At 40.6% G+C, this 144,179-nt stretch overlaps 3 protein-coding genes across 5 annotated transcripts; 2 read left to right on the forward strand and 1 right to left on the reverse strand.

The window, feature by feature from the left end:
* The first annotated feature begins 9,386 nt into the window (after positions 1–9,386).
* Positions 9,387–29,005, forward strand: LGI2 (leucine rich repeat LGI family member 2). The gene is made up of 8 exons (XM_036382273.2): positions 9,387–9,577; positions 9,660–9,731; positions 12,517–12,588; positions 15,777–15,848; positions 16,388–16,459; positions 17,512–17,681; positions 22,297–22,461; positions 24,988–29,005. Exons 1-8 carry the CDS (start codon positions 9,387–9,389, stop codon positions 25,803–25,805), a joined length of 1,632 nt encoding a protein of 543 aa, XP_036238166.1. The 3' UTR covers positions 25,806–29,005.
* A 26,218-nt stretch (positions 29,006–55,223) lies between these two features.
* CCDC149 (coiled-coil domain containing 149) lies at positions 55,224–106,902 on the forward strand. 3 transcript variants are annotated; one of them, XM_036382312.2, is made up of 14 exons: positions 55,224–55,380; positions 63,631–63,792; positions 64,324–64,362; positions 75,256–75,363; positions 80,907–81,023; positions 82,376–82,548; positions 84,008–84,080; positions 85,371–85,455; positions 86,543–86,687; positions 93,134–93,210; positions 94,570–94,602; positions 98,227–98,334; positions 102,798–103,382; positions 104,007–106,902. In XM_036382312.2, the coding sequence occupies exons 1-13, from the start codon at positions 55,333–55,335 to the stop codon at positions 103,379–103,381; spliced, it is 1,752 nt and encodes a 583-aa protein (XP_036238205.1). In that variant the 5' UTR covers positions 55,224–55,332; the 3' UTR covers position 103,382; positions 104,007–106,902. The 3 variants fall into 3 exon arrangements, with proteins under 3 accessions (XP_036238205.1, XP_036238207.1, XP_036238206.1); XM_036382313.2 differs by having other exon boundaries at positions 55,225–55,380; positions 102,801–103,382; XM_036382314.2 differs by lacking the exon at positions 94,570–94,602.
* Positions 106,903–107,603: 701 nt separating this feature from the next.
* Positions 107,604–109,088, reverse strand: SOD3 (superoxide dismutase 3). The gene is made up of 2 exons (XM_036383123.1): positions 108,959–109,088; positions 107,604–108,520 (listed from the first exon to the last, which is right to left on the reverse strand). The coding sequence occupies exon 2, from the start codon at positions 108,502–108,504 to the stop codon at positions 107,779–107,781; it is 726 nt and encodes a 241-aa protein (XP_036239016.1). The 5' UTR covers positions 108,505–108,520; positions 108,959–109,088; the 3' UTR covers positions 107,604–107,778.
* Between the last annotated feature and the right edge of the window lie 35,091 nt (positions 109,089–144,179).

Raw genomic sequence — 144,179 nt, forward strand, 5'->3', positions numbered from 1 at the left:
CCAGCTCTGAGGTTAGACCAGGTTTCTCAAGGCTTGATACAGTTGTTTCTTGAAACTCCTGAGACTGGAGTCTGCACAGCCTCTCAGGGCTGCTGCACCAGTGTCTGATAGATTTTCCCCACACATTCAACCTGAACCTCTCTTGTTTCATCATCTGTTGTCTCTCATTCTCCTGCCATATGTCTCTGTGTGTTAAAATGCTGGCCCTGCCTCCTTGTTGTTCTCCCCAAAGATGCTGGGTGGCTGCTGTTAGGTGCCTTTAAAGCCATCTTCTCTCCAGGCTGGACAAGTCCAGGTTGGACAAAGCCTGTCCTCAGAGGGAAGCACTCCAGTCTCCAACCAGACCATGGTCTCTTGCCAAACTCACACCAGCTCATCATCCTCTTCCTTTTATTTGAAAGGATCAAAACTGGGCACAGGACTGTTGCCTCCAGGGCACACTGCCAGATCATGCCAGCTTGTACCCACTGACATCGCCAGGTCCATCTTGGCAGAGCTGCTTCCCCATCCAGTTGGGCATCAGTGTGTCCCTGCAAGGGATTGCTCTTTCCCAAGTGCAGGATGTGGCATTCATCCATGTTGAATTTCAGGACATTCCTGCTGGCCAATTCCTTCAGTGTGTCCAGGTCCCTCTGGAGGGCAGACCTGCCATCCCATTTACTGAATGGTGCAGCCACTTGGTGTAAACTTGATGGGAGTGCACTCATGGTGTCATTGATGAGGATGTGAAGCCTGACACATGCCTGCTGCACTCCACTTGTCACTGGCCACCAGGTACAGGATGGTTCATTCACTCTTCCCTTGGAACCCAACCATCCAAGCTGCTTTTGGACACTGTGTGCCCACCTGTCCAGACTCATCTGGATGCAAGAATATTACAGGAGACAGTGTCAAAAGCCTTGCAATGTTCAGGTAAATACCATCCACTGAAAAAAAGTATTCCTGGAGAACTCAATGATTTTGTTAGTGACTAAAGTTAGGCTAACTGGCTTGTATTCCCCATGTTATGCTTTTGGTCTTTTCTGAAGACAGGTGCACAACTTGCTCTCCTCCAGATCTTTGGGACCTCTCCTTCTCCCCAGGACCTCTCAAAGGTAACAGAGAATGACCTCTATTGGCAGTAGCCATTAAAGTAAGCAGCCTTGGGTGCAGCCCACCAAGTCCATGGATGCCTATGGTCCAAGTTCTCTTGAGATTCCTGACTGAGTCCTCTGCTGGTCTCCTCCTTCCACCCTCTGTTGTCATCTTATTGCAAAAGCTTCAGACCTTCTTGGTGTTTCTCATGGGCATCTCCTCAGAGCACTGACTCTTTCTTCTTTACAAAGCAGCCAACTGATTCCAGTTCCCTTCTCAGCCAGCCACCCCACTCTTTTATAGCACTCTTCTTCTCATTGGTTACAGCTGTGGCCTGTTAAAATCAGGCCTGTTCCTAATCTTTGATAATTGGCCCAGCTGCAACTCCTTAGGGGTAAGATTACTTTCTACACTATCTTTATTTTCTTATATTCTATCCCCCTACAACCCTCTGCACTGCTGATGCATTTTGGCAGTGGGGTGAACCAAGATGACAGGTTTGCTTTGCTGGAGAGGGGACCTCCTAGTAGAACCAAGAGGAAAGATTCAAATTTTGTCAAGAACATTTTGGGTGAAAAACATGAACTCTTTTCAAAAGACTTTGGGAAACATCAGGAAGCTTTCCCCAAGTTGGGTAATCAGCTGTGGGCAGAGGAGGGATAGAAAAGCGCATTCAGAATTACACACCTGAAGTTATCATCCAGGTCAGACTGATCATTTTGTCACTCACAAGCTTGAGCAAGGACTTTATGTTGCCTTGAGAGGGGAATGGCAGTGCAAGCACTGAGGTCTTCAGCACTTCCCATGAGCATACCACATTTTTAATTGATAAAATACACATATAAATATGCCAGATCACTCTATAGGAGTGTTTGTAGTGTCTCAAAGCAATTTAAATGAGTCTTGTTGAACTGATTGACAAATGTAATACAGATGCACTTGGCAATTTTTGCTTAAACTGTAGTCAGTGACATAGTTTGCCTAGGTGGGCAATGATGTTATGGTTATTGTAAGTTAAAGGTCTGCATATCATGATTTTGCATGATCTACTTAATACCTGGGGTTTTAAACTTGCATTCTTTGCTCTGGCACATTGGCATAGGCTTTTCAGTGCACTGGATTAGGTTGCATGTTGTAGCAAAAGAGAAATTTATTTTATAAATATAAAATATTCTAAACTAACATAATTTAACATCATTAAAAACAGAACATAATTAGTGAAAATGCTACTTCTCCCCATAGCACAGAGGTTATCTGTCATTTGATGGACATTATCTTGAGGTTCATCTCAAATGTGCAGGAGCCAATATGGGGTCATTTTCAGGGAAATTGGGACTGCAGAGGGTTTGTCCTCTTCCAAAATGTAGTCACTGTCTATTCTGTAAGGGTGCTGTGCCCAGCAATCCTGGTTTGAGTGGCAAGGTTGGAAGTAGTTCAGTGCACATGAAATCAATAAGTGGAATTGGGGTGAAATGGTCAAGGAACTGCAGTTGATCAAATGGCAGTTGATAGAGTTTATTACCTAACTGTACAATTTGTCCATAAACAGATAAATACAAGGCAAAATCTAGCCTTTGTTTAATAGTCCTTTGCCATGATTCCTACAAAGCCTGCTTTCCTTCTTTCATGGCCTCCCTGTCTCTGTGGGTTATCTGAAATTATGGGGTATCTAAGGATTTATTTCCATGTGCCTATGTTTTTGAGGGGCTGCAGATTATCTGAGCTTTGTCCAAACACAGAAAAAATACAGTAATTCTGTTTCACTGAAGTCAAAGGGCATAACTTACCCAGAAGTAGACTACTTTTTCTGTGGCCAATGCCATAGTCTTTCTGTCCATAAAAAATATAAAGGATACATTTTTCTTTCATTTATAAGTGTAAATTTAAAATATATTCTTTAGTTTAAAGTGGAAAGAGAACAATTAAAAACCCCTTGCTGATTTTCTGGGGAGTTAAATGGTCAAATTTCATGTCAAATTTTATATAGCAGAACAGTGAAATGCAGCCATCCCACAAATAACAAAATCTTTTTCTCATAGAATTGTCATCCTTTCTATGGGGTTTTTCTTTTGCCTCATGTCCTAAAGAAATGAGACTTCTCTTACTGCCCCTATTTGCATTTGTGCCTGTTTGTCAGGACCCTTTGGTATCTTTGGACTCACTGAGTTTACACCAGTTTGGAGAGAAGGGTGGAGGACACAGATACGCTGAGCTCCCAGCCAGGGAGCCGGTGGGAAGAAGAGATGAGGGGCAGGCAAGGAGCATCCAGCAGCCCCCTCCTTCTGCCCAGCCTTGGCAGTTCCAGCACTTGGCAGCACCTGAGCACTGCCAGCCAGAGCTGCTGCCAATGTCTTGCCCACCTGACAGGCACAGGGATGGGGCACAGTTGGCAGGAGGACAACCCTTGTGAGAGGTCACTGAAAGTGGCATGGTGAGGAAGAGCAGGTCCTGAGTGGAGGAGGATGTAGGGAGGGAAGGTGCATGGGAATGTGGGTACACAGCCTTAGCTCACACTCCATTAATTTTGCTCTTCAAGAAACAATTTGTGACTCCATTGGTCTCTCAGGGATTCACAAGTGAAGGAAAAAGGAAGGTGTGTGGGTTGTTATGGTTATTAAGTTTTTATTCATTTTATTCCTATGGTGCTAATATATTATTAATACCTCATTCAAAATCTCTCATTACAGGGTAGGGCTGTAGGTGAGGCTATGTGTGAAAATCTCTGGGGCACCCCCACTTGTTCTGCCTGTTCCTCTTTCTACAGCAATTCCTTTCCAGATCTGGGGGTTTGGAGCCACTGTGAATCTCAGCTTAGGGACCTTTTAAAAAACATGAAAACAAGGGCAGCACATGTGAGCAAGTCTTCTTTTTCTGGTGTGATGTGAATAAACACCTTCACCATACAGGGTCTGCAGCATGCTGCTGGTGTAAGAGACTGGGGCTGGGGAGCACAGTGCCAGTGCAGAGAACATGCTAGCTCTCCAAAAGTAGAATTTGGCAACCTTTATTTTTTTTATTTCTGAGAATATTTTTAAAAATGGTTTTCATAAAAGCCTATCCTGTAGTTCTACATTTCAACAAAGTAAATTGATTCTGTGCTTCTTTAAAGGAAAACTGCAGTAACATACCAGGTGTGCAATCTGGACCAGAAATCTTCAGCAAAGGACATTTAATCCTGACCAAGCAGACTAAACATTTGGTCTGAGAGCTGGAGAAAATTCAAGGTAATAATAACGTGCTCTGCATGTTGCAGTACATCTCCTCTAGCAGTTGGAGTCCAAAAAGGTCACATCAACCATGAGTGAAGAAAGAAAGGAAAACACTCAGCAAGGTGAATATTGCTCAGAGCATTAATTTTTCCGTACCTTCTCCACAGCAGGGTCACAAGCAATTAAGGGTCCTCAGAGTGGGAACACTCCCACTGACATACTTTACTCTCATCCACAATTTTTTTTCAAATTTCTTACTTTGGAGAGGTGGTGTGTTGTGATCCAACAAAACTAATTTTTATTTTCAAACTACCCTAGAAATTAATTTTTTTCAGTCAAAATGTTGATGTGTTTTTCCCTTCCATGCTCTCATTTCCTATGGGGTGACCTGATCAGCCACCTTCTATCTATAACTGTCCACTTCTGTCAAGTTACAGAAAAGAATACAGTCAAAGCCTCTATGTTAATACTTACTCAATAAAGCTGGGGTTTATGAGAAAGGGACTGAAAAGTGAAAATGAGAACATGTGAGAAATGCCTTCCTGATCCTGAAGAAACAAAGCTGACAACTTTCACATCAAAATATTTATTTTAATATTTATGTGCTCCTAAATGCTCTTCTGATATATTTTCTCTTTGCAATTCAAGATAAATATCCAAAATTTTGGAAAAGAAAAAGAGCTGCTGAGCTAGAAGAAATGACAGTGATAATGTCATACATCAAAGTGTTGAGACATCTCAGTTATACTCATCTGGGAATCAGAGTATTTTCCACTTAGCATCCAGTTAGAAGATCCCATGCCCCATGGTACAGATCTGCCTTGGGGTACACGCTGAGTCCTGGAGCATCCCCATGTTCCCCTGCACTTTGGGTTACAGAGACTCTTTTAAAGGCATGGCACAGCCTTTGCACCTCTTCTGTCTGTTCAGTTTTTATATCATGCCTGCTGACATGCTGCCTGAGTACTCCTTTGCCCATCTGAAATACCATTTTATCTATGGGTATTGAATAGCACAATCTTTCATATGCAGTTGACTGCATTTATTTGTGGCATGACTTAAATGGATGCTCCTGCAAGTCTACATAAAAATCACCTGTGTCTGTGAGCTGGAATTTGAAGGAAAGCAATAACGTGCACATTTCAGTATTATTTCTCATTCTTTGATGTTCTACTTCAACATCAAATTCAATTTTCTATTTTCCTCTCAATGAAGAGAGAAGATTTCATTTTTATACTACTGTGTTTTTAGACTACTGCATGGATTAAATAAGCATCACTTTTTAAACCACAATTTTAAATATTCTTTTAAGGAAATTTATATGCGCTTATATATATGTATATTTGTAGTTTTAACTCCCTCAAATACCTGTTTTCTGTCATGTGAATTTTCCAAAACAATCACTCATTTTTAATTTCAGCAGGACAGGACCATCTGCTGTGTCCTGCTGGTGCTCCAGGCTCTCTCCTCAGCCTCTGATAAAGCCCACACTCTTCACAGTGGTGCCTTCCTTTGCAGCACCCTGGCCCTGCTGCACCTGCCTCTCATTCCACCTCATCCTCCTCTGACTCATGAGGAACCCCCCTGACACTTTCAAGACCACCAGCAAGGGTGGTCTGTGCCTGGCAGCCCCTCACTGAGGGCAGCAGGGATGCTGCAGATGAGGCTGCACAGAGCACCCCAGATGGGGAGAGCAGGAGAAAATCCTTCTTCCTCTTCCATGGGGAGATGGAGAGGATCACCAAATAAATTGCATTTAAATCAGTTAAATCAGAAGACACCCTCTCTGCAAAATTAATTGTGGACAGTGCTAGCAGGTAAATAGTTTTCTATTTTAAAGTGTCCTGAGATTTTTAGATGTCTGCAGGAAACAGCTTAGCATGAATGAAAGTTGAAGAACTGAGTTGTAGAATTGGGTTCCTAGCTTTGTGTCTTTTAGAAAAGGTGCTTTACATACCAATATGGCATTTGTAGACATTTAAAACCCTGTAGCAATACTGAACCCTGAAGCCATGTTTGCTGACTGAATGCCATTTGGAAAGGGTGAATGTATCAAAGGCTTCCCAAAGTGGCATCCCTGGATGGCCACAGCAGTCACACTTCATGAAGAAATGTCTTGTCTGGTTCATGGGAACATCATTACTTTGTTGCTATTTTGGGAAGTTATTGTTGCGTCTTTTTCATGGAATCATAGAATAACTCAAGTTGGAAGGAACCAATAAGGATCACCAAGACCAACTCCCTGTTTCTCATAGGATTACCTAAACCAAACCCATACAACTAAGTGGCATCCAGATCCATCTTCCCTGAGCTCTGTCAGGCTTGGAAGCATGACCACTTCCTCGGGAGAAGTGACTCACCAGCCTCTCAGTTAACACCTTTTTCTAATGACCAACCTGAACTTCCCTTGGTGCAGCTTCCTTCCATTTCCTTGTGTCCTGTCACTGATCACCAGAGAGAGTTCAGCATCTGCCCCTTTGCTGACACTTGGAGGAAGTTGTAGTTCCACTCAGGTCACCCCTCAGCCTTCTCTTCTGCAAGCCAAACAAACCCAGCAAGCACAGCCACTCCTCATTAAGCCTCAGCCTCAAGATCTTTCACCATCCTGGTTGCCCTCCTCTGGACACAGCCTCATAGCTTTACATCCTTTCTTACACTGTGGTGCCCAGAACTGCCCCCAGCACTCGAGGTGAGGCCACCCCAGCCCAGAGCAGAGCAGGACAATCCCCTCCCTTGCCCAGCTGGCCATGCTGTGCCTGATGCCCCCCAGGACAGGGCTGGCCCTCCTGGCTGCCAGGGCACTGCTGACTTATTTCCAACTTTCACTCACCTGGATCCTCAGATCTGTTCCCACAGGCTGTTCTCCAGGCTCTCATCCTCTGATTTGTATGTATTAGCAGGATGACCTGTCCCAGGTAAAGAATCTGTCACTCTGGTCAAATTTCATATTCTTGGTGAGTGCCCAGCCCTCTAGTCTTACCCACATCTCTCTGCAGGGCCTCTTTATCCTGGAGGGAGACCACAGCTCCTCCTAGTTTAGTATCATTATCCAACTTACTAAATGTAAATTAATTTCCTGTGTTCAGATAATTTATAAAAGCCTTACAGAGCTCTGGCCCTAAAATGGAGCCCTGTGACCCCCCACAGGTGACTGGCTGTCAGTCTGAGGTAACCCCATTTACTGCAACACTTCAAGCCCAACCTGTCAGTCAGCTGCTCACGCAGTCTCTCATGGACTTTTCTAGCTGCATGCAGGATATTTTATCCAGAAGGACACTATGAGAGACAGTAAAACACCTTTTGATTTCTGATAGCATTCTTATAATTTTTATTATTCTTTTTTCTGGCACTTTCAATGACATCAGGATAAAGCACCAGTGGCCCAGCTGAAAGAGAATGACAGGAAATCCAGCAGCTTTAACGATTCACAACAATTTCTGTCTGCTTGCCAATGAAATAAACATCCTTAGATTATTGTGGCTGTAGAATTAAAATGCAGATGTGGTGCATAACAGCTCCTGCAAAGAGATGCATTACACAAATCATTAAAATCACTGAAAAGATTAAACGAGGCAAAGAAAACTGGGGCTAACACTGACCTCAAACAATTTCTCTTCTTGTTTCTGCCTAATCAGATGATAAATTAATTAAATTGCTAGCTCAGGTGTTGCTCACGCTTTCTGAATTTTTGCCTGCTGCAGGGATGGTGTATGGGTGGAGATGGAGACCTGGCTCTGCTCAGCACAAAGAAGAGGAGTCTCACTGCTGAATTCGAGCACCTAACTCGAGGTGCTGCTGGCTCTGCTGGACTGTGTGGGCAATAGGGAGGAGCAGCAGGCACAAGCTGCAGCAGAGGAAATGGACACGGAGATTTTGCACCTGGCCCATGCAAACCAAGAAGGGAGGCTTGGACACAAAGGATAGTGAAGGTTACAAGAGTTACAAAAAGTAATTATTTGATGTTACAAGACAAGTAACTTGTAACATAAAGTTACAAGAGTAATTCTTTTGTTGATGTGCATGACGTTTCCCATTCAAATTAGGGCACCACAAATGTGGTTTTACGTGAGTTTTGAAACCTTTCAAGCCTTCAGATACAACGTGATTCAATTAATGCATACCTAACACACACATACTACTGGAAAGCAACTGGAATTGTGTGGTGTCATCATCCATTTGCTTCTTTCATGATCTAGACATCCCTCAAGCTGGTCTTAGAACCACAGAATCATTATGGTTTGACAAGACTTCTAAGATCATCGAGTACAATCACTGACCCAGTACTGCCAGGTGCACCACTAAGCCATGTCCTTAAGCACCACAGCTACACATTAGGCTGCCCAGAGAAGTTCTGGGTGCCCCATCCCTGGAAGTGTCTCCGGTCAGGCTGGGTAGGCCTCTGAGGAACCCAGTCTGGTGAAAGCTGTCCATGGTAGGGGGTTTGGCACTAGAAGATGTTTAAGATCTCTTCCAACCCACACCATTCCATGATTCCATGATTTCTTTAATGCATCCAGGGATGGTGATTCCACCTCTTCCCAGACAGCCTCTTACAATGCCTGAAAACCCTTCCAGTGAAGAAACTTTGCCTAATACCAATTTAAACCTCCTCTGGTGCAACTTGAGGCCGTTTCCTCCTGTCCTATCACTTATTACCTGGGGGAAGAGACTACATCCATCCCACTACAATCTCCTTTCTGTTAAATGTAAAGAGCAATAAATCCCACCCTGAGCCTCCTTTTCTCCAGACTAAATACCCCCAGCTCCCTCAGCCTCTCCTCGTAGGACTTGTGCTCCAAACCCTTCAGCAGCTTCTTTGTCCTTCTCTGGACACACTCCAGCACCTCTGATGCTACCCCAGGATATCGGGGGGAGCATCACTCTGGAGCTACCAGCGGGGGCCTCCCGCGGGCCCTTTGCCTTTATTCCTGCGGGGTGCGGAGGGCTCGGTGCCCCGGCCGCGCTCGCCTCGCCCCGCCCGCGGGTCCCCCCGTCCCTCCCTCCCTCCCTCCGCGTCCCGGCGCCGCAGCGGAGGCGGCGCCGCGCTGATGTCAGGGCGCGGCGGGAGCGGCCGGCGGGCAGCGGCGGTGCCGGCAGGGAGGGATGGCGGTGCCGCTGCGGCTCCTGCCCGCGCTCTGCGCCGCCGCCGCCGCCGCCCTGCTGGCGCTGCCGCCGCCCGCCGCCCCGCGCCGGCCGCCGCGCTGCGGGCCGCCCTGCAGCTGCTGGCGGGAGTCGGCGCTGTGCGTGGGCGCGGCGGGGGCGCCGCGCAGCCTGCCCGCCGGCCTGGGCTCCCTGTGAGTGCGGGGCCCGAACGGGCGGCACGGGCGGCCAGGGCTGCGGGGCCGTCCCGCCTGATGGGGGCATCTCTTTTTCCAGGAGCCTGGTCAACGGGACCTTCTCCGAAGTCAAGGACAGGATGTTTTCCCACCTGCCCTCCCTGCAGCTGCTGTAAGTATGGCACTGGGAAGGAGCACGGCCAAGTAGCACTTCACCCCTTCCTCCTAAATAGAGTCCCTTTAAGCATAGAGCCTCTCCGTTTCTCCTGATAGAGTTACCTCTCTCTTGTAGAAAGGGAGAAAACGGGAGAAGACAGCGTGCACAGTCCCCCAGTGTAGCTGCTGTTTCATAACATTTTGCTCAGGGATGCATTTTCTGCTCAGAAACCACTTCAGAAAATGTGTATTTAGTTACTAAAGGAGGGTAAAATGTTTTATGATGCCCTAAGTTCCTCTTTTTTTTTTTTTTTTAACTTCAGCTTTAGTAAGTTTAAGGCTGAGTTTTGTCCCCCAGAGTTATGTGGTGGTGGCTCTCACTCCTGCTCACTTTGTGCCCAGGAGTCTTGCACTGGCTTTGTGACACAGTGGGCACAAAGGGCTGAGCAGAGGCTGCCAGGACACACCTCAGAGGGAATCCTCTCTGTGTCAAGTGCTGGTGCTGTCTGCAGCACGACTCAGCGTGCCACTTGGAGGGTGGCCCCTCAGATGCCTTCTGACCCAGCGCTCCTCTGCCCAGGAGACAGTGCTCTGGCTCCCAGCACTTAGCAGCCATCCATCCTGACATCTGCTTGTCGTGCCCATGTTGCAGTTAGGCGTGTGCCTCCTGCTCCAGGAGCTTGAGCAAACTTGCTTAATTTAGCTGTCCTGGGAGGCAGCAGGGAAGATACAGAGACTGCAGTACAGCCCCCTGGGGAGCCTGGGTACTCCGTTCTCTGGCAGTCTGCAGCAAGGCTGAGCAGCAGCCTGCGTCCTGTCCAGCCCAGTGCAGCCTGTCCGGAATGCCTGACACCAGGCAGGCCCTCCACACCTCCACCCCATAAGGACTGACTGACCCCACAGGCAAAGATACACTGCAAAGAAAACTTCAGCAAAAAGATCCAAAGCCTGCCAGAAACCCAGGCTGAGTGCTCACCACATAACTAGATGTTAAAACTGGTGTTAGCAAGAGACAGTCTCTAAAGGTGTCTGGTAGCTGATGGTGAGGCTCCCCCATCTCCTTTGGCTCAAAGGCCTGTGTTCCTACTGGGAGGAGCAGCACTCCATGCAAAATGCTGGGGGGAAGTGGGCAAAGCAAGGGGTGGATGCCTTCACCTCCTTCAGTGTGAAACTGTTCCCAAAACCAAGTTTCTGTGGGAGCTGAGGGTCAGCACTGAGCCCCCAGCAGACGGCACGAGGACCTTCCCACCAATAAATGGTGGCAAACAGTGACCTGTGCCAGCTGGGAAGGAAAGGGAGAAATCCATGGGTGAGAAACTGTGGGTGGAAAATTAGAGATGGGAGGAATCTGGCTTTGTTTGGATGGTGGTACTAGGAAGAGGGAGGAAGAGCAGATGAAGATTGTCCCTTTTCCTTAGCTGCAGCAGATTTATGGAGATGTTGGGGTGTGTAGGGTGGTGGGGCAGAGGTGGGTTGTTGAGGAAGGCAGAAGTTGCTCATGTCACTTTATGTGGTAATCAGATGTAGCAGAAAGAGGTAGTAACCACCACCTTAGGCACTCAAAAATTCTGTTGTTTAGTGTAATTTGTAACATTTTCCTTAAAACATGAGAAAAAAAAACAAATAACAAAGAGCTGCTTGCATAATTGAGCACATGGGGACCTCAGGACAATGTTTTCTGCGCAGTAATCGTGGTAAAATAGTAATGCAAGGATTTATTTTTGATGGTGGTCTTCATCTTTGTCAGATTTCTTTGGGATAATTTAAGGAGCATTTGTCTAGTATTAGCATAATATCCAGGGATCACAGGGGAAGTTTGCATTTCATGTTCATTAGTCTTCTAAATTAATTTTAGTAAAATGCCTAAAACCATACAAAAGGAAGATTAATCAGTTGCTCTAATAAAGCAATTAGTGCAGACATATTCATTCATAGGGAAAACTCTGAGATTTTCCAAAAATTATTTCTTCTGAGTAGTGTTAATATTTTAGACCAAACTAGAAGTTTTACTGCTTTCTTGAAAGACAATTGCCCTCTCTGCCTTTGAACATCAACGTTTGGACTGTCCACCGTTGTGCTTTAATACAATGAGGAATGAAGTTTGCTGGCAAAGCCTCCATCACCTCCTTCTCCCTGACTCTCTTGTGCTGGCTCAGGTGACAGCCTCTCTGGTGCAGCTCTGGCATATTTGTCCCTGAAGTTCACACAGGAGTAGGGCAAGGCAGCGCCTGGAGGAGGCAGCGCTGCAGCTGGATTCTCTGACTCGATGGTTTGGACATGTCTGTGGTTCCAGCTGGCAGACTGGCTGCTGTCCTCCCAGGCTGCAGGCTGCACCCTGTCTGCAGGTCAGGCTCAGAGCATCCCCCTGGGAGCATGGAGTGAGTGAGGGCTGGCCCAGTGAGGCTGCATAAAGCTGGTGCTTGGGAGCTGAGGATGCTGCTCAGGTGGACTCTTAGAGGTTGTCAGTGGGGCTGGAGGGGTGATGAGCCACACTCAGCAGACCTGCCATCTAATGATGCCTTGTTCTGCTCAGCGGACCATTGAGTTGAGGACCAGGTTACATTTAGCCAAGGTCAATGGCACATTTTTCCTGGGGAGTAGTGGACATTAACTACCATCATGTAATGCCTTTAATTTTTTTTCAATAGACCATTCCACAGTATTTTATGTGTACTGCATTGGGGGGGTGATATGAGCTCAGGTCAGTAAGATTAGTTTGGTCATGGGCAATAAACACAACAGGCATAATCCAATGTGTCAAGTTTTAATGTGCTTTCCTAATGCCTGCTCTCCATTTTCAGCTTGCTGAACTCCAACTCCTTCACTGTTATACGAGATGATGCCTTTGCTGGTCTCTTCCATCTAGAATACCTGTAAGTTTGGTATTTTATGCCCTTTATAAATAAAGATGTTTTGATAAGTTGCCAAGACTCCTGCTGCAGAGTCTCGGTCTTTACTGTTATTCCCAAGAGCAGGGGAGCTGAAGGATTTATGTTCCACTCCTGTGCACATATTCTTTATGGTGGCTGACGATTTTTCAGATGTTACAGTGCATTTTTAAAAGATGCCTTGAATACCAGGTATCTCTGTGCAATTACAGCACACCAAAAAGGCATTGCTTAGCAAGAGCTTGCCTGGGCTTTCCAGAACAGTGCCACTCCTGTTAAGGGGATTTGAATCTCAGGCAAGAGGTGGAGCAGCCTGTTCTCACCTATGGGCAGCCTGAGCAGGAATTGCAGAATATTGGTGTACTGCCCTGAACAACCACGATTCTGCTTCTCTTCTCCCATCTTTTGTCTCCTACTTTGCCTTTTTTCTGATACCCTATTTAATGCCCATAGAATTTATCTTTATGCAATTAATTATAAATACATAAATATATAAACATACAATTCATATAATATAAATTATTGTAATTATTTATATTATTATTTTAAATTATTTAACTCTCCTTTTGCTTATATCATTCACTTAGTTGATTTTTACATTCCTTTCTTTTTCTGGTTCTTATTTTTTTTTATTTTCAGTTCACCCTTTTTTTCTTTTTAAAAAAGGTATTAGCCCTGGTACAAGGCTGTCCTCCCTTCACACTCCAAAGGACAGCATTTCTCTGTGCTACTCAATATGAGCTGGTGTGTTTGAAACTATGAGTACGACCTGAAAAAAATGCTCATTCCACCCACCTTTCCAAGCTGAAATGTAGCTGTGGAAAACATTTGTCCTTTTTACAGAAAGACCAATGCTCATAAAACTGACTCTTGTAAAATCTTGAAGGCAAATAGATATTATGATGGCGTGTATTCAGGGTTAATAGTCTGGTGCATGTGGAGTAGCCAACAATGGAATTTGCAGATAATGGTAAATGGTATATGCTAAAATCCATTATTCAGCTACATCTGGATTTTTCAGAGATAGCAAGTTATCTAGGCATTCCTTTTCTTGTCTCAGTGAAAAAATTATTTGCAGTAGTTTGTAAAAAGGAGGAAAACCATTTTCTGTTGTACCATTAGCAGCCTGCTTTCCAGTGCTGATGGGTTTGTCCCAGCAGCATAGCACTGCATAGCACACATCGTGGTGGTTGTACTGGTCACTGCAACCAGATCCCTTCTGAATGAAACACCCTGCCCTCCTCAGAGGGCCAAAGGACAAAACTCTGTCCCTGACCACCAGCTGCAAGCCAGGGAGCAGGATGAAGACTGGTAGAGCCTTAGAGTTTCAAATTCTTTTAGCAGCTGAACAAGTGGTCTCAGTTAATGGTTGTGGTTGCCTTTTCTGCCAATTCCATAGAGCTTTTCCTCTTCCCAGCAAATCACCCCTCAACCTTTTGGGAGCTGGCTGTGAGTGGCCTTTCTCTGTGATTTGTTTCTTTGGCCATGCAGCCAGTAAAACCAGTACAGCTTCCATAACTCGTGTCTCTTAGTTACCAGGGACCAGACTTTGTAGAGAAGAAGGAAACCTCACTGACAAATAGGAATGGCAAGTGTCTGTGTGTACAAAGCCAAAGTCTCTGGCCCAAGTGCAGCTGGGGAGCACCCACAGCTGGTACCTATATATAGATAATAGATTTCCAGCTGTGTCCTGCTGCTCTTGCAGCTCTCATAATGGCATTCAGTGCACCCTAAAACTGACTCTGTGTACAGTCTGGGTAAGGCAGGTCTGATAAAGATGGGAGCTTTGCTGGTGAGCAGACTGGAGTTCCCAGAGCAGCATCTCTTGGAGACCAGGCTTGGTGATTCAAGAATCTGGCAAATTCCTGACTCCCAGCTTGCAGCAGTGTAGCCTTGTTTATTTGCATCACTGGATCACTGAGCTGGTGCTGTGCAGAGGTGCCAGCTGCCAGTGAGGGTGTCAGGAGGCAGTGTGGCTCTCTGCTCTTGTGGATTGAATTTGTGGCTCCACACAGCCCTGAAGGGCTGACCTGCCTCTGACATCTCCCATGCAGACACAACACTTTCTCATCTGCACCCTTTGCCTGCAGTCAGGGTCCCAGTCACTTCATGAAGGATATTTCCTACAACTAAACTGCAGAACCAGGAGCACTTGTCATCTCCTGCATTCCCATTATCACTTTCTTGAGAAGAGACCTTGTATCATAGCATTTTCCCTCTAACTTCTCTGCAGGGCAAACAGAGCTTAGGAATAAGGGAGGCACTTTCATCTCATAAGCCTTTCATAAAGTCAGCATACAGTTCTCTTCATCCAGGTATAGCTGTACCATGCAATATCTTGATGGCCACCTGGCTGCAATCACTTTGCAGGGATCATGGTGTATTTGGGGATGTGTCCTCAAGTGCTCAGGGGTCAAGATGCTCAAATATCAGCTCTTTCTTGAAATGCTGACATGCACTCAGGAGGAGCAGGGTGCTGCTGGAATCGATATGTGCCTGGCATTATTCCCCCAGTGCACAGGGCCATGACTTGTGTGCAGCTGGCAGCCTGCAGGGGAGATGGCCCAGCTGGACAGAGCTGAACTGTGGCAGCCAGAACGGAGCCAAGGCAGTGGTCTTGCTTGTTTGTGTGGGTGTCAAAGGTGTGCAGTTCAAGCCAGGACTGTGTGGGCACGGAGGTGGCCCTGTGTGTGCATATAGAGCCATGGGAGCAGGACCCATCAGAGCAGCTCTGCAGCCTGGGCAGCCCTGGCACCTCTGTGCTGCCTGCTGCTTTGAAAATGCTGCTGATTTGGGAGAGGGGAAGGTAGGACTTCAGCTTCTAAAGTCTGCCTCAGGAGGCTCTCCTACATAGGACTCTTGCCTCACACAACACATCCTGAGAGGATTACCAAGAGAGGAATTTTTTTTTTGCCTTGTTCACTTTATTCCATTTCTGCTGGGCATTTGGGTCATGTACCATCCCTTGTGATGCCAGGTACTTGCATTGTTCCTTGCAGCCTGCCCAAGGAAAGGGGAAAAGGGAACATGAGCAGCTCCACTGAGACTTCCCACCTTTCAGTCTGAAGGAGCTGCCCAGAAATATGCTGCATCTGGCAACCATAGCTTAAAGCACAGTGATGCTAATAATAATGTTACTTAAAGTATTTTAAAATACTTTTTTTTGGGCCTAGATTTATTGAAGGAAACAAAATTGAAACCATTTCAAGAAATGCATTTCGTGGCCTTCGTGACCTGACTCATCTGTAAGTTATTAAACATTTGATAAAGTAATTTCTAATTGAACAAAACTCTCCTGGGAGACCACTGGTTTTCCTGCTACACAGAAAACTTCTCTTCCCTCTGTGTCAGCTTTCTCCTGCTGTCAAAAACATGCTTTCCATAAATTAAGAACCAGCCTTAGAGCAATTCTTGCCTGGGCAGCACTGCCACATATTGGGCTGCCTGTGAGCAGGCACAGCTGGGTCTGGGATGCCCCTGGTACCCCCAGTGCTGGGCTGGTACCACCACATTGCATTCTCATGATTAACATTCCTGCTTCCTTCCAGTGTGCTCAGTGATTGCTCTGTGGGTTACATTTGCACCTGGGAAAAAAAAAATAGCTTGAAATATTTTACTTTCATGTGAACTTCAAGCAATCACCATTCTTGAATGAGAATAATTAATGCCTGTTCCTGGTAACTTCTAACAGTGCCAGTGGCTGGACAGTACTGGATAATTAACAACCTGTAAGAATTGCAAGGTAAGAGATAGCAATGGTACAAACTCTCATTTTCTTTTCTAGTTCATTGGCAAATAACCATCTCAAAGCTTTGCCAAGGGATGTCTTCAGCGATTTAGATTCTTTAATTGAACTGTAAGTAATGAGAATCTTTCTACTGCTTCTGTCACTCTTGCTCTCAGTTTTAGGTTCTGGGTGTGTGGTGCTGTATCTGGTATCTACACAGAAAAAGAAGTGTATTTTTTTGTTCTAGCTGTTTTTCATTGTATAGTTGTTTGCTTGATAGACTCTCCTAAAGTAACTGCTATTTCTTAAATCACTGTTGCTTCTTGTGATGCTGTACATAGTTTGTGTTATTGTACTTCTTTCTGATGTCTTGTAAATTGTGTTTTAGAGACAGAGAGACAATGAATTTTAAAATGACAGTTTCTCTGAACATATTTTCCTATTATTGTTACATATTCCCTGAGATTATTTTAGTACAAGGGATTAATTAAAAACAAAAAAGCTTCTTTTCCTTGTTCTGTGCAGTTGTAGCACCTTGCTGACATTCTATCAGCATTTCCCTGTGTAACCAGGATTCCCCTATTTTTGGCCTGGCTCTTCAAACAGCAAAGTAAAATCTTAAGCCACAGAAATTGCCAAAGGATCAAAGAACAAGTACAGTGCTGAAATTGCACATACATGAGCAGGAAGAAGCTAAATTGACTCTACCTCAGCAGCGACTCAAAAAATGCAAGTCTTCCATCTGTATTTTATGTCTGCAAGGCTGCTCTGTCAACCAGCAGCACTGGACAGTTCAGTGAAGGAAGGGGAATTCTGTGTGTCAGTGGTGAATGGTGCAAAGGAGGCCTGCAGCAGACAGCCTGAACGTCAGGATGTATTACATTACAGTCCTCATCCTATGAAAGCTTACCAAAAAACTAACTTTACACATGAATCACACAGTGCTCCATTATTATGATTATAGATGACCATAAAATGCAATGGTTTTTCAAAAACCCCGGTGAAAAAGAGCTCATGATAAAGGAGTCCAGATAAAACTTAAAATTCCCTGTTTTCAGTTCAGAACAATTAGAGGATATTCAGATATTTTGAAATTCAGCATGTCAAGGTGATGACAGTTCTGTAGTACTCATATTGCTATCAACCTTTTCAAATATGTTTATTTCTGTGTGTTTTTTTAGAGATTTAAGGGGAAATAAATTTGAGTGTGACTGCAAAGCCAAGTGGTTGTTTTTGTGGTTAAAGATGACAAATTCCACTGTTTCTGATGTCCTGTGTATTGGTCCAGCAGAATATCAGGATAAGAAGTTAAATGATGTGACAAGTTTTGATTATGAATGCACCACTACAGGTATTCAGAATGTATATTTCTAAGCACACTACAAATGGTTAAATATCAGAAGTTTAGATGATACCCTTTCACTTCTATGAGCATGACCTGGGGGGAGGAAAGGGTTACATGCAAAGCACTTCCAAGTACTAGAACAAGTTACAAAATGGGAAAATTACATTTAGATGCCAAAGTACGTACTGAGTTTTTATTTGGATTAAGTGATAATGGGAGAAGAGCTCTGCCTATTCATATTCCAAAAGACTTGATTATGACTCAATTTGTGGCTTAATTTTCATCACAGAATGCTTTCTATTATCTGGAATAAAGCCATATAGTTATGGCAGATGAGCTTCCCAAAATCTCTGTATTTCACAGAAAGCAATGAAAATAAGTCAAAAAATGTGGCTATAGCTGTTATCTTTATTTGATAAATCATTATTTATTAGCATCAAAGATGGTGGCAATAGTGCCAGAAGTTCATCACAGAACTCCATTAAGTTGAAGAGAAAAATCCAATAATATTCTGACTACTGTCTTGCCTAGGATCTTGATTTTTTATTTTTTAAGGTAATGTAAAGCATGCTGAAGGGAGCAAAGAGAAATTTGCATGTGATTATGCTTATATTTTATGCCAAAACTGCTGCAGTTACCTATCTTTAAATGTAGTCACATCATATAACTGGAAATATCAGCCGCGGGTATTGTTTTTCATCTTCTTTGAATAGGATGTCAGCGCTCTGCCTTTTTTCTCAACAGTCATATCAAAGGTGTGCAAGTTCTCATCTATCATCAAGTCAGTCATTATTATTAAAAGACAAGAGAAAAGGTGATTACTAGTAATGTAAAATGAAATTTCAGGAAAAGGTATGAAAGGTGCTTTGATGGCAATATGTGAAGGAAAAGAGAATGAACTCAGAATTCAAAATTATGTCAGAAGAGCAGTAGAGGTAAAGTGCAATAACCTGCTGCATAAAAGGATGTCAAACACAGGAGAGCAATGAAGTTTAGAACAGCACCAAAGTTACATTCCTATGTCTCTGAATCACTGAGACACAACAATGCAAAGTAAAAGGAGCTTTGTTTCATTTCAGTCTGGTTTAAGCCATTGGGTAGCACTAACAGTGCACAAGAGAGAGCCTTACCCGGTCCTCAAACCTATCCTGACCTACCAGCCCTCTGTCACTTTTTTGTACCTAGACACTGCAAAGTTGCTCCAGGAAAAAAATGTTGCTCCATTGTCCCTTTTTCTGCTGTAAGTGAAATTACACCAAGCATAAATCTAACTCCACATGCTGCAGAGTTTTTGGGAACTGAAGGCATTCCATGGGGCAAGGATTGCCCAGCTGAATATTTGCTCAAATGCCCACAGCACAGCATGTAGCTGTCCCACTCTGTTCTATATGACCTTGGTGGTGTGTGATGTCAGGCCACTGCTGTTTTCTCCCTCTCTGCTATTGCCTCCCCCAGATCCAAAGGGAGTGTAAATATGCCCATATTCTTTCCTTGAGGATAGATTAGTCACAGGCTTAGAATACACACTGTAGGTGTATTCTCCTTTCCCAGTCAGTGGTGGGCAGGACTCTGCAATACTCTTTCACTCATGTTAGTCTTTAGTATAGTATTTCCCTCCTTTGCCAGCTGGGATCAGACTTTCCATCTTTTCTGGTCTCCAGTACTCTGTGTCGAGCATGGCTGGGTGCAGGATGTAGTAATAAAGCAGTTTGCTTTAGTACCATTGCAGTTTGCAATGGTAACAGGAGAGATGGAAAGAGGTGCTGCCAAAGTTAAAATAAAAGGGCAAAGAACAAAATGGTCCTGTTGCTTCTTCACAGAGAAAGTGATTGACAGTATTGGTGACCTGAATTTTAACTCTTTTTGTGATAGCATCTGTCTTTTCCATTTCTCAGTGCTTGCATCATGGAAGCAGGTTAAGCCATTTCACTTCACTTCTTGTCTTTCTTCCTCAACAGTGTATGAGGGGGCTGTCCTATGGCTGTGAGCACCACAGGGGAACATGTAGCTCACTTCCAGGAGACTGGAAAACAGGCCTTGGGCTCCCACAGCCACTGGAAACACTGGAAACTGGCCATGTGCATGCCTGGGACCTGCTTTGCCCCAACCTGCAGGCAGGGATCATCTCACTGAGCTTTGGAAGCTTGTTTCCCCCTTTCTTTACCAAGCTGGGATTGTCTTCTGGAGGTGGTCTTCTCTTTCCCTGCTGTCTGGAAGGGAAGTAGTTTGCATATTAATAGGTACTGGTCCATTCTTGCTCCTGTGCTGGAGATCTCCTGTGGTGGGAGAAGGGAAGGGATGGGTAACACTCCCTGCTGGCACACCCAGGTCCTGGGTAGCCTCACCTGGAGCAGAAGTGCAGGGAAGAAGGGATGTGAGGAGAGTGGGACTGAATGGCAGGATATAGTTTTGGGGCAGCTGCCCAAACAGACCATCACTTTCATTTTTCCTTGGTGTCCTGTAATGTTCCCTGCACTCTCCTCCTCTCCTGTGCTGGCATCAGTGCTCCTGTGTGCTGGCATCAGCCCGAGCAAGGGCTGCCAGAAGGAAAATCATCCCAATAAAAGTGTTGGGCCCCTCACCTGTGACACCATGATGCCAGTTCAACCACAGAGGGAGCAGAGGTGCAATAAGTGACCAGAGGACAGGGAGACACCCCCACTCTCAGCCAGCAGAAAACAACATGAAAACCACGTGTGTTGAGACAGGGAGAGCAGAACTGTGCATTGGGTGGGAGGCAGAGAGGGACAGCTCATGCAGCCAGCAGCACAGGGGGAACACAGGGGCTGTGTCCTCTGCCCTCTCCCATCCAGGGGATCTGGCTTAAAAAAGAAAGATATTGGAAAAGGGCTCCTCTCCCAGTCCTGTGTTTACTGTATTAGAATTTTTTTCAACCCTGATGTGGCAGCAACTTTCACTGTGTAACCCTCTTCTACATTACAGCCTGGTATTCCCAGCTTGTGCTAAAACCAGCATTTATTGCTTTTTACTGATTACAAATGATTTCCCTACCCATTTTCACATACAGACTGGTTTGTTTCAATTCACAGATTCCCCCAAAGAGTTTCACAACTGTTCAGATTTCAAGAGCTGTCTTTTCAGGATTAGTTTTCTGGTTTTTTTCATTCTTCAAGATTTAAAAAAATATTTTTATTTTGTGTGACTGTATCTGCTCCTGCCCCATCCTTTTATAGCTGGTCAGTTACTTTTACTTTTTGCATACTTCAGTGTCAGTTTTCCCCAGCCCTTTTAGTTTCCCAGTGAGAATGAAGATAACTTTCTTGTTTGCCTACCAGCATTTATGAACCAAGCCCAAGCTCTATTTATAATAGTCCCTCGAAGAATGAAGACTGTCATTTCTTTCACAGCTGTGGAATCTGCTCTGTTTGTTTAATGGTAGTCATCTATCTTTATTCTCCACAAGTGTAACTCCTCAAGGGCAAGGCTTTCAAGCATGCAGAAACAGAGGGTTCTTCATTCAGAAGCAATTATTTCATAATGCACCAAAATAAGGGACTCGAGTGAGGACTTAATTACCATTCACCAAAATCCCTGGATGCTCAGGCCCTTCCAACATTGGAGTGCATGATGAAGGCGTGTAGCAAATGGAGCTAAAAACAGAGCAGTGTGTGGTTCTGCACAGAAATGCCATCATAGGGAAGATGCCTTTCCTTTTCTACATATCTATATCCACACATTACTTCACTGCAAGCTTCTGACCACATTTTAGACCTGAGTGCTTTGTCAGCTCTGCTACACCATTTTTTTTTCCTGATAATAGAGATCTTGCACAGCTGACTGGTCAAATGTCAAATTCCGACCCAAGTCTCCTCACTTTGCCCCACGCTGGTTCTGTGGTGACTCCTGACACACCGCAGGGTGAATTTTCAGGTTGAGTCTACAAAGGCACTAAATTTTTGAGAAAAAAAGTCTTTAATTCTGGAGTTACACTCCTAATCTTTACAGGTTGCTCCAATTTCTCAGTCTTATTGTCTAGTATAAGTTTTCCACTGGATAGTAATTTTCAGGTTGGTTGTATTTTATGCCTAAACTACATTATAATGCCCCATAAAACATTATGTTAACTGAGTTTTTGATTACACCATTTTGTCTATGGTCTAGGCAAAATGGGGTTATCCCCAGGCAAACTTCAGATATCATTTCACTTTCTGCCTGGTTTAGCATAACACAAATTGCTGGTGATTAAATTTGCATGACTTAAGAAGTTATTGGACTTCAGCTGGTAGTTGCTGTCTCTCAGCTTGAATGTGATTCTAGCAAGGCCATTTCACTTGACGGGAGAGCAACTTCCAGCTGTGGGGAAAGAGACTTCTCTATTTCACTGATAGTAGCCTGCCTGGCTGGAAAATCTGAATTATTTCACTATTTACATATTTGATTTCCTTGACAAATACATTTTCAGAGGACAGTTCATGATACCTAAAGCAGGAGACACTTTCCCTGTTGGTGTGTGCCTAGCATGAGTACTGCTACTTCCACGATAGTGTTATACAAAATCCAGAGTATTTCACTCATTTTTCAGTGTACATCATTCTAATCAGTGACCACTTTGTGTTTCCAGCAAGGATGCATCCTAACTGTTGTAAATGTATGTTTCTAGATTTTGTTGTCCACCAGATTTTGCCCTACCAGTCTGTTTCAGTGGATACATTCAACTCAAAGAATGATGTGTTTGTAGCTATTGCACAGCCCAGCATGGAGAACTGCATGGTGCTGGAGTGGGATCACATTGAAATGAATTTCAGGAGTTACGACAATATCACAGGTATATGAACACTGGGATTCCACTCACTGATGAACTGGATAAGATTTGTAGATAGGATCAGGTTATTGGGTTTTGTCCTGAATCTCTATTGAATTTGGCTGATTGAAGCGAGTGATGTTTGGACATGAGTGACTCCATGGAGTAATGCATCTTGTTAATATGTGCATATTTAACCTTACTGTGGTACACAAACTAGGCTTTTTTTCTGAAGGCACAAACACTTGCCATGAATGTCACACCATGGCCCAGCTCAGCATTCACTGCCTCAGTCACACAGCAAGTTAAAGCAGAAGCTGAAGGAGCACTTGCTCTTGCCAAAGTGCCTGCAAAACAAAATATAAAAAGAATCTATTTAATGCAGGAGGAAAACAGGTCTGAAGGATGCTAGTAGGGTGAGCTAACCAGGAAGATAGCTGCAAATGACAGAAATACTTAAACTGTGATTGTTACCTAAAGAGATGTGTTGTAAAGCTTCAGCATTTACTCTCAATTTACAAATATGCTCAATTAACATCTTGGCCAGATTACTGATCAAACAAAAAGCCTGTGTGGATGCCAGGTGATGTTCTAATGCTGATTTTCTAACAACTGTTCTGTCCCTTACCAACACTTGTGGTGCTCAGTCACACCATGACAGCAGAGACTGTCTTCAAAGCTGTTAGCTGCTGCCTGATTTCTCAGATACTCCAAGCCAGAGGTTTTGAATACTCAGGAGCTAAATTATCAAAGGAACACCTTTCCCTCCTGTCCTTGTTGTGTGTGATTGATTACTTTTTACCTTATATTTTGGGAGACATAGAGTATGTTGTGTCCTCCTCTGGTGTGGAATTCTACAAAGGCAGCAAGCACTTACCTCCTAAGATCAGCTCTGTGTGTCACTAACAAAATCTCACAAGAAGCTACCCCTCTGTCAGGAAATTATGGAAATGAAAAATGTTGCTTTTTAAGGTTTCATTGTGTTTTGGTAGATTAGGGTAAAATTACCAGGGATGTAAACTGAGAAGTCAACAGTCCAGAGAGAGCTAGCTGAGCCCTAGGAAAACTCTGGAAATGAAATTGAGAGTTTGACTCATTTGCAAAGATAGCAAACCCTAGATATACACTTCCAGGTGTGTTTCACCTTCCTCTGAATGATTTGGTTAGGAGACATTTCTGCAAGGGACTTGTTTCCTAGCTCCACACTCAGAGTTTGCTCCTGGAAGGTCTGAGCTTGAGCTCTGGACTCTGAAATGTACATGAGCCTGGTTTTTGCCAGGGGACACAGGCACATAAAGAGCCTCCTGCAGAGCCTGAAGAGTGTTTTGTAGAGCTCTGGAGCCAGCTCCACAGAGAATTTCACTACTTGCCATATGCTTGGCATTTGGATATCTAAATTTAGCTCTTTACAACATGGGCTTATGGAGCTGAGCTAGTTGTCAAGGTTGCCTTTACAGTGAGCATGAAGAGAAAAGCATTGCTGTCCTCTGCAGAAGGAGACAGGTGAAAGCTCTTCTAGAGTTTTTGTTTTGAGTGAGTTAGATCAGAAGGGGCCTGGATGATCAGCTCGACCATTCATGCCTGTGCTGCAGATCCCTTGCTGTACTTGAGCTGAAGGTACTCCCAGCTCTCCTGCACTGTGAGGATGGCAGATCATCCCAGGCCAGCTCTGAAAGCCACAGGTAGGGGACCAGCACAGGAGCCTGGGTAAATCTCCTGTAGTGACTGACCAAGGATGCACTGGGGAGCTTGTGCAGCCATAGTTCTACTTGAACTGTGTGCTTCACAGAGGAATCCCTCTGTGAATTCCTCTCTGCTTCCAACTACAACTATCGTAATTGTCTCGCTGTTACTTTTTGATGTGGTACTTATTTAGTGTAACTCGACATTCTTGAGACAGTCCATAACCTGATCTGATCTATCTGGCAACTGCAATACTGCTAAATATTTCTGGTTTAACAAAATTTCAAGAATACCTAACACAAACAGCAGAGTTAGATTTATCTTTTTCATCCTGCTGTCAGGTGATATATCCACAAGATGCATCAGTATTTCTATGTACAGTAGCAAAAAGCTGACTCTAACCCTTCTGGAGCAAGAAAAATATACTATATTTCATTCTTCTAGTTAAGATGGAAACATAGACATTACAAGAATAAAGAGAATTTCAGATATCTGATGAACAGCAAGATAAAAACTCTTGTCATTTTTAAATAATTAAATTTAGCTTAAATAATTGTTTTGGATACTAGGGACCATGTGTTTGAACAAACAGGGAAATAAAAAAATATTTTGCATAAAAAGGAATCAGCATATTATGGTGCATCATACTTGCATACACTACAGGGTGGGACAAGTAATCTCTCCAGTTACTGGGAAGCAAAAAGCTTGAAAAGATGCTGTGATGGAATGTAGCAGAAGACAAAATTATGAGATGGTACAGGTTTAAAAAAAGGGGAGGGGTGCTTTGGTAGTAATGTCTGTGGTGTAAAATGTGGTTTGTGCTGTGCTGATACATGTGTTGTTCTGTTTTCTTTCTTTGGGCAATAGGTCAGTCTATAGTGGGATGTAAAGCCGTTCTTGTTGGTGACCAAGTCTTTGTGGTGGTGGCACAGCTCTTTGGTGGCTCACACATTTACAAGTTTGATGAAAGCTGGACGAAGTTTGTCAAATTCCAGGATATTGAAGTATCTCGCATTTCCAAGCCAAATGATATAGAGCTTTTTGAGATAGACAGTGAAATGTTTTTTGTCATAGCAGATAGCTCTAAAGCAGGTTTGTCAACAGTGTATAAGTGGAATAACAAAGGATTTTATTCGTATCAGTCTCTTCATGAGTGGTTCAGGGACACTGATGCTGAGTTTCTCGATATAGATGGGAAATCATATCTAATCCTCTCCAGCCGTTCCCAGGTGCCCATTATACTCCAGTGGAACAAAGCCTCCAAAAAGTTTGTCCCACACAGTGAAATCCCCAACATGGAAGATGTCTTGGCTGTGAAGAGTTTCAGGATACAAGATGACCTTTACATCACACTCACGAGATTCATTGGTGACTCCAGAGTTATGAAATGGAATAGCAAACAGTTTGTGGAGATACAGGCTCTTCCATCCCGAGGAGCCATGACCCTGCAGCCTTTCTCCTTCAAGGACAATTATTACCTAGCCTTGGGAAGTGACTATACCTTCTCCCAGATTTACCAGTGGGATGGTGAAAAGAAGATATTTAGATTATTTAAAGAAATCTACGTGCAAGCACCACGGTCTTTCACAGCTGTGTCAACAGATCGAAGAGATTTTTTCTTTGCCTCTAGTTTTAAAGGAAACACTCAAATATTTGAACATATCATCATTGACTTGAGTTTATGAAAAGCTGCTAGAGTGAAATTTATGTAGAATGACATTTATACACAAACAAAACAAAAAGAGACCTTTCCAAAAACCAGGTGCACCTATGGAGTATGATGACATTTTCTGAACTTTTTAAACTTGCATATTAATCAGGGACTGCATTTACTTGGTTACTGCATGACATGTCCATTTTATCCTTTTTCAAAGACACTTTACAATCTGCAGTCATTCAAAGAGGAGTGCAGTGCATTAGAATTAATGTTGACATCTAAGAAAATGATCTAAATTTAATCCAGAAAACTCCCTTGAGTTGAACATCTCATAAAGAAAATGAAGAGTGAGCCATACAAAGCATAAATATGATCTTGACTCCTAAAGTAACATTTTAGTACTGTAAGTTTTAATTTTAGAGCCTGTTCTTCATGGTTGCTGATGAATTGCAAAAGCAAAGAGGAACATTCCAGAATACACTGAGTTCTCTCTTCAAAATCTTTCTTTCTGGTTCACAGTAAATCCAAGACATCATTAGAATACATTGCAGACTGAAGGGAGAGTCAAAATCTATTGCCATTTTTCTACCATTATTCACTTTTTTCAGCAATCAATTGTGCCTAACAAGTAGCCCAGCCCACAGTAAATGGGTAGCTAGGAAGAGTGTGTCTCTCCAGGACTGTGAGATCTTAACAAGTTGATACAGACAGAAAATACCAGAGGTCTGCATAATGCCATGAAGAAATCAAGTACAAGCAGCACCCACCCCCTGTTTTATAATAGGTATTCAGGTATCCATTCCATCTTGCCCTAATTCATACTTTTCCTGATGATTCCCAGTAGATTCTGGGTGTTTATCATGTTATTCTGTTGTGAACTCTTATTCCAGAAGGCAAGGCTCAAGCTTTGCCTGAAACACATACTGATGTTGACGCACTCCATATTGTAGCTCCTCTGTACTCAGTGAGGTGATTTATTGTCAAGTGTTTTCCCCCCACAGCACAGCTCATTAGCAATAAATTCAGGTTTGGGGCATCTAAGTTGTCGTTGGGAAGTCCTCCTTCTGGCTAAAGTCTAACTGTGACTTCAGTATCACCAAGTCATCTGAAACCAAGCTGTTGCAGCTGTTTCAGACTAGAGCTGCTCCTGCCTCCAAGAAGGACTTCCACTGGGTGAGTCCAGGCTGTTGCCAGGTTGCCAATCCATTGAAGGTTAAAGAGGAGCATGTGGACAGACTGTGCTTCACTGCTGTTTTGGGTGGTTACAGACCAAGCCATTCAATTATCCTAAATAGGGCAATCCTGGCACACAGAGCCTCTCTCAAGATAACAGCAAGGGACTGTTTTCCAGGAAAGGGTCTTTGCCCCCCTTACCCAACAGAATTGGGTATCAGAGCTCTTGCTTGTTAAATTACACAAGATATTTCTTTAAGTTTCCATACCACTTAGTCTACTAGGTTGTTTATCATGTTTTGTTGCTGCCTTGGATAATAGAGAGGTTTTGCATAAAGCAGGAGGAGCAAAGCAAACTGTCCTTTATTCCATCATACTTAGGCCTATCTCTCCATCCTTCTTCTGAGTGAGTTTGACATTTTTCCCCTGGACATGTGAGACATGGCCTATGATCACAAACAGAGATGTTCTCATAGGCTTTCCAATATCCAGGGTGTGAAGTGAGTGTGCTGCAGAAGAGGATTATGTATAAGAACTCCCATGAGGAGCCATAACCTACCAGTGACCTGGAATGTCACAGTCTTCCCCAACTTTTGCCTCTCTGCTATGAAATGAAGTTATTACTGGCCTGTCAGAGACATACCTCATCCTGATTTTCAATTATGTGTTAAGGCCTTTTTTCCTACAGAGTTGCTCAGCCTGGTTTTGTTTTTAGCTACACTGGCCACCTGGCCCATCCCACCCTCTGAGATACTGAGTGCTGCCTGCCAAATCCCAATGTGGTGTCAGTCCCAGTGGTTCAGTAGATGCAAACCAATGCTCTGCAGTAGGGTTTAGCAATACCTCTCCTAGGATTAAGCTAACAAATCTGACAAAACAAAGACACTCATGTCTGTCAGTGAATGCAACTTCTTACTATGTTACCAGTTTACTTTTTGAAGTGGATATGGCTGGCAAGCAACGTTTATTTAGCCTGTGTTGTGGGAAAGCATTTTGTATTGCTTTTCTGTCAAGCATGCAAGTTTCACTAGAGTTAGATATTCTGATGAGGGTGGTATTTCTCAGTGCACCAGCACTTTCTTTTAAGGCTCAACTGTGAGTTCTAGTCACTCAAGAAGGGGCATCAGGCAGAGTGAAAAGCTAGTTTAGAGAAATTGGATCCTTGAAGGGAAGCAAGAGGATGCTGGAAAAAGGCTTGTGTATTAAACACCAGGAGACTGTACTGTTTCAAGAGCCAAGGGGATTTTGAGACTTGGCTATCAAGTTGGATTAAATTAAAATGGTATCTGCAGAGACAGGCTCAATAAAGAGGATAAAGTGATCCACAGGAGTCTAGCTCATTCACATGGGACCAGAAGAAGAGAGTGAGGGAAATTAATTCTGCGGGCAAGCAGCTGCTTCTGTTGAGTAGCTGTGTTGGTTGGTCAGAAAGCCCAGCTCAGCATCCCTCCCAGTCTCAGGAAGAGCCTGGAGCCAGACACTGGCCTGCCTGCTCTGCTGAGCTCGTGCACAGACACCAAAGCAGCTAAGAGGGAGGACAGAAACCCAGTTGAATTAAGAAAAGGTTACGGTACTTTTCATAGGAATAAACAAAGGCAAGACCTCAAGAAAAGCCTTGTTCTGCTCTTCCTGCTCCCAAGGAAAAGCTGCAGGATACAGGCATAAAAACAGAAATTGCTAATCATTGAAAATCCTTTCTGCCTTTCCAAATGCAGCCACAGGCTTGTCTCCATTGCCTATATTCTGTAATAGAAACTGTTTTGAATAGTAAATAAAATATGCATTTCCATAATTCATTGAAATGTTAGACCATCAGGACAGTGAAAAAGGATAACAGAACATGCCACTGATAATTTTTAATGTATTCTAAAATACATAAATCTATGTAAAGTTCATTAGTTTATATAAGCATTGATTTAATATGCACTAGCTAGAGCAGCATTTTAAGGTTGTATATACATTGAGCTTTTTTTAGTAAAGAGGAGCTGATGCAATCTATGCTACTGATATGTGTATGTACTCTTTCAATATATGAATAAAATGTAGTTAATGTGACTAATAGTGGTGTGTCACACATGTTAAAATATCCAAGTTGTGAGGTTCCACACAGCCAGAGGAATGGACAGGGTGGGCAAACGGGTCCCTGTCTATTTATGATCGGGTTTGGCTTTTGACTAGGTGGAGAAAGCCATGCTCAAGTTAGTTAAATCTTCTGTGCCTGAGATAGTTTGGACTTCGAAGGTTTTGCTGCTCCCTGATTTTCCCCTTCACTCTTTCCTTACACCCCATCTAGTGTTAGCAAGTAAGTAATGCAGCTAGCGCTGCGACTATCGTTCATGAGCTGTTCTTTCCTACCACAAAGTAAAGAGATCTTAATTTTCAAGATAATTTAAAAAAAATAGTTAAGATACTTAAGTGGATTTCTTACATGCTGAGTAAATAGGAACCAAGCCCTAAAATTACTTCCAAGACTTTCAGATATTTGCTCTGGGCAAAACAAAATCTTAAGATTTGTTAAATTTTACTGAATCATTGACATTTACTCTGAAATGGAAAAAAAAGTAAATCTGTCAGCATTGAATACACTTTACTTAAAGCAATCCTTGAGTGTTGCCCATTGATCCTGCTAGTCACTAAGACAGAGGGTAATTCTTTTGTTTCCTCTTTGTTCTTCAGAAAGAGCACAACTCTCTGTAACTAATTATAGCCTTGTGCAATCAAAGACATGTCTGACATACCATAATGGGATGCAATTGCTGGGATCATTGCTTTGCTTTTGGGTATTCCACCTTTTTATGAGTCAGCAGCCCTTGTGGTGTGGTTCACTGAAACTCCATCATAGCACAAACATCAGCTGCAAATCAGCACTGTTTCCCTGTCTACCTTCCCCTGCCTTCTTTGCCCTTGCTAGGTGAACATTTTTTTTCCACCCATTACCACATTCTTCAAATCTTCCTTGGAAAGTATCTATTACTCCTTGAAAGTCATAGCAAGATACCAAGAGAAAAGCATTCCTAAAGAGCAATGCAGGATGGTCACTCCTCTGCAAATTTCTAGGGGAAGACAAGGCAGGGTGTTTCTGAAAGGTCAAGCTGAAGGCAGATGTGCAAGAACAGCTGTAAGAGTCCCACTCATCCCTTCAGTCCCACTCTCTCTTGGCCCACAGAGATGAGCTGCTACTACTGCTCCCTCTTGGCAGCACTGCTCACAGCCAGGAATTACTGAGATTTCTTGTTCACTCCCTATTTCAGTAGCAATGGAGCTGAACTGTCAACACTGGTTGGGTTTCTTTTTTTACTTCCTAGCAAGCCAGGCACTTGATAACTCTTGCATTCCCCATATAGTCAGCCTCCTTTATGAGAAACTGCAGGCTGGATGATCTAATGGGCTTCAAACCTGACCTTTGGAATCAACAAAACCAGCTGGCCGCATGATGTTAGATCCCCCACAAAAAAAGAGACTGATACTGTGAAAGAAGTTCAAACAGCAACCACAAACCCCTAATCTATCCCACAGTACCTATTCCCCCATAAGCCATTGCTATTCTTGCCCCAGAATTGTGTGATGAGGAGTCCAACACGCCCATCATTAGCAGGGACATCTTCAACTACATCAAGTTGCTCAGAGCCCTGTCCAGCCTGACCTTGAATGTTTCCAAGGACGGGGCATCCATCACATCTCTGGGCAGCCTGCTCCAGTGTTACACCACCCTTATCTTAAAAAAATTTCTTCCATCTACTCTGAATTTATGCTCTTTTAGTTTAAGACCATTACCCCGTGTCCTGTTGCTACAGGCCCTACCAAAACCTGTCCCCATCTTTCTTATAGGCCTCCTTTAAGTCCTGAAAGGACACAATGAGGTCTCCCCAGAGCCTTCTCTTCTCCAGGCTGAGCAATACCAACTCTCTCATTGTCTTCATAGGAGACATGCTCCAACCCTCTGACCATTTTGTAGCCCCCCTTTGGATTTGCTCCAATAGTCCCTCCCATACTGGGAAGCACATAGCTGGAAGGGTCTCACTGGAGCAGAGTGGAGATGTAGAATGCCCTCGCTCAACCTGCTGGCCACATTACTTTGGCAGCCCAGGATGTAGTTTGCTTTCTAGGCTTCAAGCACACACTATTGGTTCTTGTCCAGCTTTTCAACCTCCAGTGACCCCATGTCCTTCTCTGTAGGGCTGGTCTCAATCCCTTCATCCCCCAGCCTGTATTGATTCTGGGGATTGCCATGACCCAGGTACAGCACCTTGCACTTGGTCTTGAACCTCAAGGGGTTTCCTTTAGCCTGCATCTTGAGCTTGTCCAGGTCCCTCTGCATAACATTCTGTCCTTCAGTTGTGTCAACAGCACCACTCAGCTTGGTGTCCTTGGCAAATCTGCAGAGGGTGCACTCGATTGCTTTGCCTATGTCATTAATGAAGATATTAAACTGTACTTGTCCCACTTGTCCTGAGGGACACCACTTCTCACTGATCTCCAGCCAGACATTGACCCCATTGTCCACAACACTCTGGATGTGATCATATAACCAATTTCTCATCCACCAAACAGTCTTCTCATCAAATCCATCTCCCTCCAATTCAGAGAGAAGGTTGTAGTGGGGAACCATGTCAAAGCCTTTACAGAAATCCAGAGAGATGGCATCTATAGTTCTTCCTTTGTCCATTGACACAGTCACTCCATCGGAGAAGGCCACTAGGTTGGTCTTGGAAAGATTGGATGAGAAATTTCTACAGGCATCTCCTTATTCCACTTTTGCCATGTCAGTGAAGTAGACTAGGTAGAATTTGGTGGAAAGCAAGGAAAGCAGGTGCCAGAAGTTTAATATAAGTAATATTGAAGTAGAGATTAGAAAACTAGAGATGGTGAGGCTGTAGACAAATGTTTAGTTACCTTGAGGGAAACAAATCACATTTTCTAAGCACAGAGATAAATCAATGTGAGATCAGGGAATCTGAGAGAATAAAAAATATCTTTCTAAATAAAGGATAGGAGTGATAGCATATGAAGTGTGAGTTTACTTAATTGCAGTGTAGAGAAAGTTATAAATGCCTTCCAAGGTCACTCAGAGAATGCAATCCACATCATTTTCCTTTCAAGAGTCACCCTAGTTTATGCTTAATTAAACTATGCAAGCTCTGCACACTCTAGAAAATGCCCTTTTTATTACATTGTAGGCAATTTGCATTTCTGAAGGGCATTTGGGAACCATGACATCACCAGAATGAAGGGCTTCTGGTAGCATTCCTCCCATTTTTATTCATTGGTAATTGTTGACTTCTATTCTAAAGTTCATTTCTATTTCCTGCTTGGACATTAGCACTGGATTGTACAAGAATGCTCATTTTCCAACTTCAGTGGCAGTTTCAGTTCTTCTGACTCAGCAGCCCCTTGGGGCTGACTCATCCTCCAGTTGCAGGTGTGCCCTGAGAGTTAATTCTTTATTTTAGTTCCATGAATGAAAGGCCAAGGGGTCAAGAAAGTACTCACCACCCCTAAAGCTGGCAGGGTCAACGTGGATGGAGCCTGGGCTGGCCCATGGACAGAGAGAGCTGCATGTGGATTAATCGCTCTCTTCTGTTTCTTTCTTTTTGGTCTTGCCAGTATGGAAAAAAGTTTTTCCAGAGTTTTACAGAAAACAATGAGAACAGGATGGTGTAGGTTTACTTGGGATGTTTCTGAGAGCAAGCTAGAAATAGGCAGAGGAAAGAGAAGTTAAATCAGCAACCCTGGTTAATGGCATCTGCCTACTATTTGTTTGCAAACTCTGAAGCCCAGGGGTCTCCTTGGATCCCCACATTCTCCTGTTCCTGCTGACGGCATTTTCTGACTCTGCTTTGTGCCATTAGCATCTGGGGAGAAAACTGCAGGCCTTTCATTTCAGAGGAAGGCTTATTACAATTATCTGTGCCTCTGTCACCTCAGGATCTGATTATGGTGCTTGGGTTGCACCTTGCAATCGTTACAATTAAGACTTAATGAAGTGAGTAACTACAGAGTTCTGCAGTTACTCCCCACAAACTTACAGCAGCCACCTCTATCAGAGGAATATCTACCACCCAGTTTTTATGATTTGTACTATTTGGAGCTTGTCCTATAAACCCCCACACAGCTGGAACTGTGAAAGCCCAGCCAGCTCTCCTTCTCTGTCACAAAAACAGACTGGATGAGCTTGGAGGATATTGCTGGCTGAATATGGGTGCAGGTAGAATTAAAAAAACCCCAACAAACAATAACATTCACTGCTTTTTGAGCTGGAAAATGATAAAGAAATCCTGGCTGACAACTATGTGAAGAGGGCTGTGCTCACACCCGTGCTGAATTCCAGTCCACATGATGGAGCAGTTACAGAGGTGCAGGCAGCTGTTGTGTCTGAGCCAGCATTGCAGGGGACACATGGCTCTCACATGGCTTGTTTCAATGTGCATTAAGGATGTACCTGACCTAAGCCAAGAGAATAAAGTGAAATACAGAACAAACTGGCACTTTAATACCTTTCTGGCACCCTTGGCTTAAAACAGAATGCACATATGTGCAGGCACACTTGCCAATCCTGTGCTGCCTTGCTAGTAACAAACAGTGATTGGTCCCTTTGCTTTTCTCAGACATGGTTGAAGACAGATTTGGGGGTAAAATGAAAGGTAAATAGACAGTTTATCTTCTTTCAATTTTCTTTCTTTGCCTCTATCTTCATAATTGCTGGGAGATCATTATGTCTGAATCATCAGACTTGAAGAACCATATGCCATTTCCCTTTAAATGACAGCTGAGATATTTATCTTTATTGTTGTTGGGTGTCTGGTAGCAACATCTGCAGGTCAGCTGAGGATGATTTGTCTTTTGATATTTTTGATAGACTATCAATGAGGGCCAGCTGGAGCCAATCATGACCCTTTGGTGTGGTGGGCAGAGGAGAACAAAGAGTTTCTTGTGCCTTGGCACCAGTTACTTGCTGATGTGCTAACAGCTGTAGGGGTAGGGGGGGTGAGAATTACCTTTTGAATTTGGGAGTTTATGAAGAGGCTGAAGCCTCAAGGCTGCCAAGTGGAGCTGTACATGTCTGTCATGTGGCCATAGGCACTGGGCCTTTTCAGGGAGATCCAGTTCAGTGAGCACTGAGAGGGAAGGATCCATTTGCAATATGTGAACTGTAGAGAGAGCTGTGCTAATCAAGAAGAGCTCTCTGCAGTGAGAAATGCTGCACATTTACTGCAGTCATCAGTAGAGGCACACTAGATTCCTTAGGAAAAAATGCAGGAATGTTCACATTTTCAACTGCTATTCAAATCCTTATGGGTGTTGTCTTTAGTGTTTGCTTTACTGAGATGCTTCTCTGTTAGTTTTTAGTTAGTGAGCTGAATATTAATTTTGTCTTCTACCTTTGCTGTCCATGTTGGTCAGACCTGTGATTGGAAGGATCATCAGAGACAAGGCACTGTATAGATTAAATCAATTCCATGTCATTTGCAGCACCAAAGTGTTCCTAAGTATAGACCGAGCTTAGTGACCTTAGTGAATGTCAGCAGTCAGTGAAGTCACACTCAGCACTGACACTGGAGCTATTTAGGAAGTAATGAGTTGGCACAGCACACTAACTTCTGGAATAACGAGGAGCTTGCTGAAGTCTGATGCATGCCCCACATAGTGGTATAATTTAGAGAAGAGGGTGAGTCACTTCTGCTCCCAAGTGCAGCCCAAGGCATGAAGTTTGTCTTCACTAAAAACATCTCAGGCTCATCTATGGGTACCCTGCTGTATTTCACCTTCACCTGTCCACACTGACAGCTAGCTCAGGATTTACCCTTTAAGCTGAAGAACACCAACTCTCTGTAGTTATCCATGAACACTGATACTGAGGTAAACACTGTAGAAATTATCTAGAGTCATAACAACTGTAAAAAAAAATTCACAAGCCCTTTTATCTGAGGTAACTCATGAGTTGTTGACAGTTGTTGACATCCCCATGCATGGGCTAAGGAGAATGCTTATCAGGCCCTCTATTATTTGTAACAGCTTGGGTGATAGGAAAGCTCAACCCTCCACACCCCCAAGGGGAGGCAGGGTCTGGATCCCAGTCCTGGTGCTCTCCAGAGCCCACACTTGGAATAGAGAATAGATAATTTGACACAGGCAGCATCTGAGGGTGCCCAGGTCTTTAGGGAAAAGACAGAATGTTATAAGCAGTGGATTAAAATTCTTCCAAGCAAGAGAAAATTGAAAAGGGAGCTCCTTGGGAGCAGCTCCTCCCACCTGGAGGGGGCACCAGCAGGTGGCAACTGTTCCTCTAGCTTATTATGTACAAAGCAAATTTCTGTCAGAAACACCTGATTTACTTGAACAATTCAGCAAGATTAACTGGGAGGAAGATTGTTCCAGTTGATGCAAATCCTGAGGGATGGGATTTGGGCCTTCTCTTCCTTGGTAAAACCTGGCTATTGTCACTGAGAAACCAAGGCACAGTAAAGGCACAGTACAGCCACAAACCGTTTTGTGTGGGAAAGCAGATGCTCAGATGACCACAGTGCTTTTCCACACTCCCTGCTTTTTGCAGCATGATCTTGAGTAGGTACTGAAATGTGCCACCCCAGTGTGACAGGCAACCCTCCAGTTACAGGCTTGACCTCCATGAGCAATCAATCCTGCATAATTCTGTATTTCTGTTCGTGCTCTCAAATCAAAATACAGCTTCAGTCTGAGGTAGCTTCTGAGCAAGACAGACTACTTCTTTCAGCGAGTTTGTTCTCTAGTGTCAACAAATCAAATCTGAACTTGCTCAGTTTAAATATATTTTCAGAAAAATTCACTGTTGGATACATCCTATTACACAAGTGTCTGAAAATCAAAGGAAAAACTATTAGGAAAGGATTCCATCTTCTGGTTTTTTACTGTTCCTTCTCTCTCTGAAATCTTTCACATGCAGATGTTGATGGTTTGTCAAGCACACAAAAAACAGCTCAGTTTCTGCAGATGCAAGGAAATAGAATATCTGAAGAAATTGCAAAGAGTAGAAGCAAATGAAAGATCTTTTTCAATAATGTGCAAGGTTACAGAAAACAAAGATATTCATGAACCCTCTAAAAGTGAATGCAAAGCAGTGAGATTGTATTTACTCTAACAAGAGAGCTTTCTTTTGTCTCTTTGTATTTAACCCCAAATTATTAACATTGTCTCTCATGGTAGCAAATTCAATCATTTGGAAACATATTTGCCTTTTGCAAGTAATATCCATTACAATAAAACATATGACATTTGTTGTCAAGACCTGTATGGGTGTTAGAGATGGAAACTGAAGGTAAAAAAGAGCTGGTTTATTATACCATGAGTTCAGCACACCAAACTACTTAACCTCTTGTCTCTAGTCCTTCACTCTTCAGGTCAACACACATTTGAAATGTGGCCAAGATTACATATTCCTTTTGCATGGACTAGAGACTGCCCAGAAGAGACCTCTGTGCCCAGGTAAAGTCTGGACTCCCTGTTGCTAGGGATTTCTGCCTCATCCTGCTTGGCTGCCTACTGAGCAACACCATGCAGGTATTGATTACTAACAGGTTGCTAAATATCTTTCAAGAAACAAAATGAAAGAACAACTTCAGCTGGTGCACACTGTGGTGGGTTTTCTTCCAGGCCAATGGTGAGGTAGGTGAGACAAACACCAAGAGCAACATGCTTGATCTGTGTGATTGCAACACTGCTGGGGACCAAGAGGAATGGGAGACCAGGGAAATTTGCCCACTGGACAGGGGTTCATGGCTGAGGCAAAGTATTGAACCAACACAGCACTTCTGGACTGTTAGATCCTCAGGTCTCCATGCTGCACATGGTTTTTTGGGGCTGGGCATCTTCATTGCACTGCACACCGATGCAGGTGTGCCACTGTGCTTCAGTGACTGTAAATTGGTCTTTGGCAGAAATTTCAGAAGCAAAGAGGAGGACCTCTTTGCTCTTTCTGGCTCTTTGAAATGATATTATTTCAAAGATCTTTCCTTCCCTATTTCTCAATTCCTCTGTTGACACCTGGGATTTATGACAAGCAAGATAGGGTCATGAGCAGCTCAGGTAGTGGAGGGAGCCCTGTTTTGGAGACGGAGGTGGTTTCTGACCAGGCAGATCACACATTGTGCTAAGCCATCTCTGCTCCTCTCTTGATGCAGCCCAGGCCTAGAGATAGGGTGGAGTAACCATGCAGATGTGTACCACTGGGGAGTACAGCAGAGCTGGACTTCAGGGAGGTCTCAGCTGTTCAACTTCCAAATAAATTGCATAATTATGGTAGGTCAAGAAGTGACTTGGGGCTCTTCAGGTGGGAAACAGCCCTGCAAATACCAAAGGACTGCTGCAAATTGACTATTGCTCCTCCTGTGAGGAGGGAAGAGTGGGTGGGAAGGAAGAGTGGCCAAAGAGCTGTTGTCTACATGGAGGGGAAGGAATCTAAACCACCTATCAAAGAGGGGGAATGGATGTTTTGCTCTTTATTTGTTCATGCTTTCCTGCTGTGTTCTGAGCTTCTGACTGCATTCCCTTCTGCCAGGCAAGATATTCCTCTTTGTAAACAGCTTCAGGGAATACAGTCAGATGTTTTGGACAAATGGGTGCATTCAGTCTTCTGGGATTTCAGGATGCAGGTTTAGCCCATTCTATTACTCATTTGGTTGCTCTATGTACCCTGAACCATAACAATCTGACAGCATGGCAATGTAGTCAAATATTCCACAGTAGTGGAATTCACAGCATATGGAAACCTTTGCAGAGTTCAGGCACTGCATATTTCCACCTAAGACTTACATCTCACCACATGCATGATTGAGGATAATGAAAATTTAAGACAATGTTTTCTAGCAGTTCCTCTTCTAGTACTGCTGTGCAGTTGTGAAAGGGCTTTTCACTCTGAACCCTGCATAATATATGCCCCCAGAACTGCAGGAAAAATATGCTGTAGAAAACAAAAAATACCTTGGACATTCCCCCCTGTGATTTTCCTCACTATTGGCCTAGTTTATGCTTCCAAAGACCACCCATTTATTTCCCCCTGACTGTTAAAGCTCCTTTTCTCTGTTCCCTCTTCCTACAGATCTTTCATCCTCTTTTTTCAACTGGACAGCTAAGATGAAAGAAAGAAAAAATGAATGGAAAAAGATGAAAGACCTCTATCAAGAACCCCTTGCAAAAGGAAATTTGAGGTATATCTGTGGTATGAGGGTAAGAAGATGTTTTGAGAAGTCTTCCTATTGTCTGCCAGACAGAAAATAGTGAAGTTCAAAATTAAAGTGTTAGTCTAAAATTGTTTCTGGGACTACATTCCTCAAGCCTTTATGGGGTGGTAGCATTCAAATAGGGCTGACTTTTCCCAGTCTCTGCCAACCCCATTTGAATGGGAACCTCTCATCCCATTCCCAACAGCAGGCTGAGCCATGTGAGCATTTTTTCAGCAAAGTAACCCCCACAGGCACTTCTTGCCCCCTCTGTTTTTTGATTAATATGCTGGACTGAGCAACATCATCTTCTCAGAGCAACCTGATGTCCCTGGGAGGGTGCAATGGCTGCTTTCCAAACCCTGCAGCAGGGAGCACTAGGGCATAAGAGCTGACTCACAGAACTGTCCTCATACACAGTGACAAAGGAAGCAGGGACATCAGTCACAAAGAGACCAGGGCTTTGACAGTGGCTGTTGATGATCTACAGCAGCTGCATTTAGTTTGCAGTCAGTTCATGCTGGCTGGGGAGCAGAACTTCAGATGTTTATGTGCCTTTTTGGGATTTTTTCTCTTTTATCATATCCACAGAATTATGCACATTGTTCCAGTTGCTGTGTATATTCCAGCCTGAAAAATTGTTCTCTTTCAAATCCCTGGTGGCCTGCTAAAGCCCCAAAACAAGCTGCAAGGATTAATTCCTCCCCAGATAAGATTTTCCTAAACCCTAACAGATAATTTGTTTGAAGTTTAATTTTAGTCTGTTATTACACACACGGGCCTTATCTTCATTCAGAGTCGTTAGCAAAATTAAACAAGCCTCTGCAAACAGGAAAGGGAAGCATGAAAGAGCCCTAGCACATAAATGACACTCAGAGTTAAAGGCACTAATGGTATGCTTATGCAGTGCTGGCAAGCCTGAGTCCTCAAGGGACTGGTGATTTGTCATGGTCTTCATGACCCATGAAGCAGGGGCTACATCCTCCCCTCTGGGACCTCGTGATGCTCAAGCTGCCTCTGCCATGGTCCATGACCATGCCAAGGTCCATGACCTAAGCGCTGCCCCTCCTTCTAGCTAACAGGATGCCTCACTCCATGGTTTCCCAACTCCTGCCCTCCTCCCTGCATTGCAGCAGCTCTGGGTTTGCTCCCATAGATGCTGAAGAAATTACAGCACATGTGCTCAATGGAACAAAGAGAAGAAAAGCAAGGCCACATCACATCTTGTGTAATGCTCACTGAAGTGGTCACTGGATCAGAGGTACCACTGATTGAAGTCTATCCTCGCTGCTTTGCAGGGTGGGTTCATATCCCCACCAGTGGGCTGAACTCTTCCCTTCTATTCCTCATGACACAGGAGCCAGGGGAGAAGATTGTCTCCCTATTGCACCACTCTATTAATAGGATTTGGGCCCTCAGTTTCAGCAGGGTGTCTGAACACGTCAGCACTGCAGTGTACTCCCAATCAGGGTGATGTTTAAGTGAATATCTACACAGCTGCCACATTTGTGCTCTTTCACCTCAGTCAACACTGTCTGAATTAGAGCTCAGTTGAGAATGTTGCACTTCATATGTAGTCTTGTCATTATGGAAAACAAGACTCTGAAAGCAAGTGCTCTGAAAGTCTCCCTTCTCCAACTGTAGTTGTATAAAAATTCCAGATCTAGAAAAAAGGACGACTATTACTAGTGACTTCAACCAACCTGGAAAAGGAGCAATACTTCTGGTCTCTGCCTTTAAATATTTTTTTTTCTTTAGCACTGCTATGACCCCCTCAGTCTCTCTAGAGAGTGAATGAGTACTTCTGGTGCACTGGAGCTGAAAAAGATGCTTGGAGCTCTTCAACTGTGGCATATGATTAGGCCTCAGGACAGGATGCTGAATACCCGAGTTGCATTTTCTACTCTTCCCCAAGTCCATAGGTCCATGATCAAGTCACTTAGGGCTAGACTGAGAGGAATATCAGCAGGATGCCAATATGTCCCTTGAGCATCCAGCCAAGCAGTCTGTGGGCTGCCCTGACCTCTTCCATTGCTCTTAGGTAGAAGCAGACACCTCAGAAGAGATAAGAAATTGGGGCAGCCTTTGTCATATTTCCTAATCATCCAGTATTATCAGTGTATTAATCTAATTTATTATTTTCCTATGGGTATGAAAAATAATTATGATTAATGAAATTGTTAATTTTTAAAGAAAATATTATAATTCAGACTCTCTTTGTAACTCAGTAGTACAAAAATTAAGCAAGCCAGTCTAAACTAAGGTTGTACAGTAATCTCCTGTCCACACACTCTACCTATATGTAATAATATAAATGCATTTATAACAGTTAACCAGCTATTTCAGTGGTTACACGTTTGCCACATATGTTTTAAGGAAAAAGTAAAAGAGAGTGAATATCACTAGTTCCTCATATTTCTCATAAATGTGAAAAATCCAGTGTGTTTCTACCACAGAGATGAAGACTTGTTAATCCTCATAAAGGCAGCCTTGTGGCATGGGAAATCCTGTATCTGAACACCAGTGTGATGCATCAATAACAACCACTGAATTCAGCCATTATTTTTGGTGATGGAGAATTGACAGTGTAATTTAATTTAAGGCAGCCTGCAAAAAGAAGCTCTAATGGCCAGAAAATATCTTCATTCTCCCTGTCTTGTAATATGGGTAGGTCTGTGTAGAGTTAGATGGAACAGAGTACAATTTTTCTTCTGGTTAAGTATTACACAACAAAAGAACAAGTGGCAATAGGCACAAATTGCTGTAATGGACATTCTGGTTAGATAGAATCACAGAACAGGTAAGTTTGGGAGGGACCCCATTGGGTCATCACTTTCTTCTATCATCAGAGAGAAGGAAATAAATTCATTCACTGTGGTGAAACACTGTGTTGCCCAAGGAGGTTGTAGGATCTCTGTCGTCCTTGGGGACACTCACAACTAGACTTCACAAAGTCTTGTTATCCTGACCTAACTTTGACATTCTCCATGCTTTGAGTAAGGTGTTGGACCAAATGAGCTCCTGAGTTTGTTTTTATAGTTCTTTGATTTTATGATAGACACAAAAGTGCTTTTGATGCATGAGTTGACAAGGTTTTTTGTATTACCAAGAGGGAGCAACATGTTTTAGCTTATGTACATGAATGCACACACTATGCTGGAGGACTAAAGGCAGGACAGAAAATACCATATAGCCTTCAAATACCTGGAAGCAATTTCACAACTTCAGAGAGCAGCCTCCTGCTCTGGGTCATAAGTGTGGCAGCTCCCTAGAGGTTAGACCACGTCTTTTGTAGGGAATCTGATAGACCGAGTTCTACAGGTAAAAGTGAAATTGGAAGTAATTTAATCAGAATTATATTTTCTCCTTGCACTAATTTTTAGTGCTTTTTCCTTTCTTTTTTTTTTTTTTCCTGGAAAGTATATACTACCTCCAAACAGACTAGGTAGTATTATGTTCCTCTGAGAGCTCACTAAAATTGGGCCAGTTCTTAAGAAATTATTGGCAGCAGGTAACATTTCCAAATTATTTATTTCCATAGCATTTTCCACAAATAATTTTGAGGTTTTTTTCTTTTCCTTAACAAAATGAGCTATTTTGATAGCAAAACTATTAAAAATTAGTACATATTCAAGTTTCTGTGAAAGCATTACAGCAAATATACCACTGCATGTGTGTTTCTCCTCAGCTTGCAGAGTCATGCCAGCCTATTTGCTGTAAACAGTAACAGCATGTTGTAACTTCATACTGGGAAAAACAGAAAAAGCACTTTCAACAGCAGTCTGAGTAAGATTGTAAACAACATAAAGCTGTGGAAAGACTAAAGTGATGCTCTCTTGCTGAAAAAAGACCTCTAAACACAGATAAGCAAGGTAAGGTACCTGGGTACCAATATGGCTAGAGCAGATAGGGGCTGAATCTGCATTTCCCTGCTATGGAACTACACATACCTGTGAGATGCAAAGCATGCTTTTCATGGATATTCTGATTCAAACTAAACATTGTAACCCATTCTTATTAGAAGCAAGTAAGGTAGTTTAGACTAGTCTCGGGTAATTAAGGTCTCTTGTTCAAGTGTTTCACTTGAACGCTTGAAATCCAAGGTTCAAGTGACCAAGGGAAAGTCTTCCTCTGTTTCAACATCTTGCTTTCATCTGCCTCGAAACACTTGGAAGATGTGAGCTAGTAGAAACTCAGGATTCAGAGACAAAGAGGCAGAAAACCCCTCAATGCTGTGACTCTCGTAAGCAGATGACAGGGCAGCAGGGAAATATGAGATATTTGGATTGCCAATGGTGTAAAGAGAAATCAAGTAAAGAGAAATCAAGACTGATTTCTCTTTACTGCAATCACTTCTTATAGAATTTAAAAAAAATTCTATACTAGTTATTTAGAGTCATAGCTAAGCTGTTAGTTTTTGTGGGGAATCTGGTGCTCGTGGTGATAGCACTGGACAGTCAACTGTGTTTTCCTGAAAGCACACTTCGATAAAGCTTTATGCCAACAGAGCTCTGGGATCAATCAAACCTTCACATGCTGTCCAAATAAACCATATTTTCAGACCTTCTGGGCTTGATCCGAAAGATAAACAGTGCTTCAAACACCTCAGATGTTTTAGGAGGTAAATTCAAAACTCTCACTGTAACGTGGGGTCACATTTAACAACTTTATTTATGGAAGAAAAATTCTCTCTGATCAAGAGAATAGTCCTGAAATCTATAATGGGATCTGATTTGTGTGGTTTGTTTTCTTCTGGGATTTTAAGACTGTTGGTTCTTATTTTTTCATGTGCTATTGATTTGTGTTCCCTGACAGAATAAGCACAAGATTCGTTTACATGAATAACCCCTGAGGCTTGAAATGCCCCAATACTCTAACAGAACACCTCATTTTTATTTATTTATTGTGGCAGTGTATTTTTCCCCACTGGTTACTAACTGCTCTCACCCTAACATTATGCCAGTATAAAACCTGGGAACTGATTTAAATCACTACCTTAAAAAGAAAAGACAAATGGTAGCTGTACTGGCAGGCATGAACCCAACAGGAGATGCAATAGGGGAGTTCACTCCCAAATGGCCTCTTGCTGGTGTGGTACTCATGGTCCAGGCCACACACACCAACACAGCCCTGCTGCCCACAAGATGTCTGTGGGAGAACATCTCAGGTGCAGCCTGCATGGGACAGGGCAGCTCTTTACCTTTATGTAGATAAGCCATAGGGTAAATGCTTTCCTGTGGACTGCTCAGCTTCATGAAGTTTTTCCATCTTTTTATCATAATTTTCATAATTTGCTTTCTCCTGTATCTTTTTCTACCATGCTTAGTTTTTGTAAAATCCAGAAAAAGTAAGATATATGTGGAATGGATCCTTGAGCAGGGAATGTTTAACAGAACTGGTAATACTACTGCTGCTCACTTGGAGCCCAAAAATTATGAATCAGACCCTTGAAAATTCACAAAACCCTACCCTTGATTCTGTGTGTAGTTTGCACAGTGTGCAGCTTGCTCTTCCATGCCAGGACTACTCCACATGGGCTGGGAGCTGAGTACCTTTGTGCCCAGCATTCCCCTGAGAATCTGCCTCTCCTCAGCTTTCCTGTACTGCTTTCTCCTGGGAGGTGCTCAGTGCCTGCACTCAGACTTGCTTGCTGGCAGCTAATGCCCTAGTGCTTTGACTCTGCCACAGGAATGTGCTTTCAGGTCAATTGGTGTTGTCCAGATTGTTTCTGCATCCTTTGCAAGTTAAGAGGCTGATTCTTTTACCTGTCAGCCTCTGCTTGGCTGTGTTTTAGTCTCTAAAGGATTAAAACCACCATTATTCTCCCTGTTCCTCTGCATCATGCCTGTCCTTCATGCCTTGTGCTGCTTGCAGAGCAGGCATTCCCCACTGAGCCATTCTGCAGCTGCACATCAGCACCTCTGCCTGACCTGCTCCATGTGCTTGGACTGGCCACACTTTGCATCACGTGCCTGAACACACCTCTTGCTGCTGTGAAAAGAGGGCAGTCCAGCTCCCACAGCCAGAGCATAACACGCCACCAATATGTTCATCCTGGTGTATGAAGGCAAGAACCACCCCCTGGCTTTCCCCCAAGTAATAGCTTCCTTTTCTTTTTAGCCTTTTAATTTTCCTTTATTTCCTTGCTGGTGTTTTGGTTATTTTTTTTCTGTTTAGGTGGAGCCAGTATTTGTCTTTAAATACTGGTTCCCATTGTATTCTCAGATGGATGTTGAATGCACTTGGCTTAACTCAAGTCTATACCTTTTACATCCCTGGCTTTCTATGGTGGATATTCATCCTGTTTGGTCAATTCTTGTGCTGGCATTTGTTGACATTTTTTGAAGTCCTGCCTCATACGCCCGACCCACACTCACAGGGAGCAGAGTGAATTCTCTTTGAGAGCCATGGATTGAACTGCTAGACCCAGTTGTTGTGCATCTCTCCTGGGAAGGTGATGGTCCAACAGCATCCTGACAGACCCATGTTTGTCACACACACCCTGGTGAGCATGGGGCTCAGTCTGCTGCCAGTAGACTCCTGTGGTCTGACTACATCCTTGGCTTGTGTTACTGGAGGCTCATGTAGGATGTGCTGTAGTGCCTCACAAGTGCTCTGCAATGGCCTCTGATCCAGCTGCACATGTAGCTCATGCCCAAAAATAACTGTCAGACTTAAACAAGAGACAGTGGTGCTCACTGTCCTTGTTTGAGAGTGAGATTGGAAGCATGGGTTGGCCAGTGGTGAATCTGGGGATTCAGGGAAAGCCTGTTCAGTCTGGAGTTTTACAGTTATGAACTAGTTCCTCAGTCGGGCCCTGCTCAAAGGCAGGCAGACACATAAAGTCAGATACAAAAAGGGCCCATCTAGAGTCAAAGAGCAGAAAGAAAAATAAATACAAAGATGGGGAGAAAATACAATGCAACAAAAACCAGGGAGATTTAGAGTAGATTCATTGTATAGAGGGAGAGGATGGGAAAGGGAAGCTGAAATCTAGAAAATTACCCAGTAGGCTAATAAAAAGCATGTTCTCTGATTTTAATTGTTCTTCAGTTAAACTCTTATGCTTTTATTTAGAGTTAAGATAAGGAAGGTGGACTTGCCAGCACATAACAAGTCATATTTTTTGTCTTTTCTCTTAGATCTTGCAGATCTAGGGATAATATTTTCTGTATTACTTGTGGACTATCTCTATAGCACTCAATTCTATGTAACCATGCCACAGAATGCAAAAACTTTAAAAACTCCTGTCTCAAAAAGAAGAATTGAAACCTTGGCTTTCCTAAGGTCAACAAGAAGCTCTATTTCACTTCAGTGAGAATTCAGGATTTCATCTCAGTCATGAAGGTTGTTCAATATTGAGAGTTCTGTGAACTTCAGGTCATCACCAAAGCCAAACCTTGGGATTCAGGTGTTTTTTTGCCTCCAATCTAATGTAAATTGGCAGGAGTTTCTCCCACTGCTCATAAAGCATAGAGGCTGTTCCAGGGTTAGTAAAAAATAAGCTGCAATTCTTCTTACTTTGAAGAAGAATTTCTCAGTATAGTGCAGCAGGGTTAGGTTTCAAAAAGGTGATTAGAAAACAAGCATTTGTACACAGGACTTTCAATGGGGACGTTATCTCCTCTAATCCGAGAATTGTCTTTTTTCCTGGCTTGGGGGAGCAGCGCTTTACAGACAAACACAAAGGCAAAACAGCCATGTGCTCTGAATAACTTACATTCAAATTAGATTGACAACATAATGAGAGCTGAATAATGTTATATTTGGAAGTCATTGATAGAAATCATCCTCAGCTCGTATCTGGAGAGGATAGTAGGATGAGTGGTTATCTATGCCTCTGCTACTCTGCTTCTTCTTTCACAGTCATTTTCTTTTCTCATCTTGCCTGGCACTCTTCAAAAATATCCTCTTTAAGATATGAAATTTATCTTTATTCTTAAAAAAAACCACAAACTTCCTAACTTTCTGGATGGACCCTTATAATGCCCTGATAATGTTTTAGAGTTGGTGTACTCAAATCCTCACTGATTTCCAGGATGGGTCTTAAATCACACATTATATACTCTTATCCACCAATACTCTGCTGAATTTACAGTTCCAGTTAAAGTTAGATCTGTGAAGGAAGATGACATCTCCTGCTCTCTATCTTTTTAAAATACCAAATCGATTTAAGGGTTTAACTTATTGTTATAGTTTATCCTGAACCTTCTGAATCAGTTCATTGAATTTTAGCTGTAGCTATATAAAATTCTATACACTGAAATTGTTTGGCCATACTGAGAATGTCTATGCCATGATCCATCACTGCCACTAACTGCCAGCAATAAAGAAATCCTCTTTTATTCTCCATTCATTTAATTGAATCTCTAAAACTACTATTGAACACCAGGAGTACATCTTACTAGGTTTTAATTCTTTTCTTCTTCTTTTAAGGAGCACTTAATATTTACCTGAAAGGCATTTCATAGTTTAGTGTCTTCAGTAGCTGTCAAAAAGAGACACTGGGAAGACCCAATGAAATACAGACTTGTAAGACTGACTGTAGTAGTGAGCAAGATAATGGAAACATTTATAAGGCAGATTACAATTCATTTAGGAATGTGATTTAGTAAAGGGAAAGCTGCCTGGTTCTGCTAAAAGAAGATCATGTATGACAAATGTATTAGGGTCATTTCAAAGCACTGCTGAATTGATAAAGATGAAATTGTTGGCATAATTCATCCAGATTTCAGGAAAGTATTTGTTACAGACTGTACAGGAGATCAATTTACAAGGTCAGAAAGCAGAGCATAGGGGACAACTTTTGAAATGGAATACAAATTGGTTGAGGCTCAAGAAACAGATGGTGTCAGTAAAATGAAACAATTCAGGGTGCGATGAGGTCTGGATTTGCCTGAACACGAATGCTGAGTACCACACAATTCATGTCCCAAATCATTTGTTGTGCTACAAATGTGGGCATGGGCAGCTCTTCACTGCCTTGGAATGAAGAGACTTGCAAACCACTCTGGGGTGATTGATTGAAAACAGCCATGAAAATGCAAATCATGGTGGAGAAACCCATGCAGTAAACACACTTCTCAAGTCCTCTATGGACAGCAGAAAAATGCCTAAAATTCACAGGTGATTAACCACTTCTACCTGCTTTTTAACACCATCTGTGCACCTTGTTAAATACCAAATTGAAACAGATACATTTTCCTGGTGTGTCAGAATCTACCCAACCACTAAAGCTGAAAAAAATGACATTGTGCTGTTAGTGAAACCCATGCACAATGCAGAATTGAAAGTACAGAGCTCACTCTCCATAAGCAAAATATCCAAGCAGGTACCTTAACAACAGTCTTTGATTTCTTCTTACTGAGTGGATTTTTTTCTCCTTGTTTTAGGAATAGACTGAGGAACAGCCTAGAATTGAGTACAAATATGACTGAGAACAGCAAGCTCAAAGGTGGATCCTAAAATAGCAATATTCCAATAAAGACTCATTCTCTGTGTACACAGATTGGCTCAAACATGAAATGAGGGACCATATAACTCAATACACTCTGTTAGATGCTATGTTATTGCTTCTTTTAAATGAGAAAGGCTACACATCTTAAAGTTTTGATGGGAATTAGGCACCTCATAGCATTTAAAGTTCCACCATGGAACTTAGCTTCTAGCTTTGAAGTTGCTTGAACAGTTTGATGCTTTTGGACCACACCTCCAACAATCAAAGTGTTAATTAATTTTATTTATTCCACCCTTTAAATGTATTTCTAAAAACAAAGATACTTCTACTTAATGTGAATATTGATTTAAACCTTGAGGTCTGTGCCAAAACTTCACACAGGAAACTCTTCATGCAGGAAATATTTTTGGCAAAAGCATGTAGAGTTTGACCTATTCAGCTGAGATCTCAGTGTCTTTTGTCTCATTTTTGGATACCACACCAAATTACTAGTACACACCCACAAAACAACTTCTTGTGCTCTGCTGGCAGGTTTCAGGAATCTCACTTTTAAAAGACAGTAGATGTAAACCAGTTGGCTAAAGAAAGTACCAGAGATATGCATGACACGTACAAATTGATTGAAATTCATTTTTTTCATTTACTTCAGTATGTTTGGCTTAAATTGTGATTCAGAAGATGTTTCATAATTTTTATTTGTCTCTACAAGTTGCCTCTGGAGAACAAGGCAAGGGCCAGGAGGAGACATTTCAGCCTGTGATTTCTGCCCACTGCTGAATACAACTCAGAGCCACTACCTTATCCAGTTTTATGGAGTTCCTCTTGGTACCAACTGTTTGATGCCTCCACGATTTGTCAGAGTGAATAAGTAAACATAGCATCCACATAGGACCTCTCACTAGGAGCAGGAGATTATATTCTAAATTGATTCAGTTACCAACAAGCATGAGGAAAAAAAACTATTCTCAGTGAAAGTTAAAATAAACAGTGACAAACCAAGAACAAAAAGGAAAAAAAAAGGTGTGGAGGAATAGAATGTAAGAAAATAAAGATAATGCAGAAGGTAACCTTACACCTGAGGAGTTGCAGCTGTACTAATCACCAAAGATTAGGAACAGGCCTGCCCTTAATAGGCCACAGCTGTGTCCAATAAGAAGAAGAGTGTTACAAAAGAGTGGGTTAGCTAGATGAAAAGAGAGTTGGCATTTGTTGGCTGTACTGTGAAGAAGGAGTCGATGCTGTGAGGAGCTGCCCATGAGAAATCATCAAGAAGGTATGGAACTTTGACAATAAGATGTCAACAAAAAGCTGTGAAATTCCAAGGTAGATCAAGCAGTAATAAACAAATTAAATTTATAGATCTATTTTCACTGCAATAATAGCTTAGTAAGCTCATAATCTAATCAGTTAAATGGATAAGTCAAGTGAAATTCTGGAGTAATGTTACAACTTTTATATATCTACATCTTGTCCAGAGCAGTTAAAGGGGAAGCATATACTTGTAAAATGCTCCTAAGCCACCTGGTAGTACTAGGTAGAAGAGCACTTATCTGACATTGAATAATTAGAATTCGTAAAGGAAAAGATGCAGAAAAGAGACTCTTTTCTCCCCATACAGGAGAGCAGCAGGGGCAAAGAAAAGAAGCAGTCACTCTAGAACAGTATCTACTCCAATGGTTCTTGTGGTAGTTAGAAGGTTCTCTTTCTTTCTATTTGATTCAAAACTGGAGTATATAAACAGACCCCTTAATTACTTGTTAAATCTGTTGTACTTTTAGAACCAAGTATTTATGTGAAGAGAGAGAAGTTATATCCTTTCTACTACAGTGTTTTCTGGGATGAGAAATAAGGCTTCAGCTTCTGGATTCAACTGCTTTTACTAACTGGATGAGTTTCTAGGGAGGTAAGAGAATGCTCACCAAATTTCACTTAAGAAAGGTTGAGGCTGAAGTCCCAAAAGTCCGTGTAATTTGAACATAAACCAGGTGAACTTAGCTCAGTGCTCTTGTCACTTGAAAGCATCAAGTCAGGGTTTGATGGGAAATTTCCTCAGGAATCCAGAAAAATTTCACACTAAAGCTGAGAAATTTTGGTTTTTTTCAGACAGACATTTTCAAATGAAAAATTATTTTGCTATGATATTCTTAGTAAGTTCTGTTTCAATTCCATTTTTTGCTCTTTGCCAGTGGGCCTTCTTTCTTTATTTTCTCTAAATTGACTAGAAAGAACAGGATCAAGCTGGCTGTACTTTATGTATCCCATCTTGTTCTTTGCTTACTGTCTGCTGAGTATTTACCACATATGTAAAGTGATGGTCTTTGTGCTGAAGAGTCTGGTATGGTCACAGCAATGAACATCACTACAATGGTCTGACAGCTTTCAGGGATTTGTCATACCCCACCAGTTGAAAATTTAACCTACAGGTCTGAAAAATCACTCATATGTCAGATTTGATGGCAGTACTGGGTCACTCTCTAATTTCGTAGTAGCAGAAAGTAGTGTGAATTTACCACCTGGTTTTATAGTAAAGTGAACTATTTTTTATATTTTTGTAGTGCATTGAGAGGAAAATAAAATGCAGTACATGTTTGCTTAGTATCCATCAGTTGTGCCTGTCTGAGTCACTTGACAAAATATCTTTTCTGATCTTTATATGCAATTTTAAGTTACATCGATAGCAAGAAAATTTTAAGGAAAATAATAATAATGCAGGAGGGCAGTGAGAGACTTTCAAGTCTCTCTTGAGAGACTGTCTTGACAGGAGGAATTTGATGCCTCTGGGAAAACAGAATTCATTTATGCTAACTCTATTCAACTGTAATGACAAGCCTTAAAACAGGCTCTGAGATGTTGTATTTGTTTTCTTTACCACTATCTTTCAGTTCCTACTGAGTTTTCCTTATTCTTATGGTGTGGCAAGAGCCACAAATTCTGCTGGTGAACATAACATGTTATTAAACCCTGTATTGGTTATTTGCTATTATTAGGACAGACAACAGTGCCAAACTTTTCCAATACAGCCTGGATCAAACCTATTAATTGTATAGGTGCTTTTAGAGAACTTAGAGCCTTCTTGTCCAAGTTGGGTTTGATGCAGAGCAGAGCCTCATCCACAGCCTGGTGCTCCTGGGGGACTCCACTGAAGACTTGGTGTCAGGCTAAGTATGTCCACAAAAAGAGTGTTTGAACTGAACCAGTTCCATGTAATGAGTGTTTGCTAGCAATTTTTAGGGGCTGGTTACCTGCTTTAACACCTGGGCCCACCATCCAACCCATTTTTTGAGCATTTCCACCCTAGGTAAGCAAGGAAGAACCTAATCAGCTGTTTTCCAATGAAGACTTTGGTATTTGGAGGCCAGAGGTTTCTCTAGACAGAAGTATGCCTAAGAGTTAGACACTGCAACATCACTGGGCTTTGGAGAAATCAGGCTTTAAAACAAAATTATTCAAAGCACTTGCATATGAACTTACATATAAAATATTACTACTGGAAACATCTCTACAACAGAACACTCTTGACTTTAGATTTTCAATCATTCAGAAAATCTAAGAGTTAGGACAGTTCTTTTGTGTTTGTTCATTTCCAAAATAATTTTGTTTCCAGATTTGCAGTCTCTCCTCTTCCCCACCCTTACAACTTCCTGTCAATTGTTTCCATGAGCATCCTGCCCACTACCTGCACTCCCTGCTCTTACCTGCTGCTTTGCCTTGGTTTTCCCCACTTCTTTGGCCAGACCTCAACACCAAGTTTCATCCTAGAGTTGGTTTGTGCAGATCATTGTCTGTTCCTGTCTCTTCCCCAAAATTCTCTTTTCTCCACTCTCTCTCTAGAAGAGATACTCTACTCTGAATTCCTGTATTCAGTTGCACCAACAGTCATAAGATAGCTTAAAATAATAAAATAAAGACTGCCTCCAATTTTAATGCTACAGGAAGCATTTAATTCACAAAAGAAAGCAATATATTGAAGGTCTGAAACCATTGAAAAGGAAAAGAGAAACACCATCATTTTAGTGATCTTTGTTGTTTGCCGAAGCTGTGTCCTTCACGGGCTTGACTGGTCACAAAAGGATTCAAATTCAACACAAATTAATAACTGCTAAACTGCTTCTGATCTGCAGATCATATTGTCCTGCTGACAGATCATGCATGGTGAAGTAGAAGAGCTGATGCAGGATAGTGAAACCAGCAATGAACCCAAGAAAATTGAGAGGATGCAGCTGGAATATAAATGGACAAAAAGCAGCCTATAAAAAAAAGGAAAGGCAAAAGTAAAGGAAAAAAAACAAATATGGGAACAGACAAAAGCTAAACTATAGTTTATATAACTATAATGGTAACCCAAACAAACACATATTTCCTCCAAAATGTGTGCATGAAGTTTTGAGCGTGTGGTTATCATGAGATTAGCAAGAACATAAAAAAATGCCAATATAAATTAGCAAGAGTACTAAATGAATGTTTTATCTTTGATAGGTTATATTCTCATTTAGAGGTATTTAAACCCTGATTAAATGCAACCCTGAAACATCCATGGACAGTCAGATTGAATCATCCTTCAGGAGACAAGCACTACATGTTTTCATTGCATTTCAATTATGTAGCCTGTCCAGATCAAAAGGATTTACACTGTTTTTTTACTCATATTTCCTTACAGTTGGACGTAGATATAATGATGGTGTTAGTGCAGCAGACAAACGTTGACAAAAAGAGGCTGCAAAATCTGAAGCAATCCCTTCATTTGCTTACCCATGGATACAAACCCAGGCTATTTTCTTTCTTAATTTATAACAAAGATGCTGATTTCTGAAAGCTGTGTTTTAGAAATGTTGATTAAATCTCCTACAAATGAAAACTGTTGTTTAAATCTCCTACATATGTTTACCTGAGTATTTGTATCAATGAGATGTAGTAACTTAGATCTGATTTTTGAATGTGTAATTTGTCCAGGCCAAAAAAAGTTTTTCAGAAAGTCTGGAGCTTTCTTAATGAAATGTAGAAGAAAATGCTTTGAGAAGTGGAGGGTAATCTGGTGAAAAGACAGATGAAATCAAGATACTAAGGGAAAGATTGATCACAAAGCAGAATTGCAGAGAAGGAAGATGAAACACTAGAAGCAGATAAGTTTATCTAGAGAGTGTATAGAGGAAGAAAGCAGAGAAGATAACAGATCTAGAGACAAAGACAATGGGATGGTAGCTGAAGAGGAAGGTTGAGAGATGATTTTTTTGTCTCGGGCATTAGCTGTGTTCTTCTAATACCAGCAAGGCAATGGTGCAAAAGCAGTTACTGCAGCAGGCAGGAAAAAAACAAAGAGACCCTGTTAGTTTTGCAATTAAAGCAGCAGACTGGTACTCATGAAACCTGCAGTTTTGCTTATGGGTTTTGTTTGAAACTTCAGTTTTCTTGTGCAAGGCAATCACTACTCTCTTCAGTTTCCTATTTATAAACTCGGGTGATAGTATTTCTTTTCTGTCATCTTCTTAACTTGTTTGCCTGAATTGCAACAGGACCCATATCTCAATCTGTTCCTGCCTAGAGGCTGCAGAAATAGCCTGCTTCCAACTGGAACCTACACTGGGGTTTTGCAGTAACCACGGCTAAGTAAGGCAGAGAAGAAAGAAAATGACAAAAGTTTTGATATCAGGAGCTGAAAGGGACTACTAAAAAATACATATTTGGGTTCTTTCTGATCCTATCAAATGTACTCAAGGCACATTTCAGCTTATTTTTAATTTATTCCCTTGAATCTTGCTTTTACTTCAAAAGAAAGTGGTTATTCTCATACAAGAGCTTGGGCTCTTGTATGAGAATAACCACTCAAAACACCAGCTCTCATCAGCCTTTTGATAAAATCATAAGAGCTGAAAACATTGAGAGTTCCTTTTGTTTTAATAACCTTTCTTGAATATATACTTCTCATTTGAATACTTATCAATAAAAATTAAAACCTTATGTTTGTGAGGAGTGCGAGCATATTTGGGATTAAAATGAGTGACATACCTCAAAAATGAGGGCTTTTGAAGGGTTATCTTTCTTAAAGCAGAGCTCTTTCTGCAAGAGTATTGAGTCCAGCATGTTACACAACTGAGAAAACAAAGGAGAGAAATTCTGTAAATGAGAAGCAGAACTGGGAAAACGATTCTGTTTGGTTCATCTGCACTAGCAGTTGTATAACTTTAACTATTAACAGCACTAAGAAAATGTTTGCGTTTCTAATATAATTAACAATTCTTTTAAGCAGTGGTTTAAATTATAGTTCTTGTTAATTTAATTTTCATTATTTGCCTGTGCAAATAAGGTGCTGTTTTCAGAAACAGTTTGCTGAGAAGCCTGCAAGGAGATCCAGGATTGGAATATATCACACACATGACAACGTAAACTGAAGAAAAATATGGACAAATAGCAAAGACAAATGTACCCTCTACAGCATTAAAGTTACAGGATAAGGAACAGCTAATAGAGGAACAAAATGGTTCATAATTTGAAGAAAATGACTAAGTTAACAATTTGCAGGTGAAATGTATGAACTTTGCAACTATCCAACTAAAGTTCCATACTAAAGCTAGCTGCTCTCCTGGATTTTTTTTCCTTTTTAAAGCGGAGATAACCACAGGCATTTATTAAAATTGATAATCTTCCATTCAAAGTGATTTCCTATTGAGTTTCAATATGGCCTATATTTCTTGCTGTATAAGCACCTGGAACAGAAATGTTCTCAGAGGCATCAAAGGGAGGGGAAGGGATGTGAAGTTGTCAAAGGGGTCTCTCCAAACCATTTTAGAGAACAGAAGGACATTGTGCTTAGACACCAAACCCCAAACAAATCTTAACAATGGGTAAACTTTGGTAAGGAACAAGGCATCCATATTTTATTATGTTGTCTTGTGCTGTTTGTGGTGTTATTTAAAACAGAGTATTTGTGGGTTAAACTGCTCGAATGCTCCATGCAATTAGGCTTGGATTCTGCCTGGAAAATGTAAGTCCTGGGAGAACTCGCCGTGTTAGGAGCACAATGGACATCGCCCATGGTGTGGCTCACGGTAGCCCCGCTCTGTGGGGATGTTGTACCCGTGGGAGCTGCGGAGGGCACGGCTGGAGCTGAGGCACCGGGAAGGGTGAGCAGCGCTTTGTGTGTTGGGTTCCAGCGCTGATGGAGGAGCGTCTGTGCTAACCGGGAAATAAAGAAGCCAGATCAGCCTGGGTCATGAGGTTATTTACACTCCGTGAACTGAGCAACAACGGCGATCTGTGCCCAAAGTGGGCAGTGTTCCACTATCATGCTTTGAGAAAGTGGTTGCCTTGTCCTCCTGCTGTGGTTTACAATACACACCCAACACAGGTGCGTACATAATTCTGTTACACACATATATAATACTAAAGCCTCCCTGATGCCGCTTCCCTCGTGGACCAGTTCTCACGGAAGTCTGGCTGTCCAGGGCCTGGCGTGGCAGCAGCGCCGAGCTGTCATGCAGGAGGCGCACGTAAGGAGAGGAGGACCCTTCTCTGGGACACGCACCCCAGACGCTCCCGCAGAGCCCTCGGCAGGTGCCGCTCGGGCCCCGCCGCTCTGCCCCGCGGCCCGGCCCCGCCAGCAGCTCGGCCGCGGTCCCGGCGGCGCTGGGGGGGCAGGGCGGGCCGGCAGAGGTGGCCGCAGTCCCCGCCTCTCCCGCGGGTTGCTCGGCGAAGGCCGGGCCAGGAGGAGCCGCTCACCGGCGCGGCCCGCCGGAACCATGGGCTCCCACCGCAGCGAGAGCGACTGGCAGGGGCTGCTGAGCGAGGTGAGGCGGCGGGGGGGCCGCGGGCCGGGGCGCCGGGCAGCGAGGAGGAGCGGCGGGCGGGCCCGGCTGCTCCCCGCGCCTCCAGGAAATGCCGGGGACAGGGGCACAGCCGCCGGCAGGGGACCCGGCTGAGCGGGCGGGGGGCGCCGAGCTGTGCCGGGCACGGCTGCGCCCTGTGGCCACGTCTGGAGTCGGCCCTGCCCTGCTCGGGCTGCCGCCGCGGCCCGGCGCTGCTGCGGAGCGCCGCAGGAAGGGCCTGTGAGGCGCTCCGTGTGTTAACCGCGCTGGGGCTGCTGAGAGCGGCTTCAGGGCACCGCTGCTGCTGTGGCTGGTTTGGAACCGCCGAGGATTCCCTGAACTGCGGGCACAGCCGAGGCCTCGGGCCCGGAGGAGCAGCGCAGCCCAGCCCAGCTGCGGCACCGGCCTGGGTGACCGGGCTGTTCCTGTGCCTTGTGTGCTTACTTCACTTCAATCACATATGAAAGGGTTTTGAGACCCATGGTGACGTTTATACTATGGGAGACAAGAATGTAATAGCACCGTGACCATGAGCCTCAACAGGTGGAGGATTTTCCAGTTACATGAATAGAAACTTGATTGTCCACTGCATCCCCATTAAAACATCCACAGCTTTTACAGGTACATATTTTCACCCAGGGTAAGTTAGCAAAGTCAAAGCAACTTGAGGTCAGTATAATTTAAAGGAGTATTATTGAAGACAAATCTGTTTATTAGCCAAACTCATGAAGCAGGCTGACATGTTGATTTCTACATTGCATTACTGTAAAACCAGTAATTTTATGCTTGCAGCTAGCAGATAAAACTTCTGTGCAAATGGCATTGGCCTGGATAAACCTGACTGAGTCTATTGTCCTACAGTATGATCCACACAGGTGAATTCCCTTGTTTTCAGGAGGGCTTTGCCTCCATTATGTTAACTGAGTGTAAGGCCTAAAGCCCTGACCTGTCAAAAAGATAAATATTTGAGTTTAGGGTGTTGAACCTGTCACTGCTCTTAGTGCTTTCAGTGGGAGTTTGTATGGGCCCAGATCTGTGTAAGCACAGTACATCCAGAATTGGAGACTGTGAATGCAGGACTTCCAAGAACACAAAATGATCCAGGAGAAAGTGAAAAGTGCACTTTTTGGTAGTATTCTAGTTGTGCAGTGTTGAATCTGACATCTCATTTATCAAATGGAGTTTTATTTGGGATGGGGGTCATTTCAGATGGGAGGCAGATCACAAGGTGTGTTCAGAGGAAATGTTGCTGTTCCCTGCTTTAAAATGTCATTTAGAATTACTTTGGAACTTTTTTTACTTTTTATATAGTTAAACCTAAAAACTCTATCCTAAAATTGAACACCTACTTCAGTTTAGGGGCTTTTTGATTGTAATAAATTTTAATGACTGTGCTAAGCTGCATTCTTGTAGATACTTGAACATACATTAATTTTTTTTTTTTTCAGGAAAAATTAGAGGCATAGTGACTTATATTTCACCTTTCCTTACTTTCTCTCTGTTTCCACAGCAGGCTTACAGCCTGTTGTTCTGGGGTGCTGTCAAGATACAGGTTTTCTTCATTTGCCTTCTTCTTCCTTTGGCTGTTGTAATTTACTCCATGTGTTTTACCCATTAACTCCAAATCCTAATGGGTCTGTGAGAAAGTGGCTCAGACTTCTGAAGTAACTTGTAATAAGTTTTTTGAATTCACCATATCCCTCAGTGGTACGGATTTTCTCAAGGCTTCCTAGCCTCAGTGTCTGCTGGGTAATTTTTTTCCCCTGGGCATTTCATAAAAATCTTGAAATGCTTTCAAAATACAAGGTAACACAGTCAAGAGAAGACATGGTAGCTCTAAACAAGCACTCTCCCATTGCAGGTGGTAGACAGTTAAAACATAAGATGGGGTTAAAAATCTTGGTGTAAAAGACCAGAAGCTGATGGGTTCAGGCCTGTGGTCACATATGTTTTCATTTGCATAAGCCAAATCTTCTGGCTTTGAAAGGTAGGAATAATTGAAATACTTGTCAAAGCAACTGTAACTTTTAAAACTGTGGTGCTACAGGTGTTAAGAAAAGTGGTAAGGATGCATATTTGGTCCTTATGCACCAACACTTGTACACACAGCATTTATTTTTGTAGGTTGCCTTTTAATTTTTTATTAGAAAAGAAGAAAAATTTCTGTCTGTTACAGTCTTTTTCTATATTTGCTCTTCTTTTTCCTTTTGACTGTGGTTCTATTTCAGTGCCTTTTGCTCTCTACCTTTTCACATATATTTCTCTGTTTTTATTGTGCTCACCACTAACTTCTTGCTTGTTCTTTTGCCCCAATATTTATGTATTTTTCCACTTACTTTACAGCCACATGTATTTCAGGCCTAGTGTGCACCTGGTACTCTGAACAATCTTTGCACCACATGTACCTTGAGCATTCTTTAAACTAACTGAATAGGGTGACGTGGGTAGGAATACTGGGACAAAGCCAAGTTAGCAAACACTGAAGGAACATAAAAGAGTTATTCTTTCCACTGGTAATCTCACAAACTGGATGCAGAAGAACTCACTTCAGGAGCAAGAATCCACATTTTACCTGTTCTCTAGCTTATTTCATGTATTGGTGATGGATGTATGGAGATATATATACAAAAATATATACATATATGAAAGATTAATTACTCTGTTGAGTTACCATGTGATTTTTCTGCTTGGACTCTTGGTTTTCATCTAACGTTTATGTCACTCAGTGACCCGCATTTAGAGTATTTAAAAGCTGGTGTAAAGTTGTAGGGTGAAGACCTGATCAATAACTGCTGGTTTGACACAAGAGACTGAGCTGCAGCAAGAACTTTCTTGCTGGTGGCCCAAGTCCTGCACAAACCAGATCTTCATAAATATCCAAATACTATCCCAAGAGTACATTCCATTCCTCATCCCCCTCCCTGGAGTTGTTAAGGCCAGTTTGGATGGGAGTCTGAGCAACCTGGACTAGCTGGAGGTATCCCTGCCCATGACAGCAGACTTGGAACTAGATGATCATCAAGGTGCCTCAGATTTGCCAGCCTCTGGAATTAATCCAGTGTCAAAATGCTTCTCTTTCGTTTGTTACCTCCCACACATTAGAGTGTTTGGTGTGTGCTGTTTACAGCTACTCATATGTGACTGGGCCTCCTACAGCTAGTTTGAAGAGATGTAATTTCTGTTTAATTTTTCATTCACAAGAGGTGTTTCTTGGTTATTGACTGTATATGGTCTTCAGCAGCACAGAGGGAGGCGATATGCTTGTCTCTTGAGCTCCCTTGCCTAGTAGTTTTAGATTTACCAAACTGTTGAGCAGTAGTTCTAGTTGAAATACCTAGAGTTCAACATGATTTCCAGACATGAGTTCTGAAGAGATACCTAGCCTGCTTGTAACTGGCAGAGCACACCTTTCCCATTGATTCCACAATTTTTTATGTGGGCAAGAGAGAAGAGGAAGGAAAACTGACGAGATTTTCATGTGTGCATTCTCTCTGTAACATTCTGTCATGTTTCCTTCTCAAACAAAGCATGAAATGTAATTTGCCAAACCTCTATGAGGGGACCAACAGGCTTTGGAGCCACTAGTTTAACAGCTTTACTTAATGTGCACAAACACAGGGGCTGTAGGGAAGAACAAAGTGGAGCAGATGATACTCTAAGGTCTCTGCTTGGTTGGGTTGGCATTGTAATGCCTTTGACATTTGGAAAATGAAATGAAAATGCTAAAAGAGCTGGCATTGTAATTTACTGTGCTCCAAAATTCTCTGGAGCTGTGGGAGGTGCTGCGAAGACCTGCATGCTGGACTTTTGGGTAACAAAACAGGTGTTTGCTTTTCATGTGTCCATGTTTCAGGTTGAACTAAGAGACCCACAGGGGTGTTGTGAAACAAACAGAGAAATTAATAATGTTGTCTGATGCACAGCATACAAAACTTCTGAGAGCTGGGCCACCTAGCACAGTAGTGTTAGCTACTAAATTGTGGTATTCCTAAATGGCTGGTGAAGATGGTGTGGGGTAGCATTGTCATCAAGACAAGACATGGTGTTCTGAGGAGCTGCTTGTATCACTTGTATCATCAGGGAATGAAACCAGCCTGCTTTGTGTTTCAGCAGCCAGGAGGCAGCCAGTCAAACAGGAGCTGGGCAGCAGGAACAGCAGAGTTGATATGGTGGGATAAAACCAAGGTCACTGCATTATTTCAGGTTTTATCAGAGATAAATTACATCAGGAAGTGAATGGCAAGCAAATAGCCAGTAATTTCTCTAGGTCTGAGTGCTTGACTCTTTCAGATAAGTTAACAGTTTAATCTGAAGTCAAAGGGAGCAACATTATAGAAACACAGTCACCAAACATCCCAAACAGTGAGATTGCAGTGCATTTTGGGACCCTTTGGTTTCTACAACAGAATTGTCTCCAAGACTGCAGTCAGGAGAAACTTGATAAAACTTAAGGCAGTTTGGTAGCAGTTGGATCTCTTGTTAAAGATGGTGAGTAGACTTCATGGTTTCTCAGAGAGCATGGTAGATTATAGGTTTCAAGGCCCAGTGTAATGTAGTAGCCCTTCAGTATTTGAGGACACAAGGCCCTCCAAGTCTCAAGAGAAGACAGAATATGATCCACGGTGATTCCAAAGAACAGACTGGAGATAGTATCTCTGCTTCTACTCTCAGAAAATTAGATGTTTTCCATGACATTAATTGTCATTAAATACCAAAATATAGGCCAGTAATTTGTACAATTTTTTAAAACAAACCTGATAGGAATTCAGTGTGTTTGTTGGTTTAAAAAAAGAAAGTCTAAAACCTTGACTGTGTTCCAGCTTCATCAGATTATTAGACCATGTCTACAGCGTCATTAATGAGATCTACCCAGATTTGTGACTAAAAATAGCGATGAACAAATAGTAAGTGTTCGATGTAGAGGGTCACCTTGGAGCAGTTACACTCTCCTGTAATGTCAATCTCTTTTTACTCAATTTCACTAAAGTAGTCATCTGGCTGTAAAGCAGTTCAGGCAGTAATGTAGGATGTCATATATATTCCTTTAATTATTATGTTCTTCCTTGTAGCAATTATAATTTACTTTATTGCAGATAACAGCACATTGGTAGATAAAAGCCACTAGACAGATATAAAAAGTTGTACATTGTAACTTTTAGATTGAATGTATAGCAGCTGGTTCTCATTTAACTTTGTTTTTTGAATTCATAGATTATTTTGTACCAATAATTAAAAAGAAACAAAAGACAGTAAGAATATTTCATAGTAACTATAGTGCATAACAGAATTCACTTGTTTGTCTCACTGATAAACAACACCTGAGATGTGGGCTTCCCTTCAGTTGCAGGGGAAGAAGTCTGTGCATGAGTGAATGCTAGAAGCATCTACTGAATATTTTTTTTTCAGACTGTTTGAGAAAATTTACCTTATTGCTTTCATTGCTCCAAAACAACTTGTCACACTCCTGTGTTCTTTTTGACAGCATACCAATTTTTTTGCACTTATTTGTCTATATAAGGGAAATCGCTGATGGGACTCAGTTATTTCCCTGACTAGAACCCATTTCTGGTACACAGCTGTTAGGTCATTTTATGGCCATTATTGCTACACTGTTTTTTAACATTCAGAAATAAACATATTGAATAACCTCTTTCAGGTCCGTCTTTGTGAAATTTGGTTTTCCTTCAGTAATGGTAATGGCAGCTGCAAACATAGCCCTGTTGAATAATCAGATTCTACAGAAATGCTCTGGCTTTGTTTCTTGTACCATAAGCCCATGGAAATAAATTATTATGTTATAACTGATTTTATTCTATTTATTTGGGAAAGTCAATATGTGTAAAAGGCAAAAATTACTTCAAAAAGTCTTTTATGTGGTCATTTTTGTAGTAAAATCCAAACAGTACATTGAGGAGAGATGCCAATATCATCAGTATATAGTTCTTCTAGTTAAAACAGATTTTAAACAAGGAGGCCATCTTTATTCTTTTTCAGTCAGACTTGAACATTACTGTCCCCACAATCTGTTTATGGTCCATTATCCTCAGGCTAATAGGTAGTGGAGAATTCCCCAGCTCCTGCCAGTGCTGCTGCAAAGGTGAAGCCTTCTCATATGCTCTGAGTGTGTCCTTGGTAGAGGGCTGTGACTCATGGCAGAAGCAAGATTTGTTTGCTGCTAGGTCTGTATTTCCTGCTGGGTAAGCACTGGGTTTTACAGTGTAATCCACCTGCTCTGGTTCACTCCTGGCTCTCAGACACGGTTTCATCCAGCAGCACTTGAGGCAAGGCTTGCAGGCACCTGCAGGACTGGGGGTGTGTAAGGCATGTTTGGCTTCTTTCCACTCACACTGTGTGCATGGTGTAGGGTGCTCCACTCCACACAGGTGTTGGCTGGATGGGCCAGCTTCATTCTTCATGGGATTCTTCCTGGCAAAGGAACAGGACAGGCTTGGTTTAGGGATTTGGCTGTCGGGTTGGGTTTTTTTAAGTGATTGTGATGTTTGCTTTTACTCATCTTTTACTCATTTTTATTTGTAACTACTCTATCAGATTGTTAATATTTAAAAACAATTTAGCAAAGGCTTGCTTTAGAATTACTTAGGGGATGAAACGGGGAAAAAAAGAAGAGAGATTGACAAATATTTCTCTGTAAGGCAAGGAATTATTTTATCAAGTTTGAAGCAGTTTACTATAATCACTTACTGACAATATTAAAGTTTAGCTTCTCATACCTTTCAGTCCTTTATCAGGGGATTTGACATTTGTGTAAGGTATCAGTAAGGACATAAGTACATAGGTACACTTGCCTTTGTTGATGCCAAGGCATCATAATCCAGCAAATTTATGGCAGGTTTTCAACTTCAGTATTGCCAGAAATAAAATTAATCCAAGGTGGAAGTGTCCTTTTTGAGAGTTCAAATCCTTCTTGGAACTGCTTTTCTCATTTCCTTCCCACTTTTTTGCAACTAAGCATTTACCATTTTTGGAAAAGGTTGTCTGAACTAGTATACCAAACTCACTTTTTCCTTTCTCGTTGACGTGAAATTGAGGTTAACAAAGTTAATTCCAAGCAAGGAATACATACAATACATACAAAGAATGATTTTTGTCCCAAAGAACAGCACTGACTTGAACAGTATGGAAGTGCTGATGTTGTTGCTTTATGCAAGAGCCCATACTGATAAAGTATTCTTGTCGGAGGATATAATGAAACTGTAAATTGTTTTCATGACTGCTATGGTATTTGGTCTCTTGCAGATCACATTCAGAAAGTAGAGCCAGGTCGTGTGTCAGTATCATCAGAAATGGAAATACATACTTTAGCATGGGCAGTGACAAGTGATGGGTAATAAGAATCTGCTGATCAAACATCATGCTAAGTGAAAAAAGTTACCTGAAAGTTCTGACAGGTAACATTGAGGATAACATCCATGTTACTCTTCTTTTCAATGTGGAAAGGCAATGAGGCAGATCAGACTAAAGCAGAACAGCTAAGATTTGTATGTTCTGCTTTGCTTAGTGCATGACCCCTTCACATGAGTGATGGCTGCAGGGGAAGGCTCATCTCTGCCTTCCCTCCCCTTTTAGGTATTTTTGCATTCCTGCATTATTTCTCTTTTTTTTGCCTCAAATGAGCATATGCCTGTAGTATCACAGCATAATTAAGTTTCTTTTATTTGTGGTGTTAGGGAATCTCACTGTAATTGTTTCATAGTCAAGGCAAATTTTGGTTATCATTCCTGCTCCCCTTCTGCTATAACATAGCTCCATTTCAGTGTCCAGCTGGGAGGCTGAGTACACTGCTGGTAGTGGGGAGAAGGACAGCAGTGGAAAGAAAAGCAGGAATGAGTGGTTGCTGCCTGGGAGCTGGATATTGTGAACACATGTAGAAAAGGGATTTTTGCAAATGCTTCTTCCTTCTAGCAGCCTTGTCAGGGCTGCTGGGCAAATGGCAAGGTTCCTCATGCTATTGCATATACTGAAAAAGAATGAGAAACTCAAATTGGTAAATATTTCTAAGTCACAGTGGTAAGGTGAACATGTAGCCTTACAGATGGATTTCAAGCTTTCTATACAAGATATCTTCCCCATGATTGTCAAACACACACTTGTGGCAGGCTTTGATCTTGTGCAATCTTCCAGCTTTTCACAGAAGAACTTGAGCTTCTTGTATTCAGTACTGGCTTGGTTAGAAATGGCTTGTTATATGTATGGGTTTTTTCTCTTCTGCAGTATCTGGTGTGCAAAAGGAAACTCGAAAGTAAAAAGGAGGCATTGCTCATCCTTTCCAAAGAGCTGGACACCTGTCAGCAAGAAAGAGACCAGTACAAACTTATGGCCAACCAGCTGCGGGAGCGACACCAGTCTCTGAAAAAGAAGTATCGGGAGCTGATTGTAGGTTGTTCTTTATGAGGACTGTATAACTGGGGGACAAAGGTGAACCTCAAAAAAAATTGGAAAGAAGTCCATAATGGCTGCTGTAAAAATGTTTAGGTACTTGTTTGCAGTAGTCCTGCAGTTGCACAGCCCTGATCGTATTATTACTCATTTGTTCTGCAGTGATGAGGCAGTGCTTGTTATATAGGACACAGAAACACAGTGCATGCTCGGAGGAAATTCGTTTCAGTGATAATTCCATTTAAAAATTGACTGTGGTATTATTATTCCACGGCAACTTAATGTGCCAGTATGAAAATTAATGCAACACAAATTTGTAATGAACTGCTGTTCTAGAAATGTAAACAAATCTTCAACTTTAGAAATATTTTTATGTTGAAGTTAGTATTGCTGGTATTAATCAGCAGTATTTTAAAAAAATGATAACATTTTAGTTAAAATACATGTTCTACAATTAGATTTGCAGAATTAATAGAGTTTCTGATTTCAGAAATAACCTGGCAATAAAATATATCTGTTTATTTGTAGGATGGGGATCCATCGCTTCCACCTGAAAAGAGGAAACAGGTAGGAATTTTTTTTCAACTGATGTTATTTATCTGCTACAAAAATATATTTGCAAAAGAATAAAGATATTAATTCAGAGATCTGGTTAAAAAGCAAGCATTTCTGAATATTGAAAAGCTCAGTCTTTAAATTGTGAAATTCTGCTTTTGTCTACACATTTCACTGTGAAATACCTGAACTATAGAATATATGGCTATTGCTTTCATGTTCACCTGAGACTGAAATTGGTCAGTGTACAGAGACTTGAGGTTGTTCTCCTTTTTGTTTATTCCTCCATATTGAGTCCTAAAATGGATTTGTGACAGGACTTCTCATACTTAAAAGTAAGCTGGAAATGCATTGTCTGCTTTCCATAATTGTTAATTTATTGTTGTGGGGGCTGTTTTCCATTAAGTATTCTCCCAGGCCACTTGGCTCTATGAGTTGAAGTGGTAAAACAATGATAATTGCATTTTATGATTCCCCTGAAAACTTTTTGCCTGCTCGCATGCATTTTTTTTTCCTGGATATCTACATAGTGTGTCCCTGTTGCAGAATGTTGGTTGTCATATCTTAAAATTATCTTAATTTTTAGAGAAAAATGGCACCCAAAACTCAATGTCTGGAGCAGGGAGATGAGGACAACCTAAAAGAACAAAATTGTTGCTGTAATTGCTAGTTTTGGAAGTCTTTTAACTATGTTTAAAACATGGTTATTACATCCTGTTAATAACCAGAAGTTTTACTCATAACCCTTTCCCTGAGAGTTTGCATATAGTTCTTGCTATTTGCTTAAAATTTTACGGCTTAGGGTTTTGGTTGCTTTAAACTAAACTTCCAGAGGCAATATAATTACTCCTTCAGGCACTTAAACAAATAGCTGCCAAGAAGTCAGTGGCTCAGTGTAGAATCATTTAACTTCCTCATTATTTAGCATAATTTATTTGCAATTCTGTTATTTCAACAGAATTCTAATAAAACTTTATGACCAGATACAAGTTTGTGTATTCTGAGTGTTGCTGAGAAATATCCAGTTAAAAGAAAAAAAACAAAGCAGTGTATGGATCATTACAGAAAGATAAGTAGGAAGGGAGATTTGCTGTCCCATAGCTCTTCTAATTCATCTTTCATCTTTCAAAACAAATAAAACTGACACTTGTTTCTAAAATACTAGCCAAATTCAGTCTAAATTCAGAAGCTGCGATTGTATTAAGTTTTGGCAATTTGTCTTACCAGGGTAAATGCCTTTAAAACCTTTAATAATCTACCTAGGAGTCTTTTTTTTTTTCGTGGGGAAGTTAGGTATTCATGCTAGGTAGCAGTGAAAGAAAGAAAATGGGGTCATTGATAGATTCCCCCCAGAACAATATATATGTTAGGTTGTGCAGTAGTAGACTGTTAGTGTATTTCTTGAGTTTTTATTTTCCTGAGAAATGTGTCTGTAGCATACAAGGTGGATAACCTAGAGTAGTTAGTGTAACCTTTCTGAAGAAGAGTATAGTTTTGCTTTGAGAAATGCATCAGAGAATAATAAAAGAAAGTTATGAATATTTTTCCATTATCACCATACATACATTTCTTAGCATTTTCTCATCTAAGAGGGAAGTTCTTTCTTGCTTTTGTGCTTCTTCCATCCCCTTTTTTCCTGGAACCCTAGATGCCCGCTGGAAGAAGTTTGTGACCTCAGTCACTTTATGAAAGGAGACACTGATCCTCCAATGAATTCTACACAACACAAAAGTGCATACTGTTTTCATGGTCAGAAATAAGATGAAAACACTATATGCTTAACAGTTTGCTATCTGTTGCATTGGTTTGCCACAACTGAGAAATTACTGCTTAGTATTGAAATTCCAGTCTAGAGCCTTAAATGTAATAGGTGGGTTGGAATTGCTACTGTCTGCTCCTTCTTGTCTTCATTTTTCCCCTTTATTATCAATTATGTTTGGTGACTGTTTAAAATGTTTTGTTTTCCACCATGCCTTCTCATCCTGTTTTCCAGCACAGAATTTTCATGGTTTTTGTGGTAATATCATGTAACCAGGCATTTTCTGTCAGCAAGCAGCTAACTCAAAATCTGGTTTTGTAAAATTGTTATTTAAAGGTATCTTAACATGCAGAGCTCTGTAGTGTTTTCCTGCTCAAAGCTGTGTTTGCATCTCAGATCTATTCCAAACAAAACAATTCTATGATACTATGATGATTCTATCCAAAGATGGCTCTGTGTGTATCACATTATGCCAACCAGCAGAAGCAGAAAATGAGAAACAGTGCTAGGGAAATCTCTATTTCTACTGTAGATGTTTCACCATTAGTGTTGTTCACAGCTTGTGAGCTGTCAGTATTTTCCTGGCCCCTCATGCCTATGTGGTTGAAGGTAGTTTTATAATGTCTTATGGTGTCAGCTGTAGAGTAATTTTTGGATAAGTAACAGAGGGGTGAAATGTTTCAGGACAATAGTAATTAGGAAGAGTGTGTTTTATGTTAAAATTAGTTTAGACATGTTTGTAATGGTTTCATGCCCACCAGCAGCCAAGGCCCACGCAGCCCCTCACTCACTGCCTCACCAGGGTGATCAAAAAGAGAATCAGAAGGGTAAAAGGTACAGAACTTGTGGGTCAAGATAAAGATAGTTTTATAGGAAAAGCTAAAAGCTGCTAACACAAGCAAAGCAAAACAAAACAAGGAATTCTTTCATGACTTCCATGGGCAGGCCTGGTATTCACCCATCCCTGGGAGAGCACGGCCCTTTCAAGCATAATGGTGACTTGGGAAGACAAATGCCATCACTCCAAACACCCCCCCCCCCCCCAAAATCCCCTTTCCTCTTTCTTCCCCCCACTTTATATACTGAGCATGATGTTACATGGTCTGGTCATGGTCCCTTTGGTCAGCTTGGGTCACCTGTCCTGGCTGTGTCTCCTCCCAACCTCCCATGTACCCCCAAATTCTTGCCAGCACAGCAGTACAAAAAGCAGAAAAGGCCTTGGCTCTGTGTAAATCCTGCTCAGCAAGAACAAAAGCATCTCCATCTTATCAGCCCTATGTTGAGCTCAAATCTAAAGCATAGCCCCATATCAGCCACTGTGAAGAAAATTAACTCTACTCCAGCTGAAGCCAGCACAATGGTAAACACTCCCCATTTTGAAAGACATGTTAAAATATTTCTCTGTATACATAGTGTCTGCTGGGCATCCTATATAAATAGAAATTCTCTTCATTCTGCAGTTCTGCAGTGGTATGTATTTATATGCATTAACTGTGATACAGGACATTTTAATGGAAGTTTACTAGGTATCTGTTGGCCAGTGTTGCTGCACTCTTTTTACAACTTAAAGAAAAAAACGTAGATTGGATTTATAGCTTAATATATACTGCTTGTTATTTTCAACTACATTGCTTAAATTTTCAGAATAGCTTCAGCTTGGGAGAAGCTTTGCCATTCAAATAACAAATCAGTGAATCCTTCAGCCTTCTATATGAAATGGAAGTTCTTTTAATACAAATGATATCCTTTGAATAAACAAAGATAAAGTAAAAGGCATGGTTAGGAAAACAACTGTGTGGGGCCACAGTCCTAAATATGCTTTCCTTAATTTGGTCTCAGTGAGATCACTCCATTGGATATAGTGGGTTTGCACTGGAGCTGTGTGTCAAGAGTAAAGTTGCAATGCGTATGTCACTGGGGAGGTCTTAGATTTGTATTTTAAGTGTATAAGGAATCAAATTCAATGGAACTGAATACCACAAGAGCACAGAAGAGTTAAGGTGGGAAGACAGCTCTTGGGGGTCTACTAATCCAATCTTCTTGCTCAAACACAACCACCTAGAGCAGGTTGTCCGTTTTCAGTGTGGTTTTGATTCTCTGTGACTCCACAGACTCTCTGGGCAACCTGTTCCAATGTTTGAGCCCTCTCACAGAAAAAAGGGTGAGGGCACAAGACCCTTCCTCACCTTCTTGCTGTCCTTTCTAAGGAGCCTGTATCCCTTCATCACAGCACTCCAGTTGTGTGAGCTATCCCACCGATTCTCCATGATCCCAGAGTTTGTAAGCCTGTAACTGCACACAGTCTTCAAACTCCTCTTCTTTATTCCCCCAGCTGCATGTGTTAGAGACCTTGGAGGGGCATCAGAGTATGCTGGCTCTGTGGTACAGGCTTAGAGCTTTCCTACAAGGCTGTTCTATGGTAGTCTCCTTCTGTACATGCCTATGGTCAAAGGAATTACTCTTCAGCTCAGTTGCTTTGTGAATTGCTAAGTCCTTTCTCTTCCCATTATCCCAGTCTCTTGGCTTGCCCACCCTATCCTAAGTTTCCTTATTCCCTCCTACATAATTTCAAGAGTAAAGCTCTCCTTTTGAAGCTCTCCAGCCTACTGGCAAAGGTACTTTTGCCTCATGTGGATCAGGTGGATCCTGTGTCTCCCAAGCAGCTGCTGTGCCTTAGAGAGGATCCCATGGTCACAGAACCATATTTGAGGCTCCTAATACTGAGTCCCATAATGTAATGATGATGTATTCCTTGTACAGAACACAGCTTGATGGTTTATCTTCCTACCAGCCAAAAAGGCCCATCAGAGAACCTGAAGGTCATGGCCCTTAATGCTATTACAGTTATCCATGGATATCCCAAGGTGATTCATTCAAATCAGCATTCTGACTGCTTCAAGTGCTGTTGGTATCACAGCAGCATGGTACCCACTCACTGAGATGTTGGCCAGACAGCTTGTCTCCTGCTAATGAATGTCTGTGGGCATGACTTTTTTGGGCAGGCATAGCATCAGAAAGACCAGAGGTTCTAGACAGGATTATCTGTGACATACCACAAATGGACCCATTTTAATCCATTTCATTTCCAGCTTCTAGCTCTATGTACTTGGCTATCACAATTCACTTCTGAAACAAACTTAAGGGATTACCTTATGACTGTTCCTGACATGATCATGAATAATGACTAATGTAGCTATTTCTTGTAAATTAATGAATTCACTAAGTTTTGCTAGCCTTGTGTTAAGGTGCAAACGCTGCATTCAGAGTTCTATGAGATAAAATCTGTGGATAAAATACACTACAGGGTAAGGAATAATTTTGCATTTATCTCACAGTGGTGCTGTGAAGATTAATGTGATTTCTTCCTCTCTACAAGGTGTTTGAAGATGAAAAACATTATGCATGTGCCGAATGCGGACCGGTGCACCTTGCTTTGGTTTGTAGGTTCATGTGTTTGACTCCCATAGCATGAGGTAGCAGTTGGAAAATAATGACATTGTTTGTCTTTGCAACACATAGAAAACAATATTCCCATGGATTTCAAAATGTGCCAGCTCCAAGAGCATAGCCAGTTGAGAGATTTTTGTTTCTGGCCTCTGAGATCTTTATTCCATTGGTCAGAGCAGGTGGCAGTATGTAAAACCTAGAACTTGTTAGCTACACTAGGAGTCATGCTTTGTGAAGTGACACTGTTGTTTCTTCAACAAATAGGTTTTGCACTAACACAGAATCATAGAATCATTTAGATTGCAAAAGATCTCTAAGATCATTGAGTCCAACCATTAACCCAATGCGCTGCCAAGGCCACCAGTGAAGTCTAGGAGAGAAGAAATGCTCATTCTAATAGATGTGGTAGTCCCTCAGGCCTGATGTGTACAACAACTTCTTCTCTGGTTGCTGTGTCTTACCTTAATGGAATAGAGAGACACTTCTGCACACCTCTGCACCTGAGTACTCTCAACAAATACTCTGTCAATTAATTACAGCACCCAAATGTTTAAGGGATTTTGATTATTTTTGTGCATTATCTCAAAGCTTAAGATATCTTCAGAAGTTCAAAATATTTAGGAGAGGATTTTCTTCTCTTGTTCTGCTTGACAAAGCTTTGATTTTTGATGTTGTTTTTCAGCGTGAAAATATGACCCATATTAAGTGTATTCTGGTTTGTATACCCAGGATCTGTAATTTTAAAAGTCTTCTCTAGTTTTTCATCTTAAACAGAAAAATACAATAATTTTGGGACTTTATTGCAAGGAAGCTAGTGCTAAGGGCAGTCATCAGTTCCCATATCTTGGAGTGAACAGTGGTAGTTGGTAAGTAAAACAGGTTTTTCTATATTAATTCAGCTATTGCAATCAGATTAATTCATTTGAGGAGAAACTGCGCTTAAATTTGTGATCAGTCACACCCATCAAGTGTGCTGAATGTTTCATCAAACCTTTTTCTGTCAGACCTATAATTCAGTGTTCTTCTTTGTTTGAGGGTGTGGCTGGAACAAACATAAAAGACTGTAAATTGCAGTATAGGAATGCTTGTATTTAAATACTTCTAAACTGTAAAGGTATGTTGGAAGTTTCCCCCTCTTCCCCCTTCCCATATTACGTTTTCAGGGAGTACCCTAAAGGCAAAAAGTCAATTTTTTTTTATTCCCTTTTTTAAGTGTTGGATAAGATTTATGTGCAAAAGAATTGAGAGCTGTATTAAAGACTGTTACTATCCATCATTTCTAAAGCGCAGTGAAGAAAACTAACTCTGTGTGTACGTGTAGCTAGATTTGCCAAATGATTAAAGGAGCCAAACTCCAGTGCAGTGCATAATGTCAGGGATGACTATTTGGAGTTACTGGTTTTTTTTCATCAGGCCATTGGTCACTAGTGAGCAGAGATCAGTTGCTGCCTGACAGGTATTTACTGGCTCATGTTAATAAGTGTTTGTAGATATTTTTGTCGGTATTTTTTGACGCTCATCTGTAGCTAAAGTTCTTTTCCACCTTGTGTCCCCAAAAAATGTTCTTGCAAATTTTAAAAAAGCCTAAGTGGAAAATGAGGAAGTCTGTAATCCCATCCTACTGAAGCTTTGACTTTCTGGTCGTTCTGATCTATCATGCTTTTTTTTTTCCTTTATGTAATAAAGGTACACACTTCTCACTTGGCACTCAGAGCCATCTTATTCTCCTTTTTTTCTTAGCTTCTGATGGGATTGTTGACTGTGGTTGCATATGCATTGGTCAGAGGGGTAAGGAATATGGGGACAGTGTATTATGTCTAGTACTGCAGTGGGGTTTAGACAGTGCTCACATCATGCTCCACTGAGAAGGTGGTTGGACACTTGAACAGGCTTCCCTGGGAAGTGGCCACAGCACCAGCCTGTCAGAGTTCAGGCAGCATCTGGCTAACACTCAAAGGATGTGCCTTTCTTCTGGGGCAGTCCTGTGAGGTACAGGCAGTTGGACTTGGTGATCTTTATGAATATGAGTCCCTTCCAGCTATTCTTTGAGTCTATGATAATGCAAGCTTGCCATAACAGATGCATATGAAACAAATAGCTTGTTGTGCTGCAGAGGCTCCAGAGAACCTGCCAGAAATGGAATGTGGCTGGAGCCCTGGAAGCTTGTCTGATACTGGCCAGCTACAGAGAGGGGGCTGAAGCAATACTTGTTATTTTCTATTAGAAACAGCTGCATTGAGAATAGGGTAGGAGAAACAGTTTCCACTCCTGCAGAGGGAAGACAAGATGAGGCAGCAGAAAGGTACCTCTGCATCTTTCCCTTCTTTATTCATGCCTCAGAAACCTCTCTTCATCAGTACTTTAGAGTTAGTTTTGTGTAGTGTGAGTGAAAGAAGTAAAGTCTTTCACAGTTTCAGGAGTCTTTTAAAGGTTTCACCTGAAATCAAAAGAAACTCTTGAAGAAATTGACTTTAGAGAACCTGAATTTGGCTAATTTACAGGGAGTTGTTCTCTGTTACATGAGTAAATGATAAGAACTTTATTGTCTGTTGAAGTAACGAACCTGGGATTTCTGAGCGAATTCTGTGTGTGTTCTATGAATATTGAAAAGAAGTTGCCAAATGGAAAAATGAATTGCCATTGCCTTTGCATAAATTGCTCCACTTTCCTCAAAAAATACGTGCTTGCAGGTACACTAAGGCAGTCCTCCATTGTTAGTTTTATCATCTCTCAAGCACATGGTATGTTTTTCTATTTAAGCCAAAGAAATGGTACCGAGTCCAGGTATCCATCAATATATCCTCTTGGTTGTCCTTAAGCCTAATAGAGCACTTTGAAAAGTCAAATATTTCTCCATCTATCCATATTTAACCAAGAGCTTTAATGAGGTCTTGCCAAAACCTTTGAAAGTCGTAACAGTCTAAATTATGCATTATATGGAACCTCTAAGCCAGGGAAATGAGTAATTGCTGGAGACTACTTCTGTGACATAGCTTGGTTGTTTCAGTTTAATAGAAGTACAATACAAGGCTTGCAGGAAGGAGCAAATCTATAGTTAGCTTATTGTAATGCTCTTGGCATGGTCAAAAAAAGCTGGTTTATTTTGGTGTCTAAAAGTCTTTGTTTCAAGTTTCTTCCAAAACCTCTGTCGTGAGTATAAAGGTTTTTGTCACGTTAAGTCATTTATATGACTGACAAATAAAATTCAGCATAGAATTGCAACCCCAGAGAAATGGTTTTAAAGGAAATAAATCTGAGCAGGAAGATTTAGTATAGGCATGGTAATGCCTTTCCTGCCGTTACTGTGAGCCAGGTTTTAACTACAGACTGCTGAAATCCTGGTGTTACGGTTGTAAACACTGATTAGTGAGATTGAGTTCTTTCCAGGTGTTGAAATTACATGTGCTATTGCGGTGTTAAGAGTTGTGCCAATTCATCATAAAAAGGAGCTTTATAAATAGAGGTGTTTCAGAGAGGTTTGTGCAATTCATATTCCTTTTAACTAACACAGGCTTTATTGAAAGTCAACTTTGTTTAAAAAAATAAAAAATTGCATCTAAGCAGTAGCCATAGATACTTCAGTTTAAATACAATTTCCTGCAAACATGGGTTCTTTGTTTTCTTTCTTTTACACGGCCATTAAGAAGTACTTTTCAAAACCATTGATTGAATGTGTTCTGGAGCTCCTTGATTCATTCATCCTGTGAATGACTATTACACTATTTGTTTAAGAGGTAGGAAAAAGATCAGTCCACCAAAGCTGATTCGTGAGGAATCTTTTGTATTGCTTGAATGGTTGTTGTCTTGAAAATAAAATTAGAAGCAGCTTAATTTTAGTCCTGTATTGGCAGTAAATTGGCTATTTATAGAGGTTCTTTTGCTATTACACTCTTTCCCCAAATTATTTATTGCAGTCCCGAGGTTTGTTAGTAGTTTAAAAATGCTTTCATCTCTTCCAAAATGGTGTGAAATTTTACTTTCTTCTGAACTTTCTTCTGAACTTTTGGTCTCAAAGCATCAGAAGTACAGAAGCTGTAGCAGTGACTTAGGCTTCTTGTTCATCAGGTAGGATGTTGTCAGTTTCTGGAGTTATTTTTTCTGTTTAAAAGTTTGAAGCTATTACTAATTTAGACCACTTGGAATTTGGAGTTATCTTCTTCAATAGTAATGTACAAAAGTTCTACTTGATGGTAGCTTAATAGTCTAATCCTGCAAATGGTCGTATGCATGCACAGCTATGTTCATGTTACTATTCACATTCCTACATTCCTCTTAATATTTCTCTTAAATGTAAAGCAGGACATGTAGAAATAGCAGTTGTTAGTGAACAAGGAGCAAGGTTGCAGTAATGGCTATCAGATACCTTGTTGATTTGACAGTGTATGAGTTGTAAAGATAAAATTCATTAAAACATCCTATGAGACTCAAGTGGTAGTAGAATCACTGGGTAAAAGAGTCAGATTGAAAAAGAGAGATGTCAGAATAGAGAAATGGGGGAGTTGAAAGAAAAGCACAGCAGGTAGGGAATCTAAAACTAAACCTAAAATACCAAAAGAGAACTAGGAACAGTCGCTTGATGAATTACAGTCAGTTAATGCATTGTCCTCAAATGCAGGGAGTATGTGTAAGGGTGGCTCAGAGATACTGACTGATACATGAGGCTTTACTAAGTTGTACTTAGAAGATCCAAAAATTCTGTTTAAATTTCTTTTCATATTCTTGAGCTATATGGCAATGGATGACACACCTAGCTGTCCATAGTCAATGTCTTGAAATGTTGCACCTTAGCCACTATGATTCTAACTCTCTTAGAAAAGCTGTCATTGGTAGGCTTTTCCTGTGTTGAGTCAATGTTTGTGTATTTATCAGACGTTTTTAGGGTAAAAATTGAATAAATTTACCTGTACTATTTGCTCATTTTAAGGTAGCATATATAGGAAAAGAGCAGATTGCATTTATTTTTTGATTAGTGATCAAACTAATGTAATTAAATTGTAAGATCATAAACCAGACAGCTTGCCCTGCTAACTTAGTAGGTTAATGTGAATGACTGCTTTTAACTTGGATTATTGGGTGGGGAGCAGTGGTTGGGTTTTAAACTCCAGCTTGCACTTCTCTTTTTCCAGAATCTAGGTGATACCTAACAACAAAAATCAATCAGGTCATATTTGAAGTTTTGCAGTAGTAGGTATCCATGGTATAGCTCCATACAGGGTCAGGGACTTTGGCTGACAGCCTCTTTCCTGGCTGGAAATCTGCTCTAGATGCTATTAAGGACTTTCATTGTATCATAATTCTTTCTCAGCTGTGCCTTTTGTCTAATTATATGCAAGTTTAAAACTATTATTTTGGCAGCTTTGTATAAATATTGTCAAAGTATTCTGAATTTAATTCTTCCCACCAGCCACGATACTGGAACCAGCATAGAGGTTTTCACTTTGTCTCATTTGGGGTTTGTGTGCTGTTCTGGGAGTCTGTATGCACTCATGTTGTATGTGTTTTCTGCTATATAGAAAGATAAAGGAACCCAGGTGACTTTTCTTGTTATCTCTCTAATGAAGCATGAAGTCTGGGTACCACCAACAATAAAAGTAAAGATTGTTGGCGGATAAGGAGTAATTCAAGGGTTTATTTTCAAGCCCTACTTACACTTCTCTCCACAGACACTGACTTCTGACTGATGTTTATTCCTTTTCTAGGCAAATCTTGCTCAGCTACTGAGTGAGGCTCAAGATCGAAATAAACATCTTGGAGAAGAGATTGGAGAGCTTCAGCAGAGACTGGGGGAAGTACAAGGGGACAATAAGGTACTACAAACTGCCAGTAAATGGCATGGAATGTGTTGACTGGGCTAGAGTTTTGCATTTACTTCTTAGGAAAACAAATAAAATAATGGGTTACAGAACTTCTCATGGAATGTGTAAATTGGGCTAGAGTTTTGCATTTATTTCTTAGGAAAACAAATAAAATAATGGGTTACAGAACTTCTAGAATACTTTTATAATACAAGAGTGCTTAGATCAGTGTAACTACAGAAGCTGTAAAGGATACCAGTAAGTGCATCTTATTATGTATTTTTGTATGCTGCTTTTGCTCTGTTGTCCTTAACACGATGTATTTTGTATTCAGCCTTGCTTTAATGCTTTCTATGTCTCTTTCTTTTTTGAAAAAAATAAACCAAAAACTGTGTTTTATTATTGGCCTTTCCTCTTACAAATAAGTACAGATAAGCATGTGTTCTACATGTGATGATTTCCAGGTTTTTGTACTGAACTGCAAAATTTTAGTAGATGCCGGAGAAGCATAATTTTTCCCTTAAAAAAATCTGGAGTAGTTGATCAGAAACACGTATAGTGAGCTTTCTATTAAGCCCTCATCCCATTACCCTTACATAACCAATTTATTTTGTTGCTAAATTTAGCAAGTTATATGGAACATTGCTCAAAATCTGCCATTTGGTATTAATCAAACTCCTGTTGTCTCCATTAATTGAAATATTTAAAGTCAAGCCAAATGCATGTAACATTCACAGCTGGAGCTTTATGCAAAAGTACATTCAGGGATCAAACTAGTGAGAGGTTGAATTGGAGAGTCGAGGTGGTTAACAAAGTAAAAAATTGAAACAAATAATCATAACTTCCCTCCCTCAACTACAGTTTTAAAATTATGGCATTTTAAAATTTGAATAAAAATGACATGGCTTTTAATTATTCAGGTGGGATTTGTCTTTTTCCATTCGAGTTTATTTATTATTTTCTTTTAAACTTAGTATATTTTCATAATGCAAGTTTTTTTACTGTTTGTCACAAAGACCTCCCTTCAAGGTGTTCATAGAGCTGGGAAAGGTTCAAGTGAAACCTGAATTTGTAGTATGCATAGCATTCAGCATAACTTGCTCAACTGTTCAAAGACCAGATTTCTGACTGTTTATTTTCATTTGCATGTTACTGTTTGAACTGTATTACAGTGTAGAAGTTAGTGCCTTTCAGTTCTCCAGTACCAATATTATGCCACACAGCCTTTCCCAAGCTACTCCTGAACAGATAGCAAGGGCTTGTAAGTACAAACAGAAAACAAAGGTAGGAAAACTGCAACACATTTAAATATCAAGGTTATGTACCTATTGCAGTTCCTTATGACAAGATATGATCTTGGTAACACAGAGCCTCCTTCTTTGTGCCTGAACTGGCACTGTTTAGATTCACCTTTGTGGGTTAACATGGTATTAGCTAGTTATCTTCGTGACATCTGTATTCTCAACTTGAATTTAAATTCATGATCCTCAAAATGAATGGAAAAGTACAAAAGGGGTTATTCTGCCCAGTGTGCCTTTCTCTGAAAGGTACAAAATAGTGCATCACTAAATACAGAGTGGGAGGAAAGAGCTGCATCAGACACAGATTAATTTAGACTAGGATTTTCATTTTTGGAACACATTCTTCACTCTCCGAGTAAATGAGAAATAGAGCTTATTTTAGTGTCAGGTTGCTGGTTTTCAAAGTGCCTAAAAAAGCATTGCCATCTCTCTGAGGGATTTAACACTCTCCTCCTGTGTCAGATTTCTCTCCCTACAAGCTTCAGTGATAAAATTCTAGGCTTGTTCACAAAGCCATTCTCTTCTGCTCATCAGTTCTTCTGTACTGGCAGCTGGGCTACCTCAGGCACTGGAGTCCAGATAATGCATGGTATATACAAAATCAAAAAAAACCCATAATTTGCTTGTTCTTACATTTTTCCCCCTGCATTCTTCTCACTGCTTTTTCCAAAGTGAGGGAGGGCATCCTGCCCAGCTGGTCTACGTCAGCCTTACTTCTGGCAAGAGATGAACAAACAGCTGCTTTTGCAGCAAGTGAAGCTGCTTATGGATGAACAATTCTGCCTGTGTCTGAGCAGGGGTGACTCATGCAGGCTTTGTCACTGAGTGGCAAGAGCTTTGCAGGACCAAAAGAGAAAAAAAAACCTCTTTAAATATCACACATTAGTTCTATTGATAAAGAAATGTTTTGATGGCTTGGCTTTTTTTTCACCACTTTAATGTTTGCTACAAGTAGGATACAGTCACTTGGATTAGCAAGAAAACCTTGAACCGGAGATATTTTACTTGTTGAAATCATGTTAAACACATAATCAGGCAATAACAAATTACTTGCATTTGGTTTAACTGGAATAATTTTTTCCTCTCATTTCAAGTAGAATTTTGTTGGCACAAATAATAAAACTTATCCAGACAGTCTCTGGAAGGATTTGTTGCTGCAGTTTGAAAAATACAGCAATAGTTAGACTGCAGCATTCCAGTGAGAGTTATCTAAGGCTATTTATTTTTATGATTGATCAAATCTTGCAAGTTCTGACACATGAAAACTCTTCTATCTTTATGATAGTTATTTGTAAATATTTTTCCTTCCTAATGTTTTGGCAGCAATGCTTGGAAACAATTACTAAAACGTAGAAGGAGATAGTTTAAAAATCTTACTCTCTGATGTGAAAGGTAAAAATGGAAAGCTAAGAGAAACTGGAGACTTCTGCAAGACAAGATGACTCAGTTGCCTTTACCTGAACGCCTACCCACACAAAGAATTGCTTTTGTGAGCTGCCAGGAGCAGTGCTGAGCGAGAGGAAGGTGCATGGGAACAATGGCTGCGGTGTCAGTTCCTTATTGCCAGGCAGACAATCCTTCATGCAGCACCTGGGAGAAGGGTTAAATGGGGTGTGTGTGTTTGGGCACAACTGGGACTTCAGGTAGCATGTTTGCAAGTTCTGGTCCACATTTTAAGATTTTGCAAGATAAGGTGGTGAAGACAATTGCTGTGACTGTGGCTAAACACGATGGTTTCTGCCTTCCATGAAGAATTGGTTGTGCTTGTTTCCCTTTTCTTTCTGCATGTTCTAGTGATAATCAGGAGTGTCCAGCTTTGGTGCAGGCATTGTATATGGACTCCTACCCTGCACAGCACCTATCCCAGTGATGCTATTTTTAGGCATTGTGGGGCTGATACAGTGTTGCTACTTTGTAAATAATTATCGTAGCTGAAAGTGATGTAAAAAGAAGCTGTGATATTAAAATAAAAAGACAGTGCTTGCAGCAGTGGATTGTTTTGGTTAACAATTTATAGGTTCTTGACAAACAGGAGTTTTCTCTGGGAAGGTGCCATTAATTTAAATCTGTTCAGCTGTGAATGCTTTTTGCTGAATCCTGAGGGTTAGTGTTAACCTAAATGAAGTTGAGTGGTCTTTTCCTCAGTGATTTCTGAATGACAGAAACAAAAATACTAGCAGCTAGAGGGCAGGTGTATAAAGTTTATAACAAAGCATTAATATATAAAATAAACCCTTAAACCTCTGGCATAACAGTGTCTCTTTGGGTCACAGCATTTTCAGGGAAGAATTTTATAGCAGGTGGTGCTGCCTCATGAGACATTCGCAATGCAGAATTAAACGACTTGGCCTGTTCTGCCCTGTCAACTCTCTGATTGGCCAACTGTCTGGAAGAAGCACTCTGTTGTTCTATGGATTTATATTTTACTGTATTTTGTGTATGTTAATAATGCTGCTTTTAGAATTTTGGATCAGTTTGGAATTTTGAAGCATTCTTTTTGTAAGACTTCATGGTTTTGGGTTTTTTTGCCTCAAAATTGCTAGTAAATAAAGAGTTCTCCTTTTATTGACAGAGTGTTTGACCTTGCAGGTTCTAATTGCTTGCAGTTTTATTTTATGCCTTACCCCCTCCTGGGCTGGAGGAGAGTTGGTCATAGTGCATGAGTGACAGCTTTGGTCCAGTTCCCAGCCTGGTGCCAAGTGTTAGGCAGAAGTTTTGCTCTGCTGCGGGCTTTGGACACATTAATAAAGTGTGATTCCTCTTTTCATTTCCATTTTTTTTTTTAACAAGATTGAAACCTCGAAATGTTATTACATTTGTTTTTTGTGGTCTTTATCACCAGAGAGAAATTCTAGAAATTAAATTAATTTATCTGAATTAAATGACATAACATGACCACACCTTTTGTGCATCAGTACTTTAGCTTTTAAAAAAATCCAATAGCTATGAAGCCATTCTAGGGTTTGCTAGTTGCCTTTTTGACTTGTTTTGATAAAGAAATTAATAGGAGTTATATCTCTTAGTATCCACTCAGCCTTACTATCTATGCAGTAGTTTGCACTTCACCTGTGGGGATAGTGAAATATAGTTTGCCAAAACCAGTTACTTTGCAGCCACAGCTTCCCCTGAACAAGTGAGCTTCTTATCAGCACACATTGTACTAGCTTCAGTGACTTGCAGTGAACTGGAGCTGAAATAAGCAGGGAGGATGATTTTGGTAGTCTGTCTTGCATCAGCAGGATTTTAATTGGCACATTGTAGCTATGGTGACTGGCATCCCATAAATACCAAAGATAGATTTTAATGTACAATCTTCTACTTCAGAAGATTGATATTTTTTTTCCTAACTCTGCAATATAATGGTGTGCATTAATTCCTTGGTGCAGTGAAAGATACAGGGAAAGTCAGACTGGTTATTGTGGTGGGTTTCCCTGGTCTCTGTGGAGCTCCTAAAGATGAGGCCTAGTTGTACTGAGTATAAACAACTGTAAATGCTGAATGCCTTATAGATTGGTATTTAATACCCCATGGTCCTTGAAAGGTCGTTGCTTTTTGCTTTGGATATTGAATGTAAATGTGTATTAATTCAAGTCAGACTCTTTTCAGCAGTCACAAACTCAGAAGTTCATTAGCTGCTTGAGCATTTTGGCCAAGTCTCTTTGTTGTTGACCCATTCTTTTGCTTTTGACATGAATTAGCTTTTGTGAGTAGACTAAAAAATAATGCATAAGCAAATGTATTAGCAGCTGTTAATACAAATTCTGCAGTGATGTAGCACAGGAGGGGTTTTAAGTAGCGTCAGTAAAATGAAGCTGGACAAGCCACTTTGTTCCTTTTTATTAACTAGAAAGACTTCTCTGCTGCAGAGAATTTTTATATGTACATATTTACTAAGAGGCTTTCTCAAAATTCTCTCGTTTTAGTCTGAGTGGAATCAGTTCCTGTCACTCCTGAAAAGCATTGACCCCATGTCTGTGTTTTCTTGTTGTTCCATAATTTGTATCCTCTGATGACTGTTGTTGCAGGGTCCGATTGAATTCCTGTGGATGCTTTGACTGTTCAACTGGATTTTTTCATTAAAAACTGGATTTGACCCTCAGCTCAGAAGCCTCCCTCTGATTTAAATAATAGCAGCTGTTTGGCCTGGAAGAGCTGAAATCTAAAGCTGACAGCTTTACTCTTTCTAATACAGATATATTCTGCTGCTACAGCCTATGTTTTCTTGCTTACCAGATTCTGTCTTTGTCCTGGCAGCTCCTTCGAATGACCATAGCAAAGCAAAGACTGGGAGATGATGAAGTTGGGGCTCGCCACTTTGCAGCACACGAACGGGAGGACCTCGTTCAGCAGCTGGAGAAGGCTCGAGAACAGGTAATAATTAAATGGGCATACAGTGTCATGTTCTACTTAGCTATTGGAGGAGTAACTAAATCATTTCTGTTCTGTATGAAGGGCTGGTAGCTGATTGATGTTGGAAGTAGTGGTTAGAGTGAATTCCTAATCTCTGGAATCTTTTCTCCAGACTATTGATTCTCCTTTTTTTTTTTTTTTTTAATGTCCAGCAACAATTTGTGACAATTGGATATTGTCAATGAATGTCAATAAAAGGTACCCTTTAGTGAAGGCTCTTACAAGTATTCAGCACAGTGTACAGTGGCTGATGTACCTCCTAAAGATACCCTCTGAATCAAATGTTCTGTAAAAGTGTTGTTAGTGAACTCTTCCTCCTGCCTCCAAGCTATTTCTTCTCCTCTTCTGAAGAAATCTCACATCAGACCTATTTCCCTTCCTCAAGTCTGTATGAATGCTCTTTACCATGCAGCATCAGACTTTTTCCCTAACACTGATACATAAATTTCTGGATAGTTTTGCAGCTCTGCATTATCAGTTTTTTCCCACATTTATTCCTACCAGTCTCAGCTCCAACTTGAATTAGCCATTCTGTGATCCAGGAATTTCTAGTTTTTCAGTCTTCCCTCTATTGCATCATGACTGTACCTTACTGGAAAGGCTGTTGATTTTCTTCCAGTGTGACCCTCTCTGCTAACTCTGTTATCAAGCTTGTTTTCTTTCTGTTCATCACCCAGCCTCTTTTAAATGGTGGTCTGTTGTCCTTCCTGGCTTATACATGTTTTCTAGGGTGTGGGTGGGAAACTTGTGTCCCTGCAGACTTTTCTCACACTCAGTTTTGTCTCCTTGGAAGTTTGAAGCTCTTTGTCCTTGAGTATCTTTCACAGTGGACTTCTTCACTCTTTTGCTTAATAGCACAGCTCATCCTGTTGCTTCCATGATTGCTTATTTTTGTAATTTTTCAGTTCTTACTTTATGGAACCTTATTGCTCAAGTCCCATGATTAGTGCAAATTCCCATTTGCAGGCTTTTTGACAAGGCTTGTTGACTTAATTCCTGGAGTCCTAGAAATTATATGATAAGACCACCTTAATATGTTTGTAGAGCAGAATTACAGTAGAGATTGAGATTTATTTTGGTGTTACATTTTAATTGTTTTCTAGAAATTTTTTCAAACTAATCTAACTGGTAAGAGTTACTTAACTCAAAGTTAATATAATTGAGTAAAAATGCCTGGGGTTATGAGCTTTGAAAAGACTTTCGACTGTCCAAAATCAATACTGTTCAAACATGTGCTTGTTGCTGTTTTCAAGCTGGGTCCTATGTTAGCTGTTGTTTAAACTCATACTGATACAGCTCTCCTTTCTTCTCAGATTGAGACCCTGAGATATGATCTTCAGGCTGCACTGGATGAGCTACAGGATGTGAAAGAGGAACGCTCTGTTTACCAAGACAAGTCTGACAGACTGAACCAAGAGTTGAATCATGTCTTGGGAGGGCATGAAAACCGGATCATTGACATAGATGCCCTCTGCATGGAGAACAGGTGAGTGCATTACTGTTTCCCTAGAAAAACAGTGTGCTGTTGTAATAGGAGTATCAGGAAGTCAGTCATAACAAAACTTTAAAGAAAATATATCCAAGTATGAAAGTTAAGATATTTTGGAAATTTGTTTTGCTCGTTTTGTTTATACTGTAGCTAAGCATTAAATAATATTGAGAAATCTAGGCTACAGAAAATTACCAATGTTGTATTTGGCTACAGAGATGCTAGTGATGTTCCCAAATAAAGCTAAACAAGGAAAAAGAAGAGAAGACCTTTTTATTCCCATCACTGTATGGCACCAAAACCAAGAATATTAAAATTTGTGTATTCAGAACTCCCAGTGAGCTGTAGTGGACTAATCTTGAATTGCAAACAGGGACTTTGAGTACCCTCAATTACAGCTGCAGACATAATTTTGTCCACAGGGAGAGGTTGTCAGCATGAATGATTTGCCAACAAAAGTTGCTGGTGAAATCACCCATGAAGATATTCTTGCTGGTTTCATGGAAAAAGAATGTGTTTTATGGTCTCTGTTAGGGATGACAGGGAGGAGTCACTGACAGAGCAATAGCAGGTATCTCCCTTAATGTCAACAATTACCTTAAAGTGAAATAGAACATGTAAGACAGCTTCCATTTACAAAACCTATGCTTCAGGCAAGAAAGTGTACTACCAAAGGCATTATTTCTTCCCTGCAACTTCAGGGGTTTTTTTTCTGTTTTGTGTGGCCTACAGAGTTCTGTATCAATTTAAGCCCCCAGCTCCCCTGACAGTGATGTGAGTTTTTTCCAGTGAAATAATTAAATTGTCATAAACCCTAATACAGCTGCAGTTGTACTACATGAAAGAAGATACCTTATAAAACCTTTATTCATAAAAAAGATATTTTCCTACTTGGAAATAATTGTCTCATCCAAGTGCATAAACTCTAACAGGAAGAACTGTTCCATTTAACTATGTACCATTTTTCAGCTATACTGTTAAATTTTCTACTTTGTGATTGCTAATGAGAAGTGCCAAGTAAGTGATGGATATTGCAATGCAAAAGTTCTGCATAGCTGAGTCTTGTGTTGACATATATACAAATCTTCATGTGTCCATCTCACAGACCTTCAAGTACAGAGGGCACACATAAATGCTTCCTGACTATTTCCTCTAGACATAAATATATTCTTTTATCTTTCTTCCCCAGAAACCTGACGACCAATACAAAATAGTTGTGCAGCATGCTTGACAAATCTAACAGGAGGGCAGCCTCCTGCTCTGATGCAATTTGTTTCCCTACTTTAAGTTTTATGGGGTCAAGAGCAGTAAGATTTTGTTATTTCATCCCTCAGAGAACTGCAGAGGGAAAAGAACTCTCACTAGTTCAAAGAGAGGACATGACAAATAGTAAAGAAGACTGCTTGAGGCAGTATTTGAAGGTTCCATGAAGTAAAGGATTACATTTCTTTTTCAGGTATCTTCAAGAGAGATTAAAACAACTTCAAGAGGAAGTCAACCTTCTGAAGTCTAGTATTACTAAATATAAGGTAAGATCTTCTCAGTGTATCATCTAAACTGTGCTTCTTTGTTCATGGAAGTTACTCTTCATTTTCATGTTAAATGTGTTTGAAGAACAAATTTGTTCTTGAAAGAAAAGTCCACCATTGACATTCTGACAGTATTACATGGTCATTCTTCCTTGTAGGCTTCTTAGCTGAGGGTAGTTCAAAGGGATACCTGTTGAGAGTGTTTTGAAAAATTAATGAAATACCTGTTTAAACTTCTGTGGGGGAACCATCAGTCTTCTGGGGGACAGATGATCAGCCTTCCAGCCAGCTGCTAGGTGAAAAGTAGCAGATCATGCGGTGGTGAATAACTGCAGCTGTGTTGCTGTCACAAAAAGATCATGTCTGCCTGTTCTCTGGAAGTTGTGCTATTTCTTCATGTAACTTAATGGTAACTAAGCTTTCATTGTTTTTTCTTCTCCTGAGTTAAAGTATATGCTGTTTTACATAAAACCTTCAGGACTGATTTTTGCCCTTCCCAGAAGCTGTGCACTCTTCTTTCATTCTGCGAGTCATTTTGTGGAGTGGGAGGGGAGGGCTGCTTGTTAGGCCATGAGAAGGGTAATCTTAGGATTGTCAACAGGACTTCTTCATTTAGGTCACTATAAAGTAGTCACAGGCCTGACTGTTTTTTGTGCATAAGCAAAGCTCCTCAAAGTACCAACTTCATTTCAGCGTATGTTCCTGCTTGCAGCTTGGGTCTCTTGGAATGTGAGTTTATTGGTGAGAACTGAGCATCTTGGTGATCCAGTAGGTTTCCCAGAACTGTAATTAAAAGATCTGGACTTCTGTAGCAGGACCATTCTGCTTCTAATTCCTCAAAGTCAGTATTTGGTACTAAAAGGCCTTATAGAAACTCCGATAGAGGAATTGGCACTTTCCCTTGAAACCTATCCAAAGAAATGCTGGGAAAAGTTTGCTTTTGTTTCCAGTTGATGTTGTCTACAGCATACTGCAGTATCTTCACTGGCAGTCAGCAGATTATTTAAAAATAGGCAAGTCTTAACTATACATTGGGGGGAGTGGGTGGGAGAGACTGCAGTAAAGTGATTATGATGAGACAGATGAGTCTTTGTAACATTCCAATTCCATTCTTTAGGCTAGAGAATAATAATCTTAGAGAGTTACACCCCCATAGTTTATTATAGGTGTAAGGTCTAGGCCTTGCAGAGCTGCTCTGAGACCAAAACCCAAAGTTCCAGATCCTTTCCTCCTAATGACAGGATTTGTTGGCTACTGTTTTTCTAAATAAGATATTTGTTGTTTCCCTAGAATGCACTAGAGAGACGAAAAAATTCAAAGGCTCATGGTAGATCCAGTAGCAGTGCTCTGACTGGAGTCCTTTCTGCAAAGCAAGGTATTGCATAAATGCAGCATGGTGTTGCATATCTCACTGAATTCCTTTCATCTAACCTCTTAATTTTCTAACCCCTTCCTTACCAACCAAACCAAAAGCTCTCTTCCTATTCCCTGTTTATTACTGTGTGCTAATTCTGTCCTCTTTTTAGTTGACTTTACAATATAAAATTTGCCTCTGGATTACTGCTTCTTCTTTTGTTAATTCTTTTGCCATTCATTCTCTCCCCCATTAGTTTTATCAAATATTTCTTTACTCTCTAGACCCTGACAAATCACTTCTTTATTCATCTCTTTGCTCTGCTAACAATGGCAGTCACAATTCGCATTCCAATGAAAAGTAGACTGGGTGGTGGAGGAGGGGCACTAAGTCAAGTTTTCTGCTGCTGTTCTTGGAAGCTTTTACATTCAGATGTTTTACAAGAAATCTTTGTGTCCCATGTTTCTTCATGGGTAGCAAAATAATCTCTTTGCTGTGTTTCAAAGAAAATATCAAGATTAGGAAAGAAAGGGAATGAGAAAATTCTTTGAAGCAAACAGTGTATCTTGCCACCCTATTGTTTAAATGTAGGTATATAGGTATATTCAACACACACATGAGATCAGTAGTAAGTGTCATGGTAAGTTGAAACTCATTTTTCTGGTTTTGACTTTTCTTTTCTCCTCTTCTCCATGTACTTGCATACATATATATATATATATATAATTGTTCTAAAAATTAGTATAAAATATTCTTTGGAGGTTTCAGTTTTAATGACCAGTTTTTACCAATTAGTAGGCCTGTAGAATAATTATTTTGTATCTTTCTGAACATAAAGAATTTTCCAAAAGCAGAATCAAGTTAATGTAAGATGTGTCTGCCTATACTTGTTCTGGCTATTGCTGTGAATAACAATCAACTTGGAAAGCCACCATACTTATGCCAGCTAGAAATTACAGTTCTGATCTTTTGGCTTTGTTTTTTAATTGAAAGAAAAATATATGTATTCACTTAAGTAATCGGAATAGTTCCTTGATGCTAAGTAAATGTTTGTGTTGCATTTCTGTGCATGAGAAGCCAAAACTCATTTGTGTTTTTAACATTGTAGTCCAAGAGTTGTTGTCGGAGGATCATGGATGTAGCCTACCAGCCACACCACAATCCATTTCAGATCTCAAATCACTGGCCACTGCATTACTGGAAACCATCCATGAAAAAAACATGGTCATACAACACCAAAGACAAACTAACAAGTAGGTGGCATGACTTCTAAGTAAAATATCAAGCTATGGGAAAGTTAGTTTGGGGAAATATTAAGGGAAATGGGAAGGAAGATTCATTTTCACAGAAAATTCATCGTCATGGTTGAGTGGTGGATTCTTTAATTTTTAAGACCAGATTTGTGATTTGAGAAAAATTACATTTTCATCTTAAATTTTAGGGTTGACAGAGACCTGTCTGCCTCTGCTAGGCAAGGATAGGTTTGCTGCTTTGAGTTATTACAAACTGTAATAACTCAAAGCAGACTTCTGGCAGGAAGTCTGTAGGAACAGCTAAAGAAAAGCTTCTGGGAGGAAGGACACCCTTGAGCTGGAGAGAAGATATGTGGTAATTGGTTGTCAGTGTAGGAATTTTCTAATAAGCTCTGATGGGTTTATAAGTGTTGTTCCTACAAAAGAGTCTGAAAGGGTTAATGCAACATTTGACAAATGCTCAGTGGCCTGTGTCATACAGATGATACCTGTTGCTCCTATAGTTACTTTGCTAAAAGTTGAAGGAGATAAACACAGTTTGATTGCTACTATACAGGTTTTTTTTTAAATCTGAACTGAACTTTAAAGGAGAATTTGCTTACTCTTAGCTGTTCTGCTCATCAATAGAATTCTTTGTGGCTTGTACAGTTCCTATCATGGCAGACTATAAAAAATTTTGACACATTTTGTGACATTCTGATATTATTGTCCTTATGCCGCGTATAAAAATCAGAGCTAGGAAGTGTTCCTTGATTCTGTGCTCAATTTCACCCCCTCTTTTTTTGTTGGTGAGTTTTTTGTTTTGTTTTGTTATTTTTTTTAACCCTGAGTCACTGCTGGTAATCAGAGGTTTTATCAGGCTTCTCAACAGCACATCAGGACCAGATGCCAGCAACAGCCAGACATCTTTCCTGAAAAGAAGTAGTATTAAAGTAAACTGTATTACACTAGAATGGATGATTCACTTTGAAAATTGATAACTTAGATACTAGGCAGACTCCATTGCATAATTCTGAGTGATGTGGCAACAGAAGTGGAGGAGCAGTTAATAGCCACTTTTAATATTTTTGACACATCAAATGGATAAGCAGCTAAAAGGAGACTAAAGTGGTGAAAATGTAGCCCAGATCTAAATGATGGCAGCTCAGTCAATTCCTGTCCTGTGATACAAGAGGAGTTGCTGCACAGAGCAGTGCTAAGGAAGGGCTGACAGTGCTAACTAAGGTGCTAACCAAGAACGTGCTAACAGCTGCTTACTCCCTTCTTACTGCTAATGTAACATCAGAAGGAAGACATCCAGAGAACAACTTTTGTTGTTCCAGGTGTAACCAACCCTTGCCTTTTACATCCTGATACTGTATCTTTACCTAGTGGTTTATTTTACATAATTTTTCTTTTTTTGCAAAGTTGTTTGTTTTGTATTCACCTTTGGTGATATGCAGTGTCTTGCATCTCTCAGATATTATTGCAATGATTGTTTTCTGATACTACTCTTTCTGCTTTCACCTCCTGAGTATGGGTTGTCCTGAGATAACCCACACAAGGAGATACGATCCCTATGTCTGTGTGCCCCACTGGTCACGTAAAGCCATCAGGGTATAGATTGGATAAATGCCAACTACTATTCTATGTTCAACAGAAGATCAGGTCTTAGAGGGAAGTGACAGTCCATATCAGTACTGGGTCAGGAATGTTCTCAGAACTGTAGTATTATATTCAGTTCAGGATGTTTCAGGAGAAAAATATAGATAAATCCTGATCAAGTTGAGTGAAGAGCCTCAAAAACATTCCTTTGTGGTATTCTCAATCTTTTTGTCACTTTTGACTTTAGGTGGATTAAAGAAGCTATTAAGGAGCTAGGAGGAGTGGGAACCACTACAAGTGGAAACACCTAAGACATAAAAATTTAATGTGAAAAAGGGAAATGCAGGTAGGACATCAAGGAAGAACATCCTTTGTTTGAGATGCAAATAAATAAGGGCACTTTTTTGCCATATAAAAAGTTAAAAGTCTGCTGACTTGTGAAAATGGGAAAGAAACTGCCCACCTGTTGGAGAAGGTTAGATGTGAGTGTATGATCAGTGCACAAGTTAAACAGACAGGGTCATAAACTGGTACTAGTAGAAGATGCATTCTTTTGTTGAAGACATTTCTCCATTCAAAATAGGAAGTTGAGAAGGATGTGAGGCTAGAGAGAATTGTAGTGATAAAAAGTTTTACATAAATCAAAAGGCAGCAGTCTTTCCCTGTGCAAAGAGCATATTTGGAGGACACATTTACCCTTTCAGATTGTTGTTTGAAGAAAGTGAGATTTATTGGGTAAAGAACATGAGATTTTGGGGTGGTTGTTTCTTTTCATGGAGAAAATTGTGCATTTGATATTTGATGGGTGAATGACCTAGTAGTGATTCTCTCACTATCAGTAAATGAGATTTTTCAGACCATATGACCTTACTTTCCCCCATATAGTTACCCTACTCTAAGGTCTAGACCTCTTTGGTAGCTTGCAGATTGAGAGTTGGCTATATAAGTTTACAATAGCAGAATGGTGGATTTGCTTTCTGAATAACTGAAGCCATAACAAGACAGTGGATTTTTTAGGGTAGATTGGAATTTGGATGTTCTGTTGAAGTTTACTTTCTGCTCTTCCACTGTTGTTAAAAAAATCCATTGCCACTTATTCTTGGAGAAGACACACTACTGTTATTGCCACTCTTCTAAAGATGTGGCATGATAGAAGGAACTGTGGGAGTATGTGCCTAGGGACAAGCAGGCTAAATCTAGCCTTTATTTTTTATCCCCAGTTTTCAGAAAAAAAGAAGTTGTTGTGGAAAAAAACCAGATTGTTTTTCCTAGGTGGTTGGTAGCTACTAATGCTAAGTTCAAGTAACGTCCTGTGTTTTTCTTCACAAGCCCATTAGCTTAATTTGAAAAGGCAGTTGTAAATTAATTCTCTATGCAGTACTGTGTTGCAAGATTAAACAGTTCCATAAATGCAAAACCAAATTGTCCTAACTCTGCTTAGCAAATGGATAAACATCCTTTTTTATTCTACCAGCAATAAACCATTTATTAGCTGTTCTTTTTAGTGCAATTTGTTCCTGAAATTGCCAGCACTTGTGCAAGCTGGATCAGCGTAAAAGCTGCTGTGGTGGTTAGATATATTGCACTAATTTTAACATTTCTAACTTGGGCAAGTTCAGTCATGTCCAAAATTACAAAAAGGATTGTGTCAGTCTGTAACTTGAGCACGTTTCCATGTGAGGTGCAGAGCCAGATATGGGACTGTGACAGTCCTATTTACAGGCATTTAGCGATGGTGTCTGTATGAGGCTGTATGTCTTCTGCAGCAAGAGCTAAATTAAAGTCAGGTGAAGGGAGCTCAGGTGGGACCATTGCTACTGTTGCACAAACAACAGATTTCTGTAAAACCTTATCCTGGAGGGAGTTTATGCTAACTCCCTTGTTGCATTAGGCACAGGACCAGAGAACAACGGAAATAGCTATCACCTGTGTCTGTGACATAATCCTTCTCTTTTAGTTGAAGGATCTGGTTCACTGTGTCTAGAGATTAAAAAAGAGATCAGGGAATTTAAAAATACCCACGCAGGTAGGCCTACCCAGGCCACCACAGCTCTGTCTTCCCACAGCATGTATGGAGGTAGCAAATTATCTGGAGGTCTCAGGGGAAAGGAAGAAATGTGATAAACCACATTGTGTTCAGAATAGCTTACACATTTATCTTTCAAAAATTTATTGCTATAAGAATTTGCAGCTTTTTTTTATGTTTTTTTTCTCCCATACCTGTATTAGGATAATGGGTTTTTTTAAGCAAGCTAGAATGATACTCATCACTGAATGTATTTTGCTCTCTCCCTGAATGAAAGGAGTGGGGTTAAATATTGTCCTCTACTGTTGCCAAGCATTGTTCTGAGAGACAAAATGATCCTTCTATATGAGAACCTGCAACAAAAGTTAAAAAAATAACTCAGTGCCTCTTCAGAGGATTCGGTAGGTATTATCAGGATATATTCTCTCCAAAACCATTAGAACTAGTGTGGTACAGCTGATAAATAAATAAATTATAAATAAATTATAACTAATTATGATTATTTATGTAATTATAAAATAGCTATAATTAATTATAATTACATTTATAGTTATAAAATTAATGTTATAATAAATAATATATTAATTTTAATGTATAATATATATATATATATATATTATATATAATTATAATATATAATATTATACAATATTAAATTATAACTATATAATATGATATAGGAAATATTTTAAATATTATATAATGTATTTTATATTACATAATATATAATGTATTAATTATAATATATATTTTCTAATTATAAAATAATTATAAATAATTATAAATAAATTATAAAATTTAAGATAATCAAGCAAAAAGTGACTTTGCTGTTGTTACCTGAATAACAAGAGCAGTAGCAATAACTTCTTAGAGAGGGCTGAGGTACAGGTGGTATGGCTAGCTGGCAGGGAGGGCAGCATCCTTCCCATTTTCTGCCCTGGAACTAGTGGTGAACTACTTCTGAAAATAATAAGGATTAGATGTGTTAAACTTCTGACTCCTTTGTGGTGACAATCATTAGCCAAATCAACATTGTTTTGTCAGCTCCCTGCCAGAAATAACATGATGTGGAAGAAGTCTTGACTTCAAGTCTCTCTGTTCCCCTGTCAGCCTGGGGAATTCCATGTTCTTTAGCTGACCCTTGGTGAGGCCTTAGGCAGGAAGGTGGGAAAGGGCTCCCAGTGTGCAAGGCAGAATTTCCTGAAAGCTGCTCCCTGCCTTTTGCTGTCAGCTGGTGTGTTGTGCTGCAGAGCCCAACTGCTGGATGTCAGGGTTATGAAAATAGTGTTATTAAGGCTGAGTTTCTCATACCAGATGGAAGCATTCTGAAAGTGAAATCTAGACCTGAATAATTTTGCTTTTAATTGGAGAAGACAGTAGTAAATCCATCATAACCTTTTTAACCTACTGAAATACTGAGTTTCAATGGGGAAGTAAACATAACTGCTTTGTATTTTTTCCTCTGCTTTTGAATGTGATGGGCTGTTCTTTTTAGTTTACACACACCCCTGTACCTCTCAGTGCTTTCTTTGATGTTTATTATAAGCTTTCTTTTTCTGTTTTACATTCTGTCTCTCATCTTGGTACTTTTGTAATCTTTAAAATGCTTATAGGTTTTTATTGTGTCATTGCAAAGCCCTCACAGTAGAGATTTCAAAAATGCTTAGGCCTTGTAAATCAATTTTTTTATCCCTTTGATATTTGCTGGGTGTGCCATTCTTCACGTCCTTCCCAGAACCTGCCATCTTGTCAGTAATGACATTCCCAGTGCGCTCAAATGTCTGCACATAAAGCCCTTGCTGAGGAGCTCTCAGTGCAGTGTTACACAGCTCTGGGATGCACAGTGAGACACTATTGCCTTGCTGGGGTGGGATATGCTGCTTCTCAGCATTCAGTTCAAATTTAACTGATTTATCCTGTTGCTGTAATTTGATGAGTAAAACTTGCTGTCCATAATCTCTGCTGTCATGTTTAGAATTGCTGCCTTGTCTATGTTTCTCCGTCTAGTGAGTATTGTTTGGGATTTGTTTAAAGATTTTGACTCTAGCAGACTTGCTGTGCCTGTGAAAGACTTGCAAAAATTCATTGGAGAAACAAGCCTTCTTTTCAAGATAGAAATCTCTCATTTGATCTGGGGAGAGAATTAAGACTAAAAGTTAAATCCTGCAGGAGAGCTAACTGCAAATAGTATTTGTGTATGAAGTCAGATACAAAAGAAGACATGACCCGAGAAATACAGTGAATACTGAGTGGGTGATAAAGGCACTAAAGAGCTTGAAGCTTTTTAGTAAAGTAGAAAGCAGTTCAATGCTAAAAAATAAAAATAAATAATGTGTAATAGAAAAAATTTTCCTTACCATTTTAAGCAATCTTAGTGATAGAAAATATCCCCTGAATAAAGGACTGTCAAAAATATATGTCTTGGAACTTCAGAGTCAGTCTGGATGCTCTGTCTTGAGTTTTCCATATTTTGTCTGTGTAGCTTTTACCTTCTGGTTTTAGCTATAAAGAAAATAAAGTGATATTTACAGGCAAGAAGATAGAAATATTGTGAGTTGCTTTTCTTTTTCTTTACTGCAAAGATTGAATGTCCAGTACATCCTAGGCCTTTTGCTTTTTTAAAAGCATGGTATAGATTAGACAAATATATTTGATATTCTTTTAACTCTGGGAGAGGTTGTCCATTGCTGTTAGTGAAAAGAGATGACTGTATGCAGGTTTACTGCATACTTGTATACAGGTTTACTAGTTAAGTAGCAGTTTAAAAATTGAACTGTAGTCATGTAAGTAATTGGGCTTTGGTTACCTTGGTATAACAACTATTCTTTTTCCAAAGAATTCTAGGTAATCGAGTGGCAGAACTAGAAAAGAAATTAAGAACTTTGGAAATTGCTGGCTTGTGGAGTCTTCCAGGTTAGTAAAATTTCAAGCAAATAGCTTGCATTATTTAGTTTTCAAGGGTATGTTTGCATTTAAGAGAAGTTTGGCTGTGATTTTTTTTACGACAGTTACCTGGTAAATGTTCTATTCAGCACATTTGCAAAATTAGAAATGTCTAATAAATGTTAAGTGGAAAGCAAAAATCACTAGACTTTGCAAACTCTTAAGTCAAATATGTATTGAAAATAACATGGAAAGTGCTAAAAAACAGTTTAAATATTGAAGTAATCAAATTATTTCCATAGACAGCAGTCAAAAAAAAAAAGTGAACTATTTTATTTAAACATTGCATAAAATGATGCACAGGTCATTGGTCATTATGTTTTTCGGCCAATTTTATTCATTAATTTTGTACTTCTTTTAACTATGGATTTTGTTATTTACTGTTGTTAAATGCTTTTCTGTAGAATAATAAACTCCTAGAAATTGGAAATGTAAATGTTTCTAAATTTTCTAGTCCATCTCTCCAGAACAGGCTTATTCCCTATAGTCCCTTAAGTATTGTATTTGGTTTTAAATTACTCAAGTAATGGGAGATTAATCTGCTTCCTAATAGACATCGTTGTTAGGAAAATGTGCAATATTTAATTTACATTTACTTTCTTGCTTCTTTTCTTCCCATTGCACCTAATTGTGTCTTCTGTAACCACTGTAAATTATGCTACTTTGTAGGTGGTGTTTGCATCATTAGGCTTTGTTGTTTACAGATTCCTATCAGTGCTAGTAAGAGTGGGAAAGAGTGGTTTAGGCTTCTGTTTATTTGGCTCTGGTTTTTCCACCTAACCTGTACATCTAGAAGGAAACATTTGACAGAGCTGAAGAGCCCTTGTAACAAACCTATGCTATTCAGCTGTTTGGGCTGATGTGGTGTGTTTCTGCTTCAGCTTGCCCTGTTTGGGCTTTCTCAGTCCTGCTTGACTGTTTCCAGAACTGGAGGTCCAAATGTGTTTTCATGGATTTCTCCACAGTTAGTCACTAACATGTGTAGTGTGCTTAGTGCAGTTGTGCCTCCCTGCATTCTCCAAGAGATGAAGGTGAAATGTTTGTCTAAGACCCTGCTAATGCAGTTTAGTACATTACTACAAACATGTCTTTCAAACTCACTGCTTCAAGGTACTGTAGGGCTTTGTTTGTTTAGTTTTGTTTTTCCAGACTAGTGTGCCATAAAATTTTTACACTAATAAATGCAGCATTTCTCATGTTTACAAAATGTCTTTTAAAAAATGGAAGTGGGAACTTCTTGCACCGTATTGATCTATGTAGGTAAAGCATCAAATTAATGTTTATACAATAACAACTGTCTCTTTCCTTCCTTTCTTTTGCTGCCTGAAGGCCTGAGCTACAATGTCTCAGTGGGATTTGGGAGTAGGTTCTGCTTAACGTATTTTTTTAGTAACTGATCCTAGCAGTACGTTAAATATTGTCATTGCATGTAAATAAATGGAAATGTTATCTGAACATTTTTATATCCAGTAGATTTAGATGTTCAGTCAATTGAGTTAGATGACCACAGGAGAAATAGAGGCTGCTCTACATGAAAGTTCATTTGCGTTACGGAAAATAGTTAGAGGGAATGATCTTAAATATTTTTAAAGGAATTTTACACTAGATTGTGAGTTCTGTTGAGCCCTGACATTTTCTTGATTTTTTGCTTGCCTTTTAAATCAGGAGTGCACTTTTGTTTCCAAGTGCACTCTAATCCTGGGGTGGTCAAAAAGAGCATTGCAACACCTGGTGGGTCACCAGTTTTCTTTTCAGAGTGTGTAAAGCTTCTGCTCCATAAAACAGCAGTGTGTAACAATTAGTGTGGGAATACCGCAATGGATTCTGCAGCTGAATATTGGCTTGGGTGAGGAGCAGAACATGGAGAGTATCTCATCTAGTCAGTCTTAAATCCAGAGTGAAAAAATATTATTTGGTTGTGAGTGGAATTTTTTGTCACTGGAAAAAAAAAAAGCAAATAAAAACTGATGTTCATTCTAGCGCTGAAATAAATGCACATTACAAATTGCAAGATTTTAATCTGAAGTTAATGTTCCTACTTAGTCATCATTGTTTATATAACATTTATAACACACACTGTCACCATGATAATAATATCTTCCAAATGCTGTCTATATACTTGATCCTATTGAAGAAAGATATTGAATGCCTCTGTTTTTTTGTTAGGTGACATATATATTTGTCATCTGCTTTTTGAGAAAGCCATGAATGAACTATGGGGAAGCTAATCAATAGGAAGTGCATATTTAGTTTTGAGAAGGTAAAATTTCATTCCCTCTGGAAGTTCTGCCTACCAGACTTTATATTGCCCTGCTTAGAAAATGGGCTTTAGTTAAGTGAATCTCTTGTGAGGTTTGTTTTCATTGCTGAAAAGAAAGCAAGTTTGCCTTTTATTTTCTTTTTATAATCCTGTTTCCCTTAAGAAGGAAGCAGAGAATGTGATGTTCACAGAAGCATTTAATTGTTTGCTCTGTCTTGGCTACATTGTGGTCGAAATGTGCACACAAATAAGTTAAATGTATTCAGTGATAGTACATAATAAACTCCATTTAATTCTTTTCGCAGTCTGATGTCACTAGACATTCAGATGGGTAATTCTGTATTTTTTTTAAATCTATCATTTCCTGAAAATTCCAGATTTCCACTGAAAAAAAAATCTAAGAAAGATCCAACCATGACTCAGCCTTCTTCTGTGTGGGATGATAAGAGAGTTTCAATGCTGCCTCTTGCCCTGCAGTAATCAGCACAGAGCAGAGGCAGGGTAGAATTAAAGGGCTCTGCAGCTGCTCTGGCTGTAACCAGTTACTGTGGCATAGGGTGCAGCAGAGGTTATAAGAAAATACCCAACCCTGGAGAAGAAAATGAAAAATTTACTATTACTGAAAACTTATATGTATTTTGAGATCTGTATACTTTTCACTATAGTCCTTGAAAAATTCATTAGAGGAACATGAAGCTATAGAAGTTATGAAATTGAGCTTACACAGCAGCTAGTTGAAATTCTTTGTGTGTAATCCAGCTTCAGATCATGATTCACAGAATGTAGTGTAGCAGTACCCCTATGTGGCTCCTTCATGAATGGATGTGAATCGCTGTTAATAAATAAATATTCATCAGACTCTTTGGGTCACATCTATTGTTAAGATGTGTGGATACTGAGCTTAGCTTTATTTTCTGTAACCAGGCTGGGTTTCAAAGAAAAATGGTAAAGTAAATGTGTTTACTCTGTAAATGCTGGCTGGAAAGTCAAGAAGTACCTTTTGTGAAGCTTGTCTTGCAATCTTCAGGGACTTCAGCTCAGGCTTTACTTTTTTTATTAAATAAATTTAAAAGTTTCTGCTTTCGTATTAAAACTGCCACCCATTTTTTTATTCATCATCTTTTTACTTCTTCCATTGGATTCTTTTGTATTTTTTTGGATATGTGGCTGCTTCTGACTGCGTGAATATCTGTTGAGTATTTTTATACCACAAGTTCCCTGTATAATTTGGTTCTTCCAACACAAAATTCCTTCACTTTTACGGCAAGCACATTCATCTAGCAGCTTTTGCATTTTGAAATATTGGTTGGATTTGTTTTGCATTTTTTATGTTTTTAATTAATTATGCCTTACAGTGGGAGGGTTGTCCTCTTTGATGTTAGTTAATTCTGTTTTTTATTACTGAGTCTGGTGAAGGCAGAATTCTGATGCATACTTGACAGGGGATCAAATTTCCACAAGATCCATGCTTCAAAAGCATTAATTGCATTCATACTGCTGCAGTGTATTGCCTGACATGGCAAGGATATAAAAAGATCATTACCACCTTCAGGATCAAGGTATTTGCAGCCAGTGCTCTTAAAAGGAATGAGGGATTGGAGTGGTCCAGTTAGACTCCATGGGAACAGCTTGACTTTCATTATTCCTTAGTATGCACCAGAACTTTCCCAGAGCTGGATTTATTCCAGGTATCTCCTGACCTGGTGTTCTCTTGAAAGTCTTTGTCTTGGATGGGTGATTAGATTTAGGATGTTGCCTTAAGGTGAAACGTACTAACAGATTTAGAGGGGCGAAGTGGCTGTTACATAAATGTCGTTCTCATGGAGATAAATAGAGCAGTGTCTTGCTGCCTCCCCAGCCATTACTTATCAGTTGGCACTTGTTCTGGAGGCCACACAAACACCACGCTTAGCTGATCTTGCACATTTCCTGCCGTTTCCCCTCTAGGTTTAAGGTAGTGTCAGTCACTAAAAACATGAGCATCCTGAATAGTGGAGGACTTCCTAAAGGATCTGCAGGTGTTGCTTTCTGCATTGCTAAAATATGTAAACACTAAGCATCTACAGCGGAGTCCTCAGATGAAGAGTTTCTTGCGTTATTTTGTCTGCAAAAGAACTGGAAAATTGTCTTTTTCCATTTGGTTTAAAACTAAAATGCTCAGAAATGTTTTGGGAATTTTCAGATTAAAATCCCTCCTGTTTCCCAGCAATGTGTACTTGTTTGCTCCCTCAGTTCTTAATTATGCGAAGTTTTTAGGGTTTTTTTAAGGAAGCATTGCAGGATAATATGTAAATCTGAAGCATAAAGCTACATAATGATGAACCTGGTTGTATCACATGAAACAGAATAATAGAGAGTAAAGAGTCAGTGCTGAACATTTGCTGGTAATAGCATGCAAGTGATCCATTACTTTGGTATGATCTGATTATTACTTTTTAACTGAATTCTAATTGCTGATTCAATTTGCTGCATACAGCACCTGGTCTTTCAAAATCTGGCCTTTACTCAGTACTGCAGATAAAAACATGCAGCTTTTCTGCCTTTGCCTTGCATATTGTGGCTCCAGTACAGAGTATTTTCTTTTTCCATGCTGTGAAAGGATCATTTGAGATGCTTTTCCTGTTCTGTACTTTTCAGTATCATTGTTAAAAATTTGTGGGGAACATCACTGATGCACAGTGGTTGTAATGGGTGAGCCAGCAGCTCTAACAGTGTGGTTGTTGCAGGTGGGAAGGACACGATAACATTCAGTGACCCAGCCCTGCCTGTGATACAGCGCTCCAGGTCACCCTTGTCAGTGTTTGCTGATAAGCCTCAGAGAACTGAAGTACAAGGTGAGCACCTGGGACGTAAGAACATGATGAGAGCTGAGCACTCATTTCTTTCCAAATAAAATGTAATTTTCATGCTGGGATAGCAGAAGGCAAAGTTTCAGTGATCATAGATATTGAATACATCATCCACAAGTAAAACAGATAGATGGTCCCAGTACAAATAGCAAAGAAATGACTGAAAAGTTACTACTGAATGGATTGCTAAGGCTAGGGATCAGGTCTTACACCGCAGAGAATTTTCCTGCCAGATAACATGACACTGTGTGAAGTTATTCATGCCATCTGTGTTGCAGTTAACTGATTCCTGCACTTTTCCCCTCAGTTAAAATGCGCAGTAGGAAGCAGTCTGTGGAACTGGTTTGGCACTTTCCTGCATTATAGGTGATGTCTAGATGAATGGCTTCCTGATTGCACATGGTAAATTGAAATACCCAACTCATTTTCCCAGAGAAATTGACTGCTTTTTTCATAGTCTTACATGTTTTGTTAAAAATCCTTCTCCAGCAGCAAGCTTTAACATCCCTCCAAAGTCAAGCTTAGCTGTATTTGACAGTTGCTGATAACCTTGATTTGTTTTTCCTTAGATTTTCATAATGGATGGGAGATGGATTATTATATTTGCTTATTGGCATTTGGATCAAGTCTTTAATGGGCATAACACTATGATAGGCCCAGATCTTTCTCAGCTAACCATGAAGCATCATAAACTATTTATTTGTTAGTCCTGAAACTAAATAGATTCTGGCTTAATTTTGACTTTATAGTCCATGTCATTATCTGATAAAATGTGACAGCAAGGCTGATCTTTTTTTATAATCTTGATCAGCTGATATTTTTGCTAAAAATAAGAAGTGAAACTGTAATGAATAGTTCTCTGGTGAGTAATAATAACTCATAAATATTCATTCTTTTACCTACTTAAAAGTTGATTTTTAATTAAATCTGCAGTTATTGAAAGTATTTACTTGGTGGCATTATGCTCTTTTCTTTCCATATTTGTCCTAGGTGAGGCTGGTATTACAGTTGTGATTACAGGCTGGTCAGATGGGGAGTCTGATCTGTCTGTCACATCTCATCAGACCCTCTTGCTGTTGCTTTGTGGCACTGCCAAACCTTAACTGTGGGCTGAAGCTTTCCATGTTGTGTTTTCTACGTCAGCTTTTTTTTTTTTTTTAAGATAGCAAATAACTTTTTTTTTTGTGTTAAATACTGATGACCATGTGGGGTTTTTGGTGGGCTCTGTTTGTCTTTTGTATGTTTGAATTTGGGTTGGTTTTTTCCCAATATGCAAGTGTTTCCTGTATCTACAATTACAGGAATTGGAAATCTAGGGAAAAGGTTTCCAGCCTGAGGAAGCAGTCTGGAGTTTCTACCTCTTTCTACATGATTCACTTACAAATCTTATCTGCTAAAAACAAACAAGTTATTCTGTTGAGCTTACTTTGTGCCATCAGTGCTGGTAAAACTCTGTATGCACCGTTCCTTTGAGATAAAGTAAACTTAGAGGGGAAAAAAACCTGGAGCAGAGTGGGAAGAAAGGCCAAGATCAGGACTCGAGTAGATGGGGTTTGACAAAGTCCATGGAAGTCTGAGTGAGGAGGGACTTGCATGTGGCTGAGCAGAGGTCAGAGCACAGGAGTGAGAAATCAGAATATTGGCAGTGAAAGCAGGATGTGATTAAAAAATATTCAAAGGTGGATGAGAAATGGGCACAGTGAGTATAGGGACTGGATAAAGAAGGGGATATGGAGCAGGAACAGAAAGATAAGCAGGGGAAGAGAAGAGCAGAAGTAAACAGCCTTGGATAGGAAAGGACAGACCAGGATTAGACCTGTGGCAGTCATAGGGAGAATCAGCTCCCAGTAGATCATCTCCTTCTTTTCTCCTCTCAATCCCATGACCATCCTATAGAAATTCTGTCATTAAACTGAAGCAGGTTAAGAAATTACTGTTCTGCCTACACTAACAGCTTGGGTTTCCCCTTACCTGTGTCCCCATATGTCTGATAACCTGCAGTGAGAACTGAGACAAAAGTTACCTCTGTAATAATTAAATTGGGTCAACTTTTTGGTGGCATAAATAAGCACATATCTACAACCAGCTGTGCAGGGGACACCATAGTTTCTAGTAGTAGGTGACACAACACCTGCTGCTCCAGATGTTCCAGATGCTTTTTCTGAAGGATGTTTGGGGCTGCCATTTTCCCTTCAAAGCCTGAAAAGGAAGCAGTGTGTTTTCAGCTGTAGGGCATATCCCTGTGCTTGGAGTAACACAACTCCTCTGCAGTCAGTATCTGTATGGGAATGGTACCCAGATATGTTTTGTACCACTCTGCACAGAGAATGACTGCTCTTGAGGTTTAAGAACTTGGTGCATATTGCAAATTTTCATCTATACCATGTACCTCCAAAATCTGGGGTACCTTGACAACTGGAAGAAAACAGGAGTGTGTTCTTCCACCATCATTCATCCAACAAGTATGCTCTTGGTTAAAGTATTACTGAAATAAAACCAAAACCACTCTTATTTTCCTGTTAATTGAATGATCGGTTGAGTGAAAACAGTTGATAACCACAATAACAATGAAATTCTTACTTATTGTTATGTATTAGATCTCATGTCACATTGGCCAGTTGTGGCCTTTTAAAGAGTAGCATTTGATACCTGTTTAACTCAAGAAATCGTCTTAGCTTTTGAACAAACACTTACTCTTCATCAGAACTTTTTATAATGCATCAAGTGTTGCTCTGGCTAGATCTGTAGATAATCAGAGGGCTTTTGCAGGCTTTTTTTATCCAGTCTATCTGCTTACCCTGGTCTCATCAAAGCCTCCTTTAATCTGCACTTGTTATCATTGTTTCAGTTAAGCTGGATGGTGGATGTCTGTAGGATCTACTGTGCAGTTCCTGTGAGAACATGCATAATGACAGAGTACAATCATATGAATTAAAGCCTGTCTTGTGCCATGAAATCTCCCTTTATCCACAGCACAGGATGGATAGTGTCATGGGATGGATTGTACCTGAGCATCTCAGCTGCTAATGAACAGCTGCTCAGGGATTTTCCCCTCCATTGTTGAATGCCTTGTCCCTGCTGTACTGCCTGGGTGCTGTTTCAGGCATTCCCTGAAGAAAGCAGTGCTGTTCTTCTATGAACTTTTCTCTGGTGATTTAGTGCTTTGAGACAATTTATCTTCAGAAGAGTGCAGCAAGGTGATAGGTTGGTGGTTTTCTACTGTTAGAGGGAGGAAACTGAGGCATGCAAAGAGGAAGGTAGAGTCCCTGCTAATTTGGAGTGCTAGTTGGAGGTACATACATTTTGGCTCATTTGGAGCACTTTGATGTACAGCACAAGCAGAGCAGTACTGCACATCAAGCTCCTAGTTTTCCAGCTGACTTCTCAGATAATGAGGCTTAGATCCAGTGAGTGATCACCTTTTGAAAGTTAATTTATCCCTGCCTTTTCCACAGACTTAAATTTCAGCTCTTCAGAGTTGCATTCCTAGCTTTGTTGATGGCAGAAAGAGTGTCTGTTCCCCTGGTGCCAGCCCTGGTCTCATTCACTCAGTGGCTCCCAAATTCTAAGTGAGGCAGGTATGATAGAGAGAGTAGGCTGGTCCTCTGCAGCCAGGCAGTCCCATTCTTGTGTGAAGCAGGATTCCTGTGAGAAAAATGGAGTAAATTCTTAAATACTAAAATGAAATGTGTCTGTACAACAAGAGTAATTTTAAGCTCTCAGGGCAGACTTATTTTTGGCATTTGCTAATTTTTCTTACTTTACTTTGCAAGCTTTTTTTAAATGAGGCTTCCTGCCTTTAATGGACACATTAAAGGACATTTTTCACAAGGGTGTTTGTTTGCACCTTGATTTTTTCTCTATTTTGATTCTTTTCTCAGTGTTTGCATTTTAGTATAATGCTATACTTAAAATTCTTGTGCTGCTGCTTCGTTTTACACTGTTACCCTAATCAAAATAATATTTTATGTTTGGAGAAGTGTTGGAGGAACAATAACAAAACTCATTATTGGATGAAAACCTGTGAAAAGCTCCAGATAAATGGAGCTTGTGTTAACCCCTGAAACTGGTAGTGATGGGGGGATTGATGGTAAGCTATGCCAAAAATTTCCATAGCTAAGTGCCTTGCTTGGAGTTGATATTCCCCTAGAAAAGTTTTCCTGACCTTGCTGTTCTACAGTATGAGTATGGTACTGTCTGGCTTTTAGAATTGTTGGTATTAGGAAAAGAGGAGTTCCAAAACAGGGCCAGGTCCAGCAAGAAACTTAGGGTTGATGGTTTATTGTCTAAGAAATAGGCCTGGGAGGGATGGGGAAGCACTCTTAAAAATTCCTTACTGAGATAAACATCTCTGTGATCCAGCACTGGTAGTAATATCTTCAGATCAGATATATAACAAATATGCCTCCAAATTATTTGAGTGTCCTGCTCTTCCATTTCTCTTTCAGCAGAACAGAAGGGAGAACGTGATGAAACTTATGCTGTTGCAACTGAATCTGTGGCTCCAGAGGGAACAAACTTAAATAACAGAATCCAAAATAAACATTTTTACCCTTCATTACCCCAGCTACCTTCTGAGGAAGAAGACATAAACAAGCTTGGAAGTCAGATAATTAAACTGACAGTTGCAGAACTGGAAGGGAAAAGAGGAGGCGCTCCTGTGGGGGAGCAGAACGTGGGAGTTGAAGCAGAGCTTAATGATTCATCAGAGGCAGAGTTCCCACTTTCCAGCCCTGATCCATCTGACCCCACAGATCCCTCAAACTCTGAGAATGAACGAACTGGTGAAACTGAGGCCCTGAAAGACAATGACAAAACCTTAGAGAGAGATTGTGAAATTCCAAATAAAAGAGAGGATCAAAACAGCAGCACCATGGATGTGGTGCATACTGAGGATGCTGGAAGGCATGGAGGGCTCAGTGTTCAAACTGCAGACACAAATAACAGCTTTGAGGAGCTCTCTGAATCTGAAAACAAGAAACCATCTGATGCTGCTGAAAACCGTGAATATTTGGATAACAGTTTGGCTTGAGGTATGAAATCCAGGCCCTCGAGCATCTCACTGTAATCCTTGTGCAGTGTCTGTGCTGCTGCAGATATGATCAGTAAAATATTGTGCTGTAGGGTTGGTTATTTTATACTGAACTGTTAATAATTCTTTTTAAAAATGTTTTTCTGTTAGTTCTAGCTGTAGTGTAGCAAAACCATAAATTACCTACGGGAAAGAATTAATGATGAGGTTTAGTCATGTTGGCTTTCTGTAATGATTTGAAGTTTCTATATAGATTGATGTCATTTACATTAGTGTAGGAAAGAGGCCAGTGATAATGATTTATCTTGTTATCACTAGGCTCCTGAAACATGTATGGTCCTAGTGCTGGACTGTATTTTAATGTTGAGAAATGTCTCTCAAGGATGAAAAATTTGGAGTGATAAATAGAGAAGCATCTTAAGGCTGTGAGCTTTTGCTTCTTTCTCAGACTGCGTTCTGCTTCTCTTTACATACAGTGACTGTCAGTACAGCCATAGCATAAGATCACTGTTCCCTTACAGGAAGTTTCTGAAAACCATCCCTGCATGTATATAGTTCTCTCATTACAAACTGTTATACCTTTGTATTTTGTCAACTGTACAAAATTTTTCCTTTCCTCTCCCAGCTCATCTCATGAAAATGAAGCAAGTTATTTCACCAGATACTGAGAGCCCAATTTAATGAAGCTCTGAAGGAAACATCATCAGAGAAGCCAGAAGTCTTACTGTAAGAAACAGCAATGCTGTTCTAAAGCAGAGAAAACAGCAAGAGGAGAACCAGTGATGTCCTGTCCAGCTTACTTGGCTGTCAGTTTCTGGAATTGCATTCCTCTACTCACAGGAGCTGGAATGGGCCCTTGGGCTTGGTTAATGGGTGATAGGTTTCAGCCTAGTCCATCTGTGCTCTCCTTTCTAAAGGAATTTTATGTCTTTTTTATTTTCTTATTACTTGCAATTAAGGGTAACTCTTCCTTTCCTCCTCATTTCACCAGTCTATGTTACGATAGAAGGATTATTTGTATTGTTGCCACTTTTTTAAACTTCTTCTCTTGAAGAGGTTTGTCATAGATAAACATTCCTATAATAACTGGGGGAAAGGGAGCTGCTGTGTCATTCCCTAGCTTGGTCCTGGTGCTGGAGCTGTGCCACTCTGCTTCTAGGAAGGCAGCAACGAGGGAATGCTTAACATTGAAGTTAGCAGCTGTTGGGGAAGGGGAGGCAGGTCTTTCCTCTCCTGTTTGTAGCATAAGGAATAGTCTCTGCAGCTGTGGAACTTCTGAGGGCCAGCAGCCGTCAAGGCAATTTTTCTGCTGGCTTGGGACCTAATTGTCTGTAAATGTTCATTTCTCACTCCTAGAGCTTGAAACCAATCAGAGAGAATTAAAGCAAATTTAATAAAATACTACTAATAAAAAGGGAAATCCCTCCCAGACTGAGTACTTCTTTGACAAATAACTGCCAGCTGCAAGTTTTTACAGCCCACTTGTCAGCTACTGCATAAAGAGAGTTTATATTAGCAGTACTGACAAACTCTTCTGTATGTGTAAGATGAGGTAGCAGGTGCTGCCATAATCAAGGTGTCAGAGCCCATGAACAGTTTGTATTCAGCAGGAGAAAGGCTGTATGTAAATTATTACATATAAATATAAGGAGTCATAGTCAGAAGGTGAAAAATGTGGCTTGTCTCCATTCTCATGTGTTTTCCCTAGCAGGTGCATCTGTGTAACCCTTTCAGTGTCTGTCTGCAGGATACAAAGCCATACTTAGAGTGCTCTTCAAATATGTGTACTTTGTCTTTAAGGGTAATTGGACATTGCAGCATTCCACTGATGTTAAGCAGCAGTCTTTAGGAACAAAAGTTTTATAAATAGTTAAGCGCATTACAGACATGAAGCAGTAAAAGTTTTTATTTTGTTATCTTGTGCCCCATTAAAATTCCTCATTACCTGAAAAAACCCCAAGAGTTTAAATATTTGAAAGAGTGTTAAGATGTTCCCAGTAATTCTAACTGACTGCATTACTGACTCATTTTCATGACAGTCAGAAGAAAAATAGCTGTAGAGACTAAAATCTCCAGGAGAATGTGCAGGATTTTTTGTAATGCCTGAATGTCACATGAAGTAGCATTTTGTTTGAGATGTATTTTTTCCATCCTTCACAGACTGATCCTGAACATAGCTAAATATCAGTGCAGTCAGAACTGAGGCAAGCAAATAAGGTCAAGATTTCATGTGTTGAGCTCAGAAACACTGAGGGTATTTTACTATTTCCCTGCCCTGTGTCTTTCCTGACCCAGAGATGTGAGAATGAGTATTTTGCTCACAGTCCCTTAACAGCCAGTTAATGCTATTAGTTAATGAAGAGCTTGGTGTAAGGTTGGAGCAGTGCTGGATCTACAGCTTGTTCGTGCCTCATGTGCTGATTCTTTTCAGGATGTCTTTTCTGTGAGACCATACTGGTGTACAACCCAACAATTAGGGAATCTTGGTAAATGTCCTCACACCATTCCCCCTCTTAGATGTAATTTTTAAATCTTTGCAATCACTAAATTCCAGTAAGATACATAGATCCCTGAAAACCTCATTTCCAGTGGCATGCCACTGCTGCAATACTGGCCCTTTCCTTTCTCTTCTAGCAAATGTGTATTCCAGCTACATTTTTAGTTTTCTCCCAGGAACACAAGACTTCAAAGCAAGGAGACTTGTAAAAGTAAGACATTGTTGCTGCACTAGGTGATAAGTAATTAAATATTCCTGTCAGTATCTTCCTTGGATATTGCTTTAATTGATATCGTTGTGCTAATATAGCAATGATTTTTTTTTTTCCCCAGTAAATTTGTGGTTTTTTGTGGACTCAACTCTACCTTAGATTTGGAGGGGTTGGTTTTGTTTTTTAAGACCTGTGTTCCCTTTTTCTCCTACTTTAGAAGTGCAGAAATCACAACCAGACATGTAAGCCTTTTTGGTGTTGGGCTTTGGGGAAGAAAACTGGGAAGGGAATTTTGTAGCACGAGTATGGGGAAGCTGCATTTCACAAACTCATTTTAAGGAGGTTGTTGTACCTAAAGGTCAAGTCATGCATTATGTGTGAGAAAGATTTCATTTGAAAGTATGATAATGTGGTTATTGGAAAAATAATGTTAACTGAATTTGTAAAATAAGTGTGTGAAAATGACAGATTAAGAAGCATCTTTTAGAATGCTGCTTCTTTTCTAAGTGAGACTATTTTTAAGCATATGGGAATTTGTATAATAAAGACAGTGGAATTTCTTTAATCCCTATGAGCTCAGGAATGTATTTCAAAATCTTAACTGAGATTAAGTTGAAAATCTGCTGCATTTCTAAAAGATAGCATTTTGTTTAAGCTATCTAAAAGATAGCTTCTGTTTTGTAGTTTGCTTTCTAAATTATGCAGTTTAATTTATTTGCAAACTAGTCTTTTGTTGCTGCTTGGATTAACAGCACAATGTGGTTAAACTATATTAATAAATTTTGTCATCTTTAATAAAACTATTTACTGATACACTTGTTCTACCTGCTTTTCTCTTCTGTTTCCTTTTCTCTTCTTAGTATTAGATGAATGATAGCCATGGGGTGGTGTTTTAATATTCTGAGTTGTATTAAATTTAAGAAGTAAAGCCTTTTTAAGTGAAAGTTTTAAATCTGAAAATTATCTTACTTAAATCTTTTCACCGTCACTTCTCCCAGCCCAAACTGACTTTGTTCCTACAGTTTTGTATGAAGTAAAATACTCAGTATTTTTTTGCTTTGAAAATAATATTTCTCCCTGATCTGCTAACTTTATCATCATTACCTAAGCAGCTTTATAACTTTTGTATATAACTTTGGTACTAACAGGAACAGACTGGAGACTTACAGAAGCAGAATAACACGATGGATCTCAAGTTCAACACAGAAATTTCTGTACTTCCCCTTATTTCTAGGGGAAGTCCACTACCAAGGTCTTGCAACACAACACCCAACACTGTTAACAGCATGGAGACCTTTCTGCTTTCAAGTTGGCACCTAACTACAGAAGAGTGTCTAATGAGAGGCAAATTTGTACTTTTTTCCTTTAGTATCTAACAATCCCTTAAAAGGCCCTTGCAGGGCACAGATTCTTTAGCCCACGCACCCTATCCATCTGCACTCTTGCTTACATACATTCAACTTCCAAACTGCATCAAAGGGGATCTTTTCTCCTTCAAGAAAACATTCACAGTGTTGAGCTGATGCTGGTTTTATTGATGGCTTACATAAAGGAAGCTCTACAACAGTGATATACATTTCATAGAGGAGCAAGCAAATAGGAATCCTTTAGCCATATATCTTGGTGGGCAACAGCACAGCCCGAGTTACTTTGTGCTGCCCAGGCTGTAGCTGGCACTTTGGACTTCCCCTAAGCCTGGTTGTATGTTCTTCTGTTGAGCCCTCTCTTCTTCTTGTCCATAACCTCAGGCAGCTTCTCTTCCCACAAGTTCTTGTTGCTTATCCCAATCACACAGCAAGCCAGACGTTTCCCAGCATTTCCATTTTCCAAACTGGCCTTATTATTGCCCTTGCCCATGTCATCTTCCTGCTCGTGGATCACCACAGATCTGCCCATGATGGAATACGGACCAAAGACTGTGGCAAGGAGGTTTGTTTTGTATTTTCTGATTTTGCCTTCTTTAGGAAGAAAGTTGCCAAAATCTCCTGGGTGCCGAGGGTGATTCACTCTGAAAGGGTTATAGTGTCCCCCTGTAGAATCACAGCCATTGCTGAGGTCTCCAAGCTCGTGGATGTGTATAGCTCTGCTGGATTGGTTGTTATCCAATGGAAACCCATCCAAGTAAAATAAGGCTTCCAGTCTTCCATATGAGTAACTCTGCCTGAATAAGACTTGTCCAGTCACTTGTGGCTTGTCAGCATCTATTCTGGAGCTGGGCTTCATTTCACAAGTGGTGTAAATCATCCCATCAGTGTCATTACCACGTGTTACTGGGTAGAGCAAATTCTGCCAGAGGTCGTTCACTTGTTTCTGTATTTCATGCAGTGACTCCTGGCGTGGGTCAGTTTCCTTGTCTGTCATGACACCAGAGGCAGACAGGGTGAGCCCAGTGACCAGAGAAAGAATCAGAAACATCTTGGCAATTTCGAGCCTGCAAAAGATACAGGAAGATACAAAGAATTCAGACACAGCCGGTGGTGGGGAGCTGAGTGAAACAGCTGGAGCAGGGTCCCAGGGGACTGCTGCTTGCTAAACCTGTCCAATGTGATCAACTGAAACTCAATCACAACGCATACGTGTGTTTAAACACATACAACTGGCACCCATGCCTAAAAGAAATTCTAGTGATTACATATTTGAAATTAGATCTTGATCTCAAAAACTACATCTGTTTCCCTGCAGGAAGCAAGCAAGCCAAAATGTTTTAAAATCTATTCCTGAGTTCGTATTTTTTGTATTGTAGAAAAGTAGGTTTTTCTACTTCAACAAATTCCAGCAAGGCAGTTTGCCAGGAGTTTTTCTTGGTCCATCTACTTAACCATTAGTAAGGCATTACAAACAAAAAGCAAAAATCCAACAAGTTGATTACCTTGCAGAACCCCTCAGTAGTAGCTCGTCACCTCTGCTCCCCTATACCAAGATGTGACCGGACACAAGGCCAGAGCTGCGTGGAGGTGATGCTGACAGAAACTGCGTGTTTGTGTGGAAATTAGGTAACGCTGGCTCAGGGGAGGCGGGAGAGATGTGGGAGGGGAGGGAGGCGGGGACGGGGGAAAGAAGGAAGGGAGGGGAGAAAGTTCTAGGCATTTTTGCTTTGGGCAGGGTGAATGTTTTATCCTTTCCTGGTGAGTTTGTTAGTCTGACTCGGTCCTCACAGGCATTTAAAAAAAAAAGAAAAAGCCATGAAACTTTGAAATTAATCTGCCTTTTGGTGACTTCATGCACTCATCTAAAACAAGTGAATTTGAGCAGGCAGGGAGGGGAGAGGGAGAAGCTTTATTAAGGCACAATTGGGCGGTTTGCTCGCTTGTGTGCTGGTTGTCTGGAGGTAGTTTGCATTTTTATTTCTTCATTAATCAAAAGGAAAACTGGTGCTTGAGCAACATAAACTGTTCTATATGGATGTATACAAAAGTTTTTGTGGATTTAGAAACAGTTTAAAGTGTAATTGTTGGGGTACATGTCAATGAATGCCTCTGAAGTTTTGGGGTTAGTTAGCATCTGCTCTTCTATGTCTGCTCCACTGAAGCCCTTCTGCTTTTTATCCCCTTTTTTTTTTAAGGAGCAGTGATTTCTTTCCCAAGAGAGAAGTAAGCGGTACTGAGGCAGTGCAACATCAGACTGAGGCGCAGAGAAATTGCTCAGAAGCACGGAGAGTTCACGTATGTTTCATCATCCCATGAACTAAGAAATGCTCTCCTCTCAGGGGCATTGCCCTGCCCACAGCACTTCCTACTGATGTAGCTGAAATGTGGATTTGGCTGTCACAAGATCAATTTAACAGGGTGAGATTTCTGTGGAGAGAAAAGAGTAGCTCTTACTAGTCTGGAACAATTCTCAATGCAAGAAAATTGCAGAGAAAATCCCTTTTCCCAGTTCACGTCTTCTGCCAGCTGGGTAAGGAATGGGACTGTCAGCTTCTGCAATGGTAAAATTGTGTGTGTTAATCTTACCAGTATCATACACTACATCAGATCCAAGATACTCAGTCATGTGAGAGAAACAATTTTTTTTCTTTATCTATGAGGGAGAGTAGAGCTAAAGGAATGCCAACTGCTCGGATCATTAGCCAGGGAAATACAGAATTAACTAACTTCAATTTTGAATATTGGGATATTGAATGTGTTACTTTAGCTCTGGGCTTCAGTGAAACAGGACAACTGGTATTTCTTCAGGGTATTTACAAGTTTTTCAGATCTCTGTGCTCCCGGGCACTGTGCAGTGTTCAGAGGGAGCCGAACCCTCAGAGAAGCCAAGTGCCAGGATTGTCCATCACCCCAAGTCTAACACCACCTCCTTTGCAGCTCTTCCCACCTTCCTTCACTGGCAGTCTCTGAGCTGGGAAAGGCCATACTTGCAGTGTAGAAACAAAGAAATTGCTTAGGTTTAAAGCATTTGAAAGTTTTATAATCAAGTTTTATGAATGGACACAAAAATGTTCAGCTAAGATGAGCCAAATGCAAAGGTTTGAGTTTGTAAAATACAGGAAGCAAACATCCAGTCTGAGTACTATTAGAAAAATTACTTCTTAGCAGCATAAACCATTTTTAAGGGGTCACAACAAATGGAAGGAGGAAAGGAGCATCATTCATTGTTTACTCTTCGAGTCACAAAGTAGTGAATTGCAATTGAGGTTAATACTTTCACAAGGGAATTCCTGAGGCAGCAGTCAGTACTCAAAAAAGAGAATTGTAAAGCTTTTATTGAATTTTAAGGCATTTTGAGATACATACTAGGGACAGAATTTTAGCTGGCTTAAATCCAGCAATGTTTCTGACTGCACTGGCATTTGTGCTGTCTATGCCAGCTGGGATTCTGTCCCTGGAAAAACCTACTTGCTGCTCTCTTTTGATGTACTGCACATGAGAAATGCAGAAGGTGTAAAGGAGATGATCAAAGGGACAGAAAGGACTGCAGCAAAGCGAAATGATGTATTTGTAGTGCTCTGCACTTCAGAGAATGAAAAGGAAATAGTAGCTGTGGGCCGCTGTCAGAAAGATGTGTTCTGAAAAGGAGAAGGGATGATAACTACAAGGAATGCAATAGCCAGGGTGATTTGGCATTCATTTTGAGCCTGAAAGATGGTCGCTAAGTACTAACCAGGTGTATCATTAAAGTCTGTCGTTACCCACTGCCTGTGTTTTAATTTTCTGGTTACAAAGAGGTGTGAATAATGGGCTTGACAGCCTTTAAAGCAGACAGCAGTTACTGGGAAGAAAGCCCACAGTGACCTGACCATGCACTTGTGTTACAATCACTGCTCAAAAAAAAATAGACCTCTGCTTTTGTTCCAGTTCTAGGAGATCTTTTGTATCCTGAGTTTCAAGCAATGTCCTAAAGATGCCTGGGCTATACAAGACAGACAAGTTGAAACAACTTCTGCAAGGCTCTCTGGACTGCATAGGAAGAATTTTGTTCTACAGTGAGCTTTGTAGCAGACTCTGCTCACAAGCTCTCAGTCCATGCTGTGACCTTCAGGGTTGGTTGGTTGGTTGGTTGGCTTGTTTTGCAATGACACCATTCCTATTGCATTACTCTGCTGTTTGACATCCTGTTGTTTGATTTGTCCAGCACAGAGTTAAACATGATGAGGAAAACACTGCATAGGGGAGAATCCTTTTATAGCAAGCTGTAGCCTCCTTTCTTGTGTCTCCAGCAGTCGGATCTGCTCTCACTGGTTTCTTGATAGAATGGTTTTCCATAAAAACAACATCCAGACAAGGAAACTTTTATGCCTTTGGGAGTAAGTGATGGAGCTGACTGCTTTTCTCCACATATGGCAGCAGCTGGAGCAGCTGAAAGAAAGGGGTCATTTGCAGTCTGAGGGAAACAGTTGAGATCCTTGGGCACCTGATGTGCCCCTTTGGTTTTGGGCACTTTCTGCCATTTCTGAGTCACAGGAGCCAGCTGTGCTGGTGGCTGGTCTGCAGCCAAAGCCTGCGGGGCTGCTCTCATCTGTGGTGCTGCAGACAGGGCAGGTAAGGACACAGAGAGCAGCAGTGCAGCCAGCAAGGCAGGACACAGAGAGCAGCAGTGCAGGCAGGGCACGGTAAGGACACAGAGAGCAGCAGTGCAGGCAGGGTGGGGTAAGGACACAGAGAGCAGCAGTGCAGGGTAAGGACACAGAGAGCAGCAGTGCTGGCAGGGCAGGGTAAGGACACAGAGAGCAGCAGTGCAGGGTAAGGACACAGAGAGCAGCAGTGCAGGCAGGGCAGGGTAAGGACACAGAGAGCAGCAGTGCAGGCAGGGCAGGGTAAGGACACAGAGAGCAGCAGTGCAGCCAGCAAGGCAGGACACAGAGAGCAGCAGTGCAGGCAGGGCAGGGTAAGGACACAGAGAGCAGCAGTGCAGGGTAAGGACACAGAGAGCAGCAGTGCAGCCGGGGTGGCCGTGAAGGCGCTGTGGCCTTGGCCATTCATGGCCTGTGACCTCTCTCTCTCTCCCTCTCTCTCTGGCAGGCCTCTGGTGCTGCCCAGGGTGGCTCTGCCAAGGGCTGAGCTGTTTTCCCCTTTGTACCTGTGTGGGGAAGGAAGGCAGGGCTGGCACTGGGCTGTGGGCAGCACCACATCCCGCAGGAATTATGATGGAGCAACTGGTTTGCAGTTCCTATGAAGAAAAATAAGAAAATAAAATCAAATGAAACATTTTTCTGTAGCAAATGGAAGATCCGTTGCTGGTCATGAGTTATTCTTCCTGTTTAATCCTGTTCCTTGACTTGGTATTTCTATTTAAAGAAATAAAAATATTTACTGCCTGAGATAAGCATCCATTTATAATATTCTTACAAAAGAGCTATAAGCATTTCCAACTATTCAGGGCATTACCCATAACAAAACTCAAATAAATAAACAAAAGGGAAACAGCACTGTTCTCTCTGGGGAATAATTTCTCTTGCAAATAGAAGCTCATGCAACTGTCAAACTACTCTGCGTCAGCCAATTTGAAAAATTTTTGAAATTCTTCCTCTTTAATAGCTTGTGAAGAAATCATTTCATGAGATGATGTGTAAGTAAGCTTTCAGAACAAGCTGCATTCAGAAACTCATTCTAAATCTGTCAGCCTAATTTAACTGAATTTCATCTTCACATGCAAATATAAAATATAAATATGTAATGTAAAAAGTAGGGATGGAGCCCAGCTATCAGATAATTCAGGTTATTATTTGTGTTTGCATTTATTCCCTGTTCTTTTATAAAATGTTTATCCTTTCCTCTTTGTAGCATTAATCTGATGAGGGATTTGCTCTTTGAGATGAGACAAGAAATAAACACAAGACTTTTTTCAAGCTCAGTGCCCAGTGGCCACAAATGGAAATATCTTGGGGTTTTTCAATTTCAAAGTGCACATTGCATACACGGTGCATATTTGCACAACTTCAGCTCTCTGTGTAGCTTCAAGTTGCAGCTCAGGAGCCATAGGAATGCTGGACCATTAGGTCCCATTTATGAGCAGTGGTTACCTGCAAATAACTAAATATAAAGAAAGTTCTCTTTTTGTGACACTTAATAGCAGCTGTCTCAGTAATCTAATGATCATCACAGATTAACTGAGAATAATTTTCAGATATTTCTACCCTTAGTGTACTAAAAAGACACAGCCATTGATAACAGGCCATACCCTGCCTTCTCTTTGTGTGTGTCAGCAGCCTTGGTTTGTATCTGGGCTATGGTCTGAAAGGGATTTAGAGACACCAGACCAACCTTACCAATCAAGGCTTAGTAAATCAAGACTTAGGCTTCTGTATCCTGTTTTTAAAAGACATCATTGCTGAAGAATCTGCCATCAACTGCAGCTTGACTGTCCTTTCTCTTACAAGTTTTCCAGCTCTGTAGCCTCATTTTCACTGCAGATTGGAACCCCTGTTTTGATTGTACTACAGACACGGGGACAGATTCTCTTCTTTGCAACAGCCTCAGTCAGACTTGAGAGTTTAACTCTGAACCAATGGCTCTTCCATCTTTCAGCTAAACATTTCCCATTCTTTTAACCTTTCCTCCTAAATTGTGTAGGCTCCTGTGTTAAGTAGATCACCTTTTCCTATGGACTGTGCACCTCTTCCTGGCAGAGAAGTCACAAACACCCCAGTGTGCCAGACAAACAGCCAGAACTACCACCATGCTTGTCATGCAGACTATATTATTCCCTACATCATAATGTGATCTTTGACTGACCCTTTCCTGCAGATCTGCTACTTATGCAATTATTTCCATTTTATATTTCAGTAGCTGCTATTTCTGCCATGTATGGGATTTTACGATTGTCTTAATAGAGTTACCTCCTATATGTTTACTTTCCCCACCTCTTATTTCTCCAGCTTGTCAGGAACATTTTGAATTCTAATCCTTCCTCACAGTGTATTTACAGCTCCTCCAGATTAGTGTCAGCTGTGAGTTTAATCAGTTTACTTTTTGTCCCATCATTCACATCACTAACAGGAGGGCTGATAAAGCAGAATAGACAAACTCCTGCACCCAAGGCAGGTTGCTCTCCCTGTTGGGAACTGACTGGTTTCTAAACTGGTACCAATTTCCCACCATCCCCATACCTGCTTTATAAGAGTGTGATCAAGACTGGTATTTTCCCCAGCTCGTGTGTAAGAGTGTCATGTGAGATAGTAGTTAAGATATTTAGCAAAGTTCGTTCAGATAATCACCTACTTCTTCTCTATATGCAAGACAGATTATTCTGCTGTAGAAAGGAAATAAAAAGTTCCTGATGTCTTTTATCCCTTTCCCTTTCTGACATTCTATCCATTCCCTTTCAGGTGAATGCAAGAAGTTTGCCTCTTTTCGAGGTTTTTCCTTGTCTGTGACTCCTGGATTAAGCCACACTTATCATTACAGAATTTTCAGTCCTCATAGGAACCAAAATAATTTACTGACCCTATCTCAAAGAGTCTTCATTAATGTTATTACCCTGGGAGAAGCAGCTCTTTGAAGAGCTGCCTGGCACTAAGTGGTGTCTGAAACCTTAAGCATACAAAAACCTTAAGCATACAAAAACTAACAAAAATGCCATTACTTAAGTGCACATGCCCACATTGCTTTCTCCCTTCTGACTAAATAGTGAATAGAAGCAAGGATTAGGTTAATTCATTCCAATAGTTAGACCAAATAAATTTCCAGAACATCCCATTTCTGACCCTCTTATTTCTTGCAAGCAGCACTGGTTTGTGAAAGTCTCCCAGTTCACCCATGTTCCCCACCACTACATTACAATTGCCAGTACTGAAGGCACACCTTACCAAAACCAGGAAAATTAAGCCCATTCTTAAGTTTGCATTTAAATGTAGAATCATTGGTGCTTGTCAAGTCACTAAATAAAGTGAAATACCTTAATGTTTATTTACAAATTCTTGGTGCTCCCCTATCAGAGACCCCATTAGTGCTTAAATCCTCGGTGGCACCTGCAGGCTCTGGGGGCTCTGCTCTGCACTGGGGCTCAGCAGGAGCTGAGGGCAGTTGTGTTCCAGGAGGACAAAAGCCCCCCAGCTTTCACAGCAGGAGCAGCTCCTGCTCTGGTGAGAGCCCAGCAAAGGGCACCGTGTGTGCAGGCAGGGGCTGTTCACTGCAGCCCTGCGGGGAGACAGCCCTGGACTCCTTCCTGCTGGAGTCAGCACTCAGAATCCAGCAGGATCCTCATCCCTGAACACAGCAAGGGGCAGCAGAGCCCTTGAACTCCTGGAAGCTTTCTCAGAGCAGCTATTTCACCTCAGATGGTGTGGGATGCTACTATAGAATAAAATAATTTAAAAAGGGTATGGCTTATCTGTGTTGGGTACCCACCTCCAGTGAAAATTGTGTGCAGTTCAGGACCTGAGCCTCTAAGTACTTTTCAAAGCAGTTTGTTGTAAATCTTTTTGAATTTGTATCTTTCAGAACTGCAGAAATTATAAAATTTATAAAATGCAACCTTTTACAGGGTAAAAATAGTTTTTATGGTAAAGTGGCTCCCCACCTTTTTAGCCATATTTATCCCAGTGGTTGACTTTTGTAAGAGTAACTGAAACCCTGAGAGACTGATGAAGTTTAACAATGTGTGTTCATTATATCCAATTTTGTTCTCTCGGTGAAAACACAGACTCCTAAATCCTATTTAGACTCTGAAATTTCAGAGGTTCCAGCCCTCATCTGACCTTAACACCTCTTAGTTTTGTACAGCTTTTGTAAGCCTGTGCACATGTTTAAATTCTCCCATGGCAAATGGTTTTGGAGATCAGATGTTCAGGATTAAGAGCACAACCAGTTTTTGCTTTGTTTAAAATAATTTTGACATTTTAGTGGAAGTCATTAAGATTGTTTTCTTGTACTCTCAAATGGGCCACAGTGTGAGTGAGCCATTTTTAGGAAAATTACATAAAAAGATTTGAATTGCTAAATTACTCACCTTGAGAATGTTAGCACAAATATTTTGAAAACTCTGAAGGTTTTATCTGGAGTAAATATTTGTACCTGAATTCCTCCCCTGGGAAGATTAATTCACAAATAAATAAATTATTAAAGTCAGGGACCCTTCTGAGTAAAAGCATGTAGGAATAGTCTCTTCTAGCTGAAGCTGCTCTTAGTATTGTTTATATTTACATCCTTATTTTTTTCTTTCTTTCTTTCTCTTAACTGTGGAGTGGAATAAAAACCTCCCCAAATGGTGCCAGGTGTAAGGATCTCCACACAGGTGCAGCATGGTTCTGTGGGTTCTGATTTCCAGCCAGGAGAATCTCACTAGTTCCAGCCCAGCAGCACAAAAGGTTTGAGCATCTCTGAAACGGGGTGTTTGGCTCTAGAAAAACAGAGGCTAGACAGGAGGCAAACACATGAAGGCATTCTGTTTTTATCAGCTCCAATGTCTGCATCAACAGGCAAGGCTGAGAATGCCACCTGCTTACAGAAAGGCTTTCAACTCATAGGGCATGGAGTTCCTAATAGTATTCCATTAGATATAATGAGGTATGCTGGTGCAGATTTCCCCCCTGAAGTTTGCACGCATTTGTACAAAATAAGGCTCCTGCTGGGGTGTTTTATGAATGTGGAGTCTTTCAGTTCCAGTTAAATAGGATAACCAGCTGTTTTCCAGGGCACATGAAGAAATCCTTGGATTGGTTGTTGTTGCTAGTCTCAGCATTAGCATGCCTGCAAAAAATGAACAAAAACACAGAAATATTTTACTGTAACCTTCTTGAAAGGAAGGCAAGCCTTTGAATGCATCAGAAATTGTTCTCATAGATGCAGGGGGGAAAAAAAGGATAAAAATCCATTTTCTTTGTCTCTTCATTTTGTTACAAACCTTCTTTGCATCTTCAGCCTCCAGGTCTCCCTCCCATGAGTTGTCATCTGTGTTGTCACTCGCAAGACTTGATTCCCCAAACCTGCAGATGTTATTAAATTTGAGGATTATAAGGTTATGTAGGACGTGGTGGAAGCCAGATACGGATTGGATGTCTTTATTAGAGGATTACCAAATTTTGTTAACAGGAGTACGCCTGAGTAATTCTACTGGAATCTCTGCTGTGCTTGTTATGAAACATCTGATCCTGAAGCAGATACAGAGTGCACTGTGGCAAGGCCCAGGTTTCTTACCATGCCAAGGATAGGTCATGTTCATGATGTGTAAAGCTGGATCAGTGCAAAGGATATATAATGATTTCACTGGAAAAAGTGTAATGGTCATGGCAGAGGTATCTCACCATAAAATCCCCAATATCCCAATGACTTGTTCACTTCAGAATCCTTTTCCACTGCTGGTACATTTTGTAGGCAACAAAATAAAATCAGTATACAAAGAGTGTACTTCAATGTTAGTTTCAAATACAGTGAAAATATTTAATGCTTTTGGTAGGTTTTTATAACCTGAACATTCCTAGTATATGACACCAAGACCTCAAGCAAACTTGTTGCTCCTAAGGCATGAGATTATGATGACATTAATTCTATAAATGTCACTATACTGGTGTATTTGTGATTGTATTTGTATTTGGCTAACTCAAGCTAGTGAGCTTAAAGCAAGAAATCAGATGAGACTGTTGATGAAGAATAAATAAATAATCTGACCCTGGAGACCTGACCATTTTCTCACAGTGATGAACTTGCCCAACTAAGGTCACCCAAAGGCTACTGAGGAAACTTCTCTTCTTCCAAGAGGAAGGTGAGCCAGGAAATTTCCAGAAGCTATGAACAGTTTGCATAACAACTTGTGCCCTGCTGTGGGGTGTGCTCGTAGGAAGCTCCCTCCCATGTGGCCATTTGCTCCCTTCCAACAGGAGGGGAGAGATAATTGGAAGGGCAAAAGCAGGGAAACCCATGGGATGAGATAAAGCCAGTTTAAGTGGAGGTAGGAAATAGGGGCAAAGACAACCTGTGATGGAGAAGCAGTCACTGCTCACCAGCAGCCACTGCTCGCCCAGCAATGCCTGGAACAGCATCTTTGGAAGTGCTTTGGTCCCTCCCTTTATTGCTGAGCATGATGCCACAGGGTGTGGAATATCCCTTGAGGTGAGCTGTGGCAGCTGTGTCCCCCCCAGCTCCTTGGGCACCCCCAGCCTCCTTTTGCTGGTAGGGTGGGATGAGGCAGAGAAGATCTTAACCCTGTTGTAAGCACTGCTGAGCAGTGGCTAAAACATCTCTGTGTTATCAGCAGTGTTTTGGCCATAAATCCAAGCAAAAGCACCATTCAAGCTACTTTAAGGAAAATTGGCTCCATCCAGCCCTGGCAAGGCTGCATGCTGGCAAAGCCCTGTCCATGGAAGGAAAAGAGAAAACAGTATTTGAGTCACAGCTAATGTGGTTTGCAATTCCAAGAGAAAAGTGAAGAGAATTGAGGAAGGAATTTGTGTTGTACTTTCAGGTACACCTTTCCTTCTGCTACAGGGCTGAATTGCTGGGATAATAAAGTCCACTTGATTTATATGAACAGACTCCTAATCACTTAATAAACCACTTGAAAAGTTATTTGGTAGAGTGGAAAATTATTAACTGGCTGAAGATCCAGCAAGCAGCAGCTGTTTCATAGTAAAAACTTGACTGTGAGGACTGGCCCAAGAATGCCCATGATCAGTGCCAGAAAAATTATTTTTTCTAATTTTAAAGTTATTCCCCACTTGGATCTACAAGGAAAGGAAAATTCAAGTCCATGTATATAATTTGAAATTGTAATTAGTAGCATAAATGAACATTTGCTGTTTATACTGTATTTATGTATTTCCTAGCTGTGAATTAGTCTAAATCCTGTTCCACTCTGAATCCCATCATCCATTTGAGCTTCTCATAGACTCATAGAATAACCTGTGTTGGAAGGGAGTCACAAGGATTGCCAAAGTCCAGCTCCTAGCCCTGCTGCACAGGACACTCCAAGAATCCCACCATGTGCCTGAGAGCATTGCCCAAATGCCTCTGGAACCCTGTCAGCCTTGGTGCTGTGGCCACTGCCCTGGGGAGCCTGTTCCAGTGCCCAGCCATGCTCAGGGTGAAGAACCTTTTCCTGATATCAACCTAAACCTCCTGTGAGACAGCTGTGAAGTCTCCCCTGAGTGTGGCTATTCAGTTTATTAAAATCCACTTGTCTGTTTCTGCAGGAAGGATGAGTATCTTTTGCCTTGGCTATGGATATTTACTCATGTTTTTGACTGGATCCAAGATGTCACAGTAGGATTTTTAGGGTTTTTTTTTATTTAATGGGTAATTGTTAACATCAAGATTGCTCTCACAATATCCAGCTGGGTGAGGATTTTAAAATCAGCTTTGGGAGAATTCAACTAGAATTCTACTATGAAATTTAGATTTTAAGAAACTTCACATTAAAAGGTGAATCTCTCTACAAGGTAGACTAGAGCATGCATACTGTATGTAATCACAGAGTTACACAGTTCCTCATTACAGCCCCACAGTCTCATTTTTCAGCCAGCAGAAGAGAATCTCTGTGTTCTGAACACTTCTGGTGTGGTGTGACTACCTAGTTTGGTAATTGCTGTATGTAGCTTCATCAAAGAATATTGTCACATCACAAAAGGAAGTATGGTCCTAAAATGAAAAGACAGTTTCAGATTCTGGAAGCATTTTAGTCTCTTTCTCTTGACATGGAATAAGGAGTCTAGCCTCCTCCTACCTCCAATTTGCCCTTCTCCAAAATGTTGATAATGATGACTCACTTCCTCATGGGGGTACTTTGAAGCTTAGATGAAGTCTGAGTTGTTTCTGACACTGAGAAAATTGATGTCAGAAACTGCAATATTGGAATACTAATCTTTCAAGGCTAAAATAAATAATTGTCCCCAAATGAAAAGCTATTTTCTCTGCAAATTTTTTTGCCCTCTCTATAATATTCTTTGAGTTAATAGAGTCCACACTTAATACAGACAACAGAGGAGACAGTGGACACTGCTTCCTTAAGTAAACAGCAGGCAGAGCCCAAATTATTAGTAAATACCAAGTCTTCATTTAGGTTGAATAACGCTGCAATCCAACAAATAAATGAGCCATCAAGTTTGAATTTATGTAGCATAAGAAACACATTAAAGCCATCTGACCATGACAAAGGCCTTTTCTGCTGTGAATAATGAGGCCAACACATTAGAATATCCTTTAGATGAAACATTAAACCCAAGGTCCTTTCTGTTTGTCTTTGGTGGCTCTTCAGGTGGAAGTTAAAGACTCCATGGCATTTCACTAAAACCATAGAAAACCTCTGGCCCCCAGAGGTATTGCTTTCCTAGTAAAGAAATAAATTAAATTTAAAAATTAGAATAGCCAAGGCTGTGTATGAGTTGAATATCATCAAGGAAAATACCAGCTTTCCTCTTTATGAGGACAGTAAAGGAATTTCTCTTGTTTCATGGAGAGGAAGGTGATTGTGCCTGGTATAAATACATGTCTTCAAAAGTCCTTTGGGTTTTTGGGAGTCTAAAACACAGAAAAATGGTTTGTACTCATCATTTACAAAAAGTGCGGTAAAGGAGAACAAATCCAAGTCATAGATGATATCTTTGCATGTGTCTATGCTTACATAACTAGACATGCACTTTTACATGTGTAATTTCCAAGAAGTGGCTAGGAGACAAACAGAAAATATGCCAGGAATAATTCTTTACTCCAGCTTGTACACATGTGATTCACTTTATGAAGTCCATCACGATTTTCAGCTTCTTTTGTGTAATTGCAATGATTTTGTATCACTTGAGATGGTTTAGCTGTGTCTTTAGTCTGGGTCTCAGTGAATGTTTATCTACTTACTGAAAACCAGGCCCTTGTTCCCTGAGCCTGCATCTTAGTTGTGTAGTTTCACACCAGTTTCTAAGCATTAGACATTAGAGGCATAAGAGGCCATGTAAAAGGTAAATTTCAGACTCCTCCCATAGATGCAGATGTACTATTTTATTGTTATCAAGCTGACTGGAGTCACCCATTTGAATGTAAAAGAATTATAGAGAGAACAATCCTCTTGAAAGAAACACAAGAATTAGGTTAAAGCTTAACCCCCTTAGCAGCAGAGATAATGAAGCCTTTCATGAAGAACTGACTGATGAATCTGGGCATCATTCAATATTCTGAATAATGAGCCACATCTTCTGTCTTGCTGAGAAACATATGGGATGTGAGGAAACCAGCTATAAACCCAGCCATGTCTGTCCCATCCAGCATCCTTCCTGCTGGAGGCAGGGAAGTGCTGCCTTATGAGCAAAGGTGGTTTAAGGGAAACCTTGGTATTCAGAAAAACCTTGGTATTCAGTGAAAGCAAGCTCAGTCTTTGTGAGTCTTACCTGGCTTGAAGCCCCTGTTCTATCAACAGGAATGCCACAGAGAGCTGTGGTGCTTGTCCAACAGGGATTAATGCTGGCTGGTTTAGGGAATCCATTGTGTTTTTAGTGTGTGACTACTTGAAACTTCTGACACAATGGAAATGTCCCACAGGTTGTGCTTTACAGCAGAAGAGAGAGCAATGTAAATATCTAACACTGACACTTCTTCACATTGATTTCACTGACTTTCATTTCATTCATCCCCACATCAGGGATAGGAAGTCTAATAGTGAGGACTGAAAGCACATGCTGCCTTTTCTGACTAGTCTGACATGAGGGGATACATGCACCCTGTGAATATAGCAAATGGATTTTTAAGCCATGCCATTTCTTTCATGACAATAATTAAAGACGTCATTTTAATCTAAAGGGCCAGATCCAGCCTGTGCTTTGTGATGGCCACTTTGCACGAGGTAGCTACAAATCTTGTAAGTAGCTTGTGTGGTGTTCAAAGCAACAAATGGAGTTTTCTTTTTTTGAGGATTTCTTCTAGACCTAGATGAACACCGAAAAAAATTTTCAAATTTAGCTCACTAACTTCTAATAAAAATTATTTTAGCGAGCTGAACATTTTGTATAGCCTTCCATTTTATCTGCTTTGGTATGATTATGAACCCTTCCAGTCATTACCTATAGAGCTTTACTCAATGCCTGAAAATATTTAATATTTTCAACATGTGGTATCCAACCTAAAAGGTTTATTTTAAAAGTTGCTGATTCCTAACCTTCATTTTCTTTGTCTCTTTAACTCTTGTCCAAAAAACAGGAAGCAGGGTGCTTCCAACATAGAGTCTGTGATATATGAATGGATTGTTTGGACTCCATTCAGAGGAAAGTGATGATAGACATCTGCCCAAGAAGCAATTAACTGCAATGTATTTAGAGAGACAAAATAATTCAGTGGGATTTACCACCTCCAGAAAGAGTTTGTCTTAGAAACAGTGTTGTTATTTGTTGTGGATTTTTTCAGATGTTTTACTCCCAATTTTCAAGAACTAAAAAAAGAAAAGTCGCAAATTATTTTACCATATAACACAGACAACAATATGTAGAAATAATTAATAGGGACATTTGAAGGGAAAACAGGGTCGCGCCATTAGCCCCTAATAAAATGCATCAGAGTTGATGAATTATTTTAATGGGACAGAATGACAAAAAAGGGACTGTTTCACCTAAGCAGGGACAGCTGGTCCCTCTGACAAGGATACATTGCTGTCTTGTGGAGTCTGCCAGCCAGCAAGGCTGAAATAATAGCACTGAGAGAGGTGTGAATGCTCTTCGTTCACCTAAGTGGAGAGGTAATACCGAGTCTAATTAGGAACACTCGGTATTAACTGCTTCGTGTCTGAAGGCAGACAGCAGATCAGCTGCTCTCCATCATGGCCAGGGAAGGTCTGCTTGGATTTTACAGATGGCTGCTCATCCCAGTGCCACCACGCCAGATGTGCCAAACGACATCCAGCTGACAACTGGCCCTAACAGAGGGGTTTGATCCCTATTTCTGTTCCTAGGTGAGAGGAATGGCGGATTTGTCTTTACAAACAAGCTGTGGGTCTGCTGGTAGATAAAACTAGCTCTGGAAGATAAAAGAAACAATGGGAAGGATTCCACTGATTGATGAAGGGAAAAAGATATTTGCTTTTACAAATAAACTTTAGGATTGCTGATAAATGAAATTAGACATTGAGAGATGAAAGAAACAATGGGGAAGGAAAACCCCTAAATTGCGTAAGAATTAAAAATTAAAAGGGAGGGTTATACATTAAAGGGAAATCTTTGGGAAATCTTCGGTATCAGGCATATCAGGGAGTCTGTACCTCCCAAGTACCTCAGCCAATGGGGAAAGAGAGAAGGGAAATGTGGCCGGGAAATTAGGATTAAAAGGAGGCTGTGTCCTCCAAAAATTCGAGAGATCCCAGGGGAATGCCCCATGGCCTCTCCCTTTATTCAAATAAAGCCAGAAAGGACTCATCTGTCTCCTTTTTGGACATAAACCTCTGGTGTTGCTGGATGAATTTTCCTAAGATAGGCAGTGGGAGCTTGGGACAAAGTTTCCACCTGGGGACCAAAGTGGGTGTTTCTCAAAAGCAGAATTGTTCCCTTACCGCAGCTGGCAGTGCCAGGCAGCAGCTCTGGGGGCGCTTTAGGGGCTGTACCTGCACAGACGATTTCTGTGCCTGCAGAAATCCGCCCTTGCTGCCAAGCCCGTGGTGCAGGGCAGCCCTGGGGCTCATCCTGCTGCTGCCCATGGTGCCCTCGCCCTGCTGCCAGGGCCAGGGCCAGGGCCAGGGCCAGCCCTGGGAGCGCGGCTGGAGGGGCAGGCACAGCCCGCAGCCAGAGCCATCTGCCAGCAGGCCAAGCACCACAGGTGCAGTCCAGCATCTCGGTGACTAACTGCAGAATTCACTTTCATACAATGTGTTTGTGTGAGGGGGAGAGAGGTGGATTAACTTAACTGACAGACATTGCTCCAATCATTTGAAAGGTGGTTGTAAAATGGCTGTTTTATCTTGGATCTCATTGCATCTGAGAACAGTTAACTAGATGGGGATGGGATGGCCCAGAGGACTGAGACTGTCTCAGTTAGGCTTCATTTGTAAGTCACACAACCAAGGCTAGTGAGGAATGCAAGGCACTGACCCCTTGCTGGCTTTTGGGAACTGGAAACCAGAGTTCAGTTCCAAAAGAATTAAGGACCTGATCCTATTTTCACTTAAACAGTGGTCCAAGCATGAGTTTTTAGTGCCACGTTGCAAATCCTTGGTGCTGCTTTTAGCAAGTGTCCTGGCACCTAGGAGATGAAGGCAGGCAGGGTTGGAGAGCCAGTGTGTGGTGCTGCCTGCAGAGCCAGGCTGACCTACACTGTCACAGCACCACCAGCTCCTCCTGATGCTCATTTTCAAAAGGAAAAAGTGGGGAGCATCTGTTATGTGCAACAGTAAGGAAAAAACAACCCAACACTCAAACAAAAACACAAACAAAAACAGCATGTGGGAGGGAGGGAAAGGAAAAGAAGGATGGAAAACAAGCTAAGGAAAAACCAAAAGAACAAAGATAAATAGAAAACCCATGCAAAATCAAAGCCTTTGGTCCCCTGATCAAAATAACTTTGACCAATGTATCTATTCTCAGAAGAGCCCTATTTCAAAAAGCAGCCAGCTTTCTAACAAATAAAGAATTGCTCTGTGGTTTCCTTCCAAAGCTGAAATCCAGCTTTCTAGAGTAAGATGAAAAGCTAATTTTCTAGAAGTTTAACGTGTTTGTGTAAGCATGTCAGGTGAAATAAATGACATTGATATTCAGTGTGTGTATAGGTGGCACCAGCTCCCAGAACTCGCTCTCTTTTTCATCTTACTGGAACATTAACTTATGCTCCTGAGGGCTATGTAGAATGCAGAGTGAGAGTGTGAACTTAAAAGATAATTTATCATAGCTTTCTCCTTGTATCATTCTCTTTTCCTAAACTTTTCCATATCAGAATACAGAGCAGAAGGAATTTACTTTTGCCTCAGCTGCTTCTAACTGCACCCATGCAGGCTCTTACTCAAATCAAACCTTTGCATCCTGCAGATTGACTTCTCAGCATATTCCCTTTGTAAGCAGAGGAGTGGAAGTTGTACCATTGTAACTGGGTCACAGGAACCTTAAAATTTGATGTTTTGAATAACTATAGTAACTGCAAAACATATCAAGGTCTATAGTAAGAGCAGAGAAGGTGTTTCACAGGAAAGTATCTCATCCAGTCCAGCAAGAGCTGGTGACAAAGAGGATCAAGGAACACCATTTTTTCCTCCTTGTTCTAAACAACAGCTCTGGAAAGACTTGGACTCTCTTTCTATTATGCATTTATATACTACTGAGAGTGACAGAGATGTTCTGCTAAATGTGCTACAAAACAAATGTAATGTTAGTGAAAATGTAGATAAAAAATGGCAAAAACTGGAAACTGGCACCCAGTTTCCCTCTTCTATATCAATATTCATAAATTAATCTGCATGAATTACTTAAACTTATAATTTGACTTTCTAGTAGAGCTCAGTTTTTCAATTCACATTTTGCAGAATGGAAAACTGAGATGTACACAGGTTACGTGACTTTTTTCTTCCTGATCTACTGTTGAGTTAAAAAATAATGAATTGATGATTACTGCACAATACTGAGCTGCTTTTCCTTTTTTTTTCTTGGTGCTTTTTTGTTTGGTTTTTTGTTTGGTTGTTTGGGGTTTTGGTTGGTTGGTTTGGGTAGGGTTTCTTTTGTTATTTGTTTGATTTAGGTTGGTTGGTTTTGGGCTTGGTTGGTTTGAGTTGTTTGTTTGTTTTTATTATGGGAAGAGCAATGTTTTAATGTCCAATGTTGCTGATAGACATCAGCATTGGAGATGTCTGGAGATGGCAGATTACATAGCTTTATTTAAAAAATAAAGTATTCTTAAGTGTGATGTATCTTCCTGTATTTTAGTTTTCTGTTCTTTATTTGTACGTGATGTTAAAGGTGGAAGTAGGATTAGCTGAAGAACAGGTAGCAATCAAAGAGCAGGAGGATGCCTGGCCCTGCAAAAGCTGTGATTCTGGGTGCTGCAATGCCCCTGAAGTACTGAGATCCAAAGTTGTTGTATATTTGTCTTTAGCTCTCTCTTTATAAGAGAATGAGGCAGAACTTGGCATAGGAGCACACCTTGCAAATTTGCTTCTAAGGCCTTTACTTCTGTCCACCAGAGAGCCAAACCATGGAAATTGTCTTTGACAGTCTTATTGACCAATCCTTAACCCATATAAGCATGCAACATTTGGGCAAAACCAAGTGCAACAAAGGGAAATCTTTGAAACATAAACTGATTATGCAAGGGACTAAATGATTATATGCAGACTGAGGGCACCCACAGTGCTAAGCACTGCTGTTCCACCCATGGCTATACCTCTAAGAAAAAAGCCATTTCACAAAAGCCCCCCCCTCAAGGGGACTGAGACAGTAGGAGGACAAACCAGTGTGGCCTGGGGAGTGTGTGCTGCACAGAGGTGACTGTGCTGGCTCTGTGAGATTGTATCACATCATGCAGTGAACAAAGGTGTGTGATAAAATAACATGTGCAGGATGCAAGCTCTATGGTTGTCTCAGGAAACAGGCTGCAGAAGGCTTTGAGAATATTCTCAGGAATGTTTGATGACATATTTGTTCTGTTCTTGCAATTTCTCCTTACTCATATGCTACTGGCCATCATCATCAGACTTGCAGTCCAAACAAGTAGTCTCTGCCAAGCTGTTGTACTAAGAACACCTTGGTTCAGTACAAACAGCTAAGGAAGGAACTGTTTGTCTTTGTATCTCCCTCTTCCAAAGGGAAAGGACTGTGAGACACTGATATTCTCAGCCTGTGAGTCAGTTTGCCTAGTCTTTGCATTGTTTTCAGCCTGCCCTTCTAAAGATGACATGCTTTCAGTGACCTTCAGAGTCTGGGAAGTTTATGATAATAGGAACACACAAATATCAGTCTGTGAAGGTTTACGAGGCAGGAGGAGGGTGAAAGGGAGGATTCTAGACAATCCATCAGATTGTGCAGTTTTTTGTGGGGATAGAGTTAAATTGTCTTTATTGTAGGTGATGTGGGACTAGGTTTTGGATTTGTGGTGAGAACAGGTGGATGACATGGAGATGTTTTAGTTACTGCTGAGCAGTGTTTCCACAGTGCCAAAGAACCTTCCTGTTTCTCACCTTATCCCATCAGTGAGCAGACTGGTGGTGCACAAGGTATTGGAAGGAGACATGGCTGTGACAGCTGACAACTGCCCAGAAGGATATTCCATACCAGACAGCATCAGGCTCAGCATACAAAAATGGGAGAGGAGGAAGTTTGGTGGGTGGGCTGCTGCTTGGGGTTTGGCTGGGTACCAGTGGGTTGGTGGTGTGTTTTCATTGGCATCATGAGTCTTTCTAGGGTTTTATCTTCCTTGGTCTTTGATATCTTTTTCTCATATTTTCCTTTGTCACAAATTTTTATTTTTATATAATTTTGATTATTAAACTGTTCCTATCTCAACCCACAAGTTTCTTTTTCACTTTTACCCCTTCTCATTCTCATCCTATAGGGGGATACAATATAAGTAAATAAAGATAGTATAGAAAGTAATCTTACCCCTTAAGGAGTTGCAGCTGAGCCACTTATTAGAGATTGGGAACAGGCCTGACTTTAACAGGCCACAGCTGTAGCCAATAAAAAATGTGTTATAAAAGAGTGGATCTGTTGGTTGAGGGGAGCTGTAGTTAGTTGGCTGCTGTGACAAGAGGAAAGAGGTAGTGCCTAGAGGAGATGCCCATGAGAAATATCAAGGAGGTATGAAACTCTAGCAATATGGAACCCTTGCAATGTAATAACAACATCATCCCAGTGGTGGATGGAGTGGGTGAGTGGCTGTGTGGTGCTTAGTTAAACCATGACACATGGACAATGGCTCTCACATAATTTCATTTGTCATAACAAAGGGTGCTTGTTTATAGCCAGGGATCTGAATTGAATAGACCCTTTATAATGTGATCACTTTAGTGTGCTTTAACTATCCTATGTAAAAGTTGATTTCCAAGGCAAAACTGGTGCCTGCAAGCAAGGAGAGCCTAAGAAAGAAAGAGGCCTCACACCATGGTCTCACCCAAGTTTTTAGCTGGTTTTTCAGCCCTATTGTCTGGCTTACCAGGCATCATTTTGCCAACCAAACTCAGCAAGAACCAGGTGTGTAATTTGTCTATCTGTGTCCAGAAGGCAATCACCACTCAGCTCTGTGGTTGCTCTGAGCTGGCAGATGAGGCCTTTGCCAGTCTAACAAGAATCCATTAGAGTTGTTGGCTTGCCAGCTCTATCAGTATTATCTATTTACTTATCTATCATTATGATGGAAGTTACACAGGAATTATAAGAGGAATCTTCATGCAGGCACTTTTTTTTTCCATCTTTGTTCCCCACTATACTTCTTATAGCATTGACACCTTGTTAACTAGAATGAGGCTGGGGCTTTTATAGATTGATCTCTGAGGAACAGTATGCTCAATGCCATAAAAATATGCCAGAATAATAACCAGCAACCTTAGAAAGTAAAGTCCAAGGCTTGGAATCTGAATGTGTTCATCAGTACACTTTCTTGTCATAGAGGTAACAAGTGATTTATAAACCTACATATATAAAGCTTGATTTGAGAACTGTCTTGGGACATGTTAAGTTCACTTCAGCTAAATATAGTGCCCAATCTATTATCAAGGTGCACCTGATGTATGCATACAGCTTTACAGCATCCTTGCTATAGATGCTCCTCTGTTCCAGGTGTTTGACCTGCAGGGTGACAACATTCCCCAGCATTTGAAATCTGACTTAGGTTTTCTAAGTGCAGGTGACAATTTAAAACTCCATGGGGGTTGCTTAGATGAAGATGGAGTATTGGATACTATGGCCAGCTGGCTCCAGAGGCAGTTCCTGTGCAAAGGAAGAGATCAAGTGCAATCTTTTCTCCTTTCAAAGCAATGCAGGTTTTCTCTGAGGCTTCCAACCTCTATGGTTATCACACTAAAACTGAAAACATTTCACTCTTGCCTGTACATAGTAAGAGATCTTGTGGGTTTCAGCTAAGTTGCTCCCTGACTGGAAGGTCCATAAAGAAGTGCAAAGGAGACAGCATGAATCCAATGGTGAGCTGACCAAAGAGGCACTCACTCATTGCCTCTTATGTCCAAGGATTCCTATCTCCCAGTCCTTCTCCATTTTCCTGTGGTAATTGGAAGACCATTGTCACTGCCTGCAATGCCTTCTGCTGCATGGATATGACAGAACAGGCAGTGCATTTCCTCCTTAGCTCCCATAGCATGGACTAAAGCAGCAGCTTATGGACTGATGCATTAATTTCAGCCTCCACTGCACACATCCGAGGGAGGGATGCCAGATATTTTCCATAGACCACAAAGTGCAGTTGATACTTGGTCACTCTCTTAAGTTCACTGACACCTCGAGAGAGGACAGAAGCACAGCTGCCACTAGAAGAGATCCTGGTCTCTAGTAGAGGACAGCAAGATAATTGCTCCAGAATGACACTGTGTTTGAGTCTTGGTAATGTTCTTGGATTTTCAGTGTTACAGAAACTTGCCTCCATGTGTCTCTTTTCCTTCTGCAGGACTTCCACCCGCAGGTCAGCCCGGATACTGCAGCTGAGGTGTGACCTGCACGTTGTGGCAAAACTAGCCAGAGCAGCAGGTAAATCCTATATTTCCAGCAGAAGGCAAGGAGAACTCTGGCTTTGCTTTGGCAAGGTCCCCCAGAGTCAGGGACAGCCCATATCTGAGACACAGCCATTTCAGCATAGGAGAAAAGTGCAGCTCCTGGCTCTGGACCCCTCACACCTGGATTCATCTTCTCATGGGCATAACATGAAGTATTCATAGTTATTGTAGCCAGGTGGGTTTCAGAAGACAGCAAAAAGCTGGAGGAGCTCGCCATTAACAGATGGGAAAAGCCATTTCTGTATGTGTCAATGTGCTTTGGCCTTTTCTTCTTAAGTCTTTTGATAATCTCCTTCAGAAATCAAACAAGCTGGGTAAGGACAGAGACTGTGTAGACAAAGAGCATCATTTGCAGCAAGATTCCACTGTGCTCCTTCCTAGGCTTCAGAGAGGCTTATTCATTAATTGGAAGGGGGTAGGAGAGGCTCTCTTTGCTGAACTACACTGTATAAAACAAAACACAGTTAGTAAAGTGGGATGGCTAGCTTCACTGTAAAGGTCCAAGTTTCTCTTCTCCCTTGTTTGATAAATGACTGTCATCAGAATTACTGCGCTTCCCTAAAGTAATTAGTCATTATTGGATGATCAAAGTATCTATCAAAACTTCAGGTGCAGTGCTATTGATCTTCATTTGGGTTGGAAGGGTTTCCTTGCTGGGTTTTGGAGAAGGAATCCATCAGTGGCACAGCCATCAAACAGAAGGCAGCAGGTACATCCTTGTCAGAGAGATACATGACTATGCAGAAATTCCAAAAGGTGCCAAGAAGTGCAGCTCAGTAGCAGAGGTAGCTACTGTCACCTGGCAAAGCTTTTGGGTTTTAGGAGATAGAAAGAAGATTTAACCCACCCACCTACATCAAGACTGTCATAGCCTTCCTTAGAGGAATTTTAATTTTAGGATTTACACAGCTGTGGAATCCTGAAATCCTCTGAGTAATGTGCAGTGGTCTGAGACATTCCTGGTAACAAATGGCACTTCAGTGTTTGCCACATTAAGAATCTACAGAGGAGCTATTCCAACACAATAACTCTGATACACATTTTACAGCAAACTTAGCTTTAAGATAAGCAACCTGGATCAAAAGTAATCTAAAATGTCATTGTATCTGTCACAGCATTGTGTTCATGAGCAGTAGGTGCACTTGAGAAGACTTCTCCATGGCAGCTCTTGATCTTAGAAAATGCCTTTAGCACCAGTGAAAGGTTATTTAGCTTTAAAATGTTTACTTTCAAGGTTTTCTGGTGACCTGAATGGTTTGTGACTAGACATAGTGCAGAAACCCCCTTTATATGCTAACTGCTCTTTCCATATGTGTAAGAAGTAAATGCTTACTCAGGAAAGGCAGCTTTGCTTGTCAAGACACCAGTTTCCTCTTGGTGTCCAGTAATTCAAGTAAAAATAAATTAAATCCCCATCTGAACTGGAAATACAGATCTATAAATGTGAATTGCATTTGCAGTTTGCCTTCCTTCCTGGGGCAAGTATTGCAATCAAAGCACCACTCATTTTGGCCATTCAGTGAGCAGCCAATTTTTTTCCCAATTAATCTGGTTCTCTTCCTTCCATTTCTTTTTTCCTACCCATTATTTATTTAAGCTAAAAGGGGCCAGTTTTGGACCAATTTTATAAAAATGGGTACAAATTCAGACTAATCTACTGAATACAGTTGAGTTACTCTGAACTAACAGTAGTATAAATAACAAGTAGAACTTGTCATGGTGTTTCTAAATTAATAAACCTAAATGTTTTCCTACTAATGAAATGGCTTGAATATGATCAAGCAGATTTTGCTTTTAATCTGTGAAAGAAAAATGTGTTTGGTTGACCTGTAAAGCAAGCTATGCCAAATTTGATCATGAAACAGTGTTTATGACTAATTTTTAATGCACTGAAAACAACTGAAGTGGGAAATGCTGATACACTGGTGTAACTATGACTGTGGAAATTGAACTAATGTGATAACTAAAACAAATGGGTGTAATGAAAGAATAAACCCATGGAGGTTGGTAATGCTTTAAAATGTTGTGATTTTGAGACTAATGTTTATGGAGCAAATGAAGAAAAAAGTCAGCAGCTACAGCATGTGGCAGGAGCCTTTGCTGACATTTGCAGAGCATCGTGTTGTGCCAGCACTGTTATAAGGAGTGTCTAAGAGCAAGAACATCACAGAGTAATGAACTCTGAAGCATAGTGAAAAACAATTTCATATGTGGGCATAAAGCATATTTCTATTGGAATTTGCACCACAGCTGATTTAAATAATAGGCTCAGAGTTTTTTCTTGGCGACACACTGTATCTTCCCATGTGCTATATTTAAAAAATAACAAAATTCTGTTGGGGACATATATTTCTGACAGACAGCACAAGTGATGGAGTGCTGACTCTGCATATCTCTGAAAATTGAAGTAATTGTACTGCAAAGTAATACTGGATAAATGCAGAGAAATTACTTCCACTGAGGATGGTATTTTATTCTGTTTTGAAAGTATCTTTTGAATGCTGTTAATAGATCTTCTTAAAAATCAAATATTTAAGGAGGCTTATCTTTAAAATAGTACTAGAATTGTGATTAGAAAACATATGAATCATTGCTACTCTGTAGCACAATTAATTTTCATTGCTATGTTTGTGACCTACTTACAGACAACACAAACACTAATCTCACTGGATAATTAAGAGTGTAAATATCATTTGTCCAGTCCCTAATGCCTGGTCTTAGAAATCCAATAAGGTCTCTACATTAAACTTGCAGATAAGAAATCCTCAGTTACATATAGACTTTAATTATCACATACCACTAATGATTCTTAATGCTTGATTTCATACTTTACACTTAGAATAATACAAACTGTATTTAACATGCAATTAAATATTTTCACCCATAAATTTATTTTTCTAGATGTAGCATTCTGATGAAACAGGATGTAGATACATTTTACACAACAGGAAAATACGTTTTTCTTCTATTTAGTCTTGGATAAAATTTTTGTAATATTTTTGTTTGCATAAATGAGGTTTCCTTTAAAATTTACTGCTGGCCTTCTAAATATTGATGTATATTTCAGGATTAGACCAAAGAAATTACTTTCATTATCAGGAAAATATTTGCTAAAACCCATCCTAATTGAGTGATAAAATAAATGTAGTAATTAAAAATCACACATACTGGTTGCATGTATAATAAGTTATATTGGGAGCCATAACAAATGGGAAGTGGTGATACAAATAGACTGAATGTTACAAGCACACAAATTAACAAGAGAAGCAAGACACAAGGAAAAAATCCATTACAGTGAATGATAATTTTATAAGGTATAAGAGGACTAGAAGTTCCAGCAATGCTATAAGCTTGTAACTACCTAAAGATAGTAATATTGTGAATAATTATGGGGAAAGACAAAAAATTATTTAATTTTGAGGGGCTTCTGTTGGAAAGAAATTGGATTACATACTTGTTTAACATGAATTGCTTTCAAAATTACCAGTAGACTGTGAATACTGTAGTCATGCATACTTGATATGTCTATATTACATGGATAGGTAAATATGCCTTCTGTCCTTAAAAATACCTCTAAAAGTATTCCAAAAACAGTCGAGTCCTGCTGAACATGGGTTATTAAATTACTTAAATAAAAGATAACTCAATCTTTGTTAAATATGTTATAGATAGATAGTTCCAAAGATCAAAGATCCATAGTAGTGCTAAAATTGTAGGAACCCCTGTAAATTCCAGGAAACAAAGTTAGGGGTGAATCATGCAACAGTACAATATTGTATTTTCAGGCAGCCCTGATGAGGGGGAGAGGGAATGATTGATGTATCTGACTCCATTGATATCAGAAGGCAAATTAATTACTTTATTATACTATATTACCCTATACTATATTACATTACATCTAAACTGAATCTGCCAAGCACTCAACTCTGCACACATCCCGCTCTGAATCTTGTGACTGTCAGCCAACAGTCAGTCCCAACACACCCTGATAGGCCAAGGAAACAAAACACTATCACTTTGGGTAGACAATCTCCATATTGCATTCTACTTTGGCACAAACACAGGCACAGCAAATGAGATAAGAATATTCTTGGGAAGAGTTGTGCCTTGGTTTTCTCTGTGAAGAGAAATGTGGAGCTACAGCAAAAGACCTCAACAGGGGGTGTAAAGACAGTTGTTTTTGTGGTACCTTACTGTGCTGTTACCAGAAATGTTTCCTTAATGCTTCCTTAACCTACCTGTAATTAGAGTCCAGGTACCAAGCAATCCCCATGTGAGTAACATGTTCTTTACCAGTTTTTCTTTTTTTCTTTAAATATCTGGAATCCAGAACATATGAGTTTCAAGACCAACTTTATAATTTGGTGCAATTGAAAAACATGCAAACTTTCAATAGAAAAACCACTGAGGGCTGCTACTTGCACCTCCTTCTCCACTGTATACCATTTTCTCCCTCAGTTTATCCCAGTTTTCTGCTCCTCCCTGCTCTCTTTACCCCTGGACTAACTATACGTGTTTGAAAGCAATGCCAGGCAGGTCTGGTGACATATACTGAGACAGGTGTGACGTTTTGTACATGGATTTTTCCACCTATAAGGTCACCAGCTAAAACCAGATCAACTGAACAATAATTAAAAATTAATCTCCAAGTGCTTCTGTGTGAAGGGACCAATGCAGGTATTGTTACACTAAACGTTCTGGAAGCACTTTAAGAATTGGAAAAGGAATTGCTTCAGCTAAGGGGATGTTTTTACACTAGGAATTATTGTACAAGAACTGTTCTCTATTTAAGCTTGTGCCTTACTTTGTCCTGGAGTAATGTTTGTGTGTACACAAGCCATTAGACCCATCCATGAAACCCTTATTTGAAACATTCCTGCCCCTAAATCATGATATTATTATACTGTGGAATAATTTGCAACCTCATCAAGAAGGCTGCAAATTGCATCAGTCCTGGAGGCCAATCAGTTGTCCCCAGGAGGCACATCCTTCTTAGACTGGGGAGGAGCAGTATAGACATAGTTGTATCTGTTCAAAACTTTTCTTGTAGATAAACAAAGGATTAAATTCAGAAGAACTATTAGCTAATACTTATAATTGATACTAATTTATTTTTAAACTGATGTCTGTAATTATTCTTATATATGCAAAACAGTCTATTTGCATAACATACAATTAGTGCTACACAAAACACAGCAGCCTGAGGTTCTACATCTTCTTTCCCTGACCCATTTTGTTATCTTTAATGTTTCTTTTTACTCTTTTTAGAGCTTTCTCCATTCTCTTTTTTCCTTGACAGAAACATCCTTATCCTTTATCATGCTTTCCTTACTCTTTTTTTCCCCTTTGTTTCTGACTCTCTTTCTTGATCTTCACCTGCCCTCTTGCTTCTTCATTTTTCCAACTCCATCCTCTTCCATGAGGTACAGATATTGAACAGTTGTCTTATAATCTGTCTGCCCAATCCACTGGTGGTCCCTTGCTTTCATGGAGAGAGTGAATGAAACTGCTACTGCACCTGATCCCAGAGAAAAGTGTTTCTCCTGTAATGATTGTACACCACTCTCCAGACACTCAGTACTGTGGTAAGGAATAACACTTTAGAAGTAAATAAGTCTTGCCATAGTAGGCTTTTCAGGCCCTAGGTTTTTGTTTTATAAGACTGATGAAAACAGCCTAGAAACTATTAATAATTATTGCAGATAAAAATAAGGTAACTGATTAGGTTTTATCTTGACTCCACAGTGCATCACCCTCAGGCTTCTTTTTCTCCAGGGCATCTGTTACCAGCCACCCCACTCCTATACATTTCTCTGTTATTCTTGGCATTCAGTCCATCAGTAGAGGTGATGGAGGCTCCTGTTCAAACCATCAGGAGTTACTGCTCCATGTCCTCTATCTGCATTTTAGTCCTTCACCCCAAGTGTCCAGCTGGCCACACCTTGTGGCACTGCAGAATCAGTTTCTTCCCGGTCCCATTTTCCCTTCTGGTTTGCCACTTTGCAGGCAATAGTGCTTCTGCTGGCTAAATGCACAAACCTGTATCAGTACCCTATTGACACCTGCCAGAAAAATGCTATAAAAAGGGTCTGAACTCTTTCTTTTACTTGACCAGTGATAAAAGTCAAAGCATTGTTATGTGCATTACTAGTTTCCAGCATGACCAGTCTTGATCTAGCTTTTAAAGGGGAGTTTACTAAGCACTGAAATGTCATCTTTTTCTACACAAAAAACTTAAGCCAGCTTTCTAATAAGAACAAACAGGCTGACCCTGCAAAGATATTGACATTCTTCCCCACTCTAAGCTGAAGTGAATGCTATTCACTGTAAGAATGCTATTTGGCCACCACTTGCTTTGTGATAGCTCTAGCAAGAGTAGGTTGCAGACACTAGCTTGAGACAGTAAGAGCAAACATGTGGAAATTACCATCAGAGTCTGTTCTGAGAGAAAACTGACTGCAAGCGACACAGGGAAATCTGAAAAAGGGTTGCATGAATGAGATTACCCTTCAGCATGTGGCAGGCCTAAAGTGAAAAAAAAAATATTTTTGTACAATTTCCCCCTGCATTTGAAGAATTATTTTAGCAATTAAAAAATACTTCTTTACCATGTAGATGACTTAACATTTGGTAAACAGGTTTTCTTCTAAACTGTCTAATTAAATTTGTCTTGGGTATAATGCAAGCATAATAAATTTCAGCTCTAAAGGTCACGTTTTGGAAACTTTATAAGCCACTTAACATCAGAAGCTTGGAAGGAGAATGCTTTCTCAGCCTTTATGACTGCCTTGCAGTGCTGTAATAGCACTGGGACAGCAGTATCACTGTAATGAAATACCCCTGGCAGCAGCCTAGGGAAGCAGAAACACTCTGGTCACCCAAGATGTGGAGCTGAGCAGCACCCTTGGGACACAGATGTTTATAAGGGTTAACTCTTGCTTTTTGTAATGTGACAGCATACAGTCAGCCAATAAGCTTGGATTGATATAATGGCTGAATTAATACATTTTATTGGTCCAAATTTTTGGATTTATGGAGGATGGAATCCTCAAAGCTGTCTGCTAGGGGATTCAGGATACCTAGCTTTAGTCAGGATACCTAGCTGAGCCTGTTCCCCTCCTTACACTGCTGTAGTTACACTCTAAGGGCAGAGAGAGCAGGGTGGGAGGTGCCATAGTCAGAACAGCAGCTACAATCCACCTGGGGTAGATGGTGGCAGAGGCATACAGGGGGTTCCCATGGGATATAAGCAGCCTCCTAGATGGGATGGAAAAGTTGGCAGACCAGGAACATCCAAAATTGTCCCAAATGAATCCTCTTGAGCCCATCTGTCAGGATCTCACCATCACAGACACTTCATGTTAGAGAAATCTGCTACTCAGCTGCTCCCCTCTGTCTTATTAGCTACAGGTTTTTAAGCACAAATTTGAGAACAACAGGTACACATCCATATGCAGTATGAGCTTCTGTGCTCTCTAAGAATTCCTTGGTGACTAAAGGCCAGGACAAACTTTGGGAACTGCTCACTCTGATAACTGACATTCTATTATTTGGGAATAAACTTGCACACAGTCACAAAATCATTATAATTAAAAATATAGCAATAACATTGTTTCTACAGTGCAAAAAAAATAGCTGATGGATAAACGTATATACTTTTGTCAAACAGCCATCATTTTGGCTGAAAGCAGTTTGGTCCTTACTCAAAACTAGAAAAAACTACCCAGCCTGCACAGCAAACTATGAAGTAAAATGTATGAGAATAGTATGCTCTCTGGAGTGACAATGTAGAAACACATTTAGGAAAGTAGCTTTCATATTTCCTTCCTGCATGTTCATTCTACATATCTCTATCCCACAGCAGCTTCAATCTACCAGCAGTATTTTCTCTGTGGTGTCTCCTTGAGCCACACAGAAGGGTTTTGCTGTTGCAAGCAGAAGTTTTTAAAATCTGAGCTTAAAAGTGAAGCTAAGAGGTTTAGCCAAGGGCTACAACAGTCATCCTCTCTGGATTGGGCATAGATGACACTGTACAATTCATACTGAGCACTGAGTAATACTTGTACTGACTTGCTTCATTGCATTTCATGGTTTGTGTTATATTCTGAGCCTAAATAGCTACAAAGAGTGGTACTATACTACTGTAGTAAGTTTGTTTCTAAGTCTTTTAAAAATGAGGATTTGTTGGATTGTTTACAGCTTACCTGTGCATTTAATGTATTGAACATAAGTTGCAAACCTCAGTACAGTATTTCTACAAGCTACTGACATGCAGAAAATTTCCTCATGCCCTCCCCTCACTATATATTCACACTTCTTATGTCTGCCAGATGGTGTGGAGCAAATTATTCTAGAACTCAGACCATGTGAATTTTAAGCAGATGAATCTAGCAGTCTGCAGAGCACTTTGCCTTCTTTTATCACTGACTAGTGCTGGCCTGTTTGATCATACCCTAGAACAAGCAAATCTCATTAATCAGTGTTTTCCTTTTTTTTTTCCTTGGCTGCTTTTTCCTTTCTGTTCACTTATGGAGAATTTCTTTGGAAAGCCTTGTTTTTAAAAGGACATAAATTTTTCAGTCTGCTCAGTGCTTTTGTTTAAAAATAAATTTAGCTCTAAGGAACAGTGCTGGGATGATAAAACTGATCTAGAATGCAGTTCCTGTAAAAGTGAAACTTGGCCTGGACATCTCTGATGTAAGTTATCCACTAGTACTCCTCAGCAATTTACATCTCTAGAGTTGAAAGGGTAATGTGATTTAAAATCCATGTACTTTACATTACTAGAACTCTTACTGAAACTGCCATTGAAGATTCTGAATTATGCAATTCAAATATAGTTACTTCCCCACAAATGTCAGTGACACCAGCCAAGCAATAATTCGATGATGCTGCTTAATTTACTTTGCCATGACTGAACTGATCTTGAAGCACTCCTGACTTTTTGTTTTATTTTTAGTTCACAGAGTCATAAAAATATTGGTCAGAAGGGACCTTTGGAGATCATCTGGTCTAACCTCCTGTGTGACTTGGGACTCTTGCCAGTGCTAGATTAGGTTAGCTGTGGCTTTATCCATGTAAGTCTTGAAAAGCCTGAGGATGGATTTCAGTGTCTCCCTGGGGAAATAATGGTATGAACCTGCTCCATACTGCAGTGTCCTCCTAGCCAAGTCCAAACCTCCCTAGCTGAGATCCTTGTTACACTGGCTGTTAATATAGAGGAGAGTTTTGGTTCATCACCTTTGTGACTCCCCTTCAAGTGTTGTGGGCTGCTAATAGATTACTGCTTAGCTCTTCCTTGGCAGAGTGAACAAGCCCTCCTCCCTCATTCCTGATGGCTGACCACTCCTTGATGCCACAACTGTCTTGGTGACCCTCAGATGGATCCTCTCTACTTTGTCCACTTGCCCTTCAGAGCTGGACACAGACTGCAGATATGCCCTGGCCAGTGTTCCTCACTGACAGTGTCTGAATGAATCACATTTTCACTTTTCACAGCTGACTTAGGAAAACTGGTACTATTTAATACTGTTACCTAATGAGTTCCCGCAGTAGGTTTCCTGTATTAGGACTTTGAAATGTAAAAACCTTTAGTTCTTGGAGAACTATTGTGGAATGCATAACTTTTATTACTGTGTTGGTTTGCTTCTTGACTGTACTTGGGCTGCTTACACTTTCAGGAAGATCATTCCTGTAGGAAGTTTATCTGGTAGCATGAATATATTGTCCACAGTTCTCCTCCAAGCTAAGAAAATAAGATAACAAAGTCAATTTGCAGGCCAAGGCACTACCAGTTGAGCATATTTAAAATAACTATTGAGCAAATAAAAAGTCTGATTTTTGTTTTCCTTAATAACTTCTTGATGGGGATGGGAAAGAGCTGAAGGTTTGAGTAGTTTTGGTGGTTTTTTTGTAAGAAGGGCAGTTTGTAATGTTGGTTGCAAGACCTAAATTTAATTATGTGGCAATTTTTAAAATATATTTCTCTCACTGAAGACATACCCAGAAATACAGAATGCATGCTGGGAGGGAGCCTTAATCTCAAAGGTACAAAACCAGTGTAACAAGTGATAAAGAAACCCCTACTTATCTCCTTTTCATAATTAGAAGTGCTTGTAATATTCCAGCACAGACCTGGTTTATGGAGCTGCTGACAACAGCAGCAGATCTGTTTGAATTGAGATGAAAGCTGATGGAAGAAATAAAAAATCCAGAGCAGCAGCTCAGTGTGGCACACCACACTGAGAAATGGGCAGGAAGGAAGGAGCACCAAGAGCAGCATTACTGCAGCCTGGGATCTATTGCATCAAAGGCATCTCAAAAGAAAATATGATGAAACTCAGAAAGCTGCATTCACTGAAGAGCAAGGTCAGAGCTTAGGCTAACACTTTCTGATCTTCCCTCAGTTTAGGGTAATTAGATTTAGGTGGCATTTAAGACTAGGAATTTTTCTTTTCCTGTTTCTTTCTTTCATATTTTCACTTGCCTCAATGACAAAGTCAGAGCTGCATTCCACATAGCATTTGGGCTCATCTCCTGGGAGATCTGTGCTACTGTACCTAGAACACATGGCCACTTTGCTCTTTCCCTGACCAAAGTTTCATCTGAAACCTTCTTTCTAAATTTGTTCTATATTCTTCTTTTCCCTCCAATGAAATATTAACTCTGCTCTCCCTCCTTTGTCATTTAGAGTTGGTAGCTTGCAAATTACTTGTAATTGAAAGTAAATGTTGCTTTGTGGGTGTACCTATGCAGCCTGTGCAAGCCTTTGCATTCAGCAGACAGAAGGACTGCTGAGGACAGGCAGAGCCATCAGCTACATGCATCTTAGAACACTAGAATAACAGAGGAACAATGGAAAGGAAATGGGTCTGAGGTTTGCAATTTCATACCAGTGTGCTGGTGAAGGCACACAAGCTTCCACATTAAATGCTTGATAGGGGGCCTTAAGCCAAAGAAAGGTGATAGTTTTCCTTTTCCTTAAGTGGTTTGTCTTTCAGTATTACTTCTTGTGACTCTTTGTCTTCACTTTAAATCTTTATCCCTGTAGAATGTCTGAGAAGAGGCTGAGAAGGCTGCATTTTTCTTCTTTCTCCTGTTTCTGCTGCTCTTTCTCTTGTCCCTGTCAGCTCTTCTGTTCTTCTCTCTCTTTGCCACTGCTGTTTTTTCCCTTGGCATTCTCATCTTTTATACACTCTGCTCTTTTCCTTCCCCATGGGGGAACAAAATGTTGGAACTGAGATAGGCCTAGAGAAGTGGTGTTCCTCCAGGGAGCATCCAGATGATAGTCATGAGCAGAACTGGATGATTTTGTGAATGCAAGTGTGCATAGGACAAACTACAACTTCCTGCTGAAATAAATTAGGATTTCACATACTGACCCTATGAAATAGCACAATTTTTGGATCAAGTCAGCAGAAGTTTTTGAAAGCAGTGACACCAGTCTCAGTCTTAACTATTGTGGAATTAGCACAGGAATGTGATTTCTTTTTAAGATATGAAAGAGCAGATTATGGACATGTTTCTTAGCTATTTTTTTTGTATTTGCTACTGAGAACATTTTAATTCAAAAGTATTAATCACCATGGCATTAAACCAGAGTGACATTTACTCTCAATCACAATAGAGACAGTAGATGCTGTGGTTACAAATAAAGCTACAGCAGACCACCTGCAGAATCCATACTGGTTGTTGTGCAGTGTTATTCATAAATCACAAAGCAGCAAACCTCTCCTAGATCCATCCTGGGGATTAGAAGACATTATTACCATCATCTTCCTAGCAATGTCCCTCTGCAGGACTGTTAATACTTTCCTGCTACCATAATCTTCCAAGAAAGCAATTTATGTAAGTATTCCCTAAGTCATTTCTGTCCAGATTAGAAAGGTTAACTTAAACCAATGCAAAAAGCAGGTCTTTGTTAATGCAGTTCATTTGACAAAAGTAAATCAAAAAGCTTATAAAAACTACACCTATGGGAGAACTTTAGAGATAAAGGATGTGTAGGAGGGATATTAGAGCTTTCTTCTGTATGAAAATCTATCAATAGACAGTCTTGTTCTTGTTCTGTTTATTTTAGGGGTTTTTTTGAGTGTCCAAATAGATACACTGTTAAAAGGATGAGTACATATAGTCCCATTTGTTTTAAAATTCTCTGCAAGGTCCACAGTGTTTTAGCTATGTCTTGGAGGATTTGAAATGTTTTTTCTACTTTGCTGTTCCCAGATCAGTGTGTTTCACTGTGTGCTTGTCATAGAATATGAATGCTTTTCAGAGGGCATTTGTACTGAAGATTCAGTCCTTACCCCATCACTCTCCCACACAAGGTGCTAAGCAGCACTGCCTTCTTTTAAAGGAAATTGAATTCTCTAGGATTCTCCAGCATAAATTTGCTTCCATTTATTAATCCACTTTCCACTGGAATCTATGAAAAATTAAGTTAATGTCAAATATATGAATATTTCTGCAAAAAATGCTGAATGAGAGGAGCTAATCTGATTCACGTAAATGTATCCAAATCAATGAAGATGTCACTTTAATGTAGGATCAGTCATCTGGTATGTAAAAATGTATATTTAAAAACTGCTTTTATAAAAAAAATTGTAAATACAATTCTTTGGTCCTGATTCTCCAAAGACATATTCAAGTGAACTTTATTCACTATGAGCACTGTCAGACTGCTATGTCATGGATTTTTTTTTAGGTGTTCTGGCAGTTGACTGTGTCCTGTCTCCAGTCGCTTGTCTCCATGCCACTCCATCTGTTTGGGAAACCAAACAAGCTAAGAAACTTCCTTTGTTGTTGCTGGGATGTTTTTTAGCCATATCAGGTTTCACAACCTGATGCACTGCACCAAACAACTATGCCATAGTGAGGGAGAGGGTCTGCAGAGCAGTCAGCATCAGGAAGGCCAGGAACTACTTAGGTCATGCTACAGCACAATCTTGAAAAGCCTCATTTATTCAGGGAGCTACCTGCTGCATGTTAAACATAACACAAGAATGGTCTGTGTGTTAGATATTGCATGTACAGTTGCATAGACAAAAGGTACTATAAAGAAAATGTTTAAGTTGCAGAAGAAATCACTCTTACCTGTGATACCCTTAATTCTACCTTTCTTCTGATTACAGTAGGATTACAGTAATAGTAAAGTGCTGCTATCATAGTGGAATTTCACATTCATATAGTACATGAAAATACTACACAGAGTGCTATAGGAGGCTATACACAACAGAGTGATATTTCACATTCATGGAATGCAAAACCAGGTTTGAGTCAGCGTTACTTTATTTTGGCCATGTACTCTGAATAACATCCAAGAAGCACAGATGAGTCCCAGCCTCTCTCTTTTCTGGAGAATCTCCTACAATATGGAAATGTTCACTGATGATCAAGATGGGACCCAAGAAAATGAAGTCTGGAAGCAAGGTGCTGCATTCAGAACAAATTATCTGCTCTGCAGTCCAGGCTCAAAGAGTCTGAGCAGGACTTTGCTCCCCACCATCCTCTTTCCCTGGTACTTTCCAGATCTGGGAAGGAAGCAGCACTTACATAATAAATCCAACCTGCATATCTATAAATCAGCTGTCCTGTGTGCCTATGTCAGGCCCAGTTACAAGACAAGAAAGAGGCCAAACACATAGCTCACCTTTGCAAAGGCAGAATATGTAGAAGACAAGGTCACCACTACTCTAATTACAAAAATAAGCCTAAGGGCACATAAGGCAGTTCTTGTTTCAACCTAGATATGGCTGTCAAATTTTAATAAATGCTGCAGGTATAGCATTCTCTGTTTTTGCAGCTGAGAGACCAAGTTGCTCTATCTACAAAGATCACTCACCAGGGCATTGTGTTGGTTCTTTCATGTTTACAAGGAGCAGCTCTAGCAGAACCTTCTCCTTTGCCTTTGGGAACAGCCTTGCTCATTAAAGACAACATCATTACACTCACAGGGTGATAGTTTATTAATCCCCATGTTCCCCCCAAAACCTCAGTGTCTTCTTTCAGCTTCTTTAGGAGCCTTACACTGGTTTTCAGATGATACTAAGGCTGTT

The sequence above is a fragment of the Molothrus ater genome, chromosome 4, assembly GCF_012460135.2.
Source record: "Molothrus ater isolate BHLD 08-10-18 breed brown headed cowbird chromosome 4, BPBGC_Mater_1.1, whole genome shotgun sequence".
In the NCBI taxonomy this organism is placed as follows: Eukaryota; Metazoa; Chordata; class Aves; order Passeriformes; family Icteridae; genus Molothrus; species Molothrus ater.

What these genes read in the sequence shown, in the direction of transcription:
- LGI2 (XM_036382273.2), top strand. Translation starts at nt 9,387, where the DNA reads ATGGCGGTGCCGCTGCGGCTCCTGCCCGCGCTCTGCGCCGCCGCCGCC. An exon ending in CCCGCCGGCCTGGGCTCCCT is followed by an intron (nt 9,578 to 9,659) that starts GTGAGTGCGGGG and finishes CTCTTTTTCCAG; the next exon opens with GAGCCTGGTCAACGGGACCT. An exon ending in CTTCGTGACCTGACTCATCT is followed by an intron (nt 15,849 to 16,387) that starts GTAAGTTATTAA and finishes TTTCTTTTCTAG; the next exon opens with TTCATTGGCAAATAACCATC.
- CCDC149 (XM_036382312.2), top strand. Translation starts at nt 55,333, where the DNA reads ATGGGCTCCCACCGCAGCGAGAGCGACTGGCAGGGGCTGCTGAGCGAG. An exon ending in TGGAGAAGGCTCGAGAACAG is followed by an intron (nt 81,024 to 82,375) that starts GTAATAATTAAA and finishes CTTTCTTCTCAG; the next exon opens with ATTGAGACCCTGAGATATGA. An exon ending in TGTCTCAGTGGGATTTGGGA is followed by an intron (nt 94,603 to 98,226) that starts GTAGGTTCTGCT and finishes TGGTTGTTGCAG; the next exon opens with GTGGGAAGGACACGATAACA.
- SOD3 (XM_036383123.1), bottom strand. Translation starts at nt 108,504, where the DNA reads ATGTTTCTGATTCTTTCTCTGGTCACTGGGCTCACCCTGTCTGCCTCT.